Source organism: Hibiscus syriacus, unplaced genomic scaffold (assembly GCF_006381635.1).
Source record: "Hibiscus syriacus cultivar Baekdansim isolate YM2019G1 unplaced genomic scaffold, ASM638163v2 tig00111582_pilon, whole genome shotgun sequence".
Taxonomy (NCBI): Eukaryota; Viridiplantae; Streptophyta; class Magnoliopsida; order Malvales; family Malvaceae; genus Hibiscus; species Hibiscus syriacus.
Genome location: NW_024063126.1, coordinates 12759151 through 12903329, shown reverse-complemented (window position 1 = coordinate 12903329; position 144179 = coordinate 12759151). Strand labels below are relative to the sequence as shown.

The following is a 144179-nucleotide window of genomic DNA, read 5'->3' as shown; positions in this document are numbered from 1 at the left end:
CTCTCACACACCTGCAAGAGCCATTCATTTCGATTTTGGTATCCAAATTGCTTTGGATCCTTGGACGTTAGTTTTAATGCCCCTTGTTCCCTTAGGAACCTATACTTGTCTAATTTTAAAATGTTTTCCTTTCTTTAAAAGACAAGTATGTTCCAAATGACCATAAAAATGGCAATGTGAGCATTTTTCCATTTTTAAACATAATAGGTTATTTTTAGAAATTAATTCTTTTTCTTTTGTTAAGCCTTCAAGCTTAACTTCTAACTCAAAATTTTATTTTCTAAATCATTTATTTTGATTTTTGAAAGATCTAAATTATTTTTCAAAATCAACTTTTGCTTTCAAAATCAAATTATCTTTAATTTTGAGTTTTGAAATTAATGTCGTATATTTGGAATTCATGGTCTCAAATCCCAAATACAACCTATTATAATCATCTTGTAACTCATCAAAAGTAAATGAATTAAATTCATTTGAGTTAGAAGATACCTCGAATTCTTCTTGAGTGGTCATGAGGCATAGGTTGACTACTTCATATTCATCATTGGAATCATCTTCATCACTCCAAGATGCAACAAATGCCTTCTTCCCCTTTTTCTTTAGAAGAGGACATTCATACTTGACATGCCCCTTTCTTTGACAATTGAAACATATCGGGAGACTCTTCTTCTTGGTTGATTCATGTTTCATTTCCTTGGAAATCATGAATCTCTTGAGTTCCTTCAAGAGCTTGATCATCTCTTCTTCTTGTTCATCATCGTCTTCATTCACCTCATCACTTGAATCTTGATAGCTTTCATTGGTGGATTTGAAGGTAATGCCTACCTCATTCTTCTTCTTGTTTTTCTTCTCTTCCCTTTCTTCATATTCCTTCACCATCATCTCATGAGTGAGAAGGGAACCAATTAGCTCATCAAGAGTGAGAGACTTTAAGTTTCTTGCTTCGATAATGGCCGTCTTCTTCGATTGTCACTCCTTTGGAAGAGAGTATATCATCTTCCTCGCAAGCTTCTCATTAGGGATTACTTCTCCATATCCCTTGAGACCGTTAATAATCACAGAAAATCTATCCGTCATAGCTTTGATTTCTTCATCGGGTTTCATCTTGAAGTTCTCATAGCTATGGTTGAGAATACTTTTCTTTGATTCCCTCACTTCGTCGGTTCCTTCAAGAGTGACTTGGAGCTTATCCCAAATCTCTTTGGCACTAGAACAAGATGAGATTCTTCCATATTCATTTGGGCCTAAAGCACATAATAGAATATGTATAGCCTTAGAGTTAAGCTAGAAATATTCTTGCTCTTCTCTACTCAAATTGTTGTGCCTGCCGGGTGGAGATGAGTAACCGTCCATGATTGAGTTCCAAGCTCCTAGATTGTAGGATTGAATAAAGTACATCATCTTATTCTTCCAATGTGCATAATTTGCTCCATTGAAGAAGGGTGGCTTGTTGACCGGTTGTGAATACATAATAGGATATCTTCAAGATAATAAGCATCGGAGGAAAAAGTCATTTCTTTGTCGGTTGAGTTGAAATTTGGTAGAGCTTCTTCGAGGATCGTCTCAAAGTGGTTAAACCTTCTTAACGAGTTAGGCTCTGATTCCACTTTTTGGGATTTTTGGAAGCTCGAATCGACAACCGAAACGGTTTACAAAGACGGGTCGGAATGATTTTGTGTTTAGGGAATAAGGAGATTGAAAGATAGAGAATTGCACAGCGATTTATAATGATTCGACTTTCTCAACCAAAGTCTATGTCCACTACCTTAGCTCCTCACCAAGGATTTTCTAACAAATTCACTAATTTGTTCTTTCTTTTGAGGACAAAGAGATAACCTTACAACTCCCTAGTTTTTTCGGGCTAAACTAGAACTTTTCCCTAGCTTTTACACGGGATAAGCTAGAATCTTTCCCCTTTACAAAAGAATAAAATAAGTAAACAAGAGAACCTCTCTAAGGTAGGTGTTTACAAGATTGATCTCACAAGAACAAAATATTTACAAGAGAAAGATGAAAGAAGATTGAAAAACTCTTCTCTTGTGTTTGATTGCTTGGATAGTTGTTCTCTTACTTCTTCAAGTGTCCTTAGCCTGTATTTATAGCTTGGAATGTGTTTGATGTCGTATATAACCGTTGGGGATATTTTGGAGCCATTTGGGGATGATTGTTCTACTCAAAAAGGCTGCCCATAACATGGTGTATCGGTGCACTATCATGGTGCATCTATACCCCTTCATTAAATTCAAATAAACTAGCTGTTGCAGCCTTGGTGCATGGATGCACAGCAGGCATGATGGTGCATCGATGCACTAGTGGCAGGTGCATGGATGCACTGCAGGGGTGCATGGATGCACTTTGACACCCTTTAGCATTTTTGCTCAAATCCGAATTTAATGGACTTTGAATTATTTTTTTAAACCTTTGAATAAATTCAATTCAAGTCCAAAAATATTCTGCCTTTAAATTTGTTATATCGAAACATAATTCAACAATCTTCCCCTTTTTGATATAACAAAACATTTAAAAAATTGTTTTTGGCAAAACTCCCCCTTAATAAAATGTTTAATGAAAAAGATACCAATTGTTAACAAAATGATATCAATTGTTACTAATTGTTTGAAAATATATGAAAATGTTAAGCTCCCCCTTTTTCATTAAGAAATTGAATTTTCAAAACAAACTTCTCCCCCTTTTTGTTATATCAAAAATAATTCAATCTTTGAAGTTCAAAATAACTTTGGAGAGTAAGTATTAAATTTGAAATTTTAAAAATCATTTGAAAAATCAAAGCTCCCCCTAAATAAATGCATTCCAAACAAAATTAAGCTTTTAGGATCATGACACTTAAACAAAATTGAATTTCAACAAAGAATAACAAACATGTTAGTAGTACATGAAATTCAATGTATCCAAGTCTAAAATACTTTATGCAATACCAATTGTTGAAATTTGATATTAATACCAATTGTTTAAAATTAAGTGCATTTGCATAAAGTTTCCAAAAATATTATGCATTTTGAAAGTTTTGATATCAAATGTTAGAGAGATATCATTTTCATTTAAACCATATGCATAATCATTTAAATTTAGGTCAAAAATTTAAAATTTGTAAATTCAAAACATTTGAAAAGTTGATATCAATTGTTAGAGAGATTTCATTTGCATTTAAAACCAATTTTGACCAAAATTCAGTATAATGAACTAAAAATTCTGAAAAATTATTAAGACATTAAAATGTTCATCATAATTTCCTTTTAACATACATGAGATTAAAAATAATACATAATTATTTAAAATCAAAACTCATGCATGCTTAAAATTAAATGAGCAACCAAATAACCAAAATTAAAAGCATTAAGCTTAGAGGTTACCCATTCCTTTTTCATGTGTGGCTAGAGCAACTTGAATATCATCATCTTCATCACCATTTCTCCCACACACCTACAAGAGACATTCATTTCGATTTTGGTATCCAAATTGCTTTGGATCCTTGGACGTTAGTTTCAATGCCCCTTGTTCCCTTAGGAACCCATACTTGTCTAATTTTAAAATGTTTTCCTTTCTTTAAAGGACAAGTATGTTCCAAATGACCATAAAAATGACAATGTGAGCATTTTTCCATTTTTAAACATAATAGGTTATTTTTAGAAATTAATTCTTTTTCTTTTGTTAAGCCTTCAAGCTTAACTCCTAACTCAAAATTTTCTTTTTCTAAATCATTTATTTTGATTTTTGAAAGCTCTAAATTATTTTTCAAAATTTCATTTTGATTTTCAAAATCAACTTTTACTTTCAAAATCAAATTATCTTTAATTTTGAGTTTTGGAATTAATTTCGAATATTTGGAATTCATTGTCTCAAATCTCAAATACAACCTATTATAAGCATCTTGTAACTCATCAAAAGTAAATGAATTAAATTCATTTGAGTTAGAAGATACCTCAAATTCTTCTTGAGTGGTCATGAGGCATAAGTTGACTACTTCATCTTCATCATTGGAATCATCTTCATCACTCCAAGATGCAACAATTGCCTTCTTCCCCTTTTTCTTTAAAAGAGAACATTCATACTTTAAATGCCCCTTTCTTTGACAATTGAAACATATCGGGATACTCTTCTTCTTGGTTGATTCATGTTTCACTTCCTTGGAAATCATGAATCTCTTGAGTTCCTTCAAGAGCTTGTCCATCTCTTCTTCTTGTTCATCATCTTCTTCTTTATCCACCTCATCGTCTTATCTTGATAGCTTTCATCACTTAGATCTTTAGTAATTTCTATTTGTAGATTTGAAGGTCTTCTTATTTTTATTCTCTTCCCTTTCTTCATCTTTCTTCACCATCACCTCTTGAGTGAGAAGAGAACCAATTAGCTCGTCGAGAGTGAGAGACTTTAAGTTTCTTGCTTCGATAATGGTCGTTTTCTTCGATTGCTACTCCTTTGGAAGAGAGTAGATCATCTTCCTCACAAGCTTCTTATTAGGGATTACTTCTCTATATCCCTTGAGACCGTTGACAATCACAGAAAATCTATCCGTCATAGCTTTGATGACTTTATCGGGTTTCATCTTGAAGTTCTCATAGCTATGGTTGAGAATACTTTTCTTTGATTCCCTCACTTCGTCGGTTCCATCATGAGTGACTTGGAGCTTATCCCAAATCTCTTTATCACTGGAACAAGATGAGATTCATCCATATTCATTTGGGCCTAAAGCACATAATAGAATATGTATAGCCTTAGAGTTAAGCTGGAAATTTTTCTGCTCTTCTCTACTCTAATCGTTGTACTTGTCGGGTGGAGAGGAGTAACCGTCCATGATTGAGTTCCAAGCTCCTAGATTGTAGGATTGAATAAAGTATATCATCTTATTCTTCCAATGTGCATAATTTTCTCCAATGAAGGAGGGTGGCTTGTTGACCGGTTGTGAATCCATAATAGGATATTCTTCAAGATAATAAGCACCGGAGGAAAAAGTCATTTCTTTGTTGGTTGAGTCGAAAATTGGTAGAGCTTCTTCGAGGATCATCTCAAGGTGGTTAAACCTTCTTAACGAGTTAGGCTCTGGTGCCAATTGTTGGGATTTTCGAAAACTCAAATCGACAACCGGAACGGTTTAGAAAGACGGGTCAGAACGATTTTGTGTTTAGGGAGTAAGGAGATTGAAAGATAGAGAATTGCACATCGATTTATAGTGGTTCGACTTTATCAGCCAAAGTCTACGTCCACTACCTTAGCTCCTCACCAAGGATTTTCCAAAAATTTCACTAATTTGTTATTTCTTTTAAGGACAAAAAGATAACCTTACAACTCCCTAGTTTTTCAGGCTAATCTATAACCTTTCCCTAGCTTTTACACGGGATAAGCTAGAACCTTTCCCCTTTACAAAAGGATAAAATAAGTAAACAAGAAAAGCTCTCTAAGGTAGGTGTTTACAAGATTGAGCTCACAAGAACAAAATATTTACAAGAGAAAGATGAAATAAGATTGAAAAACTCTTCTCTTGTGTTTGATTGCTTGGATAGTTGTTCTCTTACTTCTTTAGGTGTCCTTAGCTTGTATTTATAGCTTGGAATGTGTTTGATGTCGTATATAACCGTTGGGGATGTTTTGGAGCCGTTTGGGGATGATTTTTCTACTCAAAAAGGCTGCTCATAACATGGTGCATCAGTGCACTATGGTGCATCGACACCCCTTCATTAAATTCAAATAAACTAGCCGTTGTAGCCTTGGTGCATGGATGCACAGCAGGACGCATCGATGCCTGTTGGGCATCCATACATAGCATGATGCTTCGATACACTAATTGTATTCGAAATGGAGTGCATGGATGCACTACATGGTGCATCGATGCACTAGTGGCAGGTGCATGGATGCACTACATGGTACATCGATGCACTAGTGGCAGGTGCATGGATGCACTACAGGGGTGCATGGATGCACTTTGACACCCTTTAGCATTTTTTTCTCAAATCCGAATTTAATGGAATTTGAATTATTTATTAAACCTTTTTAAAACTTTGAATAAATTCAATTCAAGTCCAAAAACATTTTGCCTTTAAATTTGTTATATCGAAACATAATTCAACAACATTGACTTTTCAAACACTTTGACTCTTTTAAAATGCGATTAAAACATGACAAGGAAAACAAAACTTTTAAAAAAATCATAGTTAAAATACATATTAGAGCATCTATACTTTACATTTATGGTACATGCCAACAACATTCCATAACACAATCATATACATTTCAAACATCTCTGATCTGAAAATCTTCAGAGGTATGCTATCCTGCCTCTTGCTTACTCGGCTTACTTCTCTTATAACATTGAACTTACGTGTGAAAACAAACACACGCTAAGTCTATGACTTAGTGAGGCAATACTGAGTATAATAACATAATAAAACATTTAAGTAAAGATTTATAAAAGATCCATGATTTACTATAATAACATATTACTCATAACTTATAACATACATTATTACTCTTTAATTAATTTACATATACTTTTGACATTTTCTTATACAATTCATTGAAACATTTCTTACAAACCCAATAAACACTTCATTCACATTTTGTACTGTTACTCATTGTTCAATTTATATTAAGTATATTTTCTTAGCCCAACGTATATCGCTAAGAATTCAAGGTATGCGAGTAAATTGAGATTGTGCACTAATGCATTCACCATTGCTCACATAATTTGCACCAAAGTGCCACATATTTTTTCCTGAAGGACCACATAAATTTATCTCGAAGGACCACATAGAACCCTCGACTCTTGGCATGTCTACTATACCTCTAATCCTCATAAAATATACTTTGGGATTTCGTTTTATAATTAAACTTCAATATTTTATTCCAGTATCTTTTATCCACACAAAACACTTTCATATTTATTATTCAAGTATCTTTTATGCACATAAAGTATTTACTTATATCATTCCTTTTAACATTTCTTACTTATCATTTATGTTTCATAGAGCATATTCACTTCGCACATATATGCATAACCTTTTCACATAGAAAACATTTACATAGTATTTCACATAGTCTTAGATTTAAATCCATATACAATATACTCATTGCATTTAAACTAGCCTTTATTAACTTATCATTTAGTTACATAGCTCATATAAGCATAGCATTATCAAATATTCTTATTTATTCACATATCACATACGTTCATAGTGATTCACATAATTATTTAATTTTACATATCATTACTCAACTTATCCATTTATTTATATAAAACATATTCACATAGAAAAATCTTCATATATACTCATAGCATTTTATTTTGTTTAGAGACATTTGATGTTAGCTCATCACAAGCCGTCCTCCAATCATAAATAAAATAAGTAAATAGAACTCACCTTATCCTCACTCAAGCCTTAAAAAACTCCTTATCTCTTTCAATTTATCTTAGTACGTCACTTCGATCCGTATTTGCTTTCAATCAAATCTACACATACTTAATTAATATTTCTGACTGAGTAGTATCGATACTCTACCCATAATATCGATACTTATCTTATATGGTACCGATACCCACTTCAGTACCGATACCATTTTAACATTATGGAATTCTCATTTCAATTACAGTATCGATACATTCCTCTTAGTATCGATACCCCCACATAAGTTCCGATAGTAATTCAATTAGTATTGATATTGTTCATCGGATTCATACTCAATCCTTAAATTCAACCTTATAGTATCGGTATTCTTCTAGTACAGATTCCCTTACCCAGAATTCATCTGTTTCATTTCAAAAATTTACCCAACTTTACTTAAATCTCCTACTTTAAACTCCATTCATTCCTTTAAACTCACTTACACTTATTACCACTAACTTATATCCATTAAAACCCCTTTAACAACCTAATTTCTCCATAGAACTCTTGAAACAAAAAATTATACCAGTTTTCCAAACATGTTTTCAATCTTTTCTAACACTTCAAACACCTTAATTAGACATTTAACAAGTCAAATATATCATTAGTATCCAAATACTAATCAATCTCATAAAATCCCTTAAAAATCCATTTTACTAATTCATTAATAATTCCTTAATCACTTAGTTTCATCATCATCTATAAGCTTCCTTAATCTTCTATACCAACCATGAACCAAAACCCAACTAAAAAATGAAAGGAATACCAACCCTCAAGAAACTCACCTTGACAATGGAGTTTACGGGGAGAAGAAGAAGAGAAGAGCTTTCATATTTTTTCTTTCCTTCCATCCTCCTTTTTGTCACATGTGATATACCCCTTTTCAAAATGAATTTTTAATTCATTCATGCTAAAAGACCTCTTTACCTTTTGTTCTTCCATCTTTGATAATAAATCTTAAACATAAAAAATTTTCCAATTAAATCCTTGAACTTTTCAATTTATTCAAATTAAACTACTAAATTTTAAATTCTTACTTTTAGTCACTGACCTGATGTTTGGGGTATTACAATTCTTCCCCCTTAAGAAAATTCGTCCTTCAATTTTCACTGTACAAAGAAATAAGAAACTTGTATTCATATGTCCTCTTTACGCTTCCATGATGTCTCTTCCACTTGTGACTTCCCAAAGAACTTTAATTAACAGAATCATCTAATTTATTAGTTATTTAATTTCATATACTAAAATATGTACTAGTTATTTTTTATAGGTCATGTTAAATTGAACTTGTATTCCTTCTAGATATGATGTGAGAATGATCTAATTAATATCTATTGAGTATCGAAACATGAAAAACATTGTGAATCTTTTCCATTTTGGTGGCGACGCTCCCTTATAGACTATTAGTCCAACTATTTTTAAGATCTCATACAGTCTAATGAATCTAGGAATGAGCTATACTTTGTATCCAAAACAAAGAATCTTCTTCCGAAACGAAACTCTGAGAAACACTTTATCATGTATTTGGAATTCCATTTTCTTTCTCTTCAAATTACGTATAAAAGTTTTGTTCATTATCAACTATCTTAAGATTATCTTAATTACTCTTTACTTTTTCTTCAACTTCTTTGATCAGATCTAACCGTACCAAGTCTCAATCTTTCAACTCGAACCAACTTAATGATGTTCGACATTTTCTTCTACGCAAAACTCCACTTAAAGTTATCTTGATACATTTCTTAAACTTGCTGACATGCCACTCACTTAAAAACAAACTCGATGATAACTTTTTTATGGTATATAAACATTCATTAGACTTTAAGTCTCAAATTTCTCCTTTTTCCTACTTATATTATATTTGACAAGCACTAAAATTCATCTTTCTTTTAAAGACGATCACATATTCAACAATTTCCAAAAAAGAAATTATCTTTTAGCTTTGTCGTATCAGTTATCACATTCACCTTTCATGTTGTAGTGATAAACACTTCCTCATTCTTCACATAATTTAATCCATTTCCCTTCTTTTCACTCATTCGATTCCACACATACTCTTGACTTTTAAGATCCACATAATATAATGTCATTCATCACGTAATTAGGGGTGCTATTACAACAAATATCTACAAATATTACCAACTCGAGATAAGAATTTAGATATTTTCTTACTTAATTCTCTTAATTACTTTGCAGTAAAACTAGAACCTTTCCTCTTGTACAAACAAATATTCATTTGCAGATTCTAATCATACTAACCTTGAAACTTATGTCAATATTCTTTGCAATACCTTAACATTTTCTTGACACTTAACCATCCAATTAAGTAATATTTCTATCCTCAATAACTTGGTTATAGAAAATATAACAATTGGTTATATTCTTACTCTCTTAGTTGAGTCTACATGGAAAAGAAATACAACATTAGAAAATCCACACTTATGCTTGGGCAACTTAGCATGTCATATTCTTTCTGATCCTTTAAACTCAACCACACATGCCTTAACATAACTTCTTAAAATCTGAATAACCTGATCGGACCAACCATTTAACTATATATGGAAAATAGTGCAAAAAAATGATCGAGTTTCGAATGCCTTATTCAAATAATTCCAAAACCTTGAAGTAAACCTTAGATCCCATCAGATGCAATTAAAATTGTCACTCCATATAGTCTAACTATCTCCTTGTTGTATAGTTTTGCATACTTATCCATTGAAAAAAATAATTTTGAATAGGAATGAAATGCACAGTCTTTGTTAAATGCTCTATAATTCGGTATCATAGGTAACCCAGTTACAAAATCCATCGTAACTTTTTTCTCATTTCTATTGAGAAGTGCAAATTGTTTACTTTCATTCCAAATTATAATCTACACCTTATTATACTCCTTGTTATACTTGATCCTTTAAACTATATCACCTAAATTCCTTATTTCTTAATTCCTTTATAAATTGAAACCTCCTTGCAACATAGGTCATCTCTTTTTTCTTCATGCTTCAATACTCCTCTCATATCGGTATGAGAAGCATCATCTTACCACTTATACTCATGACTGATTACCTATTTTATTGCACCTTCATAACTTTGATAGTCCACATTACTTTAACAAAACCTAATTCTTTATCATTTCTTATACTTATATTTTCTCCACTTGATTCATCAATGACTAGATTCAAATACTTACCTAACCATTTAAAATACTTCTACTTCAAATTGCACAATTTCTGACAGATTTTCTAATCCATTTCACAAAATTTATATTTAAGCCTAACTTCTTATCAATTAACCATTTATAGCTTTTATTTTTTTTCAATTGAATGAACTATAGTCTCATTTCAATTTACTCTTTACACGATGGCAGAACATTTCTTTTTCCAACCTAAATAAAATTTAGCACATCACTAATCCTTTTAACTGATCAACAGATTATAAATCCTCAAAAGATGATGTTTATTCTTCTTTGCTACTTTACTTAATGGACGATAATCCATCCCTAATTTATAATCATCTTTCTTTTCACAATAATACTAATGCTTCCCAACTGGCACACATAGTTCTGTAAATCCCTGGTCTTATCAACCCTATATCAATATCTTCATAATATTTACTTCCAAAAATCTCAGAAGGGAAAAATGTTCACCCTTTTTATCACACTTAATCCATTATACCTATACTTGACCTCTTAGAAGTGAAACTATTCCATCCAACTTTTCCATTTCAAACAATAGAGACCCTCAAACAAAATTTTCTCATCATTTAATCAAAAATCCAGAGAAACAAGACCTTCATTAGCTCAATCCTTAATCTCAAGTACTCTCAAATCTTTTTTTTAACTTTATAACAATATTTATTCTAAAAATCTAGGGAAATAAACAATTGGAAACGCTTCAAAATCGCGTCCATCATTCGGAAAATACTCCCTGAGGTGTTTACTATTTACTTTGCCGAGTTACTACATCTCTTATCAACTCTAATTCCCTTTTCTCTTCGAAAGACCTCTTAGTCTTACATCTCTTAATATCTAATCACTTAACTATACTAGCAAGGACAACATACTCATTACATTATCAAATCAGAGATATTTTTTATTTCGTTGGCATATACAAACCAAACACTTTTGACAGTCTACCTGCCGGTCTATTTTCGAAAACTTGATTCAACATAGGCTTTGATACCAAAAAATATAACACCCCCAACTCGTACCTAACCCGGATACGAATTTGAGGTGTCACATTGACTTTTCAAACACTTTGACTCTTTTAAAATGCGATTAAAACATGACAAGGAAAACAAAACTTTTTAAAAAAAATCATAGTTAAAATACATATCAGAGCATCTATATTTTACATTTATGGTACATGCCAATAATATTCCATAACACAATCATATACATTTCAAACATCTATGATCTGAAAATCTCCAGAGGTATGCTATCCTGCCTCTTGCTTACTCAGCTTACTCCTATTATAACATTGAACCTACGTGTGAAAACAATTTGTAACACCCCCAACTCGTACCCGACTCGGATCCGAGTCTGAGGTGTCACATTAACTTTTCAAACTTTGACTCTTGACAAAATTCAAAGAAAATTTAAAACTTTCGTTAAAATAAAAGCGATTTATCTACCTAAATTGACCAAAATAACCAAAATCGATCAGAGCATATTCAACTCATTCACTTAGTACATGCCAACTAAATTCAAATTAACCAAACACATTTAAATCATCTATTTTCTGATCTGAAATTTTGTAAGAGAGATGCTGACCTGTTTTGCTCTTCTTTGCTTATCTTCTCGCTTCTGTAACCTACATGTGAAACAGTCACACGCTAAGTCTATGACTTAGTGAGGCAAATAAACATGTAATGTAAACTATAACTTGTAATCATGCATGAACTATTACTGCCATCACTCATACCCTTATTCATGTAACAAATCCCTATAATACATATGCAATATATCATTACATGTAAGAACATATATACCCACATATACTCATCATTTCCATCATTAGCCTCATTTCATTATCAATATCATTATTATTTATCTCACTTCGTACATATCCTCTTATACCTAGTATTTTAACCAACATTTGACTCATTTAATCATACAATCCATATATCATCATATAAATCATATAATACAATTCATAGCACAAAAGCATACAAGTCACATGTAATATGTTTGTTATTATTTCTTTATTAGCCCATGTACACATGTGAGAACTATAGATATGTGAGTCTATAGAGGTTGTGCACAAATGTTATCACCACAACTCTTATAAATGCACCAAAGTGCCACGTAGAATTGTACTGAAGTGCCGCATAGAATTGCATCGAAGTGCCGCGTAGAATTGCACCGAAGTGCCATATAAAATGTCCCTAAGGACCACGTAGAAAATTCCTTAAGAATCATATACATATACAAAGGATCAACTATGTGTCTCAAAAGACATCACACATGTTCCAAGGAATACATATATGTCCCGAAGGACCGCGTAGACCCTCGACTCTTGGCATGCCAACTATACCCCTAGCTCTCATGATACATAACATGAGCATTATTATTTATGTCATTTCATATTCACACATTCATAACATTTATCTCTTATCGCATGTCTAATCTCTTATAATCATGTAATCACATAGCTCCTGTCATTTCTTGTGACATTATACATATCATGTAAGACATATCAAACATGTTCACACAAATCACTTCCATATAATTCACATGATTTATTATCTCGTAGATCATATCACATTTTCATACAATTTCACAAATCATTGTCATATATGGATATCACATTTGTACTTAATCACATAGATAATATTATATAGCACTAGAATCCCACAGTTCCTATTTCGTAGCTTATATATTGTTCTTATATCTTTTTATAGACATATAAACACCTAGATCATAATTCTCTAATTTATTGTACATAATCATATCATCATTTATATTCATAACACCTAGTTCATATTTTGTTCTCTTATGCTTACATAGATCCTATAATATATATTGTAGCATACTAACATATATAACTTATATAAATTCATTTATATACAAATTTCTTATATTCTCTTAATTCAAGTTTACATTACTCTTATAACCTTTTTCTATGACTTCATAGATCTTTACCATGTAATTTATATATCATAGTTCATCTAAGCACATTAATCTTTCTCATACAGCTTATTTCTCATATGATTATCATTATTTATGTACAGATCTCCTAATTGATATTCTATTTTCATATTGTCCTATAAATCAATGCTAGTTAGTTTATCTCACTTTTCATTTAATACTATAAGTAAATTATAATAGTTTTCATAAACTTGACTCATGTAATTTATATTTTGCTATTATATCTTCATCTAAACATATATTTACATGTTCATGATCACTTAACTTATTTTCTTTCGATGGTTATCGCATACCACATTTACTATTATACATGATTTGTGCCCTTATAACTTATTTCATATATTCACACAGCTCATAAGGTTCACATATAGTTACATATTTTGTTCCCATATAACCCATATCATATAAATTCACACCTCATAACATATAATATGAACAAAGCATATACACATAATATAAACTTAATCATGCTTTTATTCATGCAAACATAAAATATTGGAAACAGACTTATCACAAGTCTAATTTCCATATAATAATATACACAATCTAATAATATACACTCACCTTGGCCTCACTAAGTTCCAATCCACTTTTATGATTTCCTCTCTTTCGATCGAATCTTAACTTGATAATCGTTCTGGAACTTGTTCATGTTCGATATCTACATAATCATACATTGATACACATCAGTATTTAATTGATATACTCTAATCTATCATTTCTTAGACCAAAAGAAATGTTTATTTCAATTTCCCCTTGAAGTGCATCGATACATTCTATAGTGTATCGATACATCCCTTAACATGTGCATCGATGCACTCCTTATGCATCGATGCATTAATTGCATTCGATGTTTCCATTTTTAAGGGGTGCATTGATGCATTTCCTGTGCATCGATACACACTGAACAATTTCTGGAAATTTACCCTTGATGCATCGGTACACATTGAATGTGCATCGATGCACATAGCCCGAAATTCCAATTTATACCCGAAAATCCACTCTTTTCAGCTTAATTACTTCATATATCATCCCTTTTCTTATTCTTAACTTACATACTCATATTCAAACTCATTTATATTCATTAATCACCTCTTTAACATCAAAATCCTATTCTCCATATGTAATTCAAGAATTACACTAAATTTTCAACATGTTCCAAATTCAATTATATTGCTTCTAACTTCTTAATTGGACCTTTGACAAGTCAAATTTGGTCTGGAAATCCCATAAATGACTTTCTACTAAGATCTCATTTATTCACTTCCTTCCTTTAATCCTTCCTAACTCCTTTATCTTTTGATTTTAAGATAACTTAAGCTTTCCTTAAGCTTAATTATCATCTAATATTCAAAACCCAATCTTAAATTTAACCAAAAACTCAATAATCATAAAACTCACCTTTGGCTCTTGGTTTTTACGCGTGAAGGAAGAAGAAAGATGAAGAGAATTCTGTAAACCAATTTGTTTCCTCTTCCCCTCCACGTGATTAATATATAATCATATTTAAATATTTTCCTTGCAAATGACCCTTTTGCCCTTCAATTCACCTTATAATTACTTACATCTTTTAGGCAATATTTCAAAATAAATCATTGACTATTTCATTCTTCTACTTTAGTCACCAAATTCTGAAACTTTACAATTTAGTCACTAATCCGATATTGCGGATGTTACAAATCTCCCCTCCTTTTTAAGAAAATTCGTCCTCGATTTTTCACTGAACATCTTGATAAAAACATATCTTCTAATGTTCTCATATTGCTTCAGTTACTTAATCTTTCTTGTCATCATCAGAAAACTTACTTTTCAATCCTTTAGCTTTTCAATTACCTTTTTCCTTTATACATTCATATCATGTCACTTATCATTTAAACAACAACCAGTAACTTCAATCCATTTTCATCACTCAACATCATAAATCCATCTCTAACTACCTTATAATAATAACCAAATTCGTTTTCCATCATCATTTAACCAAGAACATGACCTTAAATCTTCTTTAAATATGATTTAACATACACTTTAAAGAATCTTCTCACATCACCTTGTACACTTTTCTTACTTTTATATCAAAATTATCATCTATACTTCATATAACCTTTATCGTGTCTGATCCTTTAACTGAATCCCTTTCATTTTTTTATTCCATTATTCCTTTATTTATTCCTTATACACAAATCATATATTTCCTTTCATGTTCACATACTCTTGTCTTATCACCTATACTCATCGCTATGTACCAATCTTCATTGCATCCTCATTACTTTGATAACCCATTTCTTATACAGAACTTCATTCTTTATCATTTCTTATACTTGTATTTTCCTTTCTTAAAGTTCCATACAAATACTTATCTCCTTTCTACATCATAGCTATCTGATCAGAATACACAACTATATTCAGATCCACATCATAATTGATTAACTCAACTTAATCTTTTCCTCAAATCTTATAACTCTATCCCCTTCACTTTGATAGCTAATCAATAACATATGTTCAATCTAGGGCACAAGCCTTAGTCAACCAATGATATACATCCTTTCCAATCGAAATTATCTCAAAATTAGTTTACTTAACTTATCAGTTTCACGTCTATTCTCATACATCCTGAAATTTTCGTTATTCAAACTCAACATCATGATTTCATTTGTCTTATAAACTGATCATCGATATACACATTCTCAAACTCTTCTTATCAATCCTCAACTTTACTCAAATATACAAATCCCTATTTTCTTTACTATATCACCTTACTATAATCCAAATATACAACTGTATCCAGATCCATTTTATATTTGGTTATCATATCCTGAAAATATCTTATAATCTTATACTTCCAGTACATTCCCATCACATATTCTTGTTAGCCAACGCTAACTTTTTCCTTCTAGAATGCAAAACAGTATCTATATCACTTGATCCATTTAAAATACTTCTTATTATTCACTTTGTATAATTCCTAGCAAAACTCTGAAGTCAACCCTCCAATTTGATCTTTTAACTTGGAATACAACCAATTCCAACCAAGTTTGTAGTTGAAAATCATAATCTTTATCTCTCTTCGATAGAGCTGATTTATGAAATACTAGTTCCCTTAATCATTCTGAGTTCTCTCCAAAACCTTAACACAATAACCACTTTTTGAAAAGGGAACCATTTCAACACCTATAGCACTCCTTTTAATCTAGGCACCAACCCTCTACACATCATTTCCATGCATCATTTTCATTTAAATTGGCTTCACAACCTTTCACTCTACTCATCAAACTATACTCTTGTCCATACACATTACGATTTCCCTCTGTATCAAACTCATAAACTCTGGCTTCATATACCTTATACACTTGTCACTGATGCACTTATGCTTGAACTTTTTTTTTCAATTATAACCCAATCATTTGATCTCTTAACGTCCTTATGGTGACACTTGTTCACCATATTCTATCTTACTCACTTATAACAAAACTTCTCCATATCATTTTTTCGATTCGAAATAGTGAAAACCTTTTATCACTATTCAGTATGATTTCAATTTTCTTAAATCAACCTTTACTCTTATAAGACACTTTCTGAGGTTTCTGCTCTTCATCCTGCCTGGCCAGGGCAGGTGAATTACTATCACCATCAGATTTGTCAGCTATCGATTCACTTTCTCATTTCATATAATCACATTTATATTGTATTCTATTAAACTTATTCTATCAGTAAGACAACATATTCCTTACACTATCATATCAGAAATTTTCGCTATTTTGTTGGCATGTATACATTATACGACACTCTAGACTCCGGTTTATGCCGAGAATCGACTAAACTGTAGCTCTGATACCATTAAATGTAACACCCCCATCTTGTACCCTACCCGGATCTGAGGCTGAGGTGTCACGTTGACTTTTCAAACTTTGACTCTTGACAAAATTCAAAGAAAATTTAAAACTTTCATTAAAATAAAAACGATTTATCTAACTAAATTGACAAAATAACCAAAATCGATCAGAGCATATTCAACTCAATCACTTAGTACATGCTAACTATATTCAAATTAACCAAACACATTTAAATCATCTATTTTCTGATCTGAAATTTTGTAAGGGAGATGATGACCTGTTTTACTCTTCTTCGCTTCTCTTCTCGCTTCTGTAACCTACGTGTGAAACAATCACACGCTAAGTCTATGACTTAGTGAGGCAAATAAACATGTAATGTAAACTATAACTTGTAATCATGCATAAACTATTACTGCTATCACTCATACCCTTATTCATGTAACAAATCCCTATAACACATATGCAATATATCATTACATGTAAGAACATATATACCCACATATACTCATCATTTCCATCATTAGCCTCATTTCATTATCAATATCATTATTATTTATCTCACTTCTTACATATCCTCTTATACCTAGTATTTTAACCAACATTTGACTCATTTAATCATACAATCTACATATCATCATATAAATCATATAATATAATTCATAGAACAAAAGCATACAAGTCACATGTAATATGTTTGTTATTATTTCTTTATTAGCCCATGTACACATGTGAGAACTATAGATATGTGAGTCATACAAATGCTGTCACCACAACTCTTATAAATGCACCAAAGTGCCACGTAGAATTGCACCGAAGTGCTGCGTAGAATTGCACCGAAGTGCTGCGTAGAATTGCACCGAAGTGCCATATAAAATATCCCTAAGGACCACGTAGAAAATTTCTTAAGAATCATATACATATACAAAGGATCAACTATGTGTCTCAAAAGACATCACACATGTTCCAATGAATACATATATGTCCCGAAGAACCGCGTAGACCCTCGACTCTTGGCATGCCAACTATACCCTTATCTCTCATGACACATAACATGGACATTATTATTTATGTCATTTTATATTCACACATTTATAACACTTATCTCTTATCGCATGTCTGATCTCTTATAATCATGTAATCACATAGCTCATGTCATTTCTTGTGACATTATACATATCATGTAAGACATATCAGACATATTCACACAAATCACTTCCATATAATTCACATGATTTATTATCTCATAGATCATATCACATTTTCATACAATTTCACAAATCATTGTCATATATGGATATCACATTTGTACTTAATCACATAGATAATATTATATAGCACTAGAATCCCACGGTTCCTATTTCGTAGCTTATATATTATTCTTATATCTTTTTATAGACATATAAACACCTAGATCATAATTCCCTAATTTATTGTACATAATCATATCATCATTTATATTCATAACACCTAGCTCATATTTTGTTCACTTATGCTTACATAGATCCTATAACATATATTGTAGCATACTAACATATATAACTTATATAAATTCATTTATATACAAATTTCTTATATTCTCTTAATTCAAGTTTACATTACTCTTATAACCTTTTCCTATGACTTAATAAATCTTTACCATGCAATTTCTATATCATAGTTCATCTAAGCACAATAATCTTTCTCATACAGCTTATCTCTCATATCATTATCATTATTTATGTATAGATCTCCTAATTTATATTCTATTTTCATATTTTCCTATAAATCAATGCTAGTTAGTTTATCTCACTTTTCATTTAATACTATAAGTAAATTATAATAGTTTCCATAAACTTGACTCATGTAATTTATGTTTTTCTATTATATCTTCATCTAAACATATATTTACATGTTCAGGATCACTTAACTTATTTTCTTTCTATGGTTATCGCATACCACATTTACTATTATACATGATTTGTGTCCTTATAACTTATTTCATATATTCACACAACTCATAAGGTTCACATATAGTTACATATTTTGTTCACATATAACCCATATCATATAAATTCACACCTCATAACATATAATATGAACAAAGCATATACACATAATACAAACTTAATCTTGCTTTTATTCATGCAAACATAAAATATTGGAAACAGACTTATCACAAGTCTAATTTCCATATAATAATATACACAATCTAATAATATACACTCACCTTGGCCTCACTAAGTTCCAATCGACTTTTATGATTTCCTCTCTTTCGATCAAATCTTAACTTGATAATCGTTCTGGAACTTGTTCATGTTCGATATCTACATAATCATACATTGATACACATCAGTATTTAATTGATATACTCTAATCTATCATTTCTTAGACCAAAAGAAATGTTGATTTCAATTTCCCCTTGAAGTGCATCGATGCATTCTACAGTGTATCGATGCATCCCTTAACATGTTCATCGATGCACTCCATATGCATCGATGCATTAATTGCATTCGATGTTTCCATTTTTAAGGGGTGCATTGATGCATTTCCTGTGCATCGATATACACTGAACAATTTCTGGAAATTTACCCATGATGCATTGGTACACATTGAATGTGCATCGATGCACATAGCCCAGAATTCCAATATATACCCGAAAATCCACTCTTTTCAGCTTAATTACTTCATATATCATCCCCTTTCTTATTCTTAACTTACAAACTCATATTCAAACTCATTTCTATTCATTAATCACCTCTTTAACATCAAAATCCTATTCTCCATATGTAATTCAAGAATTACACTAAATTTTCAACATGTTCCAAATTCAATTATATTACTTCTAACTTCTTAATTGGACCCTTGACAAGTCAAATTTGGTCTGGAAATCCCATAAATGACTTTCTATTAAGATCTCATTTATTCACTTCCTTCCTTTAATCCTTCTTAACTCCTTTATCTTTTTATTTTAAGATAACTTAAGCTTTCCTTAAGCTTAGTTATCATCTAATAATCAAAACACAATCTTAAATTTAACCAAAAACTCAATAATCAGAAAACTCACCTTTGGCTCTTGGTTTTTACGCGTGAATGAAGAAGAAAGATGAAGAGAATTCTGGAAACCACTTTGTTTCCTCTTCCCTTCCACGTGATTAATATATAATCATATTTAAATATTTTCCATGCGAATGACCCTTTTGCCCTTCAATTCACCTTATAATTACTAAAATCTTTTAGGCAATATTTTAAAATAAATCATTGAACTATTTCATTCTTCTACTTTAGTCACCAAATTCTAAAACTTTACAATTTAGTCACTAACCTGGTATTACGGATGTTATACAAGCACACGCTAAGTCTATGACTTAGTAAGGCAATACTGAGTATAATAACATAATAAAACATTTAAGTAAAGATTTATAAAAGAATCGTGATTTACTATAACAATATATTACTCATAACTTATAACATACATTATTACTCTTTAATTAATTTACATATACTTTTGAAACTTTCTTATACAATTCATTGAAACATTTCTTATAAACCCAATAAACACTTCATTCACATTTTGTACTATTACTCATTGTTCAGTTTATATCAAGTATATTTTCTTAGCCCAACGTATATCGTTGAGAACTCAAGGTATGTGAGTACATTGAGGTTGTGCACTAATGCAGTCACCACTACTCACATAATTTGCACCAAAGTGCAACATATTTGTCTCGAAAAACCACATAGGTTTGTCCTGAAGGACCACATAGAACCCTCGACTCTTGGCATGCCAACTATACTTCTAATCTTCATAAAATATACTTTGTGCTTTCATTTTATAATTAAACTTCAATACTTTATTCCAGTATCTTTTATCCATATAGAACACTTTCATATTTATTATTCAAGTATCTTTTATGCACATGAAGTATTTACTCACAACATTCCTTTTAACATTTCTCACTTATCATTTATGTTCCATAGAACATATTCACTTCGCACATATTTGCATAACCTTTTCACATAGAAAACATTTACGTAGTATTTCACATAGTCTTATATTTGAATCCAGATATCATATACTCATTGCATTTAAACTAGCCTTTATTTACTTATCATTTAGTTACATAGCTCATATAAGCATAGCATTATCAAATATTCTTATTTATTCACATATCACATACGTTCATAGTGATTCACATAATTATTTAATTTTACATATCATTACTCAACTTAATCATTTATTTATATAAAACATATTCACATAGAAAAATCTTCATGTATATATATATATACTCATAGAATTTTATATTGTTCAGAGACATTTGAGGTTGGCTCATCACAAGCCATCCTCCAGTCATAAATAAAATAAGTAAATAACACTCACCTTAGCCTCACTCAAGCCTTAAACAACTCCTTCTCTCTTTCACTTTATATTGGTACGTCACTTAGATCCACATTTGGTTTCAATCAAATCTACACATAACATGACCCATATGAATATCAGAACTCAATTAGCATCTAACACATTAACTTTTATTTTAGCAAAATGAAACACTTAATTGATATTTCTGACTGAGTAATATCGATACTCTACCCACAATACCGACACTTTTCTTCTATGGTACCTATACTCACTTCAATACCGATACCATTTTAACATTCTGAAATTTTCATTTCAATTACAATATCAATACCTTCCTCTTAGTATTTATACCTCCACATCAGTACTGATACTAATTCAAATTGTATCGATATTGTTCATCAGATTCATACTCAATCCTCAAATTAAACCTTATAGTATCGGTACTGTTCTTCCAGTACCGATACCCTTACCCAGAATTCATCTGTTTCATTTCTAAAATTTACCAACTTCACTTAAATCTCCTACTTTAAACTCCATTCATGCCTTTAAACTCACTTACACTTATTACCACTAACTTATATCCACTAAAACCCCTTCAACACCCTAATTTCTCCATAGAACTCTTGAAACAAAAAATTATACCAGTTTTCCAAACATGTTTTCAATCATTTATAACATTTCAAATACCTTAATTAGACCTTTGAAAAGTCAAATATATCATAAGAAATCCAATTACTAATCAATCTCATAAAATCCCTTAAAAATCTATTTTACTAATTCATCAATAATTACTTAGTTTCATCATCATCTATAAGCTTCCTTAATTTCTATATCAACCATGAACCAAAACCCAACTTAAAAATGAAAGGAATACCAACTCTCAAGAAATTCACCTTACGAGGAGAAGAAGAAGAGAAGAGCTTCCAGATTATTCCTTTTTTCCTTCCTCCTTTTTGTCACATGTTATATACCCCTTTCAAAATGAATTTTTAATTCATTCATGCTAAAAGGCCTCTTTTCCCTTCCATTCTTCCATATTTGATAATAAATCCTAGACACAAAAAAATTCCCAATTAAATCCTTGAACTTTCCAATTTACTCAAATTAAACTACCAAATTTTAGATTCTTACATTTTAGTCACTGACCCAATGTTTGGGGTATTACAGAATCAATCATTTGACTATATTTTGTGCTTCTTTGATATATATCCTTATCTCCTTAGCTGAGTCTACATGGCTAAGAAATGCAACCTTATACAAATTTACATTAACTATTGGTCAACTTAGCAAATAAATCTTTCTTCTGATCTTTTAAACTCCATCACACACGCCCTTAGCATAACTTTTTAAACATGAATATCTACTCAAACTAACTATTTGTTTGTGTATGAAAAGTAATGCTAAAGTTAAGTCGAGTTCCTAAGGCCTTGTTTAAAAAATTTCAAAACTTTGAAGTAACCTTAAATCTTCATCAGATACGATTGAAACATATACTTCATGTAACCAAACAATCTTTTTAATATAACCCAAAGTACTTATCCGTAGAATATCCACCTCGAGCTAAAATAAAGTGTGCTAATTTAGTATATCTATTCATAATTGTCTAAATTGAGTCTCAAAAACAAACCTAATACAAAGTTCATAAAAACTCTTTCTCAATTCCACTGATAACTGAAAACTATTTATTCTCGTACCAAATATATTTATTACCTTATTTTCAATTTACCAACATGCAAAACTTAAAAGCTACACTTCTTTATAATCCCTTGCCATACTTGGTCCTTTAAACCATTCATTTTCATTTCTTATTTCTTTACTACCTTAAACTTATCTTATAATCCTCAATTTTAATCCTCGATTTACGATTATATCCTTAACATGTACTTTTATATTCTTCCTTTGTTCTAATAAAATAAACTTTAACTTTACCTATGTATTCATTGCGTTATCATTTTCTTTTTTTAAAAAATTCGACATAACATATCAAATTTCTATAACTCTCTTATAATCCTTAAAAAAATCCTATTATTTCTCTTTATTTTAACTTCCACTTCTTAATTTGGCCAGTAATTCCGCTTTTTCTTCTTTATACCCAACACAGTTGATCCAACACTTTGTTACTATCTTCAAGCAAGTATAGTATTTGTTAACTTTTACTCATAACTTAGAAAAAAAATTCCTCTTAAATCGAAAACTTCCTTGTAACATAGGTCATATCCTTTTCTTCATACACCATTATCTTTCTCATACTGGTATGAGAGGCATTATCATACTACTTGTAATCCTTACTTATTGCAGAATTTATTGCACTTTTGTAACTTTGGTAGTCTACACTACTAGTAAAGAACACTACTCTTTATTATTCCTTATACTTAAAATTCCACTTGATCCATAAAATGATTCAAATACGTATCTACGCATAAATTGTTTCTTTTTTCATTCAACTTGTATAACTTCTGACGGATCTTCCAATCCCGTTTACCAAATTTCTTTGAACATAACTTTTTGTTCTAATTCCTGACCTTTTATCAATTAAAATTTTCTATTTACATATACATTATTATTTCTCTTACTTTAAACAAAACCCACTTGATTTGTCTTCTTTACCACATTATAATCATTTTCAAATATTCTCTATAACATTGCAATGACTTCTCTGACTTACTTCCAAAATCCCAATAGGTAACATGTTTATTCTCTTTATCTCATTAGTCCATCATACATGTGCTTGACCTCTTAGTAGTGAGACTACTCCATCCAGCTTAATTTTCACATCATTTACCCAAAAATCTGCAGAAACATGATATTCCTCAACTTTTCTCTTAAACTCAAGTGCTCCTAAATTTTTTAACTCTTTAATAACATTCATTCTAATAACCGGGGAAGTAGACGATTGAAAACACTTCAGAATCGTGTCCAACATCTGGAAAATACTCCCTAAGGAGCCTGCTATTCACTTTTCCTAATTACTCATTCTCTCATCATTTCTATCTCCCGCTTCACTTCGGGAGCCCTCGTAGTTTGACATATATTCATATATATAATTACCTAACTATACTAACAAAGATAACATACTCATGTCAATATCAGATCGGAGATTCTTGTTATTTTGTTGTCATGTACAAACCATGCATTTTTTACAGTCGATCGACCGATCTATTTCAAAACTTGACTCAACCTAAGCTCTGATACCAATAAATGTAACACCCCTGACTTGTACTCAATCCGGATACTAATCTTAGGTGTTACATTGACTTTTCAAACACTTTGACTCTTTTAAAATACAACTAAAACTTGACAAGGAAAGCAAAACTTAATAAAACATAGTTAAAATACATATCAGAGCATCTACACTTTAAACATTTATGGTACATGTCAACAAAGATACTAATAACAAAATCATATACGATTTAAATTTCTTTGATCTGATTCTCTTCAAAGATATGTTGTCTTTCCCTTGCTTACTCTGCTACTCCTCTGAACCTACGTGTGGAAATACTCACACGCTAAGTCGTTGACTTAGTAAGACATAATGAGTATAATAAAGTAATAAAATATTTATTTAAACATTTCAGAGAAAATACTTATTACGAAATTCAATATAAGTTTCATATAAATAAAATAGACTTGTATGCATTGTTCAATACAAAATCAATTTACATTTCATAAAATGACATATATAATTATACACTTTTAAATCCATATCAATTTAATTAGCCCAACGTATATCACTAAGAACTCAAGGTATGTGAGTACATTGAGGTTGTGCACTATAATTGCAGTCACCACTGCTCATAAAATTTGCACCAAAGTGCCACGTAGAATATGCACTGAAGTGCCACATAGATTTGTCCCGAAAGACAACGTAGAATTTGTCCCGAAGGACCACGTAGAATTGTCCCGAAGGACCACGTAGAACACTCGACACTTGGCATGCCAACTATACTTCTAATTCTCATAACATATACTTTGGTCTTTAAAATATAATTATTTCACATGAAATTCAAAGTATTGTTTATTCACATAGAACACATTCACTTAGCACATAGTCACATAAACATTTTCACGTAGAATATTTTCATATATAACATATTCACCTTTAACATATACTCATTTTATTTCACATAGCATTACTCATCATTTATTCACATTAAACAAAAATCACGTAAATTATATACTTATAGTATTTCATGTATAATATATATTCATAGAAATAAAACCACAATAGTGCTTTTAAAAATACAATTTAGCTAAAACCAGAACATATTACAAATCATTTTATTCAAAAGCATTTGAGGTTGGCTCATCGCAAGCCATTCTCCAATCATGTATAAAATAAGTAAGTAGCACTCACCTTTGCCTCACTTAAGCCCTAAGTACCTCATTTTCACTTTCACTCTATCTTTATTCATCACTTCATTTAGCATTTGCTTTCAATCGAATTTACACGTTAAAATGACCACGATGAATACCAGAGCTCAAATAATTGTTAACCAAATCAACATTTTCATAACTAAATAAAACATCTAATTCAAGATTTCAAATTGAATAGTCTTGGTGTCGATACTTCCCAGTACCGATACTTCCCTTCTATGGTGTCGATACCTACCTTAGTATCGATACCCAATTTGAATTTTGTAATTTCCCTTTTTAATTATAGTATCGATACCTCTCTTCTAGGGTACCAATACCTACTTCAGTACCGATATCATTCTAGCATTCTGGAATTTCATTTTCAATAACAGTATCAATACCTTACTCTTGGTATCGATACCTCCACATCAGCATCGATACTACTTCAATCAGTATCGATATTGTTTATCCGATTCATACCATTTCATTCAAATTAACCTTATAGTATCAGTATTATTCTTCTAGTGCTGATACCCTTACCCAGGTTTCCACTATTTCATTTCGAATTTTAGCTAAAACTCACCTATATCTCATGTCTTTAACTCCATTCAAACCCTTAAATTCATTTACACTTATTCTAACTAACTTACATCCATTAAAACCCCTTTAACATTTAAAATTCTCCATAGAACTCTTTGAACAAAAAATCACACCTATTCTTCAAACATGCTTCCAATCCTTTCTAATATCTCTCACCCCTTAAGTAAACCCTTGACAAGTCAAATATATCTTTAAAAATCCAAATACAATCAATTTCAATCAATTATCTTAAAATCCCATTTTACTAATTCACCATTAATTCATAAATCTCTTAGCTTCTATTCATTTTTAAGCTTCCTTAAGCTTCTATACCACCCAAAGAATCACAACTAAATCAAACTTTCAAGATAAAATCAACTTTAAAATATCTCACCTTATCTATGGAGCTTCGCAGTGGAGAGGAAGAAGAAAAGAGCAAGCTTCTAAACTTTTCTTTTTCCTTTCTTTTATTTCCTCACATGCTTAAATATCTTTTAAAATGAAATTTCAAGATACAATCAACTTTAAAATAACTCACCTTATCTATGGAGCTTCACGGTGGAGAGGAAGAAGAGAAGAGCAAGCTTATAAACTTTTCTTTTTCCTTTCTTTTATTTTCTCACATGCTTAAAAATCTTTTAAAATGAAATTTCATTTCATTTCCTGCTAAAAGACCATTATGCCCTTCCATTCTTCAATCTTTGATAATAAATCATATACAACAATTTCCAAATTAGTCCTTGAACTTTTTAATTTATCAACATTATAGTTATGATGTAAACACCTAAAATTATAACAGAAAAAATATTAGTAACCTACTTTTAAAGAAAAATTCTTTAGGCACCTAAAGTTAACTTGTGGTATAGTTTAAGCACTTATTTTTGCTTTAAGCCTTCAAAATTTGTGTATGTTACGAAAGAAAAAAAACTATAGTTTCGGTTATATTGTTAAGAATATGATATTGCAACAATAATATGAAAAAAATACCTCATACTATTAAAAAATACTTTACTGAAATACAATGTATATGTAACTCATATTATTAAAAAAAATACTTTACTGAAATACAATGTATATATAAGAAAACTAGCTAACTGCCTATTATTAACTAACCATAATAACTTCGTACAATTGTACAACTAACTTGTGACTAAACGATAACCATATATCTCTCAACACTCCCCCTCAAGTTAGTGGGTGAAAATACATCTTTTTTCCCTAACTTGGACCATAAATATTCATGTTGTGAAACTCCAAGGGCTCTGGTAAAGATGTATGTCTGCTCCTCTATGGTAGCAATATGTTATATTTTGATTAATCCCTTCTGGATCTTCTCTCTCACAAAGTGACAGTCTATATCTATGTTATTTGTTCTCTCATGGAATACTGGATTAGCAACAATTTGTAAGGTTGTCGTACTGTCACTAAAAAGTTTATTTGATTTGTTATAATCAACTTCAAGTTCTTTCAACAGAACTTTCAACCAAATCACCTATGAAGTTGTAGTTGCCATGCTCTTATACTCTACTTCTGTAGAGGATCTTGCCACTGTGTTTTGATTTTTGGACTTCCATGAAACATGTGATTCTCCTAACTTAACACAGTAGTTTGTTACAAAATTCTTTGTCATGGGACATGTTCCCTAGTTTGAATCACAACTAGCCACAATATGATATTCACTAAAGCCTTCAAAAAATGCTCAGACCAATATTTTTCTTGATGTATCTCACGACCCTAAGAGATGCACCAAATGTTTCCTCTTAGGTTGATGCATAAACTAGCTTAAGTGTTGGACATAGCATGTTATGCTTAGTCTTATGTGTTTCAAGTACAATAGCCTTCCAATGAGCCTATGGTACTCTACTTTATCTGCCAAATCACATTCTCTATCTTTGTTTTTTGTCTAAACAGATTTGTCAAAATCTATTGTTTCGAATCGAACAAAATGTTCTAAATGCATTGAAGTTCACTTTGCTCCCCCTACCCTTGAATCTAGTATGAGTTCAAAAGCATATTTCCATTGGCCTAAAACAATTCATTCTTTTCCTTAAGACTTCCAAGCTAAGAAAATATTTAAGCTCCCTTAAATCCTTCATCTTGAAGTTTGTGTGCGACACATCTTTAAGTTCAACAATCATACTATCATCATTATAACAAACCATCAACATAAACTAGCAGCACCACTATCTTGTCACCATCTCTTATTGTAAACAAAGAGTGATCATGTTTACTCTAATCATACCCGCTGTTCTTAATGCTTCAGATAACTTTTCATACCATTGCCTTAAGGCATGGTTTAAGCCATATAAGGGTTTTTTTAGTCTACACACAATATTCTTCCCCTGACTAAAAAATCCTAGAGGTAACTCCATGTACACTTTTTCAAGCAAACACCTAGTAAAAAGATATTATGGACATCCATTTGTTATAGTGACCAATCAAATATTACAGCAAAAGCTAAGAAAAACCTAATAGCAGTAAGCTTAACAATTAGAGAAAATGTATCCACAAAATCAATACCCTCATTTTAATTGTACCCATTAGCAACAAGCCGAGTTTTATATCTCTCAGCCTCACCAGAAGCTTTGTATTTAATTCTAAAAACCCATTTACACCCAATACAAACTTTCCCAGGAGGAAACTGTACCAATGGCCAAGTTTTATTCAACTCAATAGCCCAAATTACATCCTGTATAGCTTTGACCTAGTGGGGATCAAATTTATTTTCATTATAAGTTTGATGTTCAAACAAAATATAGATGGAAGAAACAAAAGTATGTGCATTAGATGAAAGATATGAATAAGAAATCTATTGTGATATTGGATATTGTCCCTAAAAAGCGATAGAATTGCAAGAATATATATAATCATACAACCAGGCTAGAGGCCTACAAACCCTAGAAGAAACTCTAGTAGGAACAGAACCGCTTGTTGAAGCATTAAGAACATCATTTGGAGGACCAACTGACTTAACAGATCCAGTAGACTCAACAGAACCAACAGACTCAGAGGATAATGATGGTACAGGCAAGGGATATTGTTCAAGAACATCAAAAGATAATGATGGAGATAGTTCATGTGATGGTGTAGAAGATAATGATGGTTCAAACTCAAAGGATGATGATGCAGACACAAAAATAGAAGGTGGAGAAGAAGATGATTCAGGCAAAAAAATAAAAAAAACAACATGTAAAAATTATGAATATGAAACACTAAGGAATGAAGAAAAAAATAAGAAAAACTATTGGATGCAAGTTGAAATGGAAAAACGTCTTAATAGAAGATAACATTTCGAGTTACAAAAAAAGATTTGGTGTTAAGTTTTAATAAAAATACATCCATTTTGAGTGAGAGAATACCCAACAAAAATAGAGGGCACAGATCTCGGTGAAAATTTATCAGAAGGTTTGGGAATAGTTGCATAGCACAAATAACCAAATACCTTCAATTGAGAAAGAGGGGGTTTTTTTATAAAGCATTTCAAAAAAGGGATTTCCAGTGAATGACAGAGGAAGACAACTTGTTGATAAGGTTACAAGTAGTAGCAACAAACCCACCCTAGAATTTAATGGGCATTTTAGATTAAAACCTAATGGCTCTAGCAACCTACAAAATATGGCTACGTTTTCTCTCAGCAACCCCATTTTATTGAGGAATTTTCACACAAGAACTCTGATGAATCAAACCTAATATTGAAAAAAAAAGGGAAAACACTCACTGTTAAAAAACTCATAACCATTGTCATTTCTAATAACTTTTACAGTGGCAGAAAATTGATTCTTGACTAAAGAAAGAAACTGTTTCAGGTAAATAATAACCTCATTCTTATGCTTCAATAGGTAAATTCAAGACATTCTAGTATGATCATCCACTATAGTAAGGAAAAAAAAGATGACAAATATATGTAGAAATCTTATATGAACCCCACAAATCAATTTCAATAAGATGAAATGACAACTCAAAATGAGAATTACTAGAATGAAAAGGCAACCTTATCTGCTTTGCTAAACAACAAACATAACATTTAAGAACAAAATCATGTTGGAGTTTAGAAGAATTAACAAACTCCATTTTATTCATTTTTGAAATGGAAGCATGCCTTAGTCGAGCATGCCAAATACAATCTAAATTACTAAACAAAGACATACAAAAAGTATCCAAAGCAGAAAAAGAATTAGAAATACCAGACATCAAAGATAGACAGGATGTAGGGTCTAAACTATGTGAGGGCTCAGAGTAATACAAACCATATGCTTCCCTAATAATCCCCTTCATCTTTCCAATGGAGAGATTCTGAAGCAGACAAAAATAAGGATAAAAAGTAAAGAAACAATTAAGCTCACGAGTAATTTTAGAAACGTAAAGCAAATTATGGTTAAAATTAGACACAAAGAGGATATTGTGAATCTTATGCTCAGGAGTAAATAAACATGAACCAAGATAAGTAACTAGAATAGCTTTGCCATCAGGCAGGTGCACTAAACGAGAATGAGATGCATAGGGAACAAGATTATCCAATACTCTTGAAATCGGATAAAATATTGTTAGTTCCACCTGTGTCAACAATCCAAGAAAGAGAAGCATTAGAGTTTAAAGAAGTTACATCAATGATACCTGCTAGATTAACAACTAAATCAGCAGTATGAGCCTTGTTTAGCAGAAGTAATCTGATTATACTACTCCTTATTGAACATCGATGCTATATGAGAGGCACCAAAAGATTGTTGAACGCTCTCTGACTCTGAAGACACACTGGAATTGGCCACAACACCTCTCTTCTTTGTGAGCTTATAACCAGGTGGAAACCCAATTAAACGATAGCACTTCTCCTTTTTATATCCCTTGACCTTACAAAAGTCACATGAATCAGAAAAACGAAAACGATCAACACTCCCACCAGAGTTGGAAAACAATATTGTTACATCAAGAGCAACAATCACACATACTTGAGAACACTGAGGCTCCTCCTGTAACACTACTGAATAGGTTTAGGAAACAGAAGGTAAATGATGCATCAACAAAATCTAACCTCACAGCGCCGAATAGGTTTCATTCAGACCCATCAAAACTGAAATTGTTTTTGTTGAATCAAATGCTTCAAATTCAATTGCGAGACCCCACACTCACAAGAAGTCAAAGGAATTAGGGTTTTGTATTCATCCCAACGTAGTTTAAGTCTTGTAAAAGAAGGAGAAATAGTGGGTTCACCTTGACAAAGCGTAGCAATCTCTTTATGCAGGAAGTAGATTGGTGAGCCATTGACCATGTCAAATCATTCTTGTAAATCATTCCAAATGCCCGCTCCTTGCTAACAACATTAAAGAGCCAAGACAAAACCACTACATTATAACGATCCCACTACAATTGCAGTGACTCAAAATAAGCACCTCGTTGACATGAGCCATCAACAAACCCTAATTTGTTTTTGGCTAACAGTGTATTCTTCATGGAACGAATCCACACACTGTAATTATCCAAACCAGTCAAAAGCTGGGAAATAAGAATAAGACCAAACATATCAGATGGATGGAGATACAAATGATGAGTGAAATCAACCACTTCCTAACTGGATGACATGGTTAGAGAAGAAGAATTGGTGTAAAGTCAGGCAAGAGATCTCTCATTGAATAGAAAGCCAACGTATAAATATACAACCTAATGACTTATGCTATCATTTGCAATAAGGAAACAATATATGCAAATCTCATAAATTACTCATAACTTCCCTAATTACTCCTAACACCCCCTCAAGTTGGAGCATGGGGATTTACAATGCCCAATTTTTCAAATAAAAAATCAAAGTGCTTCTTGCCTAAAGCCTTAGTGAAAATATATATGAGTTGAATCGTAGTAGGAATGTAAAAAGGTGTAATCAAACCCTCTGTTATTGCATCACGAACTAAGTGTCAATCCACTTCAATATGCTTTGTTCTCGCATGATATATCGGATTTCTAGCAATATGCAAAGCTGATTGGCTATAACAAAATAAGGGAATAGCCTTGGGATGATGAACACCCAAGCTAAGTAACAAGCCCTTCATCCATTTTAACTCACAAGTAAAGGCTGTCATGGATCGATATTCTTCTTCTGTTGATGAACGTGAAACAGTTTGTAGCTATTTAGTCTTCTACGAGATAGGAGAATGACCAAGGAAAACAAGCCAACCTGTCAATGGTCGATGCGTAAGAGGACATGCAGCCCAATCAGAGTCACACCACCCCATTAGCGTCAACTCACTATCTGAGCGCAATAAGATACCTTGACCCGGAGTACCTTTCAAATGTCACACAATGTGTAAAGCATCTTCCCAATGCTCTTCATGAGATTATTGCATAAAATGAGACAAAGTGTATGCAAAGTATACCAAATCCGGCCTAGTAACAGCCAAATATACTAGACGTCCAATTAGACGACGATAAGACTTTGGATCTGTGAGGAGAGCCCCGAAAGTATGAGCAAGTTTATGGTTTTGTTCAATGAGAAAGTTAGTCGGTTTTGCCCATAATAGACCAGTCTTTGTGATAATAAACTTCTCGCAACCTCTAGGCCAAGGAAATATTTAAGGTCCCCAAGATCCTTCATATGGAAACAATCCTTAAAATAGGCTTTGAAATTTTTATTGTAGCAGAATCGTTGTCAGAGATAATCAAATCATCCACATATGCTAAGACATTAATCTGAACACCAACCTTAGTATAAGTAAACAAAGAATTATCTGAGTAAGACTGCATGAAACCATACCCTTTCAAAGCTCCAACAAGCTTGGCAAACAAAAAATGTGGTGCTTGTTTTAAGCCATAGAGAGATTTTCTTAAACGGCAAACCATATGCGAATTGGAGGACAAAATTCGAAGGCAATTTCATATATAGCTCCTCATCCAGATCACAATGAAGGAAAGCATTGTGAACATCCATTTGATGAGGTCCCTAATTTTTTGAAGCAGCTATATCTAGAAAAACACGAACCGTCACCATTTTAACAACCGGAACAAATGTCTCATTGCATTCTAAACCATCGATCTGGTGATTTGCAAAGACTACCAATCGAGCTTTTAATCTCTCTATACTTCCATCGGCATGAAACTTTATATGATACACCCACTGAATACCCAAAGCACGCTTTCCAGGAGGGAGGTACTTCATTGTCTAAGTACTATTATCTTCTAATGACTTAATTTCATTATGTATAGCACTTCTCCAACCTTCATCTTTCATGGCCTCTTTGAAGGACTGAGGTTCATGTTCTGTAGTAATGGCTGCGAGAAACTTACGATATTTGATAGAAAAATTGTCACAACTTATATAGTGTGTTATTAGAAAAGAAGTACCTAAGGTAAGCTGTGGAGAGGAAGCAGCAGTAGATGGACTCTCTTTGACAACGATATTAGTAACAAAATCTCGAAGAAGAACTGAAGGAGTCTTGTGTCACAAACCACGACCTAGAACCTCATTCAGAGAATTAACAGCCAAAGTAGGATTTGAAGTTATCTCAGAAGTAACAACAAGAGGTTGGTCGGCTGAAGTAGCGAACTCAACTTGAGATGATGCAGTTACAGTAGGTGCAGAAGAACTCGGTGATGTAACATCTACGAAATTATGGGGTTGTACTTCATCATCCAAAAAATCCACGAAATCAAGATCAACATTTATGTCAAATTTGTCGTTGGGTTCAACATGTGTACCGTCCAAATCAATAAAGGGAAAATTATTCTCAAAAAAGTTCACATCTCGTGAAACAAAGAACTCTCGTGTGTCAAGGTCGAACAACCTGCATCCCTCTTTGCCAAATGGATAACCCACAAAAATACATCTGCGATTTCTACTCTCAAACTTGTCCCCTTTAGTCTTTTGATTGTGAGAAAAACACAAGGAACCAAAGACTCTAATAGCATCATAAGAAGGAGAGTAGCCAAACAATTTTTTAAAAGGAGTAATATTGTCAAAAACACTAGAAGGGGTTCTATTAATCAAATGAGTTGCTGCTAAAATACACTCTTCCCAAAAGAAAATAGGTAAATGAGCGTGAAAACGTAAAGCTCTTGCAACATTTAGAATGTGTTTTTGTTTGCGCTTAACTTTTCCGTTTTGTTCCCACACAAGAATTTTGAAACAGAATACCAGTTGCTGAAAAATAATCAAGCAGACAACGAAACTCTGTTCTGTTGTCACTTAACTATTTTAATCTTTTGTGAAAATTATCGTTCAACCATGGCAACGAAAGACATAAACATTTGAAAAAACTTTTATTTTATCAACTAACAAATAGACCCACGCTATACGAGAGAAATCATCTACGATAGTAAAAAAATATCGAGCCCCAGGACTTATGTCTATAACAACCTCACAAATCAATGTGCACCAATTCAAAAATATGTCTCGTTTTATTGTCGCTTAAAGGAAACCTATCTCTAGAGTGCTTGGCCCGAAAACAAACTTCACAAGCATTACTCAAACTACCCCTACAATTACGAACAGGAGAAAGTAACTTCACTATTTTGTCTGAAGGATGCCCAATTCTACTATGCCGAAGACCAAGAGAAGATGTCTCTCCGTCAATGGTGATTGTTTGAACAGAACTGGTTTCCTCCTTGCAGTAGTAGAGTCCATCTTGCTTACTTCTCATTCCAATCAGCTTCCTCGTTTGGTGCTGTATAATACACATATAAAAGTTAAATTGGACAATTTCGTTAGTGTCGTCACAAAATTATGAAACCGAAAATAAGTTGCAGTTTAATTTTGGAACATAAAGGACATTTTGTAAAGTGATGGCAGAAGACAATTTCAAATATCCTTCATTGGTCGCAGTGATCTTTTGACCATTGGGAAGACCCACAGAACATTCAACAATGTCTTTTATATCAAATAAAAATGAAATATCTCCTGTCACATGATTGGATGCTCCGGTGTCAATAATCCAAAGTCTTTCATAGAACATACCATTCAGAAGATCATTGGAAATAGTCAAATTACCAAACACGCTTGCGGGAGCTTTCCATTGATCAGCCGTAAATGTTGAATGAGGTGCTGAAGTGGTGTTATTGTTGCTCAGTCCTGCAACACTATCAAAAACAGTAGCAACTGCTGCATTGGCACGCACTGTACCCCCCGGTCACGACCAGCCGATTGCAAGGATGAAGCTGAAAGTCGACCACGCCCTGCTCCACCAGATTGTTTCATTCGTTCCTCCCAGCATTCCAGATAGCTTATTTTTCGAAGCAGTTACTGACCCCATGGTCAATCTTCTTGCAGTGAGTACATAAGAGGTGAGATGTATCAACCTTTACCCCTTCCACTCGGACGCACAGCAAAACCAACGTCTGCAGGCTTTTCATCTTTCACTTGGGAAGCCGTCTGCACCCGTTCATCTTGAATGGCCAATTGGTACGCACGATTAAGTGAGGGTAAAGGATCCTGAGCAAGTATGTTGCCACGAAGATGTCCATAGTACTCAACATTTAATCCCATTAAGAATTGATGCAACATGTCATTTTCACGTCTATTCTCGTGAGTTTTACCGTAGTACAATTAGAGCAACAGGAACATGTAATTATTGGTTCATGGTGATGCAAAACTTCCCATAAAGTGGTTAGTTTTCCATAATATGAAGCAACACTCATTGATTTTGGTTGTTTACAACGAGTATTTTCTTATTTTAGTTGTTGAATTGTCAGTCCGTTTACAAGAGCATATCTTTTTCTCAAAATATCCCACAAACGTTTCGCATCTTTATATTTCGAAATAGTACGCTTTGCCTCGATAGTAATGGTGTTCATAGTACTTATCCAAAAAAAAATGGTGTTCAAAGTCCATGAAACAAGCATGGCATGAATGGCAATCCAATCTTCATCCGTCCATGGAGGAATAAGTGTTGTGATCGTGCCGCCGAGAAATCCAAATTTCCTCCGTGCTTGAAGAATAGTTTCTATTTCAGCCGCCCGATCATCGTAATTGTCGTCGTTGAGACATGTTGGAGTAACAAAATCTCCAAGTCTGTCTTGAGGGCCGAGAAAAAAAGGTGTCGTTGAGACATGTTGGAGTAACAAAATCTCCAAGTCTGTCTTGAGGGCCGAGAAAAAAAGGTGAAGATATATCTATTTTAGGTGGTGGTTGTAGCGGCGTGTCTTCGTCACCAGTAGGGTTGTAAATGAGACGAGATAGACCGCGAGCTATTCGAGATCGACTCGGTCAAGACTCGATAAATACTCGGATCGAATGAACTCGACTCGAGTTCTTAACGAGCAGAAACGAACTACTTGATATTTGACTCGAAAAACGTGAGCAGCTCGAAAATATAAATTATTAACATTTTATTTTTAAAAAAATAAATTATTAATAATAGTAACATTTATGTATTGATTTTTTAGTAAAAAATACAGTAAGATTTTCATATATTTAAGGTTCAGGTTCAAGTTTGAGTTTAAAACTTCAATCGAGTTAAGTTTAAGAATTTTTTTCTTAATTTCGAGTCTTTTCGAGCTGCTCAAGAGCTTCAGTTCAGGATTTCGAGTTCGAGTCGAGCTTGAAAATTTTAAGCTCGTGAGTTTTCGAGTAGAGTCGAACTCCATTTAAGAGTTTTCGAGTCGAGTCGAGCTCAGCAATACCCGAACTCGACTCGGCTCGTTTACACCCCTAGTCACCAGCCATTGATCAAAGTTTTGAATCTTCAAAGCTTTGGTGCCATATAAAGTCAGGCAAGAGATCTCTCATTGAATAGAAAACCAACGTATAAATATACAACCTAATGACTTATGCTATCTTCTACAATAAGAAAACAATATACAAATCCCATAAATTACTCCTAACTTCCCTAATTACTCGTAACAATTGGGGGGAAATCAAGAAAGAAAAGAAAATTGGTGAAATTGTGAAAACGATGATCAGAAACGAGAGATGACAACAATAATATAGAAAAATACCTCGTATTATTAAAAAAATACTTTACCGAAATACAATGTATATATAAAGGTGTGTTTGGTTCATGGAATGTAAGATTATCAGTGGGAATAAAAGACTACCAATGAATAGGATTAATGGGAATATTACATTTATGTGTTTGGTTGGTTTGGCAGGAATGTAAGATTACAGTGTTTGGTTGAAGGAATAAAATATTATTGGAATGTATATTTTACCAAAATTGTCTTTGTTTTATATTTTTTAACAAGTGAAATTCTAAATATTTATATAAAAATTCTATTTGTTGATAATATATTATTGAGTATTTAAATATATCATGTATTATTTTAATTTTAATTAATATTAAATTTTACATAATTTATGTAAAAATATATTAAAATTTTACATCAACATTTAACTAAAATATTCATAATAATAAAAAGATGTAAATAAAAATGTTTATAATTTAAGATATTTTAATTAATATTAAATTTTACATAATTTATGTAAAAATGTTTACATTGTAAAAATTCTTCATAGATATTCATAATAATAAAAAAATATAAATTATTTTTGTTATCTAAGATATAATATTTATTATATTATAAAAAGATATTCTCAGATTATAAGATTCCGTATGAATAATAAATCGATTTAGATGTTGACATGAATAAAAAATAATAACGGTCAAGTAAGCAACAATAGAATTGACCCAAAACTCTGTCAAGAAAACAAAATCCATAAATGAAGTTAGCCTCTCCTTCCATAGCTACATTACAAAGAAATCTGCATCTCATTTGCTTGCTATTTCAACTACAAAATAAACGACATAAAGCATGTTGTTCATAAATAAAACAGAAATGTCTGTTACAGCTGCAGTGGGGCTACCAAGCATCGTACAACGACTGCACATATATAAACTTCGGTTTCAACTTTTCCTCTTACTCATATGATTAATTAGCAAGGAAAAGATTGTCAGTTCTCTGAAGTATGGCCTACTCTATGTTGTTGAAGCTTGGGATGAGAGACGTGATGAAACCGAAAACAATCATCTGGATTTCCTTTATGATCCCCCACCATTGATTACCAGCATTTCCTAAATCGGGGTTAGTTTCATTCTCATTTTCAACTGCCTGGTTGCAATCATCTGTTGGTCGCTGCTCCTTCTACGCTTCTGCTAGTCGGTTAACATATGATGTTAAATAAATAAAATATGAATGATGACAATAACAAATAAAGAAGTCATTTCTAGGTTGAGGAAAATGCAGCGTTTGTTAACAAAATGTAATGCATCAAAAGTTTGTACGTTCTTAGCCTTGTCAATGGCTTGATCAGTCTCATCCATCATCTGGTTTCCTCTATCCATTAGCTGTTGATTTGTCATAGCTGCAGAACATACAGGTTGTCTCGGAAGAAGTTCAAAATTAAGAAAAATACGATACCTACAAATCATTTCCAGTACATTCCAACAACATCCCAAGAATCAATGTAAAGGACTCAGAATTGGATCAGGAAGAACGGCAGAACAAAGCTTCATATTAAGATCATTTCTGGAAATTCATGCTGCCATACTAACAGAATATATTAGCCACTAGATAAAGCTCTGATCAACGTTCGAATAGTTCTTCATAACAAAGTTCACACTGAGAATTACTGGCACATCTTACAACCACTACCATTAGACAATCACTCTAAAATAAACGAGAAACTGAGAATTGTTATGGCATGCGTAAAAGTAAAAAGGGAAATAAAAGAGGCAAACAATGTTTGGTGTGAATTGATGCACATGTGTATATTGTCAATTTCAGAAAGAAACACTGATTGGTGAAGAGCAATGTCTATCTATGTAACTATTATACGTACATTTTAATTTTCAACTTGTACTTCCACAACCTCTCTTCTTGTTACACAATGCAAAGCAGTAACAACACCACTACACCAGAAATAGAACCTTCATAATTTCCTCTAATGCAAAATTTTAATGTCTATCTTTGTGTTCATAAGAATCAAATGCAAAATTTCCTCTAATTTTTACAACCAAAAAGAACCTCCCAATCCAATACCAGAAACAGAACAACCATAACTCTACGTGTCATGGACGCAGAAAACAAAAAACTCCATAATTAGAATGAAAGAGTCTATATAATCTAGTTATAAAGCGCTCACCTTAGATTTCAAAGGCTTCCAATAGCAATTAGGATGATGACACTAGTTATTTTCAAAGCCTCGTGTAAAAGGAAATTAATTGATGCATAATTGAGCTTGTAAAACATAACATCTGACAGAGATCAAAAATTACAAAAGAAATTCTCATAATAGTTACTTAAAGGTGCAAAAGAATATGCCGCATGAAATAAAGGGTAGCATCTATTTCCTTTTTGAATTAAAAGAAAATGCAGCACTAAATATCATACGAAATTTTTATACTTCATTCAACTTACACTTTCAGGTCTATTCTATCTAAAAGAAACCTGAGATTATCTCATGGGATTTCCCCCTCAAGATCCATCATCTAGCAAGCAACAGTAGAGAAAAAAGGAACAAAATCAGGGATTTACAAAACCAGAATACGTCACAGCCTGAAAACTAGAAACATAAAAACACTATTGATGTTACTAACCCTGCAATTTGAATAATAGCAGTTCAACAATTAGCAACAGGATTATCCGCAACCAAGAATGAAAAGGCAGAAACTTTATCATTAGTCGTCCCTAACATCTGACTAGCCAAAACCATCTTCATATCCCCAGACATTCCTTTCGATGATTCATAATCTTTAGCGTACTGGCACATCAATCTTCCCCCAAGTTCCATCTTCTTCTAGACTAATTTCTTCAGCTCCTCCACATTTCTAACATCTACAGCCTTTTCCCCCTTCCCCTCCTCTCCAAACACTTTCTTTTCCAACTCCGATTCATCCTCGTACCACGCACTCTGGGGCATTTGAGTTTGACATTTTTGCTTTTGCATTAGGCTTCAAAGAGCTCAAAGTTCCTTCGCAGAAGCAAGCTTACGGGGAGAGAGTATTTTAGCCAACAGAGGACGGGAATAACCAAATACCTAAGAGAGGTGGGGGATAGATATTCCCGGGAAAGCTAACTAAAAATTCACTGTTGGTATTATTTCATTCCTGGCACTTGGTAATATGAATGATCCAAACATGGGTATATTCTCCCAGGAAAAAAATATTACTCTCATGAATAAATTATATCTTGAACCAAACGGGGCCTAAGAGTACTAGCTTACTACCTACTATTAACTAACCATAACAACTTCTTATAGTTGTACAACTAACTTGTAACTACACAGCGACCACATATCTCTCAACATATATAACCTTTCATAAGCTAGTTTCTTATATATATAATCAATTATGTTCAATTTATTTATCAATTAATCTATGTTAAGTATTATAAAAATTTAATATATCATTTTTTAAATAAGAAAGAGTGCATCTATACTTTATTTAACTTTATTTAAAGGATCTAATATTTTATTTCATTAAATCATTTGATCATATAAATTTTTTTAATATAATATTATAATATATCATAATACAATACCTAATATAGTTTAAAATACAAAGTATAGTATGATTTAGTTTTAATTTGATGACATTATTATTGTATTTGTTCAAAACTCTCAGCCTTTTGATAATGAAGGCTCGTAGCATATACAGTGCTAGAATCTGATACCTCATGGATAACAATTTAATATTTATATTCAAATAATTGATGACATTATTATTGTATTGTTCAAACTCTCAGCCTTTTGATAATGAAGGCTCGTAGCATATACAGTGCTAAAATCTGATACCTCATGGATAACAATTTAATATTTATATTCAAATTGATATTTATGATTTTTAAGTAATAAAAACTAGAAGATCAAGTTTTGATATCAAATTAAATTAAAAATTAAATTTTATTATTTTATTATTATTATATATATATATATACTAAATTAAACTTTGAATACATATCTAAATATCAAAATATATATATATATTCCGTTAAAAATCTTAGGCATTGTGATATTTACATAAAAATCTTAGGCAGTTCGATTAATGAAAACATAATCTTTGATCCGTTTGTTTGATGTATACTTTTCCCTTTTTCAGGAGTTTTAGTTGGAAAATTAATTACGGTCAAAAGAAATTGAATTACAGTCAAAGGACAAAAGGGGTTATAGGTGATTATCAAACGAGTTGATTAGTTGCGTACTACTCGCCTCGTGTTCTTTAAAAAAAAATTGTTTCTCAACTTATAGCGTATTAAAATTTTACTTTCGTGTTCATTAAAAAATTTGTTGTTCAATTCATTGCTTGTTAAGTTCACCAAAATTTTTAGGTATGATAATTAGGATTTGATTTTTGGGTTCAATAAACTGGTAATTATTAATTAATAATTTATTTTTTTATTGTTTATTAGAAAATTAATATATTAGTAAATTAATAGTAATAATTAATTAATAATTTAACATGTTTCGTGTTATCTATTAGTAAATTAATAATTGTTATTTAGACTTTCTTTTTTTAATGCAATAATTTTAAAGTAACTATTACAAAATTATTAAAAAAAAATTAACAAACAGCTCACGAACTTATCGAATTGAGTTAAACTTTGTTCGATTCAACTTGTTAAAGTCTCAAGTCGAGTTTGAATTCGAATCAAGTCAACCCGAACCGAACATTGGCCTAATTTTAACTGAATTAAGTTTAAACAACTCAAGAATTGCTCAACTCATTAATCACTCCTACCTCGTACCGCCCAAAATGGGGGGAAAAGCATTAAAACAACAAATTAACAAAATTGAAATAAAAAATTTACTGTTTACCACAAAACAGTCTCTTTCATCTTGATAAATTGAGATAGATTAAAGCCAAAAATTAACAAGGAGAACCCATATATGAACATTCAAGATTTCAAGGAAATATGTATATAAGTGTGTCTTAATTAAAACATAAATTATAACTTGATTCTGTATGTAATCAAATAATGCAAACATGTGATAATTGCTCATTGCTAAGAAGTATAATTCGATTATTCAAATTCAAACTAAACTGGAGAAATACAATTCAAATCCCATTTGGCCAAACTACGATGGGGATTTCTTGTTCCTAGATGCTTGGAGTGCTTGATGAATGAACTTATTAGCCACATGAGAGAGTTCCTTGGTGGAAGACCCATTTTCACCAAGTACCTTAGCAGCTGCTTCTTTAAGTTCCTTCATTCTGGTTCTAACACTGTTCCCTTCTTCACCTTCCATTAAACCCTTAACAACCTTTGCAATCTCGTCCCCGCAAATCAAGCCATTTTCGTTAGGTTTCGGTCTCAATGCGACTTTCGCATCCTCAGTTAATATCAAAGCGTTCATCTTTTGTTCTGCGTAAAGCGGCCATACGATTAGCGGCACCCCGTTAACCACACTTTCGAGTGTCGAATTCCACCCACAATGAGTCAAGAACCCACCGGTGGAACTATGGCTCAGCACTTGAGCCTGTGGTGCCCAGATGGCACCAATAGACCCCTATCCTTGGTCCTCTCAATGAACCCTTTTGGCAGGAACTCAAAAGGGTCGTTTTGTGACTCATTGCGGAAAAATGTGGCGATGGCAACGCTGTCATTTGGGCTCCTAATAACCCACAGGAAACGTTGCCCACTCATTTCCAATCCCATAGCCAACTCATTTAATTGGTTCATTGAAAGTGTCCCCCCACTGCCAAATGATACGTACAAAACCGAATCGACCTCTTGAACATCGAGCCATTTCATACAACCGGAGCCGTCCGGTTCACGGCTCGAATCGGCATTAACGAGAGGACCAACAGGGTAAATCGGTGGCTTACTCTCTTGCAAGGCCTTTATTGGTACTCCTTCCAAGTCCATGAAGCTGTTCACCATGATCCCTTGAGCCAACCTATACCGCTTTGCACGATGAAGAAGCCACTGGAGCCTCAGTGGGATAATGAAGGTGACGTTGATGCTATGTTGGTGAACGAGTCGCTTGGCGAACTGAACGAGTGGAATGAGGTGACCCATCCCTGGACTCGGTATAATTGCTATATGGGTTGTTTGTGCCTTCGCCGTGGCTTCTCTGGTTCAGTTTTTGGTGTGGAAGACGAGGAAGAAGAAAGCTGAGATTTAGACACATCTCGTAGGAAATTTCATTCTCTTAAATAAACCATACGTTTAATACCTAAATTATTAGGTATGTTTCGACACGGCATCAACATAAAAACACAAAAATCTTATCTTACAATGGATGCTTTGGATTTGGATGGATTTTCCCAATTTTATTCTAAAAGAGCTGTTATTGTTATTGAGTAAAATAATAATGAATAATGTTTTTGTTTTATTTATAGAAATATCCTAAATACTATTTATTGACTGTTTTGTTTCCGATTATTTAAGTTGAAATTTCAAACAAAATATATTTATTTTTTAGATGTTTATTTTAATCTTATGATTTTGTCTTAACTCTGAAGTGATTTCTATAGTTATAATCGTAAAGATTAAAGAAAACATGACTAATCAAGAAAAAATATTTTTTTCATTCATTATTTCATAGAATTGAAAAAACAAAGAGATTAATGTTTACAAAGCCCTTTAGAGCAACTCCAGCGCTGCGCTGGAGTGGAGTTGCTGAAGCACTGTGGAGTCTCCAGTCCTGCGCCAAATGCATCTCCAGTCTGAAGAGCAATTGTAGCTCGACGCTACATGTAGCGTGCCACTATAGCAACATGTAGCTTAGGACATAAGATCGATTCCTCTCGATCTCATTTTACCATTATTTCGTTAATTTCATCAATTTAATTCTTTTGATATTTTTCCATACTAATTCAGAATAAATCATATGATTATTTGACATACAATGTAAGTCACAATAAGCTAGATACGATCAACAAGTCTTATTCTCCTTAGTAGATATACTTTCAAAATCCTCTTAAGAGTCATGAATCAAAATCTCAGAGCTATCTTTCAGATTGTTGTGGTGAGTTTCGACCAAGCAATTGAGAGATCTTTCAACAACTTTTATTACACGAACTCTTTTGATCTCGGTGCTAAAAGAATTGTTATCATTTCTTGAAATTTCGGATTCTATTATCGAAAATATTAGAGATACGAGTGTTCAATATCAACAGGATAAGAATTCTAATTTAAGATAACTAGTTTTGGTGTAAATCCTTTTTAACAAGATTAACGACTTCATTTAAAAAATATATATTTCATTGTAATTACAGTAGTAACCTTCGTCCTTCTTATACATTGGCCTTGGTTATGAGTAACCTTAGGCATAACTAAACCTCTTGCCAAATCCTTTATCACCAGTAAACTTCACCAAACACACGCGCCCTCAAATCAACTGGCAGTACACGCACTCAAATAGTCCATAATCTCAAGCTCTCGAATCAGCCGCCGCCACCAGTCCACCACACCTCTCTCTAAAAAGAACCAACACACAAAAATCTAGAAATATAGGGAAAAAGAGAGAAATGCGGAACCTCTTTTTACTATAAATCGCTTCGGAGATCCGATCATATCGATCGCCGGATTATCCTCCTGTGTAGTACCGTGATCCCTTCAAGCCTACCATAGAAAACAATTTCTTAGGGTTTCTTCAAAGATATTTTTATTGCTTTTTGTATTTTTTGGGTTTCAATGGCTTCGGAGGATGTGAAGACTAGCGAATCGGCGGTTTCGAAGATCGTTAATCTAGCCGAGGAAGCGAAGCTAGCGAGAGAGGGCGTCAAGGCACCTAGCTATGCTATTCTTAGCATCTGCAAGTCCCTCGTTGCCGGCGGCGTCGCCGGTGGACTGTGAGCTCTCTCTTTCTCACTAGGACTGTTTTGTTTGTGCCGACGGAGAATAAATTTGAATATCTGGAGTTTTTTTTTTAATTAAATGTTTCGTTTAATCTATATTGTTTTTACATGCAGGTCACGAACTGCCGTTGCTCCCTTGGAACGTTTAAAGATATTACTTCAGGTTTATTTTGTTTAATTTCTTTGAGTTTTACTGTATTGAGAAAGATGAATGTTTCTATTTCTGAATTGATTGACTTCTCTTGTGGGGAAACTAATGCAGGTTCAGAATCCACATAGTATAAAATACAATGGAACGGTTCAAGGCTTGAAGTACATTTGGAGAACGGAAGGTTTTCGTGGATTATTCAAAGGCAATGGTACTAATTGTGCACGGATTGTTCCGAACTCTGCGGTCAAATTCTTCAGTTACGAACAAGCTTCAAAGTGGGGTTTCTGAATTCTGTTCAATTCAGCTTGTTATTTATTGTTCTGTTGGTTGATTGATTTTATCTTGTCCATTATCTCTGTGTTGCGAAGTTCGAGTGACTGTCATACTGAAATTAGTTAAGTCTTTTAGGCTAATGTTTACTTGTTCCCTAAAATTTGATGATCAGTTGAACACTGTCCAGTCCTTGTGTGACTGAACGAAGAAAAGTTCAAACCAGTGTTGTCAAGAATGGAAAGGTGCAGTTGAAGCCCTAGAGTACTTATACTGCTTGCTTGAGGCGTAAGGCACAAAAAATGTGTTAGTCTGAGTTGACTAAGGTGCAATATGTGTATTTATATACGTGTGTGTTTATGTGTGTGTGTGTGTGTGAGAGAGAGAGAGGAGAGGGAGGGAGGGAGAGAGTGTGTGTGCATGGAAAAGTTCAAACCAGTTTGTCAAGAATGGAAAGGTGCAGTTGAAGCCCTAGAGTACTTATACTGCTTGCTTGAGGCGTAAGGCACAAAAAATGTGTTAGTCTGAGTTGACTAAGGTGCAATATGTGTATTTATATACGTGTGTGTTTATGTGTGTGTGTGTGTGTGTGAGAGAGAGAGAGAGAGAGAGAGAGAGGGAGGGAGAGAGTGTGTGTGCATGTATAATAATCTTAAGGTATCTATGATAATAAACTCTAAATAATGGTCCAGCTTATCTACAAAACTTGCACAATTTCTATTTCTTTCATTTTCCAATAAGCATGATTTTCTTTTGGTTCTATGTTTGTTGTTGAGTAATATTGAGAAGTAGAAAATTTTATATTATCCCCCCTTTTGCTACTACAGGTACAACTAATGGAAAAAAGGTTTAAATAAATATGAAATTAAAAATAATGTTGAGAGGCCTTTTTTGTGCCTATCACCTTACAAAAGAGTATGCCTAAGTGTATAATATTTGTACCTAATCAAATATGCGTTTTTTGTAAGGGTTTGAGGCATTTTTGTTGTTTGACACTGAGGATAACTCCCAGGTGTACGCTTTGACGACACTGATTAAAACTGATTGCTTTTGGTTGAGCTAGTGCAACCTATCAGCCTTAAGTTTCCTTGAGGCTGAAAAATTCTTTTCTTTTTACCACTCCTAAAATGCATGTTCAAGTTGTGAACTGAAATAAATGTGCGTTTCTCTCAGCTGATTGTTCCTTGTTATTTTTGTGACAGGGGAATCCTGTATTTGTATCAACAGCAAACAGGCAATGGTATTGTTGCTAATTTAATCAACTTCTTTCTGAGCAATGAGCAATTTATCACATGTTTGCATTATTTGATTACATACAGAATTAAGTTATAATTTATGTTTTAATTAAGACATTGTGACTTTTGTCCCTCACATGCTCTAGGGTCAGTGTTAGAATTATATGAAACTTATACACAGGTTTCCTTGAAATCTTGGATGTTCATATATGGGTTCTCCTTGTTAATTCTGCAGAAGATGCTCAACTCACTCCTCTTTTACGCCTTGGAGCTGGAGCATGTGCTGGAATAATTGCCATGTCTGCAACTTACCCACTGGACATGGTACGAGGAAGGCTTACTGTACAGGTATTATCTCTTAAATATTGTTTCAGTTTGGAAGATGTTTGATGTTTCAATTTTTGGCTTTAATCGATCTCAATTTATCAATATCAAAGAGACTGTTTTGTGGTAAACAGTAAATTTGTTATTTATTTGAATTATTCGAATTAGAAGAAAATTTGAAAATTGTTTTAATTTTTAATTCAACATCAGGGAATTTCCTTGTAGTTTGGCTACCTGAGTAATTAATATTTTAATTTTTTATATCGCAGACAGAGAACTCTCCTTATCAGTACAGAGGTATGTTCCATGCTCTGTCAACTGTGTTGCGGCAAGAAGGCCCACGGGCATTGTACAAGGGTTGGCTTCCTTCTGTCATCGGAGTTGTGAGTTGTTCATTTTCTTCTATTTGGAGTTTCATAGTTCAATGGTTTTGAATGTCATGCTGTGATGAGGTCATCCCTTGGCAGATCATAAGAGCTTATGAGAGAGAGAATTGGGGAGGGGTGAAGAATCCTTTATTCTTGGGTCACATGATAATGGAACTTATGCTCTTAGTAAAATCACCTTCCAGGGAATTTTATTATGGAGCTTTCTGTAGTTTTTTTTCCTACCTTTTTGTTTTAATTTTCTTGGTCTTTAGTCCTTAGTCAGTGCCATCACATTCTTGTGAATTTGTGCTTAATGCTTTTCCCCCCATTTTGGGTGGTTTGAAGTGATCATCTGGTTTACTGTTGGTGAATTACTGTATTATCCGACAAAGAGAATGCTTTACTTTATTTGTTGTGTTGTTGATTTTGAACTCATTTTATGTTTGCAGATACCGTACGTGGGTTTGAACTTTGCTGTCTATGAATCTCTAAAAGATTGGTTAATAAAAAATCCCCAGTTTGGTTTTGTTGAGGACTCTGAGTTGAGTGTGACAACCAGGCTTGCTTGTGGGGCTGCTGCTGGAACTGTTGGACAAACTGTTGCTTACCCTCTTGATGTCATTCGTAGAAGAATGCAAATGGTAGGATGGAAAGATGCGGCATCAGTTGTCACAGGTGATGGGAGGAATAAGGCTCCTCTTGAATATACTGGCATGATTGATGCATTCAGAAAAACTGTTAGGCATGAGGGTTTTGGAGCATTATACAAGGGTCTGGTCCCTAACTCTGTGAAGGTCAGTAATTTATTTTATTCACTTGTTGATAAATGCTGGAATAACATTTTTTTTCCATTTGATTGATAGTAAATTTTAGTTTGGATCAGAGATAGCTCAGAAAGAGGTTGCACCAGAAAGATTTTCATGCTATTCTTTTTTATTTTCATGAAATGCCAGAAGAAAAAGAATCCTTATGTATTTTGCATGATCATAGATCAAATATTATGACGTTGTCAAGACCTCTGCGTGATTTTGTATTAAACCGAGATCTGCTTAAAAGCTGAAATGTTAGTCATGATCTTGCTGGATGCAACAAAGTCTTATCTTGCATATGCCCTTAAAAATTTGTCCCCGGAAGCTACTTTTCATCACTGATGCAAATGGCTTGTCTTCCCAGGAATAAATTATTTGTAGAAGTTGTTATCTAGTATTGAAAAGAGCCTACTTGATAACTTGCAATTACTTTTTGCATGATTTTCTAATACAATTAATGTTTTATTTATGCAATTGAATTTGAAAATACATCTTTCAATTGTCAATAATTAATATTGTTTGTTCCCTTCATTTTTTCCAGGTTGTACCATCAATAGCTATTGCATTCGTGACATACGAGGTGGTGAAGGACATTTTAGGAGTTGAGATCAGAATATCAGACTAAACTGGTACCAATTCAGCTTAATGTTCAAGGGATGTGTGTGCTATTTTTGTAGGTAAGGGGATATAGAGCAAGAAAAACTAGGGGATGGTCTTTTTAACCATTTTTTGTCTATCGCAAAAAAATGATTTTAGAAACTGATATGAGCCTGCCCATAATTTATTCCGTGTTTTGCTATGTTACCTTGTGAACACTGTAGCTTTCGGCTCCCCATTCATATTCCGTGTCAATAAAAACTGTACTAGTATCAATGCAGTCTCACATTTGCCTGCCCCTCTAGATTAAAGTTGAGAAAGCAATTTCTAAGCTTTATCTGAAAGATCAATTGTGTTATTTCTGTGGTGTAGTTGACATTTTATCTCAACAAGGAGACTGATTAGGCTTTTAATATGAATTGAAATTCAACTTTACAAGTTGATTGCCATCGGTTAAGGTCAATGCATGTTATAACGGATCCGCTCATGGATTCCATACTATTTTAAGTACAATAACTCGGAATGCATTTGTTTTTTCTCTGTCGTCTTCAGGATGATGACATAATAGTGCTCTATATGACTGGTCTTTCTCTACAATGTTGGATGCTTGCTATGGATTTTTCTTTCGGTTCTTTTTGTCCGACTTATATAAATCTGCGAACGATGGTTTTGGTGATTTAATACTGCTATGGACTATGTTACCACTTATGTCAAGACATGAGTGTTCAAAAAAAAAAAATAAGAGTCAAAATAACATCGATCGGTTTGATATTCGGGAATTCTTTCCAATGATGTCTTCTTTGTCGTGGGATTCTTTATCTTGTCTTGCCCATTCTTTCAAATGTTTAGCATGAGAAGTAACTGTTGGTCTACCTTATTCGTCTCGTTCGCCGAGATACTCGGCGACGAGACACTCGGCGTGGAGTCGGATAGGCATACTTTTGATACAGAGGACAACTTATTGCAGGTTTTAACAGTCATATTTGTGAAAGAAATTGTGTCTACTGACAATGTCACATGGGGAACGTACCCAAGCTCCGACCCAGTATATATATATATATATATATATATATATATATGTATATATATATATATTATATATATATATATATGTGTATATATATATGTATATATGTGTATATATGTATGTATATATGTGTATATATGTATGTATATGTATGTATATGTATGTATATGTATATGTATGTATATGTATATGTATGTATATGTATATATATATATATGTATATATATAGCACAAAAATGGCGTACTAAGCCTTTTATATGCTCTGAAACTTTATCAATTTTATCCTATTGCTAAGCCTTACAATCAGCATGTTGTATTTTGTACTTTTTTTATATTAGATTATATAATATAAATGGTTAAATTTCTCTAAATTTTAAACACCCATGATAAATAATTAACAATATCATGCATTTTGGCTTAGAGGTAATCCCATCTTACAAATAAATAAATATTTAACTGGAAAATTTGTTTTTTTTATGTAGAATTGATTTTGGGTTGACAGTAAAAATTTTGTATCGGATATTAGGATTAAAATAAAATAAGATATTAAATCAGTTAGTTAGATTAAATTGTTTTATATTTGAAGTATTTAATTTAATATTTAAATTAGATTAATCGGTTTGAGTTTCAATGAGTATCACATATTTATATTTGATTTTCATACATTAATTAATAATTGACAGTGTAAATTGTTGAAACCGATTAAAGTTTTTGAATAAATTAAAAAATTCGAATAAATCAACGTATTTAGGTCGAATCAATTTAGCAATAGCTGGATTAATTTCTCAATTTTTATAAAATACGATGTTAAAAGTTTTATAAATAAAAATAGAGGGACTAAATTTTCAGTTTTCATAAAATAGATAAATGAAATTCAGAATTAAACCCTAGAACTTGTAAAACATTCATTCTCATGAATAAAGTTGGGCAAGAACAGAGATTGTTCATTATTGCAAAGGATTAATGGAAAGTAACAGTACCCATAAGATATATTGACTAAGTCTATGGCCTACATCAATTGGCTTCAACCGACAGCTATAGCACAAACCACCATGAGTGGTTCACATTTTGTGTGGTTTACAAGCGTTTGTTTGTAACCATTTGTTTTAGATGTGCAGCGCTGTTAACACTGCAATCAGTGGCGTATCTATGTGCAAGTCAAGATGAACACGTTCCTATTTTTAAATTCTAATTTTTTATGTTTTTATTAATAATACTTATTTTAAAGTTTTATTTATAATTATCTCATACGAATATTTTTTATTAATACATATATTTTAAATTAAAAAATATTTTTAGATCTGTCATTTAATTTTGGTGAGCAGTGGCCGCCACAATGGGTCGTTTCTAGCTTATGGGTGTAGTTATACTGATGTTCCATTGGTGGGGAACGCCTCTTATTTGTTACAATCAATGGTGTGGTATTAGAAAGAATTGGACTCTCCAAGGTTGATTTGAAGTAGTTATGGAGGATCAATGTTGTCTGAATGGGTTGGCTGAATCGAAAATAAATGATTTGATCGGTTTAATTCATGATATTCAATTGGCTACGAATGAAAATGTTAAAAAATTAAGCGAAAACAAAAAATAAATTGATTGAATCAGTTGAATAGAATAAAATAGGGTACAAAGTATACAAATGGTCCCCTAATTATAAGATGTTATTTTATTGAGTCATTTGACTATTAAAAAGTTATAAAATAATCACCAAATATAATATTTTGCTTTGTTGAGTCCCCTTACTATTAAAAACTATAAAATGGTCACCCGACTATTTTATGTTCCAAACTCGTCCTTTTTTGTTAAAAATTGGACGATAATTTGAGCTGTATGTTAACCTACTGAGTGAGATATAATAAAATATGTTCTCGTAGTCTCAAACAACTATTATATCTCAATCATCATATTAACGTATAACTCAGACAACCATTAATTTTTTAACAGAGAATGACAAGGTTTAGAAAATAATAATAAATAGTCGAGTGATCATTTTGTAATTTTTAATTGTCGAGAGACTCAACAAAGAAACATATTATAGTTGATGAATCATTTTGTAACTTTTAATAGTCGGATACTCAATAAAGCAATATTTTATAGTCAGAGATTTCCTCATGGATTCAACTTACTTTATTAAATGATAAAAATATTTAGTATATTGATGAAGGAAAATTTAATTTTATAAATAAATTATTATTTATTATTATTTTGAAAAACAAAAATAAATAAATCTAAAAGAATTAATCGAAAACCTATTAAATAATATTTTATATGTAATAACAATAATGCTTCATTGTTCCCTACATGGCTACCGGGTGGAGATGATCAGATCAAATCATTGCAACAACCATAACTATGATTCTTACATTTCAAATTATATCATCTAATAAATTTATATATAATATTTTTAAATTAACAAAATGGTATTTTGTAATTCATTAATAATATTATTATTGATACAAAATTTAAAATTTGTATTTTAATAATTAGCCATATTAAAAAAATCTATAATAGAAAAATGTCTAAACTATATCATTTTTCTTATTAAGGTGTATAAATTTTTTTGGGTCAATTCAGGTGTCTAACATTATAAACGTTATCATTTTAAGTACCCCGACTATAATGATCATTTAAAAATTCATTAAGTGACACATGTCGTATTCTAGTAATTTTGAAAATTTTATTTAAAAAAAGTTAAAAATATTATTATATTAAAAAACCCTAATTTCTCTAAAATTACAAAAAATAAAACTAAATCCCTAAAATCAACTCTAAAATCACCTTAACCTTACCATCTCAATTATCAGCCACGATCGCCTCCACCACCCTTGGTATCTCCCTCGCCGTCCGTCTTTGCTCTTGGCGTAGCGCTTGTCGTCCGGTCGCCTGGTGTCGCGAATTTTAAAAGTTTGGTTCACCTATGGTGTCGGGTGGAGGTTTTGGTGGAGGCTCGGTTGACGACAACAACGACAAACAAATCGATCGATGTGGGTATAGAAATTGAAATTATGGTTCTCAAAGTTTGGAGTTTTTTTAAAAATATTTGAGAAACTTTTGGTGTTTTTTTAAAGATATAAAATAATTTTAAGATTTTTATTTTAAATAAATTTTTTAAAATTATATAAATGCAGCACATGTCATTTAACGTATGAATATAATGGCGATGACAGTCCAAACACCTAAAAGTATAATGTTGGAAACGTTATGCACTTAACTTGACCGAAAAATAGTTTAGAGACATAAATGGAGAAAAAAAACACTTATATATTAAAAAATACTATCTAAAGTTAAAAAAAAAGAAAAGTTGGAGAACATAAAAAGAAAAAAAAAAGAAAAACGAAGATCAGATTAATATTGTGTTTGTACAATTATATATCTAGAATTTTAGAATTTGATATACTTTCGTATAAGTTTTTATTATCATCGATTATAATAAAATTCTTCTCTCTATTCATAATAATTTTGTTTAGTTTTTTACATAAATATATACATTTTTATTTTTTTATTTTTACTTTGTGATTACTTAATCATATCGAGTTTACAAAACAAATACGAACATACCAATATTAATAGAATATCAATACACATGTTGATGTAATTAACACAGCTCGGTTTAGAAAAAAAAACCAACATAGCTCACATTAAATCCACTATAAAAAGGGTCACCACCTACTCCAAAGTTGCATCACACTCTTAATCCCAACCATACAAGGCGGACAGAAGTAGCCACGCCGCGGTCGGAGCCTCGATGGGTGTAGAAATGGGTTTGGAAACACTCAGACCAGTAGCCAAGGTATCGCCAACTCCGACCCTAGGCAAAGGGCAGAACGATGATCAAAAGTCAGTGCCAGCGCAGGCTAAGAGTTGGTGCGGCCATTTCCAGATGCCGTTGCACTACCCGAAGTACACCAAAGCCGACTACGAGGCAATGCCCGAAGGGAAGCTCAATTGTTTGCTAAAAGAGTATGGACTACCCGTTTCCGGCGATGTCGAACAGAAGAGAAGCTTCGCCATGGGAGCTTTTCTCTGGCCTTGCTAGGCTACAATATATATCCATAGTAATCCCTTTGTATGCTTTGGTTAGTTTGCTTGGCCAAGTGATGAAAATATGATGCTTTGAGCTATGTATTTGAATTACTTGCTAATATTTGTTTTCTTAACTTTGTGAAATAAATCGTAGTGTTTTTAAAGTCAAATTATTTGATAAATAGGTGTTGCCAGTACATAATTACAGCGCAGTTCTACGGTCCAGCGTAAAATTTAAGGTTAAAACCATGAAAATGAACGATCGAAAATGTGATCAAAAAGCATAACGTTTTAGATTAGATGCAACTTAAATGTCACATTCTTTGTAACAATTTTTGTAGCAATATATAATATTACCTTCTTCATATTATTTTCGATTTGTAACCGAAAATGTGACATTCATTGTAACATTTTAAGTTGCAACAGAAAATGTTTATGAAAAAAGTCATATTTTAAATTGTGTCCAACCTAAAATAATATTTTTTATCACATTTTTTTCGCTTCATATTTCCATCATTTTTTAACTTTAAATTAGGTTGACTTTCTTTAGAATTTTGCCATAATTACATTAGAAATATCTATTTTTTTATAGAATAAAATCCTAATTTTGCCGTAATGTTTTTGTGTTTGAGAATGGTTAAATTATCTGAATTAGATAGGTTTTGATTTGATTTAATTTTAGGGTAAACTATATGTTTAGTACTCTAATTATCATTTTTGTTTTATTTTGGTCACTTAATTAATTTTTTTCAAAATCATACCTAATGTTACGTTGTGGTTTCATTTTAATCACCCATCGTTAAAAAGTTAATAGAACTGATGACATGAAATTTTTTATTTGTTTTCAATAATGATGTTGCATTACCTTATGGTTCCATGCCAACATCACTGTTAAATATTTAATGGCGTCTGACCAAATTAAAACCAAACCAAAAAAATTAGGTATGATTTGAAAAAATAATAATTCAGTGATCAAAAGGAAACAAAAGTGATAGTTGAGTTACAAAACTTGTAGCTTACTCTTAATTTTATAGGATTACTTTTTTTAATTTAACTTTGGGACGAGTTAAAACGATTTTTGTTAATGAAAAAGTCAGAATCAAATTTAGAATAAATAATCTTCGAAACGGAATAATTACTATAGTTATATATATATATTGATAATTATCATAATATCACTCTATATATTCCTTTTCTAATTATCAGAACCGACCCTATCTCGCACCCATCACTATTGATGTTAGATAGAAAATCCCTTTTATTACGTTGATATCACTCTTAATTTGGGTTCAATGTGAACAGAATAACTACCTTCAGAGTTGGTGGGGTTCATAAAATGATTATTATATTAAATTTATGATTGAGTGTTTGATTTGTTTCTGAGTATGGCTGATGCACATCTTATTTTTATCGTTTTCGGATTAGTGTTTATGCGGCCAGAAGAGATGTTCAAAAGATGTTATTGCATTATAATCCGGAGGAGGAAAATTTCTGTTAAGTGCTTAATGAAAGTTAATAGTCGAGGGATTAGAATTGATCAGACCAATAACATATTTTAATTATCACGTAAATTTTTTGTTAAGAGGTTAATGAAATTAACGGTTGAGGGATTATAATTGAACATACCAATAACATAAGGGAGCAGAACTATTTTTTTAAAACCAATTACCAAAATCGATCAGACAAAAAATATACAGAACTATTCGTATAATTTACCTTAAAAATTGAGAATGAATATCATTAATAAAATAGATAACTAATATAAAAAAAATCTAATTCTTTAACCATACTTCACTCTCCAACAAAAATGCTTTACCCAATGTATATACTCGATAAATCTTGAGTTTTGATGGTCTACGTGAAAGAACATCAAGAGAAACTAAAATATATATTTTTTAAAAAAAAAACCCCTTTTAACTATATCACTTTTCATAAATAATCCCTATATTTTCATACAATTTTTAAAAATAAACCTTACATTTTTATCATGCCTACATAGATCCTTATCCTATTAAAGGTCAAGGACCTATTTGAATACAATAAAAAGATAAAGGGTTTATGTACATAAGAGTGATAGTTTTGTGAATATATTTTAGCCAGCCAAACAAAATCAAGGAGAGTGAGTGCAGTAAATGGCATAAAGGAACTCAATGAAGATAAGTGGGTTAGTGTCTAATGGTTAGCACCAAGATGGAATATAACATTAACGTTTATCTTCAACCATAAAAGAACTCAATGGCATGACGAATAAATTCCGGTAGCCATCCGCCTTGCTGCCTATAAATGTATATTTGCCTTTGTATTTCTTATAAACTCCTTCGTCGGCTTTGATCTCACCATGAATTCATTATTCACCGCGAAACTAGTTAAACATTTTTCTAGTATTCTTAGAAATCACCCAAAGTAATAGGACAAGCTTTGCGGGTACCTTGTCTGTCCAGGTGGAATGTTTGAGAATAAATCCGTCTTATATGAGTTTAGTATCAGAGATAAATCCATGTGAAATGTTTGATAATAAATTTATCTTATATAAGTTTGATAAAAAATTTTAAAAGAAATAAAATTATAAAATTTTAAGAAATAAAAATAAATTATTAATAAAAAATATTTAAATATATAAAAATTTATTTTTTTTAAAAAAAAACCTATACTCATCCAACCCTCTTCGTCAATCTATCCATGGTCGATATAGTTTTCAAATAAGTTATCGAGATTTAGGTGGACAATGTTAGTACACCTAAGTTATTTTCGGCTGCCAATTTAATGTTTCATATCAAAATAAAACAAGTAAAATTCATTTTCTTCAAGACAAAATATTTGATAAAAAATTATAACTCAACTACATTTTATAAACGAATTAATTACAATTTTATCGATCAACACATTTTTTATAATTCGCCAACAATTGAAAGTTTATTCAAGAAAATAAGCAGTATTTAATTTTTAAAAAAAAATCAACCAGTTGAGTAGATATCATATAAATGAGTTAATAACCGAATTGATCACTTTCTTTTGATTTTTGTATACTTTTACTGATCAAATTTAAAATAAATGTTATGTTTCAGTGATTTTCATCATTAATTTATCAAATTTTGGTCACTTACAATGTTAGTTTTTATATTTTGATCAGTCAAAAGAAGTTTGATGGCATTTTGTGTCAGTCAAAAGAAATTTATTTTTAATTTAACCGCTAAACTTTAGATAAAATACTAATTTAACTCTAAAATTTAAATAAAACATCATTTTAACCCCTAAATTAAAAAAATATCAATTTAGACCCTAAGTTAAACCCAAAGTCTCCCGTCACCGACCCCAAAGCTTCATGTTGTTCAACAACATATATGGGCTTAACCTCTTACATTAATATGGAAGCAAAACATGTGAGTTTAACCAGATTATTGATTAGCTTCAGAAGGTTGTGTATGGGCATTGAAATTGTCAAACCCGCCACTTGTTGGGGCAGCAGGACTGACCTGATATGGTGCAGACGTAGCTGGGGTTCCATTAGAAGAAGTGGGTGTCATCGCAGTTCCGGCAACTGTCGTTGGAGTAGCCAATGTAGGAGGTCGTGGAAGGCTATTAAATTGTCCCGGCAAAGGAGCACCAGGTGGTGCCATCATCGGCGGCATGCCTGGAATGGGAGCATAACCTGCCAATGACACCCAAATGTGTATATGCATATATATTCATTCAGTCCCATATTTCCATTTTATGTGTGTAATCAAAGCCAATGCCTTAATTGAATGGATGACAGTGTCAATCAATCTATATGAAGTGCTTAACATATAAAACATCTTTATTAGTAACAAAACAAGCAAAAATTTATCACAGTCCACAATCACACATAATTCCAGATAGAGTATGTTTATTAACAAAATACGCGTACAACAAAACACGAATAATATATTACACGAGCACTTGCAAATGGTCTCGGCAGACTATGGGGCCTGATTCCTGGGACCATTGGTTGATTTACATCTAACAGTGCAGTTCTAAGTAGGGATGTAGACGAGTGAAGTTTGAGTAGTGCTAAGTTTAATTCAACTTGAAAAGTTTTAAATTGAGCTTGAATCGACTCAAAAGTTTGCAAGTTTAAAATTGTCAAGTTCGATTCGAACTCGAAAATAATAATTTAAGCTCGACTCAAGCTTGAAAAAATGTGAACTCGAAACTTTCTCAAACTTAGCTTGATTGAAGCTCAAACTCGAGCTTGATTAAAGTTCAAACTCGAGCTTGATTAAAGTTCAAACTCAAATTCGAACCTGAATCTTAAATGTATGAAAGCCTTGTATTGTATTTTTTTAAATATATATGTATAAATATTAATATTATTAATAATTTAATTTAGAAAATTAAAAAATTAATATATAATTTTTTGATTTGCTTGTGGGCTTTTTGAGTCGAATATTAAGTAACTCGTTTCGGCTCGTTAAGAACTTCAGTCGAATCCATTCGATTTGAGTGTTGACCGAACTTTGATCGAATTGAATTTGAGAAGCTCATGATCTATCTTATCTCATTTCCTGCTCTAATCCCAGGAATGAGATGAAGTGTGAAAAAACAACTTCTTGATGGAACCAAAACAAGCATGCAAAAACTCATCAGCTCACCATCACAACATCAATTCAGGTTGGGATACGTTTATTACCCAAATATTGAAACCTACATTAGCAAGGACACGAAATATGCAACTATGTATCGAGTTTGAATCTTACCAGGAGCACCAGGAACAGATCTTGGCAAAACAGGGGGCCTCATTCCTGGGACCATCGGTTGATTTACAGGTAACGGACCGGCCCCGGGGATCGGCATAATAGGAAGTCGGGGCCTCTGAGCCATTAAATGTTGATTGAAAGCAGCTCCAACCTGCTGGAAAGCCGCAGCTTGGCCCAGATGTTCCTTGATCCTTTGGTCTATTAAACTCTGGGTCTGTTGCTCCTCAAATTGCTGATAGTAAGTTCTAACATTCGCCTGTAAAAAAAAACAACAAATCAGCAAAACTGACAATCAATACAGAGGTGAGAATTTCATCAAGTCAAGCTAAAAAAATTTGAGTTAATTGAATTGACGAGTTCTATTTTATAACTTAAACTCTATATGAAATATTTTCTAATCGAGTCAAGTTGTTCGAATTTCTATTTAAATTTAATTGTAAATAGTTATAACATAATGACACTAATCGATTCAAATATAAACAGATTTCTATAATCATATACAATATTCAAATATATTTCTTCATATTTTTTCACATACATATGCATATATAGCGTAGAGTTGGATTTATTTGAGTTATATTTTATAACATAATTTATCTGAAATTTTTACGAGTCGAGTCAAATTGAAAATTCTCTAGATAAATCAACACAAAGACAAGAATCTCTACAATCACCTTGTGTTTATAACCTGAATTGTGTTGCTTTCTAACTGATGGCTGAAATTTAAACCCAGAAAAGAGAAAAAGTAAAAGTTACTTAAATTTCGAGAAATTCAAACAAACAAAAAATGAAAGACCCAGATGGAAAAGAATTAGGAACTAACAGAGTCGTGGGTCAAATAAGTGTCGCAATAATCACAGTAATACCTGCAGAATTTGAATCCAAACAAATATTGCCATGAAATGCTAATGAAAAAGTTTCGTAGTGATAGCGTTTAATCAAGATTGAACAAACTTGTAGATATCATTACCGAGGCATTGCGAAACGACTCGGAACCGAAGCTGAATGCTTGCAGATCGTAAAACCCTAGAAAGCTTGCACCGGAGCAAGAACCCTAGCTTCAATACAAGGAAAAAGAAAGAGGAATTTTACCTTTATGAGTAGAAATTTCTTTGGGCGTAAATATTCAATCTGTAATGGCAGAGTTTTAGGATCGTCACTGAAATATATGACGAAATTATTGGCTAATCTTTACATCTAGATGTCTCTAAGAACCGGATCTTTTTCGTAACTCGGTTTCAGTATAAAATTATTGGGGTAGAATCTACCATAGATCACTATATTATTATTATATTTATAATTGGGTCACTTTATTTCAAAAGTCATAATCGAGTCACTCAATTTATTAATTGATTGTAACAATTAGGTTATTGTGACATTAAATCTTGAACAAATGTTAATCTTTTTTGGATAAATTTATATTTTAATCATATGAGTAAATCCCTTTCTAATTATGCAACGAAAAGTTGAAAGTCTTTTTGTAACTTTAAAATTAGGGTAAACTATTTGAATAGTCCCTTATGTTTTCAATCTGATTGACCTTGGTCACCAATTTAAAAATGAAGGGGAAATAGTCTCTAACGTTATTGATCCGTTTAATTTTAGTCCCTAATGTTATCGATCCATTTGATTTTAGTCCCTCAGCCATTAACTTCCGTTCAATTTTAACCCCTCAACCATGTTAGGGACTTAAACAAAAGGGGATTAATGAAGATTAATAGCATAGGGACTTAAATCGGATGGACCGATAATGTGAAGGGCCATTTACCTTTAATTTTTTAAATTGGTGACCAAAGTCGATCAGACCTTAAACTTAAACAAAAGAGACTATTCTCATAGTTTACCCTTAAAATTAATAGTTAGATGGTATTATAATCATTCAAATAAACAAATCCTTACTTTTATTTATAGATTAATAAAATATAAACATATCGAAGAACTTTTGTTCAAAAAGAGCCCTAAGACAATGAGAAATTGATATTACACCCAACATGTAAGAAACTAGAAAAGAAAAACAAAGAGTTAGCTCATAACCAAAAGTTGAGCGATCAAAATGTAAGCTTACTCATAATTGAGTGATCCAAATATAAATAAAAATTGTAACATTCGCTTAAGATTTAACAGTACAATAACATGATTGCTACAACCAAATATGAGTAAGCTTATATTTTGGTCACACATAAAGAGGCCTGGACGAAACTCATACATAACTAGGTGAAAGTTGACATTGATGATGCATGAAGTGCAGACACGTGAAAAGCAGCTACTGTAGTGGCTTCACTATGATTTTTATCATCTTTTGCAACACGAGGAAAGTACAGCAGATTTTGACTACCAATCATTGAAAATAAAGATCTTTAATCAAATGCCTTACATGTATTTTTGGGTACAGACAAATCCTATTTCAACTCAGTAGTATCCAACTCCATATCCACCATTCTGTGGCAAACAAAGCACCCAACAAACAATCAGAGCAGCCAAATAGCAGAAATCAAACATGTTTACAATGGGACTCAAACCCACAATTTCTTTCCAAAGGCAAGCGCCTTATCCATTAGGCCACATGAATCCATTTTCAAAATGTAATTATCTTTTGCTATATAAGAAAATAAGAGATTATCTGCATTCGACAAATATTCAAAATATGAATACCATGTTAGGTAGTTAACAGTATCCAAATTTGCACACCGCATTTTAGTTTAGAGAGCATTGTTGTTGCTCGGGACATATGGACAGTTACCTATGTTCTTTGGAACATATGGATAGGTCCTTCGGGACACAGATTTCATAGCCACTTAGTGGATTTTATACGAGTTGTGGTGACAACATATGTGTGCACAACCTCATAGTACTCGTATACATTGAGTTCTCAATAGTGTACATGGGCTTAAAAAGGACATAAAGAGTATGCACATGATTGTGTCTTCATACGATATTATTATTTATATTGCTTCGTATATGGTATAATAATTTTATGATATGACAGACATAATTGAATTTGGATAGTAGATTGCATGTTTATATTGTTATAAATTCTTTATTATATGTTTATGCCTCACTAAGTCTATGACTTAGCATGTAAGTGGTTTACACGTAGGTATTGGAAGACAAGAAGATCAACCATAGGAGCAATAGAGCAGCATATCTCCGCGTGACGATCAGATCAGAAGTACTTTACACAGTATGTTTTAGTTATGTAACAGATATGTTGGCATGTAAATAGTGTCATAAAGTACACATGCTCTGATCAATTTTGTAATGGTTTGAACTTCAGTATGTATTTACAAGTTTAAGTAAATAAAAGTTAAAATTTTTCATAGTTTTATAAATATACATGTTTGAAAAGTCAATGTGACACCTCATATTCGTATCCGAGTCTGATACGAGTTGGGGGTGTTACAATGTTGACATCCTTACTACCGCACGCTTTTTCACCGTTCGAATTCGTCGTCCGACCACTGGAACTACTGTCTTCGAAGACTAGAAGGTAAACTCTCCTTGTTCTTTTTTTTTCGAATGTGTTTTCCCTTTTTGGTTCTTTTATCCCCTTTTTTTACCCCGAATGCTCTCCTGATTTATGGATCCCTTTTGGTAGATATCATGAAAATCCCTAACATAGGGGAATGGGTCTCTGATTATAGCTGATAAAATCCTGATTTTTTATATTTAATTTGTTATTTTAATGGATTTTTGGATTTGATGATGTTCTTTATTGTAGATGATAATTTAGGTACACTGTTCGACAGGTTTGATGAAGACGGCGGCGGTGTACGACTGGTGAGGTGACCGGTGAAGCTCACGCGCATCTGGAAGTTGAAAAGTCAGGTGTGTGTATCACATGCGCCGATGATGGACGGCTCACCTTCTGGTCGTCGGCGACTGTAGAGATTTAGGGTTTTAAAACCCTAATTGTTTGGGTTATCAAGTTAGGTCAATTCGGGTTAGGTTACTGGATCCTCTTGGGTCGGGTCGACTGTTGGATCAGATCTTGCGACTGGGTCTGGGTTTAAGTGTTGTGTAACATCCCAAAAAAATTGGGCTAGTGAATGAAATGAAAGTTTTTGAAATTTGGTGATCAATTTAAGAAAAATTGAAAAGTTCAAGGACTTAAAAAGGAATATTTTGGTATTGGATTAAATAACAAGGATGGAAAGAATGAAGGGTATTATGGTCTTTTCAGATTAAAAGATATTTTCTCTCATTTATTAAGAGATAAACACATGGGATTTGAGGAGTTATATGGAAGCCATTTTTTCTTGCTTTCTTTTTAGTCTTCCCGTAAGCTCCATTTCAAAGGTAAAATTCTGGATTTTTGTTATTTTCTTTAAAGTTTGGGGTTGTATAGAAGGTTTGGGTGTTATATAAACTTAAAGAAAGCTTGTATAGGATTAAAATCACAAGAAGAGAAAATTAGAAGGAATTTGTAAAATGAGTTTTGAAATGAATTGTTAATTTGGTGTAGTTTTTGAAGTTTTATTTTGATATTTGACTTGTCATAAGTAGGAATGAGAAGCCTAAAGTATTAGAAATGAGTTTAGAACACACGAAAAGTTTAGTAAAATTCTTAAATTCAAGAGTTATAGTGAGATATTGAAGATAATAAGGTATAATAGTGCTAAGAGATATTTTAAGTATGTATAGTTGAGTTTAATAGCATGAAGAGAGTTAAATAAAGGGAGTTTAAGTGAAGTGTTGATAAATTTAGGGTTTAAGAAATATATTATGAGTTAGTAGTATCGATATTGGTTGAGTGAGTACCGATACTACAAGGCAAATTATGTGATAATTATGCGTAGGATATCGATACTACATGAACAATATCGATACCATAAGGAAGAAAATGGATAAATTTTCATGGGGTATCGATACTGAAAGGGTAATATCGGTACCATGGGTATCAGTACCATGGGTATCAATACCAACATGGAGGTATCGGTACCATTCTTGCAAGGGAATTACAGAATCGAGAATGGATATCGATACCGTGGAAGGGTATCGATACTACCAGCATAGAGGTATCGATATTGTGCTTGTAGTACCGATACTACTTAAGTTGGAAATTAAAAATTTATGCTTTATTTAGTTTGCATTGGCAAGAATCTTTTATGGTAATTCAAATCTCGATATTCATTGGATTGTATACTCGTGTAGATATCGATCAAAAGCAAAGTTCGGACAAGCTGTCAGAGTAAGATTTACGAGAGAGAGTTAAGAGATTGGTATTGGAAAATGAGACCAAGGTGAGTATATGATATTAAATATAAATTATGTTAGGGAATTAAGACTTGTGATAAGTCTAATTCTGATATTAAATTACATGAGTACACAGATACAAGCATGTATTGATTTGATGTTTATATGTACATGAGTATATATATGTATAGAGGTTAAGTGTATATTTATATGTGATCTATGTGAATACATGTATGTGTGATAAATTATGTGACCATGAGCCATGTGATAATAAGTTGTATGATTATATGATCATAAGAGATAAGACATATGACAAGAGATATGTGAAAGTGATCTATGTGACTATATGTTTATATGAATACAAGAATATGTGATATGAGATATGAGACTCCATGAGAATATTACATGATATATGTGATAAGAATCCATGATTCTATATATATATATGATATGAATGTGTGAATGTGTGATAAACATAAATGATAATGCCCATGATAAGTGATATGAGAGATAGGGGTATAGTTGGCATGCCAAGAGTTGAGGGTTCTATGTGGTCCTTCATGATATATATGTAATCCTTTGGAGCATGTATGCGGTTCTTCGGGACACATATTTGGTCCTTTGGGATATATATATGTGATCCTTAAGGAGTGGTCCTTCGGGACATATATTTAGTCCTTCGGGACAAATTCTATGTGCCCCTAGTGGGAATTTATACGAGTTGTGGTGACATCATTTGTGCACAACCTCAATGTACTCACATACCTTAAGTTCTCAAAAGTATTCATGGGCTAATAAAGAGACAAAATAAATATATTGTATGTAAGGTATATGATTTATGATGTGAAATGTACTTCAGGATATATGTGATGTTGTGTATATTGTTAGATATAAGAGTAAATGATTATATGAATTAAGGAAAAGAATGTTAATCATGTAAATGATGATATGTGTGCATATAAGCTTTGTGTGGTATGAACTGTACATACATTGTTAAGTAGTTATAGTTTCTATTAATTATTTATATGTTTCACTAAGTCTGCGACTTAGCGTGTGAGTGTTTCACAGGTAGAATCCGAGAAGGTTGAAAGCAAAGATAAGTGGAGACAACATAACTTCACTGGAGATCAGATCAGAAGAAATTGATTAGTAGGTTATTGTATTGTATTAATTAATGTTGGCATGTACTCAAAGAATTAAATTGTATAAGCTCTGATCACTTTTTGTGAACTTTTGATTTAATGTATGTAAATTATTCAATATGTTTAAATTAAGTTTGAAATTCTTCTCTATATTATATAAGTAAAGGATTTTAAATGTCAATGTGACATCTCGAACTCGTATTTGGGTCGGATATGGGTTGGGGGTGTTACATGTTGGGCCTGGTATTATTGTAATTTGGGCTCCATTTGGGTCAATGAAAAAATAAATAAATTGTTAATATAATAATAATAGTAATAATAATAATAATAATAATAATAATAATAATAATTTATGGACAAAAATGGGTGTCTACATGTAATATTATATATTATATAATCATTGAAAATAAAAAAATGTCACATTAATAATTTTGTTAATTTTTTTAACAGTAGGTGATTAAAATGAAACTAAATGTTAGGTATGATTTTAAAAAAATAGTTTAGTGACCAAAATAAAAGAAAATTGATAATTGAAGTATTAAATATATACTTTACTCTATTAATAATTATTTTAGTAAAAATAATATTTTAACATTTAAAGTAGATAAAAAGAAATGAACTACTTGTATAATTTATTACAACAAATGGGACAGCTATACAAACACATCCCATAAAATCATTCTCTTCTCATATGGTTGACGTTGTCTTCTTTGTGGGAGTGTTCATGGGGTCATACAATGTTGTGTTAATGAACAGAGACTTCAATTTTCGCAACTCATCACCCAAAATTTTCCCCTTTTTACTGCTCCCACCATCCTCACTTAATTTCTTCCAACCGTTAACAAAAGCTTTGATTCAAAGAAAGATTTTTACTCCATTCAGTTACTTTTAATCTTCCAATATACATGTGAACAGTTATTTTATTTCTTAAACCCCATCTAGAAAGTGGAAGAAAATAGAGATGGTCTAATCAAAATCTGGGGTCCACCGCACCATTTGAGTAGCTCCCGATCTTGGATTCTTTTGAGCTTTTTTTTAGAGCTTTAATGTTATTATTGTGAAATGAGATCAGAATTGAAGGTTTGAGTTGTGGGATTTTTGGGTTTTAGGAGTTGGGAGTAAAGATGGGTTCGAAACCGTGGTTATACCCGGCTCCGACTTACCGGACTTTGGAGACTTATTGGGATTCCGATGAGGATGCGCCTGGTCCCCGATGTGGTCACACTCTTACCGCCGTTGCTGCCACTAAGACGCATGGTCCTCGGCTTATTCTCTTCGGTGGTGCCACCGCCATTGAGGGTGGCGCTTCCTCGTCTGCTCCTGGAATCAGTTAACCCCCTCCTCTATATCTCTATGTCAAGCGCTGTTTTTTGCTTGGTATTTGATTTTTGGTTTTAAACATAATGTTAATTTAACCATTTATTGCGTAGGATTAGCCGGTGTCACCAATTCAGTTCATTCTTACGATGTTCTAACCAGAAAGTGGACCAGGTGAGTTGTTTCTTTTATTTTCTATTTTTTCTCTTTTGAATCGAGCTAGAATTGTTTGCTGATCTTTTCTTTTGATTAATTTGCAGAATCAAACCAGCTGGAGAGCCGCCTTCTCCTAGGGCAGCTCACGCTGCAGCCGCCGTAGGGACTATGGTTGTGTTTCAGGTGGGTAAACATGCAGAATCGCTGGTAAAAGTTGATACATTTATATGATTTTATGGCGCATTGCTTATTTTTCTTGTTTGATTCATTGGCTAGGGTGGGATAGGTCCAGCTGGTCATTCTACTGATGATCTTTACGTGCTTGATCTGACCAATGATAAGTTTAAGTGGCATAGGTGAGTTTCTGTTCCTCAATTTTCGGAGACTTCTCAGTGTAAATTCTTGTTGTTTTGTTATAATCTGTTTATATTTTCAATTCCACAGTTTCTCATTGTTAGTTGTTGTTGTTGCATTGTAATCTGATTATTATCTCATTTGGTGGTTTATTTTGTCTAGAGTGGTTGTGCAAGGGCAGGGTCCCGGACCTCGCTATGGCCATGTTATGGATTTGGTTGCCCAGAGATATCTTGTAAGTGTAAGCGGCAATGATGGTACGGACTTTTCACTTTCCAGCTTTGAACTATCTATCTTGCTATCTTGCAGTGTACTGTTAATTTCAGAATGGATTGAAACTGGAAAATTTGATATAAAGAAATAGGAATGAAGCTATTTGTCTTGGTCAACTCATCCGCTTTGATGGTCACTCTTCTTTCTTCTATGGCAACATCCCCACCCTCGTAAATTCTTTTGGAAATTAATTTCACTGGGTGGAACATGGTTGCTTTGATAAATTCAATCAGTTCCCAGATGTTACTCGGTTTCCAAACTGCTTTTATTTCAGTGTTCAGTAAAGAACTAAAGATTTTCCTTCGGTATTAAGATGGCATATGTACATTTCTTGTCTTCCTATGTAGCAACTGAGATCGAGCGTCGTCAATTTTTTTGAATTTTCATGTTTGTCTAGTGATTTCCTCTTGATGTTTATTTTGTTTCACTGAAATCTGAGTAGCAGCTCTTTTATTTCTAAATAGGAAAAAGAGTTCTATCAGATGCGTGGGCCTTGGATACTGGTCAGAAACCATATGCATGGCAGAGGCTAAGCCCTGAAGGTGATAGGCCTTCTGCTAGAATGTAAGTTTGTTTATTGTTATGAATATACATGACCTATTAAGTGGTTTATGTTTTCATAGTTTATGTTCTAAATATTCTAATTATATTTACTTTTTTAGGTATGCAACAGCTAGTGCCCGCTCAGATGGCATGTTTTTGCTTTGTGGTGGAAGAGACTCCTCTGGGGCGGTATGATCAAATCTCATTAAATATGTACTATTGTTTGCTTCACTGCTGGGGAGAAAAGTGAATGTGCTCTTTTTTGTTAGTTTGAACGTTTCAACTATTCGTATTGAAGTTACCATGTCCAATGCCTTTGTCTGCGATTTTTCCGAACATCGGTATGGGATATAACTCTTGTTGGACATATACTCATGTTGGATACATACTCGTAACTGACACTCACACCAGAGTCGCTTTAACTGTTGACGTCAAAGGTCATCCTGCACTATGCTTTATTTATTAGTGTGTGCTTTATTTTAACATAAGTTGCAATATTTATGTCTTTCCTTGAACTGTATATTCCCATCTACTTTTAGACTGAAACAGAATGATATAGTTTCCTCTAATTTACGTGTTACATTAAATTATATCACATTAACAGTTTTTCCAATGTGAGATGCTGTTTTTATTGATTGTATATTCACTTCCACAGCCTCTAGCTGATGCATACGGGCTGCTTATGCACAGAAATGGTCAATGGGAATGGACTCTTGCACCTGGAGTTTCCCCTTCGCCAAGGTACCAGCATGCTGCGGTAAGTTGATGCCAATGCTATTGCATATAATTTTTATGAACAAAAAACTCAATTTTTATAGGCCTGCATCACATGTTTTGCTTCAATAACAGTTGGCCTGATATTTGCTTTCAACCAGGTTTTTGTTGGCGCACGGTTGCATGTTACCGGAGGTGCTCTTAGAGGAGGACGTGCTATAGAAGGTGAAGCAGCTGTTACAGGTAAGCTTTTGCTTCTCATCTTGAAATAACTATCTGAAGAGTATGGTGTTGTGCATATCTCAAATAAGTTTATTTCTACCATTCTCTTTGTTTCGTAGTACTAGATACTGCTGCTGGAGTATGGTTGGACAGGAATGGGCTTGTGACTTCCTCACGGAGCACTAAGGGACATGTTGAATATGATCCTTCTTTGGAACTTATGCGCCGTTGTCGCCATGCATCTGCATCTGTTGGTGTGCGAGTATATATTTATGGTGGACTTAGAGGAGGTAAAGAATTGGTTGTCTGAAATTATAGATGCATTTCTCTCACTGATGTATAACATCTCTGCTCCTTATAGCGACAATGCGCTTAGCTTGATTTTGATTTTTTTGTGTCAAAATAGAAATAGATTTAGTTCGTTTATCTAATCCTTTGTGTCAATTCCTAGTCTTGAGTGATTTCTTGATTAATTATTTTACTTTTTGCAGATATGCTGTTAGATGATTTCCTAGTTGCAGAAAATTCACCACTCCAGTCTGAAATGAATTCTCCTGTATTATCCCCCGAGAGAGCCTCAAATTTGTCCAGCCCCCGATTTAATCAGCCTAACTTAAGCTCATTTGGAACATCACCAACTTCAGATGATGGTCAAGAGTTCTCTTCATCCGCGAGCTTGAGGTCTGACTCAATAACTCTTTCTCTCTCGCATACACATGCACGAACACTGTAGGAGTACTGATTGATGATTAATCTTTAACTTATAGCATGGACAAAAATTCTATGGAGAAACTGAGGGAGGCTTCTGCTGCTGAAGCTGAGGCTGCAAATGCTGTATGGCAAGCTGTCCAGGCTGCATCTGCTGTTCCAGCAGAGGAAACATCTGTATCTGATGACAACTCACCTGCTCCTGAAACAGCTTCAGATGCTAGCGATAATGAGGCGGATGTTCGCCTTCATCCTCGAGCTGTATGTATACTTAAAGTTGCATCTGTATGGTTTTCTAATTTTCCAGCTAAAGTGTTCTAATTTTTTTTCCCGCACAGGTTGTGGTCGCCAAAGAGACAATTGGGAATCTGGGTGGGATGGTTAGGCAGCTATCTTTGGACCAGTTTGAAAATGAGAGCCGAAGAATGATTCCCTCTAATAATGACTTATCCTACCCTACAAAAAAGTTTGCTAGACAGAGGTCTCCCCAAGGTTTGCATAGAAAGGCAAGTTGAATTAATTAGTTTTCTATTGTTTAAAACTTTTTAAAAGGTAGTTTAATAATTACAATCCTTTTGCAGGTCATTTCTACATTGCTTAGGCCCCGGAACTGGAAAGCTCCAGTCAATAGGAGGTTTTTCTTGGATTCTTATGAAGTGGGTGAGCTCTGTTATGCCGCTGAGCAACTATTTATGCAAGAACCCACGGTTCTTCAGTTAAAAGCTCCAGTAAAAGTCTTTGGTGATCTTCATGGACAGTTTGGTGATTTAATGCGGCTATTTGATGAATATGGATTTCCTTCAACTGCAGGTGATATTACGTAAGTTAGATAGTCTTGCTGTTCATGCAAATCAGATTACTCCTCATAATTGAAACTTAAGGCCTACAACTGTTGCTTCCTATTATGATATTTCTGGTTCTGAATTTTTTTTAATTTATGTTTTAGGTACATCGATTATCTGTTTTTAGGAGATTATGTTGATCGAGGACAGCACAGCTTGGAGACAATTACATTGCTTCTTGCTCTCAAGGCTAGCTCGAGACTAAATGAGCCTTAAATTTGACTATGATTGCAACCTTGTGCTGTTTCTTTAATTTGATTCCGTTCTCTTGTTTGTAATGATTGTACAGATCGAGTATCCTGAAAATGTTCACTTGATTCGTGGAAATCATGAGGCCGCTGACATAAATGCACTCTTTGGTTTTCGTATTGAGTGCATCGAGAGAATGGTATGTATGAGTATGCATGTGAGGATTAATTATATGGCTTCTCCGAGTGAAGTGTGCTCATTATTATTTATTTGTAGGGGGAGAATGATGGTATATGGGCATGGACGAGGTTCAATCAACTATTCAACTATCTTCCACTTGCTGCTCTTATTGAAAAGAAAATTATCTGCATGCATGGTGGCATAGGAAGATCTATACATTCTGTTGAACAGATAGAGAAACTTGAGCGGCCGATAACAATGGATGCAGGATCCATTATTTTAATGGACCTATTATGGTATGCATTTTTTGAATCTACCAATCCAATTAAATAAATCTAAGGACTAATTTTGGCTTCGTATGCTTCCAGGTCTGATCCAACAGAAAATGATAGCATAGAAGGTTTGAGACCGAATGCACGAGGTCCCGGTCTTGTCACTTTTGGGGTATGCATGTTATTCTTTATGTCTAAAATAGCTTATTGAATGCATTGCAATCCGGGGGATTAAAACCAGAACGGAAAGGAAAAAGTTATGCATGTTAGTGGATCTATCATGATAATTTCATATTATCATGCTAAATTCTATTAATTGAAAACCAACACCATTCAAGGGATTGAGAGGAACCTATACCGGAGACTACATTTTCTAGTTGCAACAAATACTGTGATTACTGCTATGTTGCTCCGACTTTTCATTTTTCTTGAAGTATCGATACCCTACATGGATAAAGGATATGATCCTTCAAGGACCATAAGCAATGTATTAGAAAACTTAGATAAAAGAAATTAAACATACCATTTTAGACACATCATATCCAGTACTCCTGCATCCCCACCCCAAGTTCAAGTACATAATACTGGATCACCTTAGAAATATAGGAATTGATAACGATTGCCACTGAGGTGTATGTGTTTTGTTTATTTGCTTTATAAGTCAATTGTCTTGGTTTGAATTCACTAGATATGTTTCAATGATTACACAATCGGAGTTTCAAATAATGCATGTTTAAGTCATGAACATCACGTCATGTGGGATTGATCTTCTTTTATACATGCGCCAAAACCTACAATGATTCATGTTGCCATATGCAGCCGGATCGCGTTACAGACTTCTGTAAGAAAAACAAGCTACAGCTTATTATAAGGGCCCATGAATGTGTAATGGACGGTTTTGAACGATTTGCTCAGGGCCAGTTGATTACACTTTTTTCTGCAACAAACTATTGTGGTAAGTAGAATACATCGAGCCACCCCTATGTTACAAAATATCTGCTTCCTAAACCATTATATATATACATATACATCTAGGTACAGCAAACAATGCTGGAGCCATATTGGTCGTCGGTAGAGGACTGGTTATCGTCCCAAAATTAATACATCCCTTGCCACCGCCCATTCAGTCTCCGGAAACATCACCAGAGCATGTTGGAGATGACACATGGATGCAGGTAATGGTTATATATATATAGATGTATAGGAAGTTAGAAACATCCCTGGCCACTGCATATACATGAACATGTAATATATTTCCTGGCACTGCAGGAACTGAACATCCAAAGACCACCGACACCAACTCGTGGTCGGCCTCAACCAGACCTCGACCGGAACTCACTTGCATATATATGAACACATCGATACGAATTCAAGGACTTAAACTTTGTAATTCACAGAGCTGTGGCGTGGGAGGCCCCGGTTTTTATATGCCAGGTTTGATTCTTACGTAACTTGAATTTTGAGAAGTATATATCGAACCAGTCTCGAAGATAGAAGCCATTGTTTGTTGTATGCATAGCTTTGGAGCGAAAGATCAGTATTTAACCAGTGAGTAATATATACAGGATAATTTATAGGCTTGAGTCAACTTATTATTATTATTGTTATTTATTTTTTTCAGTTTGTGCATGTAACATTAATGGGTGATACGCATCTAGATATTATGTGAATAATTTTTTTTGATATGGTTTTTCTTTTTAATTTTGGACTTAAATGTGTCACTCCCTGTATAAACTATCAAGATGGTATTTATTTTTCTAAGTTTATCATATATTTTCGGTAGCAGCACGGTTTTTTTTACCTATTGGCTCACTAATCTAGATTGGGTCTCACAGACCTATTATTATTATATAATGATTATTTCAATCTAATTTTCTCTATTTACAATGTTAAAGTTTGAATATATGACCTTTTCCTAATAAGCTTTTCAAGAGTGTAAATTTGGAATTGGACTGTCAAACTATTATATTAGGGAATGAAAAGAATAGGGAATCCAAAATTAATATTTAAATCTGATTTTCGTTTTAAGAAAAATTGTATTACATAATCATATAGATATCAATGTTTTTAAGACAAATGCATGTAGACATCAAAACATTCAAAACAAGTGCATTTAGGACAAGTGGATGTTCATATTTGATGAGAACATGCTCTCAAGTATAAAGAAGAAATTCCATGAGAGAGTTACTGCACATTGAACCCAACCAAGTTTCTAAATATGACATGAAACAAATTCGGATGAGGATTGCTAAACACCTCTAAATGTTAAATATGCTAATAAGACCTTCAAGTATGATGTTCTGATCTTCAGTTCATTTATAAGATGTTTGGGCATGATGTTAAGACCTTTGTGCCACCCATAATACCTTCAAACACGATGTTTAAAAATGATGATAATATTTTTTTAAAAATGATAATGATGCTTAAAAATAATGATGTTAAAAATTGACGTTAAAAAATTGAATTGAGATCCTTAGGTCATTTTAAGCATTTAAGTAGGATGTTAAAACCTGTAAGACATTCGAGCATGATGTTTAAAAATAAAGATGTACAAAAATGATATTAAGTAAATAATGTTAAGAATATGTTAAGAAATTTGACATTAAGAGTTTCGAGTCATCTGTAAGAACTTCAAGCAATATGTTACACCTTCCGATATTATGAAAATGTCAAAAATGTGTTCAAGTTATCTTTGACACCGCCTCGAGTTAGAGGAGCAAGATTGTTCAAGTACAAAAGATCTAATGTTCAATTTATGTTTGAACAAAATTTGTTGTCCTATTCTTATGTCATAACAATGAGTAAAGAGGTGAAGCTATAAGCATTCCATTTTATCCGAGCTAGCCCTTAGGCTTAGATCCAACTTCTAATAATTGAGTCAGTCCCAAATTTAATCCCATAATTTTTTTAATTAAGCTAAGGTGATTACAAAGTAATATCTGTTCTAAATACTCTTAATCATTTGGCAATGAACGCCCATCACCCTTGCAGTCGCGGTTCTCAAACCCATGACATCTACAAACAACAATGATTCATTTAACCATTGAAGTAAGTTAGTTCATGCATGCATAAACATAATTTATATGATCATAAAATGTTTAAATCTATTGATTTATAAGTACTAGTTTTTATCTTTTATGTCCTCCATAAGAAGCTATAAAGAATTAAATAAAAAAGGTCTAAAAAAATTACATGTATCAGTTCAAAAGTATCATTTTGGACGTTGTGGGAGTGCTTTAACCTTCCCTACACGTAATCGGCACAAACTTTTTTTATATGATTTTAAATTTATTTAACCTTCCCCACATGTAATCGACACAAACTTTTTTTTATCTGATTTTAAACTTAGATCTCTATTTTTTTTTAAAAAAAAAATTCAATAAATCTTTTTAAAAAGGTGATTTTATAGATGTTCAATTATATGTACATATATCCACTATGAGGATTCGAATTTGAATATTAAATATTCAAAGATGTTTACCTATCTTCATTCTGAATATTCAATGCATAATAATTTTAACATTCAAATCATAAAAAAGGGGAAAAGAAGAAGAAGGTTCGAACATATGCAAATATCCAAATTCATAATCCAAATTACCATCCCTACACCACATTCATTTAAGATAAATTTGCATGGAATAACATAAAATAATAGAGAAATTTACTCTTAGATCTAACAACAAACCTATCTCAGCATATTTGTCTTTTGCTTTGCCATCATTGTGAGGAATCTATAGATCTCGACAAGCATGTTTAACTAAATATGTTAAAACACATACATACATACATACATACATACATACATACATACATACATACATACATACATACATACATACATACATACATACATACATACATACATACATACATACATACATACATACATACATACATACATACATACATACATACATACATACATACATACATACATACATACATACATACATACATACATACATACATACATACATACTACATACATACATACATACATACATACATACATACACATACATACATACATACATACATACATACATACATACATACATACATACATACATACATACATACATACATACATACATACATACATACATACATACATACTACATACATACATACATACATACAGACATACATACATACATACATACATACATACATACATACATACATACATACATACATACATACATACATACATACATACATACTACATACATACATACATACATACATACATACATACATACATACATACATACTACATACATACATACATACATACATACATACATACATACATACATACTACATACATACATACATACATACATACATACATACATACATACATACATACATACATACATACATACATACATACATACATACATACATACATACATACATACATACATACATACATACATACATACATACACATACATACATACATACATACATACATACATACATACATACATACATACATACATACATACATACATACATACATACATACATACATACATACTACATACATACATACATACATACATACATACATACATACATACATACATACATACATACATACATACATACATACATACATACATACATACATACAACTACATACATACATACATACATACATACATACATACATACATACACATACATACATACATACATACATACATACATACATACATACATACATACATACATACATACATACATACATACATACATACATACATACATACATACATACATACATACATACATACATACATACATACATACATACATACATACATACATACATACATACATACATACATACATACATACATACATACATACATACATACATACATACATACATACATACATACATACATACATACATACATACATACATACATACATACATACATACATACATACATACATACATACATACATACATACATACATACATACATACATACATACATACATACATACATACATACATACATACATACATACATACATACATACATACATACATACATACATACATACATACATACATACATACATACATACATACATACATACATACATACATACATACATACATACATACATACATACATACATACATACATACTACATACATACATACATACTACATACATACATACATACATACATACATACATACATACATACATACATACATACATACATACATACATACATACATACATACATACATACATACATACATACATACATACATACAACATACATACATACATACTACATACATACATACATACATACATACATACATACATACATACATACATACATACATACATACATACATATACATACATACATACATACATACATACATACATACATACATACATACATACATACATACATACATACATACATACATACATACATACATACTACATACTACATACATACATACATACATACATACACATACATACATACATACATACATACTACATACATACATACATACATACATACATACATACATACATACATACATACATACATACATACATACATACATACATACATACATACATACATACATATACATACATACATACATACATACATACATACATACATACATACATACATACATACATACATACATACATACATACATACATACATACATACATACATACATACATACATACATACATACATACATACATACATACATACATACATACATACATACATACATACATACATACATACATACATACATACATACATACATACATACATACATACATACATACATACATACATACATACATACATACATACATACAACATACATACATACATACATACATACATACATACATACATACATACATACATACATACATACTACATACATACATACATACATACATACATACATACATACATACATACATACATACATACATACATACATACATACATACATACACATACATACATACATACATACTACATACATACATACATACACATACATACATACATACATACATACATACATACATACATACATAAGACATACATACATACATACATACATACATACATACATACATACATACTACATACATACATACATACATACATACATACATACATACATACATACATACATACATACATACATACATACATACATACATACATACATACATACATACATACATACATACATACATACATACATACATACATACATACATACATACATACATACATACATACATACATACATATACATACATACATACATACATACATACATACATACATACATACATACATACATACATACATACATCATACACATACATACATACATACATACATACATACATACATACATACATACATACACATACATACATACATACAGACATACATACATACATACATACATACATACTACATACATACATACATACATACATACATACATACATACATACATACATACATACATACATACATACATACATACATACATACATACATACATACATACATACATACATACATACATACATACATACATACATACATACATACATACATACATACATACATACATACATACATACATACATACATACATACATACATACATACATACATACATACATACATATACATACATACATACATACATACATACATACATACATACATACATACATACATACATACATACATACATACATACATACATACATACATACATACATACATACATACATACATACATACATACATACATACATACATACATACATACATATATTATATGTATGCTCGTATTTGACTGTAACTCCCCTAACCCGTACCCGACCCGGATACGAATCTGAGGTGTCACATTGACTTTTCAAACATGTACATTTATAAGAACCATAGGAAATTTAAACTTTCATTAACATAAAATTTGTATTTTACATAATTAAGTTCAAAACATTACAAAATTGATCAAAGTACACGTACTTTACAACTCTGTTTACATGCTAACATATCTATTACATAAACAAAACATACTGTGTAAAGTACTTCTGATCTGATCTTCGAGTGGAGATATGCTGCTATGCTGATCCTAAGACTGATCCCCTTGTTTTTCAGTGCCTACAAGTAAAACACTTACACGCTAAGTCATAGACTTAGTGAGACATAAACATATAATAATGAATTTCCTATAAATATGAATATGCAATCTAACTATCCAATACAATTATGCTTATCATATCATAAATCAATAATGCCATATATGAATCAGTATAAACAATAATAACATATTAATATACAATCATGTACATACTCTTTATATCTTTTATAAGCCCATGTACATTACTGAGAACTCAAGGTATACGAGTACTTTGAGGTTGTGCACACATATATTGTCACCACAACTCATATAAGAATTCACTGAGTGGCATGTGAAATCTATGTCCCAAAGGACGTCATCTATGTCCAGAAGGACATATCCATAGGTTCCAAAGAACCTAAGTAACCCTCGACTCTTGGCATGCAAACTATACCTATAACTCTCATATCACATAACATGGGAACTATCATTATGCTTCATCTATTCATGTATTCATATCATTTCTCTTATGATCACATATTTCTTCTCTTCTGTCACATTTCACATATATGTGTAACCATCGATCTCATATCATATAACATATGTTATTCAAGTATATTCACATGAATCAAATAACATGTATCAATCCATACAAACAAATATAATTCATGCAAGTATATGTAGTGATTATAACATATGCATGTCCATAACTACTGTACCATGAAAACTAATATAGGAAATAGACTTATCACAAGTCTTATTTCCATTGGACTACACCTATAGTATGCACTCACCTTAGCCTCACTTAATTTCCAAATCCACCTCTATAATTCCTCTCTTTGGATTGATGCCTAACTCTATGGTTGCTCCGGAATTTGTTTGTGCTCGAAATCTACACAAATATAATCTAATGAATATCAGGAGTTGAATTACTCAAAAAGGATTCATACCAATTAAACTAATAAAACACAAATATCAAATTTCCCAACTCAAGTAGTATCGGTACTACAAGCACAATACCGATACTTCTATTCTATGGTATCGATACCCCCTACGGTATCGATACCAAAATTAGATTCAATGTTGTCTGGTATTGATACCCTTAACATGGTATCGATACTACTATACTATGGTATTAATACATCCACATTGGTATCGATACCCCTAGTATCTATACTACACTTCAGTACCGATACCTCATGAATAACTTTATCAAATTCAGACTTATGGTATCGATACTGTTACCCCCATACCAAATATCATTCTTTTTCTCTTGAAGTATCGGTACTGGATGAAGTAGTATCGATACTCAAGCCCAAATTTTCACATTTTAAATCCGAAAATTTAATCTTATCAGCTCAAACACTTCATGTCTTAATCCCTTTCATATTCTTAACTCAAATACACATACTTAAATCCATTTGTACTCATTTAACACATCTTTACCTTCAAAATTTTATCCTCTCTATAAAAATCAAGAATCATACCAAATTTTCAACATGTTCTAATTTCAATTCTATCACTTCATATCTCTTAATTCAACTAATGACAAGTCAAATTTAGTTTCAAATTCCACTTATCAACTCTTTTCCAATATTTCATTAAGAAACTTCTTATCTTTAATCTCTCCTAACTCCTTCATCTTTTAATTTGAAGATAACTTAAGCTTTCCTTAAGCTTAAGCATCATCTAAGGATCATAAACAACTCTTAAATTCAGCTAATAATCAACTAACAAGAAAACTCACCTTTGCTCATAAGGTTCACGGCTGAAGAAGAAAGTTTTCTGGAGAAATCTTCCTTTTCCTCTTTTATCTTTCTCCACGTGTATATATCCTTACCCCAATATATTTTAATTCATCTTTAGGCAAAATGACCATTTTTCCCTTCCTCTCAACATTCTTTTCTATTTATTCCTACACAAAATTTTCCATATAAGTCCCTGAACTATTCAATTTATATACTTTAGCTAACAAATTCTGAAGTTTTTCAATTTAGTCACTAACCCGGTGTTGAGGATGTTACATTGACATTCATTCAATTTTTAAAATACGAAAAAGAAAATCATTGACTTATCAAGTTATTTATCGAGCTTTGAAAAAGATCAACGAAACATAAAAATAAATCTATTATTAATTTACATAAAGTAATATGTGAAGTAACTCTCGGTATAGGTAAAAGCAAGATGTGTTGGCGGATCGACTCATCGAATTCCCATCAAAATAGGAAGGCAAGCACTGGCCTTAGCTCTCTTAAAATGGAAAAAAATGTATATTAATCCTTAAAATATTAACAAATTATAAATTAGTCCAATGATAAAGTAATACTTTAACCCCTGAGAAATAGTTTTATTTTATTTGCAGATTTGAACATATGTCTACTTGTTATATTTTTAGGCTGCATAGTGCATTTACAAAGGAATCCATGTGAAATCTTTTGGGGTTATGTCTCCATATTTGAAGAAATATAGATATATGTATAAAGAAATGAAACTCAATTTAGATCCGATTTAGATTTTAATATTTAAAACTTATTTTTTATTTAATTAAATTTATCTTTTTTTATAACATGATATTGTTTTTATTTTAATTATTTTTTAGAAAAAATTATTTTAATTTAATTTAAGGTTTAAAATTCAGGATTTTAATTTTTAAAATTTATAGTTAAAATAAATGTAGAATAAATTTTACAAATTACACAATATGTGTATTAAATAATAATTCTAGAAATATATACAACGATAGATCCAAAAATTTAAAAATGAAGTTCAAAATGTTAGTATTCATTTTTAGAAAAAGAATAGATATGTAAATTTTCTTATCTTTCCACTTTTCCTTAATGCACTAATAAATTTATCAATTTTGTTTTCATAATAATGAGTATGCTCTCGTTTCCCTAAGAGATTTAGTGCATGCACCCATGATATACATGATTCAATAGATAAATCATAGTTAAAAGGCATAATGATAAAATTACCCCCAACATTTGCAAAACAAATTACTTTGTCCCCGTATATATATATATATTTGATCATTTTATCCCAACGTTATAATTTTTTGTCAAAACAACTCATGTAGGATGAAAACAGTTAGTTGACTAATTATCAACATATGTTACTTATATGACATTTATATGTAGGATGAAAACAGTTAGTTTGGCGCTTGCGTAAGTTCCCATCTTCCACAAATTTTATTTTCAAAATTCGAATTCGATTCAAATTAAATATTAGTTAAATTTTTAGTTATTCAAATAAAAAATCATAACCGAGTCGAATTCGTTTTTTTTTTCCAGATGGGAAATTCAGCATCTGTTCAAGCTGCTATTACAAAGGATTTTCACTTATCTATCGCCGAGGTTTGCTCTATAGTTATAAAGAAGATATAATAAAAGTTAATAAGTTTGAGTTTTAAAAGATTATATCAATTACATTTGTAAGATGCATACGTGTTATCAATAGAGTAAAAAATATTCTGAACAAATATTACTTGTAATCACTTCAAACTATTAAAAAATATATTTCTATTTGTAAAAAAAAAGTATATAATATAAATAAATTCAAATATTTAAGTATTTTAGTACATTTAAAAGTTTTTCTAAAAGACCATATCTGGGTGTATCTATTTATAACTATTTTTAAAAACTATTATTAATTATTAAGTTTATGTTTTTTAAAATATTTTAAGATTTAAATATCAAATTTAATTAATTATTAATTAAATCAATCAAATTAAAATTGAATTTCGAGAAACCTTGCTTATTCATATTTCATAAATTCTGATTTGTAGGATATATATGTATTTAGTTTTCAGTATTTGGTTCCATACCGAATGTTGGTGCAATCACGAGTGGAAGAATTGCGGATTTCGTCGGCCGGAAAGGGGTAATCCAATTTCCAAAAATTTATACTTCATTGTCACAAATGAAAATCACTTTATATATATATATATAGTTCTAAGATCCACGTATATCTAGTGTAAAACTTTTAGTTTTATTCCTTTTAAGGATCGTTGGATGAGAGTAAATTAAAGGATGAGATTAACTCTTTACTTTTTTTTTCTAGTGAATATCTTCTCATTTTCCATTGTTAATCTGAATAGGATCTTGTTATACAATGTAAAATTATTTTTATTTTACATAGATTTACGACAGTTGGATGAGTGAAAATAGATAGTTGAGATTAACAGTAGTAAATGAGAATATATTCAATGAAAAAAAAACAAGTAGTTACTTTCAATCATATATTTTCACTCATCCAACAGTCCTAAGTCTGTGTTAAACTAAAAAGTTTAATGTCGTGTAAGTGGATCATAACCCTATATAGGATAGGATCATGTTACAATGTAAAACTATTTTGGTTTTACACAAATTTAGGACCATTGGATGAGTGAAAATAGATGGCTGACATTAATAGTAAGAAATGAAAAGACATTCATTGGAAAAAAACAAGGAGTTAATCTCAGCCATCTATTTTTACTCATCCAAAGATCCTAAATCTGTGTAAAACTAAAAAGTTTTACGTTATGTAAATGGATCCTAATCATATAATAGGCTTAATATAAAAATAAGTGCTCAAACTATACCATTTTCTCATTTAGGTGCCTAAAATTATTTTTTGGTCAATTCAAGTGTCTAATAAACGTTACCATTTTAAGTGCCCCGATCGTAACGATTGTTAAAAAAATATGTTAAGTGACATGTATCATGTTTATATTTTTAAATTTTTTATTTAAAAATTAAAAAAAAACAATTTCCCTTCCCTCTGCCATGCCTCCCCCTCTCTGCTTCCCCCCACCACTTCTCGGACCATCCCTCTCTCTTCCCTCATTGGGAAAAATCAGTCCCTCTTCATCCAATAATTTTAGGGTTAGGAATTTAAGATCTCATTCACTAATTTTAGGATTAAATATTTATGGTTTATGAAATTAGAGGTTTGAGATGACAAAAAAGATGATGGCTGGTCAATGGACGGATGGCGATAGAGATGGTGACTGAAGATGGTTGGTGATGACTAAAAATGAGGATTAAAATTAAAGATTTTAAGATTTTGAGGTTTTTATTATAAATTTAAAGAGTTTGATTTTTTTTTAAAAAATTTAAGGTTATTTTGAAAAAAAAATAAAAATTTTAAAAAATAAATAAACATGACATGTGTCACTTAACGAAATTTTTTAACGACTGTCACGGCCGAGACACTTGAAATGATATACATTTACAACGTTAGACACCTGGATTGACCGAAAAAAGTTTAGGCAACTAAATGGAAAAAAATTGTATAGTTTGGGCACTTTTTTATATTAAGCATATATATATATATATATATATGGGATATGATCCAATAACATAGTGTTAAACTTTTTTGTTTTTGGATCACAACCGTTTATTTACACTCGTCCAACTGACCTAAATCTGTGTAAAACTAAAAAGAAAGTTTTATATTGTGTAAGTAGATCCTAATCTTTTATATATATATTTCCAGTGAATATCTTATTATTTCCTACTATTAATCTCAACCATCTATTTTCACACATCCAACGGTCCAAAATCTGTGTCAATCTAAAGAAATTTATATTGTGTAAGTGAATCCTAACTCATATATATATATATATATATATATATATATATATATATATATATATATATATATATATATATATAATATATATATATATATATATATATATATATATAATACTCCAGTTATAATATTCATGGATAAATTGATAAGGTGTTAGGAAGTTCACATTCTCTAAAATTTTAAATTCTTATGATTTAAATTTTTCTATATTTTCTATTTAATAATATAATTTTATACTCCTTAAATTTATAATATAAATTCCTAAAATTTTATATCATTTAACATAAATTACTGCGATATGATTGTCCTTGATTATATCTAAAAAGAAATTGATTCAGGCAATGAGAGTATCTTCTGCCTTCAGCATTACAGGATGGATAGCTATTTACTTCTGCGAGTTTGTGTTTATTCCGTTGCTTTTATTAGAATAAATCGAATATGAATGATTATATGAAATAATTAAATTAAATTTTAGAGTTAATGGTTTTACTTTTGCAGGGTGCATTGCTACTTGATATTGGAAGATTGCTATGTGGTTGGCATTTCTCATGAATCTCTTCTGATTTATCATAATCCGTAATATAATTATTTTTAGGGTAACTTATATTTTTGGGTCACTTAATTATTTTCTATATTATTGTTTTGGTCATTATATTTTAAATTCTTTTAATTTTATCGTCCAACTTTCAAATTTCACACTTTTTAACCATTTGACCGTTAAGTCTTTAACAATGTTTATATTTTGTTAGTAAGTTTATGCGAAAACCCCCAAAACTTTCTTCTCAAATCTAGATTTTTAAACTCCTTTTGGTTCACTAACATTAAAGTATTTTCTTCCAAATATAAACGACAGAAAGATTGAAAAGGAGGATAATCGACCAGTGGATATTGTATATCAAACTAAAAAAAGGTGTAAACTTTAATTTAAATTTTATACATTTTGAAAAAAACAAATTAATAAGAAAAAAGAGGGGCAAAAGGGGGAATATTTTGGTACCAATTATGTCCCAAACGACGGTTGATGATGGTAGAACGATGGTAAAAAAGATTTGGTCATGAGTAAGAAGAATGTTAAAATATTAGGTTAGTTTTGTAACATCCTCAATACCGGGTTAGTGACCAAATTGAAATATTTCAGAATTTGATGATTAAAGTAGAATAATTGAATAGTTCAATGATTTATCTGGAAATATTTCCTAAAAGTTGTTAGTAATTATTAAAGGAATTAAAGGGCAAAATGGTCATTTGACAAGGAAAACTTTTATATTCCTTTTATAAGATAAGGGAACCACGTGGGAAATGAGAGAATTCTCCAGAGTTTTCTTTTTTCTTCTTCCTCCTCCCGTATCTCCAAGCTCAAAGGTGAGTTTCTTTGTTTGTTGATTAATTGTTGATTTTAAGGTTGAGTTATGATCATTAGATGATAATTAAGCTTATGCAAAGCTTAATTTGTTCTAAAACAACAAGATGAAAGGTATAAAAGAGATTAAAGAAAATGAGTTTTTAGATGAATTTCTGGAAAAGAGTTAATAAGTGAAATTTGAGAAGGAATTTGACTTGTCATCACTAAGAAGAAGAGATTTATGAAGTTAGAAAGGATTAATAACAAAGTTGAAAGTTTAGTAAGATTCTTAATTTTAAGAATCATGATGAGATATGGAAGATAAAGATGGTTTATATGAATACAAGTTGGTTTAAGTAATGATATTTGAGTTTAATGACATGATAGGGGATTAAAATAGAAGAATTGAATGAAGAGTTGATGATTTTCGGGTGTAAAATACAAATTTTGGGCAAAGTGTATCGATGCACATTCAATGTGTACCAATGCAGTCTTTAAAGAAGAAACATCGAATGCCTTGAGTGTACCGATGCACAGTTAGTGCATCGATGCACCCCTTAAGATCAAACATCGAAGGTGATTTGGGTACCGATGCACAGGTAGTGCATCGATGCAAACGTTATGGAATGCATCGATACACTGTAGAGTGCATGGATGCATACCTTCATTAAAAGATGAAAATAGCTTTCTTTTAGCCTAAGAAGTGACAGTTTAGAAGATATCAATTCGTATACTGATATGTATCAATGTATTACTATATAGATATATGATGGTGTATATTTCGATCGAGAGCAACGTCCAGAAAAGTTTACAAGTAATAGTCATTGGGAAGAATTAAGAGATCGATATTGACTAGTGAGGCCAGGTGAGTGCATATTAGATATAATATGATGTTTAATGGAAATAAGACTTGCAACAAGTCTATTTCTGATAGTAGTATGCATGAATTCATGAACTTGAGTATGTGTTTATTATGGGTGTATAAGTAATATGTTATTGTATGTGTGACATGATTTGTATGAATTTATGTTAGTGTGATAAGATATAAGAACCGGTATAATTAATATATATGTTTACATAAATTATATGATGATATAAGAATAGATATGAAAATTATATGAGTATAAAAGATAAGTCATATGATAAGATTTAGGTAATTTATGAAAATGAAAATATATGAATATGAAGAGTTATAAGAGAACAAATATAAGTTATATGATAATGAAATACAAGACTATGTGAATATATGGTTATACGATAAAATATGTAATAACAGGAGAATATGATGGAAGTGAATTCATGATAACAATAGGAACTAGGTGAACATGTATAAAGGTTATATGAATAATGGAAACATGAATTAGACAAGTACATAGTGATATGATCAATTATGAGAATTAGTGTATTAGATATTATATGATTTATGAGAATTTAAGAAAACTAGACAATATTGAATTATAAAATGAACTGAGAATAATATATCACTTAGTAAACTAGTATAGAAAGTGATGATATACACATATAATATAAGATATATGTTTATAAATATGACCTATGTTATGTAATATAAGTGCATAGCAAGAAATAAAGAATAAGATAGATGATACGATATAAATTATATTATGAATTAGTGAGGTAGGAATACGATATATAAATATGCAATAAAAGTTATGTGTTATATGATAAATATAAACATATGAGAACAAGAGATAAATTATATGAGAAAGATTTATAGGCTTAATTGAAGCCATAGGAAGATGTTATAGGAGCTATTTGATGATAATTTATGAGAACACATGTATATGTGATAAACTATGTGAAACTGAACTAAGGTAATATATATATAACTGATGTGAGTATAAAAGTACAAACCATAAGTTATATGATACGCGATAAGTTATTATATGTACATGATGTATGTTATGAGATGTGATCTATGTGATTACAGTAGAAATGATAATAGCTATATGAGTATATGTACACGTGAACTATATGGAAATGAACTACGTGACTATGTGTGATCTTATGGAAATATGATAATGAGTTATGTGGAAGAACTATGAGATTATATGTATATGTGAATGTGAGATAATCTAAATATTAATGCCCATGTTATGTGTTAAGAGAGCTAGAGGTATAGTTGGCTTGCCATGATTCGAGGGTCTACGCGATCCTTCGGGACATATATGTATTCTTTGGAACATGTATGAGGTCTTTTGAGACACATATTTGGTCATTAGCATATGTATATGATTCTTAAGGAATTTTCTACGTGGTCCTTAAGGACATTTTATATGGCACTTCGGTGTAATTCTACGTGGCACTTCGGTGCATTTATACGAGCTGTGGTGACAACATTAGTGCATAACCTCTAATGACTCACATATCAATAGTTCTCACATATGTACATGGGCTAATCAAGAGATAATAACAAATATATGTTGTGATATGATAAATTTTATAGCAAGGACATGGTAAGGTATGGGTATAGTATATGATTAAGAAGGTTAAGTATATGTGCTATGTGATTAAATGGTAATTGACTAATGATGATTCATATGTATGCATGTATTTCTTATTAGATAATCTGATATGATTTATATGATGATGTTTGTATTGCTTCGTTAATTGAATCATATGTTGAGTAAAAGAATAGATATAAGAGAATATAATTATAAGATATAAATGATAAGAATATTGATAGTGGAATAAGGTTAGAGATGAAAACAATGTTTGATATGTATATGTGTATAGTACGTTATATATAATGTTATATTGTTTTGATGTGGCATTATAAGATGATATGTTCATGCATGTGTAATTAGTTAGAGTTCTTTTATAAATTAATGTCTCACTAAGTCATAGACTTAGCGTGTAAGTGATTTACACGTAGGTTTCAAGAAGAGTAAAGAGCGATGTGGAGCAAGACATGTCAGCATTTCCTTACTGAAGGTCAGATCAGAAGAGAGGTGAATAATATGTATTTTAATATATAAAGTTTTAGTTAGCATGTATTCAAAAGAATATATTGTATAAGCTCTGAATGGTTCTGTAAACGTTTTGAATAAGTTATATGTTATAAAAGTTTTAAATTACTCATTATTTTATACAAGTAAATATTTTGAAAAGTCAATGTGACACCTCAGATCCGGATCTGGGTCGAATACGGGTTGAGGGTGTTATATTTAATTGTATCAGAGCTAAGGTTTAGCCGATTCTAGGCTTAAACCGAAGTTAAATGAGATTTAAAATGTGTACATGCCAACACAAAGTCAGTAATTTCTGATCTGAAACATTATAAGGTAGATGATGTCTTGCTAATAGAATAAGAATAGTATGATATAGTAGAAATTTGATTGCAATAATTTCAAAATGAGGTGAGAGGTAAATCTGATTGTGATAGCGATTCACCTGCCCTGGCCTAGAAGGATGAAGAGCGGACACATCAGGAAACGCCTCGGAAGATCAAAAATTGATTTCAGAAAGTTGAAATCATATTAGAATAGTGATAGCATATTTTCACAGTTTTGAATCGAAAAAATGAGGTGAAGTATTCTTATTATTTCATGGATAAGATATAATATGGTGAACAAGTGTCACCATAAGAAAGTTAAAAGATCTAAAGATGTGGTTAGAATTTGTAGAAGAGTTTAAGAATAAGTGCATCAATGACAAGCGTATAAGATATAGAAAGCCAGAGTTTATGAGTTGAAACAAAGGATAGTGTTGTGTATAAGCAAAAGTGTGGATATGATAAGAGGTTGCATTTTAGATGGAAATAGTTGGTGTTGGCTAACCAGATTATGTGATGAAAGGTATATTGAAGTTGAAAGATTTTAAGATATTGACAGGTTAAAATAACCAAATATAAAGTGGATCTAGATACAGTTGTATAGTTGGATCTTAGTAATGTGATATAGTGAATGAAGTGAGGATTTGTATATTTGAGTAAAGCTAAAGATTGATAAGAAGAGTTTAAGAATGAATACATCAGTGATTAGTTTATAAGACAAAGGAAGTCAGAATGTTAAGTTTGAACAACGGAAATCACATGGTGTATGAGAATGAATATGAATTTGATAAGTTAAGTAAACTATGGTTGAGATAATTCTGAGTGGAAAGAGTGTATATGATTAATTGATTAGGGCTTGTGGCCTAGATTGAACAGTTGTTATTGACTAGCTGTCAAAGTAAATGTGATAGAGTTATAAGATTGGAAGAAAAGATAAAGTGGAGTTAAGCAAGTATGATATGAACCTAGATGTGGTTATGTATTTTGATTATACAGATATGGTGTAGGCAAGGAGATAAGTATTGGTATGTTTTAAAAAGGAGGCTTTAAAGAAGGAAATAAAAGTACAAGAGATGATAAAGAATGAGATTCTATATGAGTAAGTTGATTATTAAAGTTATGAGGAGGTGATAAAGATCGGTAATCAGAGATGAATATAAGTGATAGGAAAAGAATATGTGAGCATGAAAGAAAAGATATGATTTATGTATAGGGAGATTTTGATTTTGAATGAATAAAGGAATAATGGAATAAAAAAATGAAAATGATTGAGTTTAAAGGATCAGATATGATAAAGATTATATGGAAGTGTAGATGATAAGTTTGATATAGAAGTAAGAAAATTGTGCAAGCTGATGTGAAAAGATTGTTTGATTTTGTAAAGTATATGTTTAATCACATTTGAAGAAGATTTAAGGTTGTGTTCTTGGTTGAATGATGATAGAATAAGAGTTTAATTATTGTTATGAAGTAATTAGAGATGGATTTATGATGTTGAGTGATGAAAATGGATGTTATTGTCTACATGATGAGTGACATTATATATATATTTTAAAAGGACAAAGGAAATATGCATAATTAAAGGAGATAAAAGACAGAAATGAATGGAGTTCTTTAGGAAATTGAAGTCAAATCACTGATCATAAATTACAAACGAATAAAGTTGAGAAAACAACATGAGAATATTAGAAGATATGTTCTTATCAAGATGCGTAGTGAAAATTCGGGGACGAATTTTCTTTAAAGGATGGGAGATTTGTAACATCCTCAATACCGGGTTAGTGACCAAATTGAAATATTTCAGAATTTGGTGATTAAAGTAGAATAATTGAACAGTTCAATGATTTATCTGGAAATATTTCCTAAAAGTTGTTAATAATTATTAAAGGAATTAAAGGGAAAAATGGTCATTTGACAAGGAAAATTTTTATATTCCTTTTATAAGATAAGGGAACCACGTAGGAAATGAGAGAATTCTCCAGAGTTTTCTTTCTTCTTCTTCCTCCTCCCGTATCTCCAAGCTCAAAGGTGAGTTTCTTTGTTTGTTGATTAATTGTTGATTTTAAGGTTGTGTTATGATCATTAGATGATAATTAAGCTTAAGGAAAGCTTAATTTGTTCTAAAACAACAAGATGAAAGATATAGATGAGATTAAAGAAAATGAGTTTTTAGATGAATTTCTGGAAAAGAGTTAATAAGTGAAATTTGAGAAGGAATTTGACTTGTCATCACTAAGAATAAGAGATTTATTAAGTTAGAAAGGATTAATAACAAAGTTGAAAGTTTAGTAAGATTCTTAATTTTAAGAATCATGAAGAGATATGGAAGATAGAGATGGTTTATATGAATACAAGTTGGTTTAAGTAATGGTATTTGAGTTTAATGACATGATAGGGGCTTAAAATAGAAGAATTGAATGAAGATTTGATGATTTTCGGGCGTAAAATACAAATTCTGGCCAAAGTGTATCGATGCACATTCAATGTGTACCGATGCAGTCTTTAAAGAAGAAACATCGAATGCCTTGAGTGTACCGATGCACAGTTAGTGCATCGATGCACCCCTTAAGATCAAACATCGAAGGTGATTTGGGTACCGATGCACAGGTAGTGCATCGATGCAAACGTTATGGAATGCATCGATACACTGTAGAGTGCATCGATACATACCTTCATTAAAAGATAAAAATAGCTTTCTTTTAGCCTAAGAAGTGACAGTTTAGAAGATATCAATTAGTATACTGATATGTATCAATGTATTACTATGTAGAGATATGATGGTGTAGATTTCGATCGAGAGCAACGTCCAGAAAAGTTTACAAGTAATAGTCATCGGGAAGAATTAAGAGATCGATATTGACTAGTGAGGCCAGGTGAGTGCATATTAGATATTATATGATGTTTAATGGAAATAAGACTTGCAACAAGTCTATTTCTGATAGTAGTATTCATGAATTCATGAACTTGAGTATGTGTTTATTATGGGTGTATGAGTAATTTGTTATTGTATGTGTGACATGATTTGTATGAATTTATGTTAGTGTGATAAGATATAAGAACCGGCATAATTAATATATATGTTTACATAAATTATATGATGATATAAGAATAGATATGAAATTATATGAGTATAAAAGATAAGTCATGTGATAAGATTTAGGTAATTTATGAAAATGAAAATATATGAATATGAAGAGTTATAAGAGAACAAATATAAGTTATATGATAATGAAATACAAGACTATGTGAATATATGGTTATACGATAAAATATGTAATAACGGGAGAATATGATGAAAGTGAATTCATGATAACAATAGGAACTAGGTGAACATGTATAAATGTTATATGAATAATGGAAACATGAATTAGACAAGTACATAGTGATATGATCAATTATGAGAATTAGTGTATTAGATATTATATGATTTATGAGAATTTAAGAAAACTAGACAAGATTGAATTATAAAATGAACTGAGAATAATATATCACTTAGTAAACTAGTATAGAAAGTGATGATACACACATATAATATAAGATATATGTTTATAAATATGACATATGTTATGTAATATAAGTGCATACCAAGAAATAAAGAATAAGATAAATGATACGATATAAATTATATTATGATTTAGTGAGGTAGGAATGCGATATAAATATGCAATAAAAGTTATGTGTTATATGATAAATATAAACATATGAGAACAAGAGATAAATTAAATGAGAAAGATTTATAGGCTTAAATGAAGCCATAGGAAGATGTTATAGGATCTATTTGATGATAATTTATGAGAATACATGTATATGTGATAAACTATGTGAAACTGAACTAAGGCAATATATATATAAATAATGTGAGTAAAAAAGTACAAACCATAAGTTATATGATATACGATAAGTTATTATATGTACATGATGTATGTTATAAGATTTGATCTATGTGATTACAGGAGAAATGATAATAGCTATATGAGTATATGTACATGTGAACTAGATGGAAATGAACTACGTGCCTATGTGTGATCTTATGGAAATGTGATAATGAGTTATGTGGAAGAACTATGAGATTATATGTATATGTGAATATGAGATAAACTAAATATTAATGCCCATGTTATGTGTTAAGAGAGCTAGAGGTATAGTTGGCATGCCAAGAGTCGAGGGTCTACGCGGTCCCTCGGGACATATATGTATTCTTTGGAACATGTATGAGGTCTTTTGAGACACATATTTGGTCCTTATCATATGTATATGATTCTTAAGGAATTTTCTACGTGGTCCTTAGGGACATTTTATATGGCACTTCGGTGCAATTATACGCGGCACTTCGGTGCAATTCTACGTGGCACTTTGGTGCATTTATACGAGCTGTGGTGACAACATTAGTGCACAACCTCTAATGACTCACATATCAATAGTTCTCACATATGTACATGGGCTAATCAAGAGATAATAACAAATATATGTTGTGATATGATAAATTTTATAGCAAGGACATGATAAGGTATGGGTATAGTATATGATTAAGAAGGTTAAGTATATGTGCTATGTGATTAAATGATAAGTGACTAATGATGATTCATATGTATACATGTATTTCTTATAAGATAATCTGATATGATTTATATGATGATGTTTGTATTGCTTCGTTAATTGAATCATATGTTGAGTAAAAGAATAGATATAAGCAAATATAATTATAAGATATAAATGATAAGAATATTGAATGTGGAATATGGTTAGAGATGAAAACAATGTGTGATATGTATATGTGTATAGTACGTTATATATAATGTTATATTGTTTTGATGTGGCATTATAAGAAGATATGTTCATGCATGTGTAATTAGTTAGAGTTCTTTTATAAATTAATGCCTCACTAAGTCATAGACTTAGCGTGTAAGTGATTTACACGTATGTTTCAAGAAGAGTAAAGAGCGATGTGGAGCAAGACAGGTCAGTATCTCCTTACTGAAGGCCAGATCAGAAGAGAGGTGAATAATATGTATTTTAATATATAAAGTTTTAGTTGGCATGTATTCAAAAGAATATATTGTATATGCTCTGAATGGTTCTGTAAACATTTTGAATAAGTTATATGTTATAAAAGTTTTAAATTACTCACTATTTTATACAAGTAAATGTTTTAAAAAGTCAATGTGACACCTCGGATTCGGATTTGGGTCGGATACGAGTTGGGGGTGTTAGAAGTTTAGTAAATGAAGTGTAAAAAAAAATTGAAATCTCACCAAAAGAATGATTTTTGAAACTTGAGTGACAAAATCAAAAAATTTTAAAATTGGATAACCAAAACAAAAATATGATAAAGATTAATTGACTAATGTATAGTTTACCCTTTTTCTTCTTCTTCGTATTATTATTGTTATATAAAACTACTTGAACAGTCCCGTATGTGTAGCTGAAATCGTCCCCAAGGATCTTCGTGGTGGGTTAGACACCTTGAATCAGGTTACAATTCCATTTCATTTTTAGTTAAAAGTATTTATATTCGACACATATTTAAATACATATTCATATATGTATCAAACACATATTATTTAATATTTACGAACGAATTCGAGTAACGAAATGTGTACATGTATCAGGTTGTTAACATGATCTGGTTTTGGCAGCTAACGATCATGATAGGAGGATCGACGTCCTACCTAGCTGGGACAGCTTTGCAATGGCGACTGTTAGCTCTGACTGGTAGGGTTTCGAAGAATCAAAGATCAGGAATTTAAATAGTGATCCACTATCAGAATTGTGGTTGTTATATAACGATTCTGGCGCCATTCAATATTGTTAGTGCATGATTGCGGTACTCGTAATGACTTGAATAATAGTCGTTATGTCGATAATCGTGATAGATGTAACGTAAACAAAAATACTATCACGACCGTAATTTAATTTAAATCCTTACCAAAGATTAAATTTATTCAACCCCTTTCACCATTAATTTTTTGTTTTAATACAAATTTTATTTCTTTCGAAGGAATCATCCCATGTTTAATTCAGCTTGCGGGTCTTGTTTTCATCGCCGAGTCTCCGAGATGGCTGGTAAGCACTCAACCACTAAAGACATAGACGTGTTAAAATCAATTATTGAAGGGATAAATTTTTTTTGTATTAAAAAATAAATATTTAATAAATATTTAAATCTAAAAATTAGACAAGACAAAAAATTTATTTAATTAATATTTAAGTTAAAAAAAATTAAAATATCATTATACCAAAAATTTTGAGAAGGAAACAGTCTCTCCTAACCACTATGTAGCTTCATCTGACTAAAAATATAGCTATGTACTCCGTTCTTACTCGTATTTGTGTGTAAGTGTTGGATATTGTTAAAGATAATGTCGAATGATTGATTGTATAAATAGGGACACAATATATATTGAACATAAAATTTTGACTCAATAAATTTCACTCAATTTAATCATATAGGGTTGTGATTCTTTTTAAAAAAAATTCAGATTTAGGTTTGGTCAAACTTTTTGAAGGATAAAATAGAGCCAGTCATATTCAAATTTAGGGTCAAAATCTCCGACTCGATCCGAGAAAATAAAATAACTATTTTTATATATTTTGGGATAATTTTAATAATATCATTGTCTCTATATTTTTTCAATTAGATCATTATTTTGCTTAATAAAAAATTATATATATATATATATATTTGTATCAAGTCCGATCAGGTTAGATCCGGTCAGGTGTTAGTTTCTTCCCTAAAATTAGATTAGATTTCGGATCGAATGAAATCTCCTTAAATTCAAATGGGATGATGAGTGGAGAGGTAGAATGTTCAAGTTAAGTTCGAGTCAACAAAAATTTGACCCTACTCGACCCATGTCCATTCCTAGGTACAAAACCCTACTCTCTACTCAAACTAAAAACATTGATAGATGTTTGTAGTCGTACGAGCATAAAATCCTAACTAATAAACATGTACCATATTTTTTTTAACTACAATTTAATTTTTCATAGAACTGATCTTACTGTAAATATTTTGAGTTAAATTAGAATTTAAGTTATATTCTCTATCTGATACAAATATATTCAATTTGTTTTAATTTTCAATTTATGATTTCAGGCAAAGGTTGGATACGAGAAAGAGTTCTACAATGCTTTGAGGAGACTCCATGGAGATAATGCTGATGATATTTCTCATGAAGCAAATGAAATCCAAGTACTCATCAACATTCAACTTTACAATTTCCCCCTCTTTTAAACTAAAATTAATGCTGATATTAAGTTTTCTTCTTCTTCTTTTTACAGGATTATTTGCAAACCCTAAAGCACCAGTCTACAGCCGGCATGCTAGACTTGTTCCAAAGAGAATACATGCGTTCGATCATCGTAAGCATTTTAACACCTTAAACTCGTCAGATTCGACGATCCACCATAATACATACGTAGAGGTCTTATATGTGTCACGCTATGTGCTTCACATAAGGGTCAATGGATTATTTACGAGAATGATAAAATACATTGGTTTCATGTCAAATAAGGGTCAATGGATTAGAAAAGAATGATGAAATTTAAAATGCGAAATAAAAGCGGAAAAATAATACCCGAAATTGATAACGGAGGTTTCATGTCAAATAAGAAAGAGAAAGTCTTGAAATTTAAAAACGATGACGTTACGTGTTCATTTTTTGTTTCACGAATAGTGTTTGTTGTTGGGAAATAAATCAAGAACGAGTAATTTCCCTATAACCAGATTAGTGAGAATGCGAAATAAAAGCGGAAAAATAATACCCGAAATTGATAACGGAGTTAAGCCAATTTTGCTTACGTCTCCGGACTGCTGCAGATCTTTTACTAAGAGAGAAAATTTACATGTGTTTACAAAACACTCACTACTCACAAGAAAGCTCTCTAGTATTGGGAGAAAGAAATGATTTTTTGGGATGATTTTGAAGCTAAATGGGTTAGGGTATTTATAGTTGAAGCTTAAGGACTAATCTTATAAATACCCTAAAGTCCAGTGACTAATTATAATTATCCTATTACAATTTTTCAACAAACATCTACCAAACTTTGAAAAACCATTTTCCAAAGAAACGTTTACCAAACTTTGAAAACCATTTTCAAAGAAACATTTACCAAACTTTGAACTTTTAACAATCTCCCACTTGAAGACTGATTTTAATCTGTCTTCACACCTCGATTAATGCAACAATTTTTCTAGTCTTGTAACTCTAGCATGTCAACTGAAGTTGAACACAACTTCAGTTTGTCTGTAGTCACTGTCTTTGTCAACATGTCTGCCGGATTTTGAGCTCCACTAATCTTTTCAAGTTTCAAAATCCCATCTTCCAGAAGAGACCGGATAAAATGATATCTCAATTGTATGTGCTTCGTCCTAGAATGAAAAGACGGATTCTTTGCTAGATGGATAGCACTTTGACTGTCGCAATACAAGACATTGTTTTCTTGTTTCTAGCATAACTCTTCCAAGAAACTTTGGAGCCAGACCATCTCCTTGATGGCTTCCGTAACAGCGACATATTTTGCTTCAGTTGTGGAGAGAGCAACTATCTTCTGTAATTGAGAAACCCAACTCATTGCAGTACCTCCTAGAGTATAGACATACCATGTAGTGCTCCTTCTGATGTCAACATTTCTAGCTAAGTCAGCATCTACATAGCCTGTCAGTATTGTATCTCCACATTTGAAACAAAGTGCTTTGTTTGTAGTACCTCGCAGATATCTGAGGATCCATTTGACAGCTTCCAAGTGTACTTTGTCCGGATTATTCATGTACCTGCTAACAACTCCCACTGCTTGAGCAATATCTGGTCTGGTACAAAACATGGCATACATTAGACTTCCAATTGCTGAGGCATACGACACCTTCACCATGTGAGCACGTTCTTCCCCCGTCTTTGGTGATTGTTCTTTGGAGAGTCTAAAATGAACACCTAAAGTTGTACTTAGTGGTTTAACATCTTGCATGTTGAACCTGGAGAGTACTTTGTTGATGTACTCAGCCTGTGATACCATCAAAGTCCCCGACTTTGTGTCTCTCTTGATCCTCATCCCAAGAATCTGCTTTGTAGCTCCCAGATCTTTTATAGCAAACTGCTTCGACAATTTTTGCTTCAAGTTTATAATCGCTTGCATGTCTGAGCCTGCAACGAGCATGTCATCAACATACAACAATAAAATAATGACGCTTTTGTCGAACCTCTTGATGTAGCAACAATGATCTGCTTGGCATCTGGTAAAACCACTGCTACTCATGAAGTTGTCGAACTTCTTGTACCACTGTCTAGGAGCTTGTTTTAAACCATACAAGCTCTTCTTCAACCTGCATACCAGGTTTTTCTTGCCTGCCTTAATGAATCCTTCTGGCTGCCTCATATAGATTTCTTCCTCCAAATCACCTTGAAGGAAAGCTGCCTTTACAATTAACTGCTCAAGATGTAAATTCTCTGCAGCTACAATTTTCAACACCAGTCTAATTATAGATAGCTTCACGACTGGAGAGAAAATTTCATTGTAGTCAATACCTTCTTTTTGCTAAAAGCCTTTGACAACCAATCTTGCTTTGTAGCATTTACTCCCATCGTGCTCTTCTTTGATCCTGCAAATCCACTTGTTATGGAGCGCTTTCTTGCCTAGTGGTAATTCAACTAATTCCCAAGTCTGATTTTACATAAGCGAGTCCAACTCATCTTTCATGAAAGACTCCCACTTGACTGAATTATCCACCTGCATTGCTTCATCATAGCACTTTGGTTCACCATTATCAGTCAGCAACAAGTAGTGCAAAGAAGGCGAATAACGCTGGGTTGGTTTAGGAATTCTAGAGGAGCATCTTAGTTCTAGTGTGCCTGGTTCTTCTTGAACTGCTTCAGGACTGATCTGAACATCATTTCCAGAAATCTCCTCGAATTCAACAAATTCCTTTGTTTCAGCTTCGATATTTGAGCTACTTGATTCTACAGTTGACTTGTCTTTGTACATCACATTCTCATTGAAAATGACATCTATGCTTCTGATGATCTTCCGATTTTCATAGTCCCAAAATCGGTAACCGAACTCATCACTGCCATAACCAACAAATGCACATTTGTTGGACTTAGCATCAAGTTTACTTCTTTCAGCAGAATCTATGTGTACATAAGAAATACAACCAAACACTCTTAAGAGTGAAAGATTTATTTCTTTCTTGCTCTAAACTTCCTATGGTATTTTTCCATCCAAAGGAACTAAGGACCCACAGTTGATCAGGTAAGTTGTAGTGTTGATAGCTTCAGCCCATAGAAATTTAGGCAATCCGGCATGTATCCTAATGCTTCTGGCACGTTCATTCAGAGTTCTATTCATGCGCTCTGCTACGCCATTCTGCTGCGGTGTCATGGGAAATGTTCTCTCCATCTTGATCCCATTGTTTGCGCAAAATTCTCTGAATCTACTATTTTTGTACTCTCATCTATTGTCAGACCTCAACCGCTTGACTTTCAGACCAGTCTCATTTTCCACCATGACCTTCCATTTTCTGAAGGTATCAAAGACTTCTGATTTCTTCTTCAGAAAATAAACCCACACCTTTCTTGTTGAATCATCGATGAAGGTGACATAATATAATGAGTCTGCAAAAGATGGAACTGGAGATGGTCCCCATACATCAGTATGAACCAACTCTAACTTTTCTGCCTTGGGTGTCTTGCCAATCTTTGCAAATCTGACTTTATTTTGTTTGCCAAAGATGCAATCCTCGCATAGTCCGACATCTACATTCTTTATATCTGACAGCTTCCCTTTTGACAAAAGTGTCTTCATCCCTTTCTCGCTCATATGGCCAAGCCTTTGGTGCCATAGGTTTGATTTTCCATCAGCATCTACTACTGCAATGATATTCTCTAAATTTGAGGTTACATAGAGAGTACCAGTCTTCTTACCACGAGCTATGACGAGTGCTCCTTTGGTAATCTTTCATTCACAGCCTGAAAAGGTTGTGCTATATCCTTCTCCATCAAGCTGTCCTACAGAAATCAAATTTCTTTTGAGGCCAGGAATATGTCTCACTCTTTTCAGTGTCCAGGTGGTCTGGTTTAGCAACTTTAATCGGATGTCTCCTTTTCTGACAATCTTCAAGGTTTCATCATCATATAGATGAACCTTACCAAAATCACCACTGACATATTTCTCCATGATTTCTCGGCATGGGGTGGAGTGGAAAGATGCCCCTGAATCTAAGATCCATTATTCAATTGGACTGTCAACGCTTAGAATCATGGCATCATCTATCTCTTCTGTCATGTTGGCAGAATTCTATGTGACAGTATCTTTCTTCAGTGCTCGACAATCTCTTTTAAAGTGACCCTTCTTGCCACAATTATAACAGGTAAAATCTTTCTTTCCCATTCTGGATTTTCCCCGTCTGGATTTCGATCTGCCACGATTTGAATTTCTTTCTAAAGTTCTCCCTCTAGACTCCGTGTGCAAGGCTGAGGAGGTTGATGCTCCACCCGATTCTCTCCGTCGAATTTCTTCGCTCAGTACCAGATCTCGAACATCGTCGAATTTCAATTTACTGTTTCATGAAGAGCTGCTAACTGCTGTAACAGTAGCATTCCAACTGTCTGGTAGAGATGATAAGAGAATTAAAGCTCGAACTTCATCATCAAATTCAATTTCCACGAACTCAACTGGGTTGTAATTGTGTTGAGTTCATTTAGGTGTTGAGCCACTGATGCCCCTTCCGCCATCCGCAAATTGAATAATCGCCTCATCAAATGAAATTTGTTTGAGGCCGATGGTTTCTCATACATACTTGAGAGAGCCGCCATAAGACCCTCTGTGGTCTTTTCCTTTGCTATGTTGAAAGCAACATTGTCGGATAACGTTAGTTGGATAACTCTGAGGGCTTGTATATCGAGAAGAGGCCAATCTTCATTCTGCATGCCCTCTGGTTGCTTTCCTAAGAGAGGTTGATATAGATTTTTCTGGTACAAAAAATCTTCAATCTGCATCTTCCAAAAGCCAAAGTCCGCACCATCGAACTTTTCAATTTTCACATTCCCTTTGTCTGCAGCCATCGCTCCCACTCGAATCTGGCTTCGTTTGGATCGTTTCTGACAATTCATGCGAACCACCGTGTATTAGAACACCTCTGTCGACAAATTCGTATCGTCGACAAAATTTCACTATTCACAAAATTCACTATTCATGTGAATAGTAATGAATAGTAACCTCGCAAAAAATTGACAAAATTCACAACCAAAAGCTCTGACACCAGTTGTTGGGAAATAAACCGAGAACGAGTAATTTCCCTATAACCATATTAGTGAGAATGCGAAATAAAAGAGGAAAAATAATACCCGAAATTGATAACGGAGCTCAGTCAATTTTGCTTACGTCTCCAGACTGCTGCAGATCTTTTACTAAGAGATAAAATTTATAGGTGTTTACAAAACACTCACTACTCACAAGAAAGCTCTCTAGTATTGGGAGAAAGAAATGATTTTTTGGGATGATTTTGAAGCTAAATGGTTAGAGTATTTATAGTTGAAGCTTAAGGACTAATCTTATAAATACCCTAAAGTCCAGTGACTAATTATAATTATCCCATTACAATTTTTCAACAAACATATACCAAACTTTGAAAAACCATTTTTCAAAGAAATATTTACCAAACTTTGAAAACCATTCTCAAAAAAACATTTACCAAACTTTGAAAACCATTTTTTCAAAGTTGGTTGCCAAACTTTGAACTTTTAACAATTGTTTGGTCATATATGCAGATTGGTGTGGGACTAATGATGTTTCAACAATTCGGAGGGATAAATGGAGTTGGTTTCTACACGAGTGAAACGCTCAATTCAGTAGGTTTGCAGAACTTTTATTTCATAATAAAATTGTTTTATCTTCCATTCATGTTTTTTTATGAAATCAAAGAAGATTTCTCCATTTCAGGCTCTTCTTCTGGGAAAATTGGAATAATAGCTTTTGCATTAATCCGGTATCCACTCCATTTGCATTTGTTTGAGTTATTCTTTGCATATTGTGTTTATTTAATATTTAAAATTATTCATCAAAAATATATTTAAAATTATGAATCGAATTATCTACCGAGTTTTTGCTTAGTTGATATGGTTGTTATTATATTTTAAATATCATAAATTCGAATGTATTTAAGTATATAATAACTTTTTTATTAATTTAAGACAAATATAAAGTAATACTTGTTTAAAGATAACTGTCAATAATTTGACATTTAACACTTTGAATGAATGATTCAAATCCCTATCACCGCTGTGGGTGCGATCTTGGTGGATAATTGTGGAAGAAAACCGCTTTTGCTAGTAAGTCTCCAACCACGTTTAGTTTACTTAAATTCTTTATTGTTTCTGATATTTATTAATGTTTGGGTCCCAATATTTTTGGATATGACATAAAAGAAATAATACTCATTTCATACATATATCATCTGATATTTCAATCAATTAATATATGGTTACAACAATGCACTGCAACGTAATTGGTAGCGGGTTTTTTTCCTATAGCGGCGTCTAAAAGCGTCGCTAAAAATATTGTGGGCGCAAAATAAATGCCGCAAAAAACGCTGATAATACAAACATCACAACTATTAGTGACGTTTTCAACTAATAAATGCCTCTAAAGGTCAAGTTATATAGCGACGTTTTTTGGCGCAAACGCCGCAATAGGTTTGATATTTCTAGGCGTTTTCCCGCAACAAGTGGCGTTTTTAGTCACAAATGTTGCAACAGATTTGGTATTTAGTGGCGCTTTGGGCACAAACGCTACAATAGGTTGGTCATTTAGCGGTGTTTTTAGTCACAAACGTCTCACCAGATTTGATATTTAACGGTGTTTCGGGCACAAACGCTGCAATAGGATGGTCATTTAGCAGCGTTTCCCCCTAAAAACGTCGCCAATTATGCACTCTGTTAATGGCGTTTTGCCCCTAAAATGCCGCTAATCGAAACTGATTTTCAACATATCTTCTTCGTATTTTGTATTACCCAAATTTAACCTGTAACAATATACAATAGCCATCTTAAATATAATTACGATTCGAATTAAGTAATAATACATAAAAACATAAATAAATCAAAGTTTACAAACATCCAATTTAAATATAATGTAGTTTAACATTTTTCAATAACATAAACAAAGCATTAACCTAAGAAAACACCTAGGATGATGAGTTCTTCGTTTGATTCTGATGCATCATCTTCTTAATAGCTTTAATTTTAATTTGATTTTGAAGTTCATATTTTTTGCATTAACCTAAGAAAACACCTAGGATGATGAGTTCTTCGTTTGATTCAGCTGCATCATCTTCTTCATAGCTTCAATTTAATTTTGAAATTCTTCATATTTTTTGGAAATGTTGCTTCTCTCGCTGCTCTCTCTGCAATAAACGAACAACAATATTAGTAACTACGGACAACAATACTATTAATATATATATTCGTCGACATCAACATATATAAATGATAACATTATAAATTAATCAATTAAGATATAAAATCTAACTACATTGTTATGTCATACCAATTTTCATAAATATCTTCATCCATGGCATCCCAAAACCCATTGGAATTATGAACTAGTACTAGTAATAGGTTAATCTAAATTTTGTGCTAGAAAATGCAAAGTATATGGTCTTGTTTCAATGTCATCTCTACTTCCATCCCCGATGTCTATCAAGTTTCTAGGGGTGTTACGAAGTACAACATACCAACCCTCATCCATTGGATCGTGACAGTAAAAAACTTGTTTGACTTGAGAAGAAAAAATACACATATGGCTCGTCTATCAATTGCTGACCAGTGTGAATTAATCGAGAAAAGTTCACTATTGTAAAACCTAATTGATCTCTTTTAATACCTCGAGTAGTATTTACATCATCCCAACCACACCAAAATAACACAACCTTTCGTTTGCCATAATAATTCAACTCAATGATATCAATAAGAATTCCATAATATTCTACATCTCCCTCCGTAGGATGGTTGTCTCTAGCACTAGCATAACTTGTAGTTGAAGAAGTAACAACTACTCCACATTTTGTGTCCTCCTTAATCTTTCACAAGATTTTGTGTGGAACCTGAACCCATTAATGAGGATGGCATTATATTTTTTAACAATTCTATTCGGACCTTGAGAAAGTCATTTAACCTCTTCACTAACTTCTCTCCCACTCCAAAACTTTTACGCATGAAAGGTGAATCGGTTAGCATTTATATCAATATATTAAAACAAGAAGAGTTATACATAATTTACGTGTCGTGCAAGGATTTATTTGCTTACCGTATGCCCTAACCATTCATGAAAAGTTTCTATGAATAATTTTTGAATGTGTCTATGTTGTATTCTTCTAGAGCGTGATTGAGATCTTAAGACTTCTTTAAACTCACTATAAAGAAGATTATGTGGTTAAAGAACGAAAAATATGAAAGTTCACGAGAAAGTACATTAGAATTTTTATTGTTAAACTTACGTGCGTAAAGGATCTAATGAATCGTGATGGAAAAGAACATATCAGTGTGCTTGTACCCAAGACTTCTCATCTAACTATGCAATTTCAACTTTGCCGAGTGGTTCACCATAACTTCCAAACAAATAAGTCTCAACTAAGTATGGAATATTGGACACTTCATTTCTATTTGGTCTATTCAATCTTGTTTCAACATCTTCCAAATATCGAGAGCAAAAAGTTATACACTCCTCTGCCAAATACCCTTCAACAATTGATCTTTCTGGATAACACTTATTACGACAGTAAGACTTCAACTTGCACAAAAACCTAGACACGAACCACAACATTATATTAATAGTTTTCATTCAAAGATATGTTCAATGTAGATTGAACACATATAATTCAATTAGCACCTCTCTATAGGATACATCCACCGATAGAAAACTGGTCCACCAACTTTTGCTTCATTAGGGAGATGAACTAGCAAATGCACCATAATTGTTAAGAATGAAGGTAGAAATATCTTCTCCAGATTGCATAAAGTCAAGGCGACTCAATCTTGCATTTTCTCAAGTTCTTCAACCATTAGAACTTTCCCACAAATAGCTTTCATTATATTGGAAAGTTCAATTATACAAGACGTCACCTTATTCAACATGCAATCATGTAAAGCAACTGACAGTAAATCTTACATCATTATATGATAATCATGTGACTTTAGAGAATAAAGTCTTCGATCTTTAACACTGACATATCGGGATATATTTGATATATACCCATCTGAGACTTTATATCCTTCAACACCGTGCAAAAGACTTCTTTTTCTTTCTTCAACATTGCAAAAATAGAAGGCAGTAACACTGACACATCGAGATATATTTGAAGCTATTGACAAATGTTAGGTTTATGGCTTTATATTTCATGTTCAATGCAAGTTCTTGTTCTCAGCTGGATTTTTTTTACTTGCCAATATTCGTACTAAATTACTAATGGCTGACTTTATATTTCCATGTTCAATGCAGTTTATTGTTCTCAGCTGGATTACTTTATGAGATCAACAAGATTTCAGGAGTGAATGTTTCTAAAATTTAATAAAAACAAAGAGGCACTGAGTTTAAAGATCATTCCCTTTCAGAATAAAAGTTAGTATTTGATTAGAAGGTTGTTTGGTTGTGGCGTTGTGCTATTAGGACTATATATAATCAACGATCACCGATAATTTCAATATAGAAATTTTCCGTTAGAGGTCATGTTCACGTGTTATTAGCTCACCCTTGATTTCCTTTGAATGAAGAATTTTGAGAAGAGTTATTGTTTTCCTCTCCATTTTGCTTTGTTTTCTTTAATATAATAAAAACAATGTAAGAGTGTATTCTTGTTTGTGTGGAAGCAAATGACAAAATGCAGCCATGGCTAGAAGAGAACTCAAGACTTGAACTGCAAATCATCTTTTGATTTCCATTTGTTTCCAATCCCCGAACTTTATTCTTCTTTCTTATTTTCTTATCAAGGTAGTCAATACTGTTTTTGTTTTGGTATAAGTGTATTCTAGTGTATCAGTGCTGAGTTTATCAATATATTTTTTTATAAAAAATTATATTATATATGCAAATATACCTCAATAACATACATTTATATCCATATACAAACAGAGTTGTGCACTGTGTGCATACATGCATAGTTGTGCTCAAGGTATTTTGAATTTTCAATCAATGTCGAACAAAAAATTACCTTAGCCTCCCAATACTTATCAGCACCCCACCGAACTAGTTATCGAGGAAAAAACAAAGTCCAGAGAATTTCCTAAAGAATTTTCCTAATTTTTTGGGTTTCAATCGCGCACAACCAAAAAGCATTCCCTAAAGCATTCTCCTAATTTTATTTCTGAACAGCTAGATGCAGCAGAATTTTCAGCAAGTATTATTTTCAGATAAATAAAATAAAAGTCCCGAAAAAGAAGAGAAATATGTGAAGCAAATGCAGGTTCTAACCTTTGTCGTCCCGAAAAAGGTAGAGGAGATCCTTGGGTTTTAATCGTCTGGGTTCCGGTGATTGTTGGAATTAGTAGGCGTATCTTTCTAGACTGTTGTACCGACGGCCGACACTGCCTTTATATGGGAGAACGGTGGCTAGTTTCGCTCGACGCGTTGAACGGTGGTCTGTTGTAGCTTCGTGGGTTCTTGAAGAAACCAAGTAAAGAAAAAAAGAGATGGAAATGGTCTGCTATAGCTTCGTGGGTTATCGCAGAAACCAAGTAAAGAAAAAGAGATGGAAAAAGTTACCCTTTGGGTTATTGGAGATAACTGTTGCGGCGTTTTCAAATTACAATGTGCTTAAAATTTCAGCGTGACGTAACCGTTTTTTCCGTTGAAACGATTGTTTAATTGTTTTAAAATCAGTTTCGACTTTAAATTTGAGAAAATTAACGGTTTTGAATTGATTTGGAATAATTTAGATAGAGTTACCATCAACCTTTGGGTTAGGTAGGTCGAATATCTAAAAACGTCTTTTAAAAATAATTTTTAGAAAAATCATTTTTAAGACAAAAGTTGGTATGCGTTTACCAAAGATTCGATTAAAACGGGTTCGGGAGTCGGTTACGCGTGAGGAATGATTAACACCCCACAACGCCCAAAATTGGTACTGTGTCGCTTACACGTTGTCGTAAATGGTGAAAATCATGAATTAAATATCAAGTTAAAATATGATCCGTTTATTGAAATTTAATTAATTTACTTCAGATTAATAACTTAAAAAAATAAAATAAGTAGATAAACTTATAAGAACTAAAATGCAACAAATCAAAAACTTGAAGTCTAAATTGCAATTAAACCAAATTAAAACAATGACTAAAACATGTAATAATGTCGAGTTATGCATATGAAGATAACATACAAAAATTAATTAATTAAAACAAATGATTATTTAACTCATGAAAATTACCATGATATTCTAATACAAAAATTATATAATTAAATAAAATAAATGATTATTTAACTCATGAAAATTACCATGACATTCTAATACAAAAATTATATGCATTTATTTAGATATAAACTATATCTTATATATGATTACCATAAATAAGTTTTAAACTTTTGAACCATAACTAATACTCAATATTAAAATATAAAGATTTAATTCGATCTAGGATACACAAATATATATAAGGTACTATATGAATTTATATTAATTAATCATATATACATTCTATCATACAAACATATACGCATATTATAAACAAGTAATGGACCACTATACTTATTAAATAAATGATATAAAGAATATAAAAGTAAATACAAATATGCATCTAATATAATAAAAATATATTAAAATTGATCATGTATGGGCTAATTAAATATAATATATACTCCAATAATTAAATATATATATATATATATATATATATATATATATATATATATCCAACTAAGCTATACGTTAAACAAATAAAATATGGCTATTCTTCCTAAGACACGTTAAACAAATATATATATGAACAAAAAATCAGTTTCCAAGACACGTTAAACAAATATATATATATATATATGAACAAAGAATCAATTTCCAAGGTAAGTGTACAAGTGAGCTAAAAATTAATTATTCCAAATATTTTAATATAAAATCTAACTTTAGCCTAAACCTAATACTTAAACTAAACTACCCACTTGTTTTCAACTTCAAAGAAATCTCAACTCTCTCTTCTACTTCCCATACCCGAGAAGCTCAAGGTTAACACTCACAACGTCGGCAGCTTCTCCGAAGGATGTTCCTTGCTCCGACCACATACCACGTTAACCAAGTAAGACTTGTTAAACCCTTCCCTATTTCTTAAACGGCGATGTTCTCATCCACGATGACTCCCATCTTTTTCAGCAAAGACCCAAACACCATAAGGTAAACTAAATTGAAACTATATTTCACTCTTTATTTTATATTTTTATTTTACTTTAATCTAATCCTCTCATCCGAATCCTTTTAAAATCTACTCAAGACTCACTGTTTCAGAACTGACCACCTAGTCCCTTAAAGATGAGGACAATCACTCTGGCAGTTAAAGCTCACAACACTAAGGTAAAATCTCTTTCCTCCCTTTTCAAATGTTTTTTTTTATTTTGAAACACACAAGCACACACAGAGAAAACGGGAAAATGAAAACAATAAAAAAATACCTTGAACCCAAATTGTATTTCTATTGCTTTCGATTTTTTTTTGAATACAAAAGTGAGATTCTTGCTACAATGGTTTTCTGTAGGCTTTTCGAAGGGTGAATGAAAATACTCCTTGTCTCTTTTGCTTTTATGTTGAAAACCAAGACCTCTCTATCGTTCTATCGTTGGTGAAAATTTCTCGTTTTTTTCTTTGTCTCTCGCTTCCCCTGATAATATTTTTTCCTCACCACATGTTCCTCCCTCCTCCTCTTTGCTTGATTCCTCTTCGATTTTATTGTTGAAATCTTCACCGAATCTCATTGGATGCATCTGCATTTTCTTTGCGTTTGGTATGATGTTGATGGGTTAGGTGAAATCATTAATTTTGCTTGACTTTGGTGCATGTGACTTGATGAATTCGATTGAACTTTGCACATTCTTGTGTTAACAAAAATAGGGCAAAGATAAAAAAAACAACTAGTTTTTTGTCCATTCTTCCTTCATCGTTGGATTGAACAAGTTCTTCTCATTATGAAATTCTTCTCTCTCGTGGATGAGTTCTTCTCATTATGAACTCTTCACTAAAAATGTTGAGTCACCTATTTCTGTGGTGGACTTGAAAGGAATAAGTTCTTCTCATTATGAACTTTCTCCTTTAAGATGAGTTCTTCTCATTATGAACTCTTTTGGAAATGTCAATCCCTTTAACGAGGCGTCACTGATTCAAAATGTCATGAATCGAGTGATAGGTCGAACAAGCTCTTCTCATTATGAACTCTTCACTGAAAATGTTGATCCATCTCTTTCTGTGATGGACTTGAAAGGAACAAGTTCTTTTCATTATGAACTTCTTCTCCTTCTGTCGGATGAGTTCTTCTCATTATGAACTCTCCATTGGAAATGTTGGTTCACCTCCTTCTGCGGTGAATCTTAAAACATTCAAAGCATTTCAATGAATATGAATGAATGAGCATGCTCCTATTTATAGATGCTTACTGATGTATGCATGATGTTATTTTAATATTATGAACTTTGTGGTCCTGCAAATCTTCATTTTAAATGCGTCATTTGTCCTTTCATTTGCACTCCACATTTTGCTTGGGCTATTTTATACAAATTCTCATTTCTCTTGTTCCCATGCAAATCCTTTTCTGTTTCCTTTTGAACTGCTCATCTTTGCCAGCGTATCAAAATATCAGTGTTTTCAATGTGCTTTCTTTTCTCAACTCACATGCATTTTCTTTGGCCATGTCATACCTTAATCTTTTCTATCATTAGGGTTAGAATCTCTGATATGGAAGTATTAATTTAGAGTAATACCAAAAATCTTTTATTTTTTTAATGTCATGTCAATCTACTTATAAGAAGAATGAATAAAATTGGGACTTGGAATAACAAACTTCGAATTCACAAGAAATTAAATTTACAAAGTTATGGCAATCACATAAATAATGGAAATTTAAAAACACAATTCACATGTCCCTATGAATCACTAGCATGAATGTTCCTGAATTAATCCTCTTGATATAACTATTGAGTTGAGCTTCTGTTTGGAGGACTCCAAGGATTGCCAAAATGTTTATAGATGTGAAGCTTCTCTCAAAATATCAGACCCTCAAGAGGATTTAGTTGCCTGATGCTTGATCTTAAAATGACTTTGAGCTGCCTTTTCAGGTTTTCAACTCAAAGTCTTCCTTTGGTTTCAAGATGTCCTTTGCGGATTTTCATCTCAAACCCTCCTTTTTCTCTTTTCATTTTTTCATTTCTTTTTTTCATTTTTTTTCTTTTTCATTTTTTCATCTTTTTATTTGTTCCTTTTTTCTTCAAGCATAGTACTTCTTGACAGAGTCTGAGTTTACTGGATTTCTCAATTTTTCTCCATCCATCTCTGCCAAGATAAATGCTCCCCTAGAGAAGGCCTTATTGACAACATATGGACCTTCCCAATTAGGCATCCATTTTCCTCAGAAATCTTTATGAATTGACAGGATCTTTTTTAGCACTAGATCACCTTCTCGAAATTCTCTTGGATGAACTTTCTTATCATGAGCTCTCATCATTCGTTTCTGATACATCTGACCATGGCAAATAGCTTTTAATCTATTTTCTTCAATGAGATTCAATTGGTCAAACCGAGCCTGAACCCATTCAGCTTCATCCAACTTCACCTCTTTCAAAATTCGAAGTGATGGGATTTCTACTTCCACTGGAAAGACTGCCTCCATCCCATATACTAAAGAGAAAGGTGTTGCCCCTGTCGAAGTTCGCATTGTAGTTCGATATGCATACAAGGCAAAAGGTAATTTATCATGCCAATCTCTGTAAGTATCAGTGGTCTTTGTGATGATCCTTTTAATATTTTTATTTACTTCTTCCACTGCTCTATTCATCATTGGACGGTAGGTCACTGAATTAGAATGTTTTATCTTAAACTGAGTGCAAAGTTCTACCATCATCTTGTTATTCAAATTAGTGGCATTATCTGTGACAATTCTTTCTGGCAATCCATACCGACAAATTATCTTTTTCTTTATGAATTTGCAAACTGTAGATCTCGTGATATTTGCATACGAGGCAGCCTCAACCCACTTAGTAAAGTAATCAATTGCCACAAATATGAAACGATGTCCATTTGAAGCCTTTGGTGTAATTGCCCCAATGACATCTATGCCCCACATAGAAAACGACCATGGTGCAGTCATCACGTGCAAAGGTGACGGAGATGTATGGATCTTATCTCCATATATTTGACATTTGTGACATTTTCGTGCATAATCAACATAATCTGAATGCATAGTGGCCCAATAGTATCCATATCTCATGATCTTCCTGGCCATAGAAAGCCCATTTGCATGCGTTCCACATATCCCTTCATGTACTTCTTCAAGTATACTTTTTGCTTCTCGGGCATCCACACATCTCATCAAAACTTGATCACTACCTTTTTTGTACATAACTTCCCCATCTAATACATATTCGGCAGCCATTCTTCTTATTGTCTTTTTATCGATCTCAGACGCACCTTGTGGGTAAGTTTGATACTTGATGTATTACAAAATGTCATAGTACTATGGATGACCATCTTCCTATTCTTCAATATTATAACAGTGTGTCGGGGTTTTATACATTTGCATTTTAATTGGCATTATGTCAGCTCTTCTATTTACTTGGAATATTGCAGCAAGTGTCGCCAAAGCATCTGCCATTTGATTATCTTCTCGAGGGATATAATTGAAAGTAACATCTTCAAATTCTTTTACCAATTCAATGATCAATCTTCGGTATTCCACTAACTTTGGATCATTTGTCTCTCATTCTCCTCGCAATTGATACACCACTAATGAGGAGTCTCCATATACTTTGAGCACTTTGATTTTTTCTTTCTACAGCTGCTCTTAACCCCATAGCACAAGCCTCATACTCTGCCATATTGTTGGTGCAAAAGAACTCCAATCTGCTTGTAAAAGGATAATACACATTTTCCGGGGAAATCAGTACTGCTCCAATTCCTTGTCCTAAAGCATTAGATGACCCATCAAAATACAGCCTCCAGGATTTATCATCTGAAATTGTTTCCTCCTTGGTTGTGATGCATATCAGATCCTTATCTGGAAACTTAAAGTTTAAGGACTCATAATCATCTGAGGCATGACTTGCAAGGAAATCTGCTACGACATTCCCTTTGATTGCTTTTTGGTTCACATATACAATGTCAAATTCTGATAACAACATCTGCCATCTAGCCAATCTACCAGTTAAAGCCGGTAATTCCATTAAATATTTCAAAGGTTCAAGCTTATATATTAACCAAATAGTATGGTATAACATGTATTGCCTAAGCCTTCGAGTAGCCCACACCAAAGCACAACATAGCTTTTGAATTGGCGGGTATCGAATCTCACAATCAGTGAACTTTTTGCTTAGATAATAGATAGCTCTCTCTTTCTTTCCAGATTCGTCATGTTGCCCCAATACACATCCCATCGAATTTTCAAAGACCGTTAGATAAAGGATCAATGGTTTACCAGGGACTGGTGACACCAAAATTGGAGTATTAGACAAATATCCCTTGATTATCTCCAAACCCTTTTGGCACTCGTCGTTCCAAACTTCGGGGTTGTTCTTTCGAAGCAAATTTGAAAACTGGGTCACATTTTCAGTTAATTGTGAAATGAATCGAGATATATAATTTAACCTTCCTAAGAATCCTCGAACTTCTTTCTGTGTACGAGGTGGTGGAAGATCTTGAATGGCCTTTACTTTATCTGGATTAATCTCAATTCCTTTTTGACTAACCATAAAACCCAAGAGTTTCCCTAACGTTACCCCGAATGTGCATTTAGTTGGATTGAGTTTCAATTGATATTTCCTCAACCTTTGGAAAAGATTCCTCAAGTTTTGAATGTGTTCACCTTCAGTCCTGGACTTGGCAATCATGTCATCCACATACACTTCAATTTCTTTGTGCATTATGTCATGGAAAAGAGTCACCATAGCTCTTTGGTAAATTGCACCAGCACTTTTCAAACCAAATGGCATCACTTTATAGCAAAATATGCCCCACATAGTCACAATTGTGGTTTTTTCCATGTCTTCAATGTTCATTTTTATTTGGTTATACCCCGAGAAGTCATCCATAAAAGAAAACCACGAATAACCAGCAGTGTTATCTACTAAAGTATATATATGAGGCAATGGAAAATTATCCTTCGTGCTTGCTTTATTAAGATCTCTGTAATCCACACACATGTGAACTTTACCATTTTTCTTTGGCACAGGGACTATGTTGGCAACCCATTCTGGATACTTTGCCGCTTGAAGAAACCCTGCATCAATCTGTTTCATCACTTCCTCTTTAATTTTTAACAACATTTCTGGCCTCATTCTTCTGAGCTTTTGTTGAACTGGCTTACACTCAGGCTTTATCGGAAGCTTGTGCACTACTATATTTGTACTCAGCCCTGGCATATCTTGGTAAGACCATGCAAAGATTTCATTGAATTCTATAAGAAGATCTATCAAGTCTTTCCTTATCTTAGCAGAAAGTGTGTCGCCGATTTTCACTTCTCTCTTATCATCATTAGTTCCCAAGTTTATAACCTCAGTTTCTTCCTGGTGAGGTAAAATCTGTTTATCCTCATTTTCTACCAGTCTTAATAGTTCGTTAGGAACATCACATTCTACCTCATCCTGACACTCATTGATTTCTTCCAGACATATGGGCTGCTCAAAGTTTATCTCAATATTAAATTCAGAAACATTCATGCTATTGATGTGGTGGCACATGCAAAGGGAAAAATTGAATCGAATATATATTTGAAAGGAGACCAAAATTTATGAAATGAATGTAAAGAATAAAGAATGAAAATTTAAAATAATGATGGTCATTTAAGAAACAAAAGACAGTCTTTTATTGAAAGCAAGTAGAGTTAACATAGTTGCCCTTATGAAAATTCCTTAATACTTGTGGGCACAAGTATAATGATTAGTACTGGGTATTACTCTGAATTAATCTTAAAAACTACAGGGAGATCCTCTGCAGTCCAATTTTTCAGTGTTTCCCCTGGGAAGCAAGGACGGATTCCAGCCAAATATCGTCCTGCTTTATCATCCCCAGTTATCATGTTAATGACCAAACCCTCCATAGCTTTATTGAACAAGTTTCTGTTTTTCATCTTCTCTTCTTCGTCAATTGCTCTGGGTAACTGTTGCTCTATATCAAACACTCCTCCAAACTTGAAAGAGCTCATCAGGGGAGGAAAAGACATATGCTCCCATGGAATGTCCTCTCCTTTCAGTCTAGCACTTCTTATTTCACCTATCTTTTTCGTTTTTTTCTTTTTTTGTTGAAAATCAAGCTTAAATCCAAGCCCAAAGCGATCGCTCTTCATCATGACAAATTTGGGATATAAAGCCCCTTGCAGGCATCTACCAAGACCCCTTCCTATCTTGGTTCCTTTTCCTAGAGTCTCTCGCATAATCATCTTAGTACAATTAGATAAGCGTGAGAGAGGAATCTTGTTTCCTTCAGCAACAACAGTAGCATTGACAAATTCTAAGGCTCTGAAGGAACACTCTAGAACATTCTCATTTGTCTCAATATATGGGGCGTCAGTCGTCACAAAAGCAATAATTTCTTCCTCTGCCCCAATACTGATCAACTGACCATCTGACACTAATTTCAATGTTTGGTGTAAGGACGAAGGGACTGCCCCTGTAGAATGAATTAATGGCCTCCCAAGCAAGCAATTATATGAAGGGTTGATGTCCATCACCACAAAATCAATATTTTAGACAGTTGGTCCAATCAACAATGGTACCTTTATCTTTCCAAGCACATCCCGCTGAGTTCCATCAAAGGCTCTGACAATGTTTTGGTAGGCCCTCATATGTGAGTTGTCCACCGGTAACCTTCGTAATGTGGCCATAGGCATAACATTAAGTGCAGACCATTATCAATCAAAACACCTGGTAAGACATGACCATGACAGTGAGTTATGATATTGAGGGCTTTTACCAATCCCATTCCACCATCAGGAATTTCATCATCAGTGAAAGTTATGTAGTTGTCAGCAGCTATGTGCCCTACAATTCGATCTAACTTGTTCACTGGTATATCCTCAGGCATAAACGTTTGATTGAGCGCTCTCAGTAAAGCATTCTGATGTACCTCTGAATTTATTAAGAAATCCAGAATCGAAATCCGTGCTTGTTGCTTGTGTAACTGCTCAACTACACTATACTCACTATGTTTTAGAAACTTCAAGAATTCTTGAGCTTGTGTTTTTGTTACCGGCTCATTGATCATTGGTGGGGGTTCATCGTTGAATATCTTTTGCGGTACAACTACAACTTTTCCTTTTACTTTCACTTTGTCTACTTCTTTCGATATCTCGGGAGAATATCACCTCCCACTTCTTGTGAAGTGACCAACTTCATTCACTATTTCAGTCATCAAGTTGCCTCTTGGTGCTTCACCTTCAACTACCTTTTATTTTCTCTAGCGAACCAAATTCCCTTATCAATAAAACATTGGCAGTGTAGTTCCAAGGCACCTTGTGGGTGTCTTTAAATGGGAATGGTGAAGGAGTTGTGATTACAACTTTTGGTGTTGACGACCCAGAATTCATTGCTGATGGTTTCACAGTAATGACCACTGGCTTACTTATTCTATGAACGGGCTCGGAATTTTCTGTTGTGAAGGCATCTTCTTCTCTTTTTTCCTTATCTTCCTCAAAGAACTCTACCTCCTTATTATCCATCAATCTTTGTAATAACCCCTTGAATTTAGGGCAAAGCTGAATTTCATGTCCTTCTTTTTGGTGATATTCACAATAGTGTCCACACTCATTGGTCTTTGGCTTAGGATCTTGTCGAATCATGCCAGCCTGACAGAGCTGTTGGAATACCCAACTGAAGGGAGATTTAATTTCATGAACATCTTTCTTTGCCTTCCTCCTATTCTCCTCCTGGATTGCATTTACCCCTTTACCTCCATGATTCGGTAATGGGTGTGTTGATACATATGGTGAGTCAAACTGTAATCCTCCTGTGTTAATCAGATTTTGCACTATCTTTTTGAAGGCAAAACAATTCTCAATAGAATGGCCAGCAATTCCATCGTGGAAATCACAATATTCATTTGCGTCATACCAATGAGGGTACGATGGTTGAAGAGGAGTCAAACGGTAGGGGCATACCACATTTGCTTTTAATAATGAGGCATATATCTCAGAATAGGGTACGGGTAGTGGTGTGAAGGATACATTTTCTCTCTCCTTACGAGGTCCCCTAAAATTATTTCTGGCGGTGTTCATATCATTCCTCTTCGCCCTTGATTGGGTTATTGTGACACTATTTGCAGTATTCTTGTGGTAGACACTTGCAACTTCATTCTCCTTTTTCTGATATCTTGCAACTTTTTATAGCATTTTCGATGAGCTCACCAGAGATGATCAAATCAGCAAAATTTTTTGTGGTATTTCCAAGCAAATGCCCCAAGTATGGAGCTTTCAAAGTGTTGAAAAAAATTATAGTAGCTTCTTTTTTGAGTAAAGGGGGTTGGACCTGTGCAGCAACATCACGCCACCTTTAGCATATTATCGGAAAGTCTCATTGCTTTTTTTTTTCATATTCTGAAGAGTCCACCGATCAGGAACCATATCTGTAACATCTAGGTACTGTTCTAGGAATGCTTTTGCCAAGTCTTTCCATGATTTGATGTGAGCCATAGTTAATTGGTTATACCACTTGGCGGCAGAACCTGTTAAACTGTCTTGAAAACAGTGAATCAACAACTTTTCATCATCATTCACATGGCCAGCCATCCTCTGGCAAAACATGGTAATATGAGATGAAGGGCAAGTGGTTCCATTATATTTTTCGAATTCAAGAACCTTGAATTTCATAGGGATGATCAAGTCTTGGACCAAACTCAACTCTCTAGCGTCAGACCCATAGAAAGGTTCAATCATTTCTACTGATTTTACCATTTCTTCCAATTTCTTCAACTGTTGAGTTATTTGTTCATTGGCTTTTTACTTTTCGGCTAACTCATTTAGATCTGGAGTTAAGCGTTTAGTAATAGGCTGAAAATTGTTTGGGAATGCAGATCCCATGTGGTGCTGCTGATTCTCATAGTCTTGGACCAAACTCAACTCTCTAGCGTAGCCCATAGAAAGGTTCAATCATTTCTACTGATTTTACCATTTCTTCCAATTCTTCAACTGTTGAGTTATTGTTCATTGGCTTTTTACTTTTCGGCTAACTCATTTAGATCTGGAGTTAAGCGTTTAGTAATAGCTGAAAATTGTTTGGGAATGCAGATCCCATGTGGTGCTGCTGATTCTCATTGCTGACATATACATGAGGTCATGCTTCTTGAGGTACCGAAGGGTGAGCAGAGATGTGTATAGGTGTGAAACCAGTAGGAGGACTGGATTATGGTGTAAACCCTGGTGGGTGCTGGAGATCAGAAGTAAGCCCCGTATGATGTGATGCTCCTGATCCAAACCTTGGAGGATGCGATAGATCTTGCTCGGATGATGTTAGTTGGTCATCCGCGATCCTTCTACCTATAGCATGTTTCTTAAACATTTTCTTCCATCCTTTGTAGTAGACGGTTTGCGAATTTGTTATCTCGCTTCCATCTTATTTAATCTCTCTCATTTCTTCTGAGCTTGTTTTGTTCTTGTTCAAGTTGGATCATTTTTGCTTCCATTTTCTTAGTTGTATTTTGAGTACCGTACGGGTGTGAGTGGAATGCCAGAATAACTACAATGATTGAAAATTATATTTAACATTATTTTTGGGGTTTTAATGAATGAACAGTCTTAATGCAAAATATTTAAAATAAATGCAATGCAGAATGAATGTATGCAAAAGGTATTGATCTCAAAAAGTTAATTATCATAGAACAACTTCCATTGGAACACAAAGTTTTTATTACACAATAGTTCACTTCTACAGATACGGCCTAGCCCTCCGATTAAGTTCGACAACTTCTTTAATTAACCAAGACATCTTCTTCCCAAACTCAGAAATCGGATTGATGTGATGCTCGATGACCTTTGCTTCGACAGTTAATTCCCTAATGTATCTGGCAACTTCACTCATCTGTATTATAGCCTCGACTACCATGTTGCTTCTATCTGCACTCTGTTCTTCATAGAAATCAATCGATGTTTGCCATAGTTCAATAGTTCTTTGGAGTTTTCCTTCTAGTTCAGTGATTCGTACGTGACAACTCTGCAGTGCACTTTCCAGGCTTCGAATTCGACTTCGCAGTAAGTCAGTCTCTTAATAACTTTCCCGAAGGTTACTCGGTCCCAGGAGAACCCTTCCTCGGAACAAGGATTCTTCGAGTTGCAGGATATAATCATTGAATTCTGTGATTTTAGCCCTACATTGAGACAAATCCTCTTCAAGTCTCATTTTTGTTTCCTGCATCCTTCGATTAAGACTCTGTATTTGTACATTTTTGTCTCTACACCTTTTCATCCAGTTGTTGATTGTCTCTTGTCTTGCTTCGAGCCTAGTATTGAAGTGTTTCTTTTCTAGTTCCCACCTCTTTCTTTTAATATCGAATTCTTTGATTTTTTGTCCTCTAATATCAAGTTCGACAAGCATATTATTTATTTCAGTTTCAAATCCCCTGAACGTGATGGTCTTCTCAACTTCTAGCTCTTTGACTCGATCTTTCTCCCTTTTTAGTTATTCCATAGCTTTGCGACTCTCGACCTTATATCTTATGATCTGCTCCCTCTTATCAAGCTCAAGCTCTTCTATTTTTTCTTTCCCTTTCTCCAAGCTCTTGAGTAGACGATCATTTTTTTCCTTCAAATCTCTATTTTGATGTTTCTCTGCGTTTAACTTTTTGGTTAACTGGGCTGATGCTCTACTTGACCCAACTGTTATCCTAGATTTTTGCAGCTTGTAGTAACCCTTCTTCAGATTTTTCAACTCCGAATCTACTTTTTCTTTTCTCTTTCTTAGCATTGCAAATTGTACGGCATGAAAGTCAACATCAATACTCAACATGAATTTGTCTTGTCGAATCTTTTCCAGCTCTTTCGACCAACCTTCTTTCTCAGCTTCGAATTCTTCTCTTAAGATCTCTATCTCCGATGGGACTATCTGAATTCGTTCCTCCATAGTTATATCCTTACTTTGGTTAGGTAGAGGAATATTTTCATTCTTTCTTATAGACCTCCATTCCTCATAATTTGGCGTCAACATTACCTTGGCTGCATCGGCTCTAGTACAGAAAGTCTTCTTCCATCCTCTAACTACATCCGAGATGTTTTTCTTATAATTGTTTCCGTAGAATACAAACTCAGATGAGTGCAGTCCAGCAGTGACTGGGATAAATTGATGGCCACCATATTGCCTCATAACCAAAAGTGGTGCGTACCCAATTGCTCCCCATAAACCGAGCAATATCACCCAATTATATTCACCGCACTTATAGAGGAACTCACTTTGTATTTGCCAAGGGGCGCGCCAAACGATATCCTTATCTTGCATATTCTTAAGGGCATCTATCAACATGTCTTTAATGACTCATTTTGGCCAATCTTTCTCTAGAAATTCTCTCACAGGCGAGTAACTGGAACTAAACCGATGATATGAAATTTTTTCAATTTTCCAGAAGTGGCTACGGATCCAGACATATAGTAATTGCGTGCATCCTGAAAATCGACCACCTCCAAGCCTTCGACAAGCATTCAAGGATCGAAAAGTCTCTACTAAAATCACAGGAGCAGGGTTGACCCTTTTTTTTAATTGCTCGAATAAATCCACAACTGCAGCCTCAATAAATCCCAAGGCCTTCGGGAAAATGACTAAGCCATAAATACCCAGTGCAAAGAGGTCAAATTACACCTTCTCGTCAGGATGACTTTGAATGATTCCTTTAATAGCAATCCAAGAAATGCCTTCACTTTCACCTTTTTGTTTGGTACGAGCAACCACCCATTCCTCACGCACTCCTGCGATTTTGGCTAATTTGATTCTGAAGGGTTGAGTTTTGATGGACTTGGAATAAATCTGATTCTCTTGAGCATCATCTATGCGCAACAAGGCAATATACTCTTCGATGGTAGGAACCATGTCTTCTTTATTAAAAGTGAAACAGTTGTACCCTGGATTCCAAAATTAAATCAAGGCTCGGATCAACTCATCATCTATATCAACATATAGCAGATAGGAAATATCCCCATAACACTGGTAAAACTGCTACTTCTTACTCAACTCCCATTTTTTCCAAATGTCTCGTAAGTCCTGGATGTCATTTCTTTTAAGAGAAACGGAAGCATAACCCGCTAAATTTGACACGTGATCAGCTGGCAAATTGTCCCCTTCCAATCTTTGCAATGCTTCAGCCCACTGTCGTACCTCAGAGTTTTGAACTATTTGATTTAAATACTTTTCGTCCATTATTGAAAGCTTTCCAATTTGACGATTAACTGAAGATCAACACCCTTAATCTTGAATGATGCAATGCATATAACAAAAAAACACAACAAAAAATGAAAATGAATTAGTACAAGTAAGAAAATTGATACAAATAAAAATGTCATTTAAAGATGAATATAACACCTACCCCGTCATGATATCTACCCAAACATGTTATATACCCACAATGATTTTTCAAGAAATTAATCCTAACCACATGGTATCTAGTTCGCATGCTGTTATTAAACAATATTTAAAGCAAAAAGAAAAGGTTTAGAAACGCTCCTCCTTTGTGTACACCTATTTTGGGTACCTACTGACATACATAGGTTCGATATATCTATACCTAAGGTGATCGTTCTACGGTTCACTATATGCGTGGTTCCGTTTCTAACAGAAAAAATGTACTCGAATTATCCTTGATGTTAGTGCCCCCTTGGGCTGCCAAACCCTCAATCCTCACCCATTATAGGCCTAAACGGATCGAGTTCAATTCGAGAGGATACATTCCCTTATGTCTATGCGGAGAATAAATTCTCACGAAAACATAAGGTATATGAATCCCGAAGGTTACTTGCTAGGCCTGCACGGAGAATAAATTCTCACGAAGGCGTTGCTTTCGCCCCCACTTAGAAAGGTTCGGAGCTCGGGTATAGAGCTTATGTTATGCAAATGCTCGTGACGTGTGTGAGGAGGAACATTCAACCCTTTGACTCAAAAGGAAAATGACACCATTCGACAAAACTTTGGACAAAATTTGAAAACAAAGACAAAAATGTTAGTAAGACAATAATAAAATGAAGCAATTAAAAACTTCAATAAAAGGATCATAATTTAACTAAAGACTCGAACTCATAATTTCTACCAAACGACAATGTGTAAGCGACTTACAGACTGACTCTCTAAAAAATGTCCCCAGCGGAGTCGCCAAGCTGTCGTAACCGTTTTTTTCGTTGAAACGATCGTTTAATTGTTTTAAAAACAGTTTCGACTTTAAATTTGGGAAAATTGACGGTTTTGAATTGATTTGGAATAATTTGGATAGAGTCGCCATCAACCCTTGGGTTAGGTAGGTCGAATACCTAAAAACGTCTTTTAAAAATAATTTTTAGAAAAATCATTTTTAAGACAAAAGTTGGCATGCGTTTACCAAATATTCGATTAAAACGAGTTCGGGAGTCGGTTACGCGTGAGGAAGGATTAGTACCCCCACAGCACCCAAAATTGGTATTGTGTCGCTTACACGTTGTCGTAAATAGTGAAAATCCTGAATCAAATATCAAGTTAAAATATGATCCGTTTATTGGAATTTAATTAATTTACTTCAGATTAATAACTTAAAAAAATAAAATAAGTAGTTAAACTTATAAGAACTAAAATGCAACAAATCAAAAACTTAAAGTCTAAATTGCAATTAAACCAAATTAAAACAATGACTAAAACATGTAATAATGTCGAGTTATGCACATGAAGATAGCATACAAAAATTAATTAAATAAAACAAATGATTATTTAACTCATGAAAATTACCATGACATTCTAATACAAAAATTATATAATAAAATAAAATAAATGATTATTTAACTCGTGAAAATTACCATGACATTCTAATACAAAAATTGTATGCATTTATTTAGATATAAACTATATCTTATATATGATTACCATAAATAAGTTTTAAACTTTTGAACCATAACTAATACTCAATATTAAAATATAAAGATTTAATTCGATCTAGGATACACAAATAAATGTAAGGTACTATATGAATTTATATTAATTAATCATATATACATACTATCATACAAACATGTACGCATATTATGAACAAGTAATGGACCACTATACTTATTAAATAAATGATATAAAGAATATAAAAGTAAATACAAATATGCATATAATATAATAAAAATATATTAAAATTGATCATGCATAGGCTAATTAAATATAATATATATACTCCAATAATTTAATATATATATATATATATCCAACTAAGCTATACGTTAAACAAATAAAATATGGCTATTCTTCCTAAGACACGTTAAACAAATATATATATATGAACAAAGAATCAATTTCCAAGGTAAGTGTACAAGTGAGCTAAAAATTAATTATTCCAAATATTTTAATATAAAATCTAACTTTAGCCTAAACCTAATACTTAAACTAAACTACCCACCTGTTTTCAACTTCAAAGAAATCTCAACTCCCTCTTCTACTTCCCATACCCGAGAAGCTCAAGGTTAACACTCACAACGCCGGCAGCTTCTCCGAAGGATGTTCCTTGCTCCGACCACATACCACGTTAACCAGGTAAGACTTGTTAAACCCTTCCCTATTTCTTAAACGGCGATGCTCTCATCCACGATGACTCCCATCTTTTTCAGCAAAGACCCAAACACCATAAGGTAAACTAAATCGAAACTATATTTCACTCTTTATTTTATATTTTTATTTTACTTTAATCTAATCCTCTCATCCGAATCCTTTTAAAATCTACTCAAGACTCATTGTTTCGGAACTGACAACCTAGTCCCTTAATGAGGACAATCACTCCGGCATACTTTCGATTTTTTTTGAATACAAAAGTGAGATTCTTGCTACAATGGTTTTCTGTAGGCTTTTCGAAGGGTGAATGAAAATTCTCCTTGTCTGCTTTGCTTTTATGTTGAAAACCAAGACCTCTCTATCGTTCTATCGTTGGTGAAAATTTATTGTTTTTTTCTTTGTCTCTCGCTTCCCCTGATAATTTTTTTCTCACCACATGTTCCTCCCTCCTCCTCTTTGCTTGATTCCTCTTCGATTTTATTGTTGAAATCTTCACCGAATCTCATTGGATGCATCTGCATTTTCTTTGCGTTTGGTATGATGTTGATGGGTTAGGTGGAATCATTAATTTTGCTTGACTTTGGTGCATGTGACTTGATGAATTCGATTGAAATGGCCCGAGCTGTTGGTGATGATAAGATCTTGTCGTTGACACAAAGGCTAATTGGAGTTGGCGGTGTGGGAAGTGAGTGTATATTCTGGACTTATAATTGTCACTTGTTGGCCTGCATAAAATATAAATAAAATGATATTAGTAATAATAATAATAATAATAATAATAATATAGTATATATATTTTAATCCCAATAAAAAATGGGTGTCTACACAGCGTTTCTTTAGAAACGCCACTAAAGTAGGATTCTCTGGCGTTTGTTTAGAAGCGCCACTAAAGTACTTATATGTAGCGGCGTTTGTGAAATAAACACCGCTAAACTAAGAGATTTAGCGGCGTTTATGGAAAAACACCGTTAATGTTACCATTTTATGTAGTTTTGGATATAAACGCCGCGATATGTATAAATTTAGTGGCGTTTGCTTTTGAAAACGCCGCGAAAAACGCTGTTATTTACCTGTTTTGCTGTAGTGACGTTAAAAAAAATCTTAATATATTTGACTTGTTTTAGTAATAAAAGGAATGTTATTTTTTAGAGGTTCCAAGTTTGAACAACTACATCTGTAGAATATTCGTATGTTCTCAATTGATTAAGAAAGTTATGAATTAATATTTTCTCGTGATCATCCAAATTATTATTTTTAAATCATTATAAAAGTAATCTCTCAATTTAGATTATTCTATTCAAATATCAAAATTCAAACCTTTTTTTTAATATAATGCAGATCTCATTAAAAAAAACCCCTTCTAATCCTAGTAAGGGGGAAAAGAGTGTCAAAAAACCCATTAATCAAGAAACAACTACATCTTTGTGAATGTCACTAGCAATGATATCATAACAGACCGAATCAAAGAATAAAGCACCATCGGAATGAATAGCCCAACTAGCAACAGTATGGGCCACATGATTACAATCACGATTGATATAAATAAAATGGAAACTAAGATTAGCTTGAAACACATCACGTGCTTCCTGAATAAAAATACCCAAAGTAGAAATATCAGCTGAGTCTCTAATAATTTTGTTAAAAATATCAAAATTCAAACCTTAAACGATACTTAAGGTACCTAGAACAAAGCTAGCGAGGGAGTAAAAGGGGCTTTGTTCCCCTCCCAATTTTTTTTCATTTGATAACAATTTTACTCATTGATAGTTTAACTACTTATAAATTAAGTTTTGAACTTTTTTAAATTTTAGGATTAAATATTTATTAGGTCTCTATTATTTTTGAAGTTAGACAATTAATCCCTCTCATTATCTAGTATTGGTTCTATCCTTAACCTAGCACCTTATACTACTCCATTTAGGGATGGTAGTAGGTTAAGTGGATCAAGTTTTTGGTCAATTCGAATTTGTCTCAAAAAGTAAACTTCTTCACTTGTACTTCAAGTCTAAAAGGATCTCGTTTGACCCTGACCCGATACAAATATATAAATAATAATTTTTATTAGGTAAAGTAATAAACTAATTAAAAATAATTAATAGAGTGATATTATTACAATTATCTTTAAATATATAAGTGATAATTATAATATAATATTATATAAAGTTATGTTAAATTTTTTACCCTAAACTTAAACCCAATTTAAAAAAAAAACCCCCTTACATAATCATATAAAAACCCGTCATACTTGGATAAAATATCCATCCCTAACTACACTAAATCATAAAAAAAGAAAAGCTCTTTGCTTATGAATATAAATTATTGTTATTTCAGGTTTCATCAACAGGCACATTCATAGGATGCTTGATTGCAGCAATATCATTTCTAATGAAGGTAATCATTCACCCATGAAAAAACCATTTTAATTCCAAAAAATGAATCTTGTCTAATTTAAACCAATTCCTCTTACTTGGTCTCTTTTTTTCTTGAATTCTCAGGAACACAACTTGCTTCAACAATGGGTTCCATTGTCTGTACTATGTGGATTGCTGGTAATATAGATTTTATTTAACGTATAATCAATGTTTCGCATTAAAGAAGAACACTGATCCTTAAATGCAATCAGATCTTCGAGGGTTCATTTGCAGTAGGAATGGGAGCAGTCCCTTGGGTCCTCATGTCCGAGGTACGTTAGCTCAGGGCGTAAACGAGACAACTCCGCTCGTATGTTATTAATATTTAATTCGATTCGGTTATTGAAGATATTTCCGATAAATGTTAAGGGAGTAGCAGGAAGTTTAGTGAATCTAGAACACTGGTTTGGTGCTTGGGCTTGCTCTTACACTTTCAATTTCCTCATGGATTGGAGTCCCTCAGGTAAACTAATTTGCTTCATATATATATATATATATATATATATATATATATATATTATATATATATCCTTAATTCATCAATAAAAAAAAGACACCAACACAATTAGAAGTGTTTAAACAGTTAATTCGGTCACTGATCAAACTGAATTAGCTAAAATCAAATTAATCGAACTATTTTTGTTTGGCTGATGCAGGTACCTTTTTCCTCTATTCAGGAGTTTGTGCAGCTTCTGTTATTTTTGTGGCCAAAGTTGTGCCAGAAACAAAGGGAAGTACCTTGGAAGAGGTACAAGCTTCCATCAATTTTTGAAGCAATTTGAGTTTACAAGTTTTATTTCTAAATTAATGTATAGGGGCAACTAGTTTTACTATCTGTTCTTCATTCACATCTTTCAAAACATTGAGACTTTTATTTTGTTTGAATGTCTTTGTGAATTCATTTTGACATGGTTAAAAAAAAAGAATATTTGCCATTTTTTCGATTATTTTTTGTTGACATATTTAATGACGAAAATAATAACTGTCACTATTTTTTATGATCGATTCCCTCTGATTTAATTAGAGAGTCGCACACCAGTGATTCAAACACGTAGTGTTCTGATATTGAAAGAAAAGAAAATTCAAGGGGTAAGATTGAGAAAGAGAAAACACCTTTGTTAAGGTTGATCGAATTAAAATGATTCTTCTTCTTCTTCTTTTCTTCTTCTTCTTTTCTTCTTCTTCCTTTCATTTCTTCTTTCTCCTGATAAAATCAATCTAGGCTATTGTCACTGCTCACCGCGGCCGGTCACCACCAACCATAGTTGGTGGTCAATGAGTCTTAAAGTTTCTCACCGAACTTGTTCTGTCTTTCTAAATGTGAACTTGACATCCATTTAATAGAAAAACATTTTAAATTCTGAATTTAGCGTTGAATATTTTAATGTATTGTTCTTCAAATGGAGACTTTGATCGCCAATGATCCACCAATGCTCAAGGTGAATTTTTTTGTCTTTTTTTATTTCTTCTTTTTATCATTTTGATTATTATTATTATTTTGGTTATTTTCCTATTGGTTGCTATGGATATATGCTATTTTTTAGTTTGTTGAGTGGGGTAATAAAAAAATTTAGGATGACGGATAAGAATGATATTTAAAGATAATTATCGATATTTGATGGTTGAGGGATATAGTAGGTACGAGCGTGATGGTGGTTATCAGATAGTTGGAGTTGATACTAGAGACGAAAGTAACAATAACTTAGGTGAAGGAAATAATTAACGGTTTATGTGTGGAATGATCTTTAATTAATGGTTGATTTGAGATGATGGATGTCACAGAGAATATGTAAAACGATAAAAAAGTTATTGATATAGAGCCTAATTGAATAAAATATATAAAAAAAATATTAATAAACTATTAATTGCTGTTTACATAACTCAGATATTAACAAAATAACTTATGTTATCATGTTGGTGTAAATATAACAGTGGAGTAACTGAATAAATTGAATTTCAAAGTTAAAATGACCAAAAAGAGAATAAGATGAAAATTGAGTGATAAAATCTGTAGTTTACTCAAAATTTTATTGGGAAAAAGCTCCATTAGACATCATCTTCAATCATTTCCCTCTTCTACTAATTTTCTCTCTCCCGAAACCCTAGACATCCAACCCCCAAGTATCAGAAAATCAAAAGAACCCCCAAATTTCCCCAATAAAATCCTCTCTTTTCCCGAGAAATTTCTTTTTCAATCTTAACTAAAGAAGAAAAAGTCTTTAAAGCCCCAATTTAGGGTTAAGGAAATTAGAATTTTCTTGGGGAGATAATGGGGAAGGTTCTATTGGGAACATCGAAACCATCCTCGTCACCAGCCTCCTCCTTTAGCGCGACAACGTCTTCGACGTCGGTGACGGAGACGGTGAACGGCTCTCACCAGTTCAAGATCACGGAGTATTCGTTGTCTAAAGGTTTGGGGATCGGAAAGTACATAGCTTCCGACACGTTCATGGTGGGTGGATATTTGTGGGCGATCTATTTTTATCCCGATGGAAAGAGCCCCGAAGATAATGCCACCTACGTTTCGTTGTTCATTGCTTTGGCAAAGCGAAGGAACCGACGTTAAGGCGCTTTTTGAGCTCACACTCTTGGACCAAAGCGGGAAAGAACAACATAAGGTGCATAGCCATTTTGGGAGGACGCTTGAGAGTGGGCCTTATACGCTGAAGTATCGCGGCAGCATGTGGTAAGAGTTTTCATCTCTCTCTCTCTCTCTCTCTGTGTTTGTGTGGTGGATTCGATTGGGTTTTAGAATAGCGAATTTCTCTTTGGATTGATTGATGTATTGGTAGATTTTGGGGCTTGATGCGTTAATTGTGGTTCTTCTGTTGTAATAGTTACTGTGGTTTAAGTGTATTGCTGCACATTAAGAACTTTATGATGTTTGCTTGCGCTTCTTGTGCTATCTTTTTAATTTTCTGGTCGACTGTCGATTGAACGCTGGATTGTGAGTCCTTTCTTGTTTCATTTATTGAACTGTATGTTGATTCTTAGGGAGCTGGGATGTTTGTATAGCAAGTGTGTTGCCTATATATATTGTATTATAAAATACTGACATAATAGGGGTGATATTAGACCTTGCGATGGTGGGCATAACATGTTATACAATATGCAAGTATGTCAAAAATCTATATATCTCAAATTTTGCACTTGCCAAAAGTAGTATAAATATAGAATATCTAAAGTATGATTATGAAATTAGACAATGCTCGAATTGTCAGGTTTAGGAGATTTGGAGTACTGAGCTTGTTTCCGGTGATATTCTCTTTGACATCAAAAGAAGTTATTCTCTTAATGTTATTCACTGTTCTTTCCGGTGATATTCTCTTTGACGTCAAAAGAAGTTATTCTCTTAATGTTATTCACGGCTATTATATGGTAAATGCAAATGCAATATGAATTGTTTATTACTTGTCATCAATTTTGCCAGCTACCTGCACTGCCGTTATTATTATTTTTTAAATTTCTTTATTTGCATTATTGTTTTTATCTTTTCTCCTTGTCTCATTAAGACCCGTGATGGTGTGAATTTAAATTCATTTAAAAAGAAATGTAATATTTAAAATGCAATTGTATGGTTTTGAGAATAGGTGTGTGGATTAGTAAGGGGAAAGAAAAGTGTATTATTTAGTCAAGTGTCTGCTCTTAGACTTTTGAGCTTTGAACGTGTATAGAAGTTACTTTTTGTTGAATAATGTCACTATGTTGATTGGTCGAGGCTAATGCTTTATGTTTTAAGTTTTTCTTTCCTTGCAAAGAAAAAAAATGTTTTGCATATGACTCCAGTATGATTTTTTTGTGGAAGGGTTCTCTTCTGAAGCCATGCTTCTATGTCCTTTTACTGTGCTCGATGTCTATACTACTGTTTAAACTAATTGGAGCTTTTTTTTTCTGCCTTCATAAAGCATTCGATGACTATCAATTAAGATACGATCCACTGAATACATACACAACAACATTATTGCTAGTGTGATTGACTAACTCTTGTAATATGCAACTCTTGATTACTGTACTCTGATGTTATGATGTCCTATGCCGACCTTAACTAACTATGTAAAATCTGCTAATAAGACATTTATTGGTTATGATATATTAGAATTTTGGCTTAGTCACTTGGCTATGGGTTCTTAGCTTCCTTCGTTGGGGAATTTGCCATGTTCCAGGGTTTGCCCTGAAAAATGAACGAAAAGAAGCATAGTTTATTTTTTTTCTGTTATTTCTCATAGCATATAATAACTGTTGGTGAGCACTGGGGTAATTCGTTTGATCTGCCGCAGGGGATATAAACGATTTTTTAAAAGAACACTACTTGAGCAATCAGACTACCTCAAAGACAATTGTCTCTCTGTTCACTGTAGTGTTGGTGTTATTAAGTCACATACAGAGGGTCCTAAGACCTACTCCATAGCTGTACCTCCTTCAAACATCAATCAGCATTTCGGGAAACTACTAGAAAGTGAAAAGGGTACTGATGTAAGCTTTGAAGTTGATGGGGACGTCTTTCCTGCCCACAAATTGGTACTTGCTGCTCGTTCTCCTGTGTTTAGGGCACAACTCTTTGGACCAATGAAGGATCAAAATACAAAGCAAATAAAAATTGAAGATATGGAAGCTCCTGTTTTCAAGGTTCAGTGCAATTCCCCTTCTTATATTGGACAAAAAACTCATGCTACTTATCCTTGATAATGCACCAATGATGGATGCATGGTGTCAAGTTGTCAACTTGCCATGAATAATGTGAACTGTTGTCACTTGTCAGATCCATGATATCAATTTGCCTTTGTTAGCAAGCCTGATTCCTGTAATTAGTTAGTGCAAACTTCTCAATAGAAATGTTAGGATAGAGTTGGGTTTTTTGAAGTCATTATTATGGCATGTACTGACTTGAGCCCTTAATTGCTTAATATAACACACGTGGGTGGTCAATGTATATGTATTTCTTACATTTCTCAAAAATTATGATAATAATCAGGCCTTTGAAGTTACTATTTACTCATCAAGCTAGAGCAAGCATTCTTTAGTAATGATTACTGATACCTTTTGACTCTGCCTAATTTTGCACTTTTCAGGCCCTACTTCACTTTATATACTGGGATTCTCTACCCGACATGCAAGAGCTCACTGGTCTCAACTCAAACTGGGCCTCCGCATTGATGTCACAGCACCTGCTTGCTGCTGCAGATAGGTATGGGCTAGATAGGTTGCGATTACTCTGCGAGGCCAATCTTTGTGAGGATGTTACCATTAACACTGTGGCAACTACATTAGCCTTGGCTGAGCAGCACCATTGTTTCCAGCTGAAAGCTGTGTGTCTCAAGTTTGTTGCAATGCCAGAAAATCTTAGAGGTGCTCTTTTTGCTTTGGTGTTTACATCAATGTTGTGTCAAGATTTGTTATGGTACAAATATTATTGTAGTAGGGAAGATTTACTTGATTATGCTAATTATCAGATACACAATCCTCAATGTTCTTTGTTTCTTAATATAAAATCGTTGATGTTAAGGACTGTCCACCAGTGAAGAAAAACCCAGATGAATCCAGCCTGTTCGACTGGGAACTGGTGGCCTGTCTGGTCTGGAACATACTGAATACCTTGGGATCTGTTGAACTGACCATGAACTGGTTGAAAACTGACAAAAAGCTGGATTTTTTTATTAAAATAATGTTTGTCGGTGATGAAATTTGAACTTTCGACATCTTATTTATATGTTAATGGCCAGACCCTTTAGTATTAAAACCATAGATTTTAATATTTGACGTATATTTTAATGGAATAATCTACTTGAACCTGTTGATTTGATGACTTGGAGCTCAAACCGGTTTGGCATCAGGTCCTTGTTTTAATTCATTGTTGCCCACCACATGCAACCAAATTGAGGACAGGATTAGAATGGTTCCTAGATTGAAATATAGCAAAAGTTATTTTATAACTCGTTATAGCAGGGCCTTGCTTTTCAGTCACACATAGGAGTTTGTTGGAAAGTAAATAGATTTTACCTTTTCTTAAGATATGTTGTATTGTAATATTACGACCCATAAATGCAGTCATAGCCACATAGAAGTTCAATCTTCCTCATAGTTTGATAATGCCCTCGTCCAGTTGCTTAGCATTCTTTGTGCAGTCAAAGGTTTGTCCAAAGCTTTAGTTCCATGTTTGTTCGTTGAATACTTGGATTTTCCACACTTTGCAACCACTTAGATTTCCTCCTTATGGATTTTGGTTTGTAACCTGACTTCTTATTGCATTATGCAAGGGTGGTTGTTGCAATTGAATGAAGGTCTGGAGTTTTGAAAGCATTTCCTCAAGTGTTAATAGAATGAGTTTGCTTTATCTAAAAGTGGAATCATCATAGATCGAGGAGTGATGCCATGTTACTGTCTGTAAATTTTCTTGTGCAAATAACGTTTTGGCTTCAAATGCCCCAAAAATTCTCTTTGGTATTCTCAGTAGGATGAATGATTCTGCTTGCGATTTTTTTTTGGCATTACTAGCATTTTTGTTTCACGCTCTCTTCCTCTTGTGTTTCTCATAACCATGTTTCTTGAATCGTTTCTTTTTGTATGTGTTTTGCAGCTGTAATGCAGACAGATGGTTTTGAGTTCTTGAAGGAAAGTTGCCCATCCGTCTTGACTGAGCTCTTGGAGCACGTGGCCAGAGTGAATGAGCACTCCATGATCATATGCAGACATGGGAATGAAGCCATCCTGGACGGGAGTGACGCCCATGGTAGGCGTGTGAAGCAACGACTATAGTAAGCCATCGCTGTCTCTCCTTAGTTAAGAACAACCCCCCCCTCCCCCCAAAAAAAACCACCACCAGAGAAAGAAGGGAAAATCTAATTCTCTAGGATTAGGAATATTTTCAGTGTTATGAGAGTTTCTGTTCTTCCGAGAGATGTAAATGTAGTTTTTCATTTGATGTCCATTGTTTTATTTGCTTTGTATTTCCAAATATATATTGTGTGTATATATATCTTTGGACATCTAGTACTTGTTGGTATTACGCTAATCACTAATGTCTGTTTTTAAAGGATTGATGTCCTAAAGAAACATTTGGAGTAGTGTGCTAGTGCTTTTTGGTTTGTTTTTGATGAACCAGAATGTATTAAAAACGATGTAATTCTTGATGTTATTAGCATTTGAATTTAACAAATTGCCATTCAAAAAAAATATTCAATGTTCAGGATGAGTTTGGTTAAAATCGAGTGAACCGACTCGATTGAGATCACCTAAATTAAGGCACCTTAGTCCTTGTTTTATATGCATACATTCTTTGTATTAACCCTGGAAAAGGTTAAATTTTAAAATTAGGATTAAATTAAAATAAAGTGTAAAATTTAAAGACTAAATTTGTTATTACGTTAATTTTATTAAATATTACATTATCCGTGTTAAAACTTTTTTTTTATATATATAGAAAAGGATCAATTGGGTGATAATTTTAAAATTTTTTATAATAAGAGGATTCAATAAAAAAACATCTTATAATCAGGGACTGTTTGTATATTTTATTCTTTAAAATATATTTCATAAACGGTTCACAGAAGTAATGAATCCATTAATAGTATCTATTTGTCGATTCAATCTGTTAATTGTCGAACCAATTAACTCAGATCGATTCAATTACAAACTTTTTTATTTTAGACAAAATTATTAATATCTGAATTAATTAATTACGTTTCAAATAAAATATTATAAGAATTAATTATAAAAATAACTTTTTAATTCAGCTCATTTCATTTATAATATAAAAAAATCAATCACTAATAGAATTAAATATTTTCAATACACAAATAATTCATACGAGACTTCCAAGCGTTACAAGAATGAACCTATCGAGCTAAAGTATTTGAAAGGGGAAAACTAAAAGACTGGACAATAGACTTCAATGTACTCTCTAGATGCATAACATATGCAAAATAATGAATAGGGTAAATTACAATTTTGGTAACTAAACTTTACACTCTTTCTTATTTCACTTATTGTGTTTTAAAAAAATTTCAATTTTCTCATTGAACTTAATAAGCTAGGTTTTTTTTGTCACTCAGCCTTTTATCACTAACGGAGTTATAAATGGGTTGTTATATAGATGTAAAACGACTTCGTTTTGGTGAATTTTTTTTAAAACGACATTGTTTTAACATCGTTAAATATTTAACGGCGGGGTGATAAAAAAAACCCAATGCATTAAGTTCAATGAGAAAATTGAAAACTTTTAAAGTCCAGTAAGGAAAATAGGAGAGAGAATAAACTTCAATGATGAAATTTTTAATTTACCCTAATTAATATCATAAAAGTTATCATGAAGAATAATTTTCACAGAAACATGAGAACAAACAAAACGTGGTAGTCATGGAGACATGCATGCCTTAAACTGCCGCACATCAACACAAGGGTTGTTCCTCATAACCCCATATTCTAACACAAAACAATCAAAGAGTAGACTTAGTCCGAATTGCATCCAACCAGATGGCAGGATTTAACCTTAAAAGGTGACTCATGCATACTTCTTTCTTCACAAACCGAAACCCCATGTAATGTGAAAAGATATACATACCATAACACCGATATATCACGTAAAATCTTTCGAGAATTTCATAGAACATAATCAACCCATATTAACACTGAATTAGAAGTCACACCTCAAGACACTATCTGGCTTTATCTAACAAGAACGCTTCTTACATTAAGCGGGGTACTAGGTCTTGCAACACTAAAAAGTACAAAGCAAACACTTTTCTAATATGACACACAAACAACACTATAAAGTACAAGTCTAAATAATAAATGTGAAGCGAAAAATTATGTTTGGTAAAAATAAAAGGACAAAATCGATAGCAAAATCATAATCAAAACGCCATCAAAGAACTCACATACAAAAAATCAACACACGACACAGAAGTATATTGATTAGTTATGTCAATGGCCAAGGACTCATCAACCCAAATGGCTCCATGAAAACTTGTAGAATCCCCACGAAAGAAAAATAAAAAAACTTCCAAACATCATAGTTACGAAAGCAATTAATCTAAGAAAACATCAGCGTCTTAGAAAACCCAAAATGTCTGGTGATGGCAATAAAAATTCAACACTTTCAGGTGAGGCACTAAATTCAATGAGATAACAAAATCACTTAAATTCACAATATTGAAACATGCTTTTCGAAATGAAACAACCGAATGGTTTACCTTTCGTGGAAACATACACAATCTGCACTCCACAATTATCCTAAAGTACACATTAAATTCCCGACAGCCTTTTTACATTAATCATGGCCACACACTAACTTCAACACACAATAAAATTAATAAAAGAATCAAACTCAAGATTCACCTTAAAACTTGTTTACTGTTATGAAAATATGTATTCGAGGACAAAAAAAGTCTTTAGTGCTTGAACCAAAGACCTCTAGGGATAATAACCATCCTTTTAACTAGCAAGATAATTTGGTTCATGCAATTAACATCCATATTTTGAAAGAAAAAATTTAGTTTTCCCAAAATATTTTTAATGCATGCAAAAAAAAATTTTACATACGAGTTTTATTCTTATGGGTCACACAGTTTGAGAGTTCGAACTAATTCTGTTACCATTAATTGTAACTCGTTAGACCCTACCCAAACATTATGACAAAATCTTGATGATCACATTGACTATGATTTCACATGCCAAACTCTTGTTAGTATTAAATATACTAAAATACATATAATTATGTTACAAATTGAAAATGTTCTCTAAATTTACAGATCGAAACTGTCAGACCTCGTTAGATATAAGGTCAGAAAGAAATGCATGTACGTAACAAAATCTCTCATAGAACGTAACCAATCTATATTAACACAGTATTAGCAGTCACACACTCGTACGCTTGTCGAATGAACATACTAGAATTATGCAAAATGGATAGACTCGTGATCTGACGGTGTGATCGAGTGTAAATATATGTTGATGTGACATATAAATCTGTGCAAGTAAACACAATCGATACAAGTAATATAATAGTGAGTATTGTCTCCACAGGGATTGGAGGGCTTTTAAAAGATTGCTACAACTAGGAATAGGTGTCACTAACTAATCCTAAGTATCTAAGTCTAATGATATAAACAAGGAAAATATGCAGTGACAAATTGTATGAACAGATGGAAAAAGTTTGTTGAGGCAAGAAAAGTGTGAAGTGAAATAAGCAGATAAATTTTGTCGTGGCAAGAAAAATATGCGATAGTATATAAACAAAAGTTGCTAAGGCTAAAATTGTAAAAACTATGGAAATAGATTGGCAACCTCACACAATCAAACTTCTAATAGAGCACCTGGGTTGGATTTGCTACGGCGAGAAATTATTCTATGTCTAGGATGATCTTAGTACATTATGTCTATACTGCCCGACAGGATGTAAAGTGTTCATAAGAGTATCTTTAACACGGAACCTGACAAACTATTGCTACGAAAATACTACTCAGCTTAAACTACATCCCTTGGTTTGTCAAACTGTTGCTGCGGTAATATCCCTCAGTGCAAACAATAGCGCAAGCCTATCTACTCAAGCATTTATCCTTCTTAGTCGAATGAAACCCTCTCCTTATCTCTAAGGATGATTAGAACCTCACCATCCCGGATTAGTTTCCTTGTCCACGTAGATCTAACCTAACTCTCTCAACATTAGGTATCAACTCCTAGAAAAATGGCAATCTTTCAAAAGCTCTTACAAAGACTAGGAATGTTTTGCCGAGGCACCAGACAAACTTTCAAAAGCTCTTACAATGCCAAGGAAAAATATTGAAACATAGAGCTCTGCCGTGACATCAGATCACCACCAAGACTGCTCTAACACACCAGCCTCTCTCGAGGGCCTGGCCGCTGCTCCGACGAAGCCTAGCTATGGAGGGCACCAAGGACGGACAATAGGGGGACGGTGGAAAAGAGGTGTTACAGCCGCCTTTCTCCAAGCCTTTCTTTAGGGTATTTTCTATCCTCCCTTTATGGAAGGTATAATGTGCTATTTATAGTGGGAATTATAAGGTTAGTGCCCTTGAAAATTCCCCAACAACCCTTGATTTCACACCCATTGTGTGAATAAAATGGCAAGTGGCAGTGGTCCCAAATCCTTAGCAGGGCAGGGGTTCACGTGAGGTGCATCAGACAGCTGACCATGACGTAAGCAATTTCATCTCGTACTGCGTCAGACTTGCGAAATAAAAACTCACTGTGGCAAGAAAATTTGTTCTGCATGGTCATTGTCTTCGGTTCCATTGGCCCTGGCAAAAAATTTGTCTCGAAAAATAAATCCTTCCTTGGTCATTTCCTATCACCTACATCATCACAACCAACATACAACCTTTCTCATTAGCAGCATCAGTTTAATCAAATAAACTTTGCATCGGCAAAACTTATCCACAACATGCAGAAATGTCCTAAATGCAACTATATGCAACTAAAATGTTTTGACAATGGCTTTTAAACAATCAATAATTGTAGTCACTCATTTTCATCCGGGGTTTATTTAGTATATATATAAAATATAATGTAGTTTTTGAAAACATATAATATATAGTTTTTAAAAATCGGTTTTTGAAAATATATAATATGATTTTGAAAATATGTTTTTGAAAACATATATTATATTGTTTTTATTATATATTATATATTATTTATTTTTATTTATTTATTTAATTTTATTTTCTTAAACATGTCCAAGTCCAAATTTTGGTCCAATTTAGTCCAAAGTGTAGCCCACCGAGCCAGCCAGCCAGACCCAACAAAGCAAGCCCGATTAGGAAGAGAAGGCATGACCTAACCCAAATTAAATAGGGTTTTACCCTAAACTTTTAGTGCCGCTCGAGGGGGACTCGAATGGCTCATGAGGACCATGAGTCAGCACTAAGCGACCACTTCGGTGCCAAACAACAAAATCACGACAGATCCAGGAAAAAACTGAAGGGGAACACCCCTTATTCTCCAGCAATAACACAACAAACGCATAATCCCGTCAAAAACGAGATTACAACAACCCGAGTTAATCGGGATATAAGAAACGACCCTAGAAAATCTTTCCAGACATGACTATAAAAGCCCGTGCAAAGCATCATCAAAGACAACAAGAAGAAAAGAAGCATCGAGCAGCAAACAAAGCAAAACATTTGAAATAACAAGAGAAAAATCACAAAAATATCAAGTATTTAGTTTTAGGGTGGCACAGAGGAAAACACGGTCGCGGAAAGCCAAAGGTCATCAAAAATGAGAAGTCTTTCCTAAAAAAGGTAAAACCCGAGAACTCTTTTTTAGATATATGTCGACTGAGATGTTTTCTTGGGTTTTAAGGCTCAAATTTCGCTTCACGGGATCGAGAGAAAGCTTGTGGGTAAGTTTGAGTTTTTCGGCCACCAGTGGTGGTGGCCGGAGCAAAGGTCAATAGTGGTCCGGGCGACGGGGTTTCGTCGGTGAGTGACCGACCTTTAGTCGGTCGAGGGAAAATTTGAGAGAGTTTCTTTGAGAGGGCAGAATAGAGTTTTAGGAAATAGGTAAAAAATGAAATGAAATAGTATTTTAAGGGCTATTTATATGGGGACCTTTTTGTAATTAGCAAATTCTTAAATTATTTTAGCAATCCCTGAAGTTTTGATGCGTAATTCATTTTGATCACATGTTGTAATTTTGCATTTGAATTTTGAATTAATTCGATTTAATCTCCGTTTATATTTCTTATGTTTTGTAATTTGACGCCCCAACTTCTTATTTTCTTCTTGCAACTTTTATTTGATTTCAATTTGATCTTTGATTTTCAATTCTTTTCAATTTGGTGCTTTTAATTTAAATTTTCTTTTAACTCTTTTATATATTTTTTACTTATTTTATTTTACTTTATTTTATATTTAACATTAATTTGATTTATTTTTAGGTCAATTTTAAAATTCTTCAAAGGTAAGTAATTCGGATTGAACTTTTAAATTTTAATTTAACTTTCAATTTTCACAATTAAGATAACCAAGAAATTAAATTGGTACCGAAAGGGTAGTACAAGGGTGCTAATCTTTTATTTATTGTAATCGACTCCAAAATTCGATTAATTTTTGGTAAAACATAGATAAGATAAATGGTAAGTTAAGGTGTCCGATCAACCTAATTTAAAATGATAGGTGGTGGCTCTAACACATTAATTCAAGTCGGAACCCGATTCTGGGCCTACCCGAATGACGGTCACAACAACTTGGGGTGACTCTGTTAGGGACAGGTAAGTGAGGCGGCTAAATTTAATTTACAGTGTCTTCTTGAATGAAGATTGTAAGTTTAAATTTAAATTTATCTTTTCGATCCTTATTATTTACTATTGATTATTATTTTTCAAATAAATAGTCGTACTGATATTTTTAATGATTTCATCTTTTCAAAAATTTCTCTCGGGATTTATACCCGAGCTCCAAACCTTTTTTAAAGTGGGGGTGAAAGCGACGCCTTCGTGAGAATTTATTCTCCGTAGGCCTAGCAAGTAACCTTCGAGATTCATATACCTTATGTTTTCGTGTGAATTTATTCTCCATACATGCATAAGGGAATGTATCCTCTCGCATTTAACTTGGTCCGTATGAGCATGTAATGGGCTTAGGACTGAGGGTCTAACAGGCCCAAGGGGGCACCAGCAAGGAGAACTCGGGTACCTTTTTTCTAGAACCTAAATCGGGATGTTGCGAGGAATTAGAGCCCACCCTGAAACTCCATTTCAAATCCTAGGCTACTTGAGTTATTTACTGTTTTATTTTCTGTTCAAGGCATGCGAATTAGAAATATATGCTGTTAGGATTTGTTTAGAAAATTAGCATGTAGGATAAAAATCATTTTTGGGTAGAAAAAAGCATGTGTGGTAGATATCATGTGGGGTAGGAATTCTTTACTTTTATTATCATTTTGATTATTATCTTTATTTTACTAACTTGTTTTCTTTTATTTTTGTTTTCTTCTTTTTATTCTGATCATTTGTATCATTTAAAGAGGTGTTGATCCACAAAAAGTGTTCGTTAAAACTCGAATAATTTGCATTAATGGACAAAGTGGTTGTAATACAAGAGGTGAAAATGCAAAGATCCGGCTATGGTTAAAGAATACTCAGAAGGAAAATGGGGATAATCGACAAAGTAATTATGTGTCAGATCTGCATTTAGGACAGCTGGCAAAATGATAGAAGACAAAGATTTTTCCAGCGGTACGGTGATATTACACATGTGCTCTATGTCATGATTGAAAAATCTTTGATTCGAGCCTTAGTGCAATTTTGGAATCCGGGTTACAGTTGCTTTACATTCAACAACCAGGAAGACATGGTGCCCACAATTGAGGAGTACACTACTTTATTGCATTGTGAAGGAGTCAGAATAGACCTGTTCTACACCAAATATATCAAAAGTCAACCTTTCAGGAATGGGTTGCCAAAGGTTATAGGGGTAGATGAAAAATGGGTAACTAACCGGATTCAACACAAAGGCAAGGGAGAAGGAATTGCTTGGACTCATATCAAGCAATTAATAAAGAATCATCCTAATGAATGGAAGGTGATTGACCTTTTTGCACTGGGTATCTATGGCTTGGTTATCTTCCCAAAAACTTTGGGATACATCGAGGCAGCTGTGGTGGAATTGTTTAAACAACTACCTAATCGAGTGAACCCTGCGCCAGCAAACTTGGCCGAAACTTACCGTTCACTAAATCATTGCAGAAGGATTGGTGGAGGAAAATTTATAAGGTGCACACAGTTTCTTCAGGTTTAGATCCACAACTATTTATGGGAGACTAATGAGATTTCTTACTGCCGTTTCAGTACCACTTACTCTCCTTTGGAGAAATTTCTTGCACAAATGTTGTGAGAATGCATTCCCGAATGAGAAGTGGATAACTATGTTCATGCACTTTCAAGATAAAGACATTTTATGGAGAGGCCCTTGGCTGACCCCATAGTGGCATTCTTAACCGATGTGGAGACTCAGGAATCATAATGTTACTTGGGTTAAGGGGAGGAGTTGGGTATTCTTCGTTTTTGGCACTTCGGCGGTATAGGGTCCGAACTTTGTCCTAGTTACACATGAGATATATAAATCAGAGTTTGCATACCATGAGGACCACTACAAAATAAAGGTCAAAGATGTAATTGAGTCATGGAAGAAAATATTTCACACAGATGTCGTAGTTGCTAAAGACATGCTCACTCCATATTATATAGAATGACACCGTTACTATACCAGATCATTAGGATACTCAGACCATGGAGGAGCATATAAAATTTGGTCCTTCTGAATTAGAGATAGAAAATAAAGAATTCGAAGCTGAAAAGGAAGAGATAAAACAAAGACTAAGGGAACTCGAAGCCGAAATATTCCAATGAAAGCTAGATGTCGATACTCAAAAGAATCGAGTAGACAAACTAGAAAAGGAAATAAGAAAGTCTGCTTTGAGTTGGAAGATTTGAGCAAAGGGTATTAAGAGCAAGTTCAGAACAATTCCAGTTTAAAAAGATCTTCCGAATATTGAAAAGGTGAAGCCAGTAGCCTAAAAAGGAACTTTGGGGACATGATGAAAGAGAGACACTTAAAGAACAATTAAAGACTTCCCAAAGATGTTTGTTAGAAAGCCAACACCAGAAAAAAATGGTTGAAGACTAAGGTAGTTGATCTGGAGAGGTCTCTTCAAAAACAGTAAGAACAGGATGAAAAAACCATAGCTGAGTTGGAGGTCATTCTGGATAAATTCAAGAAACAAGCAAATGAGCTTCAAATAGTCCCTTTCAATGGAAGAATCCAAAGGAATTTTCGTTCGGAACAGGCTCATCAAAGAGTGAAGGCTAGAGGTGCAGTTATTCTAGACTTCTTAGAGCAAGTACAAAAAGTGGTATGCCACTTGCACAGTTTGGAGAGAGAAATTGGGGCGGTTCAACAAGGAATTCAGCCAGTGGCAGATAAAGCAAAAAGACTTGTCAACCTATTAGAAGTCATTCAGGGTCTAGAGGACTTAGTCAAAATGTACCTTTGAGTTTTTCTTATATCTTAGAAATAATATTTTTGTCCCAATAAAGATTATTTATAATAACAAACACATTTTTGGATCAGTGCCTCGAAATTTCATGTATCATGCATTCTTGCATATTTCACATTTTTTCCTCTTTTTCTTTTCATTTCTTTACATTCACATTAACTAACAGAAAATGTCTCATCAAAAACGGAACAAACAGTGGACGTACCACCTCAAGCATTGGATACACCTCATCCTCACAATACCCATTCAAAGAAAAGAAAAATGGAAGCTAAGATCGCTCAACTTGAAGAGAACATGCTAAGGTTATAGAAGGAACTAGAAGAGAAAATAAGTCAAAATAAACAAAATACCTTGGATTCCAGCACTAGGAACCAAGACTCTTTATTTGATCAGATTGTTGCAAGGTTGTTTGGCCTAAATAAAATGAATACTCCTGGGGTAGGGGCATCTGAACAGATGATTATACTGCCTACCCTACAATTGATTATCTCACCTGAAATCATACCGAGACTTTAAGGAGACTCATCCGCTATAAAAGCACATGCATCATCCGCTGCAAAAGCACAAGCTTCATCAGCTGAAAAAGCACAAGCTTCCGTAACTAACCCTCAAAACAATCCAGATGATTATCAAACTTTGGATTTTGATGAATAAGATAAAACAAAAAAGATGGAAGAGAAAATTAAGTTGTTAAAAGATCAAAATAAGACCGTTAAAGGAGAAGATAATTATTACGTGGTTGACACTATAGAACAAAGCTTAGTCTCATATCTAATTCTTCCCTCTGAGTTCAAAATCACATATTTTGAGAAATATGATGGGAACAGCTGTCCTTCAGCTCACTTTATCATGTTCTGTCGAAAGATGATAGGATACGTGGGAAATGACTAGCTCCTAATTCACTGCTTTCAGGAGAGTTTGTCTGGTTCAGTCATCCGGTGGTATAATCACTGAACCGTTCACACATCAAAACATGAAAAGATCTCGCCAAGTCTTTCTTAGAACAATACAAACATGTAAACGACATGAGGACAAATCGTGTCATGCTGCAAAGTATGGAGAATAAACATAATGAAAGCTTCATATAGTATGCACAGTGATGGAGGGATTTAGTTGTGTAGGTTCATCCTCCTTTGGATGAGAAAGAAACAAGGAAACTTTTCGTACATACTTTGAAGGCTCATTTCTTTGGACATCTAGTTGTAATTACATCTGGGAATTTCTCTGATCTGATTATGGTCAGAGAGAAAATCGATAAGACCATTAAACAAGGAAAGATATATGGAGGTGAATCAAGCAGGAGACCTCCCATGAAAATGAAAGAATGAGAGATCAATAACATCAATGCTTTCAACACCAGAAAAGGTGTTACGATCTCTATGTCAAAACCAACTGTAGCTGTACCATCAGGTACTTCTATAAAATATGCAAAGAAACTAAGGAGAGAAAATGAGTATTTCGACTCGATTCTATGACATACAAGGAACTCTACCAATAGTTTTTTGACACATATATGGTGTCACCATACCCAGTAGAACCACTAAAGCTCTCATACCCCAAATGGTCTGACAAAAACGCACATTGTGAGTATCATGGTGGTGTCCTAGGGCATGCAATTGAAAACTGCCTCGCTTTTAAGAGGGTCGTTCAAAGGATGCGCAATAGAATCTAGATTCATTTTAATAATTTAGAATCACCTAATGTTGCACTGAACCCTTTGCCTAACCACCAAGAAAGTAGGGTTAATACAATCATCAAGGATAGTGGAAAAAGAGTTAAAATAAGTGTTTCTAAAGTAAAATATCTTCTGGCCTAGGTATGGAGGTAGATGGTAAGGGTAGAACTTCTTGCACCACATCTTAACACATTAGAATACAAAGGTGGTAATCATTGTTGTTATCACAATGAAGAAGGACATGATGTACAAGAATGTTCTGTATTTAAAACTTTGATCCAGCTAATAATTGACAGTAAAGAGCTGGAATTTTATGAGGAAGATCAGAACACTCCAGAAGTCGATATTTGTGCAACTGGATATTCATCCGATAAAGGATTCAGCGTGAGCCGTCATTTAATAATCATTTCAAAAGCAAAGGTGGTAGATAAGGCACCAACAAATGTGGTAATAACGGCACCAAGACATTTTCCCTATAGAGACAACAAACAAGTACCTTGGAAGTATGAATGTCAAGTAAGCTCTGTGAAAGAAGATATTAGTGAAGTGAGGGATACTATTGGGAAATACCACTCCCAATAGTCTAACTTACCCCATAGACCACTCGAACCATTTAAAGTAGATGTACCCGTAATAAATGAGCCAATAAGGGAATAAGAGGCTGTAGAGTTCTTTAAATTACTAAAACACAGTGAGTACAACATTGTGAAACAGTTACATAGCCTCTCAACACGTATTTCAAGGTTGGTACTGTTTCTAAGCTCGAAAGCATACAAAGAGGCACTTCTGAAGGTTCTGAATCAGACATTTATGTCGAAAGACATATTAGTCAATAAGATGGATTAACTGGTTAACAACATTCAAACTGATAACCTTATCTCATTTTCTTATGACTAGATTCCATCCAGAGGAAGAGGCCGAGCTAAAGCATTACACATCACCACTCATTGTAAAGGGCATGTTTTGCCAAGCGTACTAATAGACAATGGCTCAGCCCTTAATGTGATGCCTTTGGTCACTCTGAAAAGTCTACCAATGGATACCTCTCACATGAGAGCATGTCAGAGCGTGGTTCGAGCATTTGATGGGATAAAGAGAGAAATGCTTAGAAAGATTGAGGTATCGTTGACCATTGGACCCGCCACTTATAACATAGAGTTCCTAGTAATGAACATTATGTCCTCTTACAACTGCCTTTTAGGAAGACCGTGGATCCATCAAGCTGGGGTGGTACCATCAACATTGCACCAGAAAGTAAAGTTTGTTATCGATGGGACTCTAATAATTATCAATGCTAAAGAAGACATCGTGGCAAGCGTGTCCACTGAGGCCCCTTATATAGACGTGAGTAAGGAAACTCTAGAATGTTATTTCCGATCGTTGGATTTTGTCAATGCCACATTTATGGCCGAAGGGGTAAGATGTCAAAATTGGCTCAACTCTTTCGTCTGAAGCAAGGCAAAACTTGATAGACTTACTTCAGGAGTACAAAGACGTGTTTGCGTAGTTGTACCAAGACATGCCTAGGTTGGACACAAATATGGTGGTTCACAAACTTCCAATCAAACCTGAATGCAAACTTGTACAACAGAAACTAAGGAGGATGAGACCAGAAATGCTCCTTAAAATAAAAGAAGAAGTCAAGAAGCAGTTTGATGTTGGCTTTCTTCAGGTGACCAAATATCCAGAGTGGGTCGCTAACATAGTTTCAGTGCCAAAGAAGGATGGAAAGGTGCGCATGTACGTCGACTACTAGGATCTCAATAAAGCAAGTCATAAAGATAATTTCCATTTGCCACACATAG

General features: G+C 32.9%; 4 protein-coding genes and 2 pseudogenes across 5 annotated transcripts; 4 read left to right on the top strand and 2 right to left on the bottom strand.

Annotated features, from left to right (window-relative positions):
• Positions 1-42531: 42531 nt before the first annotated feature.
• Positions 42532-43572, bottom strand: LOC120165474 (annotated as a pseudogene).
• Positions 43573-44895: 1323 nt separating this feature from the next.
• LOC120165484 (mitochondrial adenine nucleotide transporter ADNT1-like) lies at positions 44896-49386 on the top strand. The gene is made up of 8 exons (XM_039174986.1): positions 44896-45350; positions 45471-45519; positions 45619-45782; positions 46980-47017; positions 47248-47360; positions 47606-47719; positions 48154-48498; positions 49055-49386. The coding sequence occupies exons 1-8, from the start codon at positions 45193-45195 to the stop codon at positions 49136-49138; spliced, it is 1065 nt and encodes a 354-aa protein (XP_039030917.1). The 5' UTR covers positions 44896-45192; the 3' UTR covers positions 49139-49386.
• An 8006-nt stretch (positions 49387-57392) lies between these two features.
• On the bottom strand, positions 57393-60053 carry LOC120165254 (U1 small nuclear ribonucleoprotein C-like). 2 transcript variants are annotated; one of them, XM_039174811.1, is made up of 5 exons: positions 59846-60053; positions 59699-59741; positions 59550-59591; positions 58876-59131; positions 57393-57809 (listed from the first exon to the last, which is right to left on the bottom strand). In XM_039174811.1, the coding sequence occupies exons 1-5, from the start codon at positions 59851-59853 to the stop codon at positions 57556-57558; spliced, it is 603 nt and encodes a 200-aa protein (XP_039030742.1). In that variant the 5' UTR covers positions 59854-60053; the 3' UTR covers positions 57393-57555. The 2 variants fall into 2 exon arrangements, with proteins under 2 accessions (XP_039030742.1, XP_039030744.1); XM_039174813.1 differs by having other exon boundaries at positions 57393-57791.
• Positions 60054-66230: 6177 nt separating this feature from the next.
• On the top strand, positions 66231-72642 carry LOC120165487 (serine/threonine-protein phosphatase BSL1-like). The gene is made up of 21 exons (XM_039174990.1): positions 66231-66539; positions 66641-66701; positions 66788-66866; positions 66960-67039; positions 67200-67294; positions 67775-67874; positions 67973-68042; positions 68509-68610; positions 68729-68810; positions 68909-69079; positions 69281-69470; positions 69557-69758; positions 69836-70003; positions 70079-70317; positions 70444-70528; positions 70629-70727; positions 70805-71004; positions 71077-71152; positions 71800-71935; positions 72016-72155; positions 72250-72642. The coding sequence occupies exons 1-21, from the start codon at positions 66335-66337 to the stop codon at positions 72331-72333; spliced, it is 2664 nt and encodes an 887-aa protein (XP_039030921.1). The 5' UTR covers positions 66231-66334; the 3' UTR covers positions 72334-72642.
• Positions 72643-81453: 8811 nt separating this feature from the next.
• On the top strand, positions 81454-125457 carry LOC120165473 (sugar transporter ERD6-like 16). Its single transcript, XM_039174980.1, has 19 exons — positions 81454-81516; positions 81965-82042; positions 84076-84138; positions 84236-84272; positions 88255-88257; positions 92465-92492; positions 93780-93843; positions 94008-94083; positions 94370-94434; positions 95468-95563; positions 95653-95733; positions 101133-101217; positions 101305-101341; positions 101621-101693; positions 124606-124665; positions 124770-124823; positions 124898-124957; positions 125034-125148; positions 125342-125457. Exons 1-19 carry the CDS (start codon positions 81454-81456, stop codon positions 125455-125457), a joined length of 1254 nt encoding a protein of 417 aa, XP_039030911.1.
• Positions 125458-126747: 1290 nt separating this feature from the next.
• LOC120165520 lies at positions 126748-131668 on the top strand (annotated as a pseudogene).
• The last annotated feature ends 12511 nt before the right edge of the window (positions 131669-144179 follow it).

Excerpts from the sequence above, each read along its gene's own strand:
- LOC120165484 (XM_039174986.1), top strand. The coding sequence starts at position 45,193 with ATGGCTTCGGAGGATGTGAAGACTAGCGAATCGGCGGTTTCGAAGATC. Across the intron at positions 45,520-45,618 it reads GTTTAAAGATATTACTTCAG|GTTCAGAATCCACATAGTAT; the intron begins GTTTATTTTGTT and ends AAACTAATGCAG. Across the intron at positions 48,499-49,054 it reads TGGTCCCTAACTCTGTGAAG|GTTGTACCATCAATAGCTAT; the intron begins GTCAGTAATTTA and ends CATTTTTTCCAG.
- LOC120165254 (XM_039174811.1), bottom strand. Across the intron at positions 59,592-59,698 it reads CTTATTTGACCCACGACTCT|CCATCAGTTAGAAAGCAACA; the intron begins GTTAGTTCCTAA and ends TTTAAATTTCAG. Across the intron at positions 57,810-58,875 it reads ATCTGTTCCTGGTGCTCCTG|GTTATGCTCCCATTCCAGGC; the intron begins GTAAGATTCAAA and ends TGTCATTGGCAG.
- LOC120165487 (XM_039174990.1), top strand. The coding sequence starts at position 66,335 with ATGGGTTCGAAACCGTGGTTATACCCGGCTCCGACTTACCGGACTTTG. Across the intron at positions 69,080-69,280 it reads TTATGGTGGACTTAGAGGAG|ATATGCTGTTAGATGATTTC; the intron begins GTAAAGAATTGG and ends TACTTTTTGCAG. Across the intron at positions 70,529-70,628 it reads CATTGCTTCTTGCTCTCAAG|ATCGAGTATCCTGAAAATGT; the intron begins GCTAGCTCGAGA and ends ATGATTGTACAG.
- LOC120165473 (XM_039174980.1), top strand. The coding sequence starts at position 81,454 with ATGGGAAATTCAGCATCTGTTCAAGCTGCTATTACAAAGGATTTTCAC. Across the intron at positions 94,435-95,467 it reads CCGAGTCTCCGAGATGGCTG|GCAAAGGTTGGATACGAGAA; the intron begins GTAAGCACTCAA and ends TTATGATTTCAG. Across the intron at positions 124,666-124,769 it reads CAATATCATTTCTAATGAAG|GAACACAACTTGCTTCAACA; the intron begins GTAATCATTCAC and ends TTGAATTCTCAG.